The sequence below is a fragment of the Eublepharis macularius genome, chromosome 5 (assembly GCF_028583425.1).
Source record: "Eublepharis macularius isolate TG4126 chromosome 5, MPM_Emac_v1.0, whole genome shotgun sequence".
In the NCBI taxonomy this organism is placed as follows: Eukaryota; Metazoa; Chordata; class Lepidosauria; order Squamata; family Eublepharidae; genus Eublepharis; species Eublepharis macularius.
Window position 1 is genome coordinate 24,029,847 of NC_072794.1, and position 115,049 is coordinate 24,144,895.

Consider the following 115,049-nt stretch of genomic DNA (forward strand, 5'->3'; position numbering starts at 1 on the left):
GGAGGGGGTGGGGGAGTCTTAAACAGGATTCTATTAGATGAGCTTAAAAACCTGGAATGTCGGCACTTGTGTGGAAATATAGTCCCTCTACACGTTACTTCACTCTACATTTTACACATTACTCTGCATGAGCACATAATACATCCACATGGAGCAGCAGAAATAGGGAAATGTCTCCCCTCCGCACTGTTTTTGCATGGGGGGAAAGCTTGGGAGAAAAACAGGAGCTTTCCCTCCTCTGGCGGCAGCTTTCTGAGCCCATTTGTATGCTTTTTTAAAAATAGAAGCCAATCCCCGAGATGATGGGTGGCTGCGCAGAGCATGGATTGTCTCCTTGCAGAACTCGTAAAAGAAGCAATATGTAAAGTGACTGATAGTCTCTTGTGATCATCAAGGACAGCAGGCTTAAGGTCTTAATCAGTACTGTGGATTCATTAAAAAAAGTAACTAGCTTGTTCAGCAGCCACACAACAGGCTACATCTCTCCGTCTCACCAGTTAGGAGGCAGATAGTAGCAACATCTGATCTTTCTGAACTATCATCAAGGGCTAACCCACATTCATAGAAGTCAGTCCTTAAGAATGCCAAACTGAGAGCCAAGCTACAAGTGAAACCTTACACAGGTTGGACACTTGTCAGCTCACCTCAAGTTTTGAAGGGAAATGTAGGCGTCCTGGTTTTACAGCTTGGCTCTCCATTATAGCTGCAAGACCAGGATGCCTACATTTCCCATTGAAACTTGAGGGAAGCTGATAAGTGTCCAACCTGTGTCAGGCGTCACTTGTAGCTTAGCTCTGAGAGAGAGAGGCAGCTGTTGTAGCACCTCTGCCTTCCATAAAAGGTCCCTTTCCACAGATACTTTCCATATCTGCGCCCCTCCCCCCAAGTAGCAGAGATCGTTCCAGGTTTTCGAACTCCATCGAAAACCACATCGAAAACCACATCGAGAACAAGGAGACTCACAGCATCCCTGAAGCACTCAGATAACCCTCCCATCATTTGATGATGGTTCTGTGCGTTTTCTACACAAGTCCCTGGGCTAGGGTAACATTTAAAGAGTTTTGATATTCATGAGAATCTAAGTATGGGGCAGTTCCCTGGACCCCACATTCCCTTCACAGGACACGGAGTTTTCTGGATTGTTTTCCTGCAGCCCCTTCCAGCCCCTGGAAAAAACATTTCATGGGCTCACAGGACCTATACTGAGGAACAGCCCCATGAGATGGAATGAAGAAGGACAAGAGGTTAAATCACTCCTCCATCTTTAAAAGTACAGCTCTGCTGAAGATAGAGGGCGATTTCATTCCTGTGAAGAAAATGGCTGCTTTGGAGGGTGGACTTGAAGGCATTATACCCTGCTGAGTTCCCTCCCCTCCTCAAACCCAGCTCTCTCCAGGCTCTACATACAAAATCTCCAGGAATTTCCCAACCTCCTCCTCTTGTCAATCTATGCCTTTATTGGGCGAGCATGTAAACACCTATGTAAATTTTCCAGGTATCATTCTTCAAGGGAATACAAGTTTTGTTGTTGTTTTGCTGCCATGGGTTATCATGGCTACTCCTCCGGAACTCCAATGTTTAGTTATTCTCGAAGCACATCTTGAGCCTCATGCTTTTGATTCTTCTTACTCAGAAGTTGCCCAAATGCTTCAAGCATCCTTCAGCTGCCAAAAATGTGTTCTCTGACTGGGTTACAGAATGTCAAATTTCAGCATCAAAGGGACGTTTTTGGCAATGAAGATGTTGAAATTGTACAAGAGAAACCTTCGTTTGCACCATTTGAACTTGTGGTTAGAGCCCAAAGGTAATAAAGACAATATGAAAGGGCCTCAATTTGTTGAAAAACTGGACGGATGTATCAGGGGAAACCAAAGTTTTACTAATTGGAGATTCAGCTGTTGATGGAAATGTTTACTTTTCTATTGTTCTAATAAGGCAAGGAAGTCCACGCCACAGAAATGTAAGGGTGGAATTAGATCTCAGGAGGGAAGCACAAGGTTCCCAGCTAATGTTTGCCTTGTAACCTAAGTATGTGAACGGGGGGGGGGGGGGACACTTACACACAATCAGCAAATAGGAGGGTGGAAGGTTATCCATTTCCCTGCCTGCCATAACGTGAAATGTCTCCCCCCCCCTCAAATGAGTTACAGAATAAGTTAGATGGGACGGGTGTAAGAGAAAGCTTGAGGGGAATTTGTATATGAGAAATTAGCAAGCATGGGAGAGATTACGCAGCCCCTCTTGCCTGCTGAGTCTCCTCAACAAATCCTTCCCCTCAACTCGATTTTCATATTGCTGGGTTCCTAGGACAACGTAGAAGAATAGCTGTGTGGGATGAGGAGGGCTGGAGTGAGGAGGGACAAGAATAGAGATGCCAGCCTCCAGGGGGTGGCTAGAGATCTCCTAGAATTACAACTGATCTCCAGGCCACTGGAGAAAATGGCAGCCGTGGAGGGTGGACTCTGTAGCATTATACCCCACTGAGGTCTCTCCCTTCTCCAAACCCCACCCTCTCCAGACTCTACCTGCAGAATCTCCAGAAATTTCCCAACCTGGAGCTGGCAACCCTAATTCCCACCCTGAGCTCCTGTTGCATATCACTTCTTCAAGTGCTTTTGGTGGTATTTGAAAAAGCCCAGTGTTGCAAATATGACTCATTTAACCATCAAGGGTGTTTTGTTTTAACCTGAGATCTTCAAGGAAAGAATACCTTTGTATTCATCACCTGCCTCTTATTGTGACAATCCAGCAAGTATTCCTGGGAATTCTTACCAGGAAATGACATGTAGGGATGCCAGTTCCCCTTCCCCTCCTGATGGGGGGGGGGGGGACATGACATTTACCTATGTGTTCTTCTTGCATGCTTGCAAAGCACGTGCTCTAACCTGGTGTGATGTCATTGTGCTCAGCGGTGGGCATGCTCCTGCCCTTTAAAGACCAAATGTGGGCCAATTTTGATCTCTGTGAAGGATGGGAATATGTCCGCCAGCAGGCACAATGATGTCACTTCCAGAAGTAAAGTCATCACATCTGTGGGTAGCGCACCAGTTGCATGCTGGCCTGGGAGGTATCTTGCCTCCCAGGCCAATTCCCCAATGCATCCCCCACCCCCGCCAGCCAGGTGAGTGGCAGCAGGGGGCAGAGGCTGAGAGTGGAGGATCCCTGGCCCCCACCAGGGGACTGCCAGCCCTAAAGGTAGGGCACTGGAGACCTGGGTGTATAGGAACAGGATAGGCTGTGAATGGGGGATTAAATGTGAACACTGGGCTGTGTTCCACCCAACCGGGCCTCCTTGAGACAAGAAATGGCATTCTGTTATTTTGTTACTGGGCCTGCCTTGTAGGAGTAAGTTATGGGTGCCAGTCTGCTCTCACTTAAGGTTGCCAGCCTCCAGGTGGTGGCTGGAGGAGATCTCTTGGAATTACAATTGATCTCCAGGCCACAGAGATCAGCTCCCAGGGATCTCCCCCCCCCCAGAGTATGCAGGGCCTTCTCTTCCCCTGCTTACTTTGTCATTGGCTCCCCTTTTTGCTACTGTGCTTGATGCTTTCTCTTTGCCTTGGGTCTGAAATGAAACTGGCAATTTCCTGCAAGTCAGGCGGCAACCTTCCCCCTCCAGCTATGGGCAAGACTAAATGAGGGGGTGGGCCTTTGCACTTGATAATACAGCCCAATTTTACTAACTGCTCATGGTCCATGATGACCTTTTGCTCCCTGGGTACGGCACCATTTCCCTTAATGCTAATTTTTAAATAAGAAATAAAATAACATCCTAAAGGTAAAGGTTATATTGGGACAAGATGAAAGTTGGGTGGAAAATGAGGAGGACATGTGCTCATAGGTATACGCTTAAGAAGGTGAATATGTATTGGTAGCATAAAATTAGAGGCTGATGCAGTGCGGAACTATCGGTCTCTTCAGGTATACATTGGACAGGAACATAGAGGCTTATATACACATATGTGTGGATATGTGGCGGAGGGGAGTTCTGTCGAGTGTTAGCTGACTCATAGCAACCCCAGGGGGATTTTCATGGCAAGAGACTAACAGAGGTGGTTTGCCATTGCCTGCCTCTGCAATCTTTGTTTTCTTTGGAGATCTCCCTTCCAATGACTAACAAAGGCCAACTCTTCTTAGCTTATGAGATCTGATGAGATCAGACTTGCCTGGGCTCTCCAGGTCAGGGCATAAGTGGGTATATTGGTCAGTATTTTTAATATTCCCTTAGGCAAGTATCCTTTCACAGGACAAACGTTTGCACTCATACACAAATATCTTTCTCTCTTATTTCCTGCAATAGTTTCCCTACCTTCCAGTTACTCCAAGGGAAGATTACCCTAACTGTAAGACAATCCCTTAAAACAAAAATGTTCCCCACAAAAGGTTTTGAATTACCATATATACTTATAACTTGTACATGAATTTAAGATGGCCCTCCCTCTTTTAGTTCTTGACAACTCACCCTAGAAAAAACCTCGTCTTCCTTTCATGTAAATACAGAATATTCCATTACAGCTTGTGGCATAACACACACAAACTTTGCAAGAGATAAGATTGTTTGGGAAATCACAATGCTGTGATCATGTTTCCTGTTAGTTCTTAGCAGTCCAAAAAAGACTGTCCTATGGCCAGCACAACTAGCATGCAGGAAGAGGGGAAAGAAAAATACAGTCTACTTGAAAGGAGTCCAGTTGGTGTCAGACATGCATGGCAACTCATAAATGATTGATAAATGACATATGTGCATTTGCTTTTGATCATTTGTTTATTTTTTGCCCTGCAGTTCAAACTCAGAGTAGCATACATGATTTTCCTTGCCTCCATTTTATCAGTTTGGTGTAGTGGTTAAGAATGAGGGACTCTAAGCTGGAGAACCGGGTTTGATTCCCCAGTCCTCCACTTAAAGCCATTTGGGTGACCATGGGCTAGTCAAAGCTCTCTGGAGCTCTCTCAGCTCCACCCACCTCACAGGGTGTTTTGTTGTGGGGATAATAATAACATACTTTGTAAACTGTGTCACAACTAGAGATGGGCACGAACCTAAATATGACCACAAAAAAACCATGAACCAGGCCGGTTCGGGGTTCGCAAACCAGGGTTATTGGAAGCTCCTTTTCACGGAACTTCCACGAACTGTATACTGGTTTGTTAGGTCATATTTACAGGGGCAGTTTAAATGGCCATTTCCCCAGGGAAATGGCCATTTAAACTGCCCCTTTAAGGGACTTGCAAGGGCAGGTCCCTTTAAACTATCAGCTGGCAGGCAGCAGGGGGGATAGTTTAAAGGGACTTGCCACGGCAGGTCCCTTTAAACTCCCCAAACCCCAGCCTCCCTACCCCCTTAATGGACCTGCCGCTTGCAAGGCAGAAAAGGGCTCTTTAAACTGTTAAACGCCCCTTTCCCTGCCACTGTTAAGACCGGAAAAGGGTATTTAAACCCCACGAATCACAAACCATGAACTGGTTCGTAACTGGTCCAGTTCCGTGGTTCGTGGTTCGTGAAACCCACGAACCACAAACCTCCTGGTTCATTTTTTTTTGTTCCGTGCCCATCTCTAGTTACAACTTTATGGGTTTGGTGGGTTTGAGGCATTGGACCAGATCCTATAAGGGTGAGAGGGGCATTTGGGCAGCTCATGCCGACGGATCGGGAGGTAACAGCTGTCCAGCACGGCTGGCAGTGGAAGAATGCTTGCTGTGGTGCACCAGCATGGGGCTAGAGTGACATGCATCGGACAGTGAGTGGGCCTTCCAATGCCAATGAGGGTCTGTGCCCATATGCCTGGCCAATGCTCCGTCTAACTGTAACCAATAAAGTTGTGGCCATTCCAACCAAAGGATGGTGTCTGTGTGTTATTTGCTGGAATCCAGACTGATGTAGCACATAGGTGACAAACAGCCAGAGGGTTTTCTGTGTCTTTGATGTGATATACAAGGATCAGCAGTGGAGATGTTTTGACAGAGTTAAAGTTATCACCTGTTGATCTTAGAGTATGGAAGTTGATCTTAAAGGTGCAGAAGTGAAACCAGAACCACATTTGGCAGGTCTACTTGCACTTCAAGGGGATCATATAGGCTGTAGAACCCGTTTGGGGATCATCCTTTCTTGCCAGACAAGTAATTTGGCACTATTGGTTTTGCAGATGCCACATCAAAACTGTTTATTGTTCTCAATTTAACAGGTACCCCTAAGAATAAAGCTTGAGGGAGTCTGTTTTTCATCCTTTCCATCACAACTCAAGGGATTCTGATGTCTTTCAGTTTGGCATAAGTGCAAATTTGGGTCATTGGCATCCAATCTGGACAGTGATCAAAGGGTTCGTTTCCACATCCCGACAAAGTTCTCTTAGACAACACCACCCAGAAGGGGTGTTTTCTCAGCAGAAGGACTGCCTCCCTTCCCCATTGTCAGAACCAGCTTCTACATCTGCTTCTCAAATATTTGTGCGACTTCAGTTAGGAATAAATATATCCACAGCTGCCTAAGCAAGCTTGGGAAATCACTGCAGATTCCCACAAGGCATCCATCCACATTTGCAAAGGAGGTAAGGGAGAAGTAGTCTATCAGTTTCCCTGTCTAGAGAAGGATAATAGAAAAATGGTCATTTTGTATGTCTCTGCTTAAATGTGTGTGTGGAAGTGGGGGCAGGGGGTGGTATTTTCTTACAATGCATGCCCTGAAATCTTGATCACAGGGTTATAATGTGACTCCACATAGTCGTATATGTATATATAAGGTTCCAGTGGATATTTGTTGGTGTTCTCATGATGTTAAAGCAGATCGGTTTCATATGTACAGAGATCCAACACTTCTGGGCTTTAATACTGAAATTAATACTTGAAGTTATTGGACAGGAGATTACTTTGAACCCTGAAGAAATTTTAGTGTGTTATCTCAAAGATGTGGTACAAAAAAAAAATCAGTTTAGAAATGGTGTTAAACCTGTTAATTACTGCACAATTATATATTACAATCTTTATTGGAAATGTACAGAAATTCCCACAACTTCAGAATGGTTGTACACAGTTTGGAAGATAGCATATTTGAGTAAATTAATATATTACAGATAGTAGTTATGTAATAACAATTTATTTGTGGATGAATTTCTTGAACTTTGTAATCTTCTGGAAAAATAAGCTTAAGGAGGGTATCCAATCCTATGTCTTCTTTGAAAGGTTTTAATTTTCTTTCTTTTGTTTGTTTATTTGTTGAAACTCTCTGCTTTCTGTAAGATTAAAAAAATCTGAATTAAAAAGAAAAGGTGCAAGGTTGTCAGCTGACCAGTGGCCAGACATGTTCTTGTGTCTTTAACAACTATGTGATATGAAGAAAATAGCTCTTGAAATTCTTCATACCATGGAAAGAGATATTATCATTTGCTAGTACTTGTACATTAAGCAGATAACGGCACAGTTGAAAAGTTGACAATTTTTGCTGAAATGATAACAACCTTAGGTGGAACAAGATGGACACGAGGGATAAATTTGTTTCTAACTGAAGCTGGGCATGTCCTGTGTTGGATTGCTACACTCTCATAGGGCCTTCAACAGCAGATTAATATCCTCTAGTGAAACTTTTTATGTCTGTGTAGTCAAACAAAACAGGAGTCCAGTGGCACCTTATAGATTAACAAAATGTATTTCAGAATCAGCGTTATGAGTCAGAGCTCACTTCAGCGGATGTATTGGAATGTAAATCCATTGTGTTAATTCCTTTATATTCACAAGAGAAAGGCAATGGGGAGAGATAGCACAAGATTTATGACCTAATAAAAGTTGATGAAATCTGAGGAAGTGGACGTTAGGCTTAAAATTTGCCCTTTGTGTCTGCTTGTGTTAAATTGGGCTGGGTTTATTTCTTTATTATTTTTTATTTACGTTATTTATATTCTGCCTTTCTCACTGAGACTCAAGTCAGATTACATAGTGTGACTCAGTATCAGTCAGTATCAAGGACATTTCAATACACATGCAATAGGTATACACAATGCAAATTTGCAAAGATTTAAAAAATCAACAGAAATCCAATACGGAGCTGAAGAAATGCTGAAACAGAGCACCAGCAATTCTACGACTAACATATTAAACAACATACGAACTACCCAGTAGGATCCTACTTACAGCAGCAGTAGTGGAGTCTATGGTCCCTCAATGTTTCCAGCAATAAAGTCTGTGGTTCCTCCCTATTCCTTTATGGATGGATGTCAAGTAGGTCTAGGAAGTAATAAACACCTCTCTACAGAAGGATGTAATCCCAATGGCCTTGAAAGAGACAATTATGAAACCCCGTCTGAAGAAGGAATCTCTGGCTCCCACTGACCTAAACGGCCACTGCCCAGTGATCAGCATTCCTTTTTTTGGGCAAGGTGATGAAGCAGGTGTTGGCTTCACGTTTTCAGGAATTCTTGGAGGAGATGGATTATCAAGATCCTTCAGGTATCCATCTTGTTCTCCATGCTGTTTAGCACCTACATAAAATTGCTTGGAGATTATTTGGACTAAAGTGCCACTAATATGTGGAAGCCACCCGCCTCTAGTTCTTCTTAACAGGTGGGTCTGAGGAAGTCCTGAAGAGGTGCCTGAAGAAGGTAGTGGGATGGATGATGGTTGATAAACTGAAATTCAGTCCTGATGAGGCTGAGGTGTTGTTGGTCAATGGAGAATTTGCTTGAGCACTGCGGAATCGGTCTGTCCTGGAAAGCGTTGCGTTCCCCCAAAGAAACAGGTTCATAGTTTGAGAGGGAGTTTGGATCCTGACATAGGCCTGGAGGCTCAGATCTCCTCCTTGGCATGTCCCATCTTTTATCAGCTTTGGCTGATATACCAGCTGTGGCCCTTCCTCGAAAAAGCAGGATCTGGCCATGGTCATCCCAACTCTCATTAAATCCAGATTAGATTACTGTAATGAGTGCTATGTGGGGCTGCCTTTGAACACAGTCCAGAAACTACAGTTTGTCCAAAATGCGGCAGCCAGGTTATTTTTGGGAGGTGGATACAGGATCATATCACCCCAATGTTTTCTGCATGGCGGCCCATCTGTTTCCAGGCACAATTCAGAGCACTGATTCTTACCTTGTGGCCCTCAGTGGCTTGGAGGAGGAAGCAGTGGGTGAGCTAATGCCTATTTTTGGCACCGCTGGGCTGATTTGGCCCCTGCAACTCTAGTTTGTAGCCCTGCTTTACATGCCTTGCTCCAGGTCCAGTTTAGCTTCCTAGTCCAGTCCTGCATGCATGCATGCTTTTAGCTGGAGGCATAATCTTAAAAATGCAACAATCTGGTCTAAGATTTCTGGTCTTTAGTTTGCCTCGTTCAGCTTGTCTTGTCCGAGTCCTTGTTGGCTCCCTTAAACATCTCGCCTTGTCTTCTGCTGCCTTTTCAATTTCTGCATGCAAAAATACAGCCGCGTCTCATCTCTCCATTTCTGATTTCTTTGCATTTGGTTTCTTTTTCTGTTTTGCATTTAATTTGAAAGTATGTTTTTTAAAAAAACAAAAAATCCATGTTTTAACTCTTGATTTTCCCCCCTTCTCTTAAAATATTCACTGTCTTCATTCTGTTGCTTTAGTTCTGTCTGGCATCTTTATGCTTTGCAGGATTCACTGCCAGCAGCTATTTAGTTAACGAATTCTATGCCTGTGCATAAAAAACCCTCAAAACGCCAGCCAGCTTATGATCAAATTATTATTATTTTTTAAAATGTTGGCAATTTCCTCCTTCAGTTTTTAATTATGCTTTGCTGTGTTTTGTGCAGCTGTGGACTCTTGGGGAAAGGTCTGCGATCCAATGTGTTTTGCCTAACTTTTTTTTGGGAGATGCACAGCAACTAATTTTTTTTTAAAAAAAAATAGTTTTGAGAATATTGCAATGGAAGTAAACACTGATTGTTCCCATTAAAGCCGATTGCCTGCAATAACAAAGTTATAGGCCACTTTTATCTAAACCATGCCAATAAATATTCATAAATGCCAAAAATGCATCCCTTTTTGCTTAAAAAAAGAAGAAAACAACAGCAAAGCAAACAGGAGTCAAAAGGAGGACAATCATGAGGCTTATACTTGGAGACACTTTCAATCACATTCCTATTTACAATAGGCGAGCTAGCCTTGGGCTAAGCACAGTCTTTCTCCACCTAACCTGCCCCGCAAGTTCTTGGGAGTTACATAAGCTTTTGGAATAGGTTTAAATAAGTAAACAAACGAAACCATTTTGCAGATTGCAAAATGTATTGTTTTCAGTCTTGTCTCTGATGTGACTTCAGTTGGGGAATAATTAAGGTGGATGGTGCTGTAAACTTACAATGCGAGCAAGCAAACTGAATCGACAAGAGGGTTGCCCTTTAAAGAGACTGAAGAGGCTTCAAAATAAGGAAAAGTTTTAATGTCACAGGAAAGGGACATATTAGGCATTCATTTTAGAAAATATAATGTCCTGGTAATGTATTAAAAGTTGCTTTGGGGTTTTATGGTGTGTCTCTTCTTTTTATCGAGTATTTCTCATTCTTTCAATACAAAATGAGTGGCCAGAGGGTCTGAAGAGGGGAGATGAGACTGTTGAAAGCTTACACTCTGAAAATCTTGTTGGTGTCTAAGGTGCCACTGGATTCAAGTCCTGCCAGCCTCCACTTGAGTCAAGCATAACAATTATTTGGCAATCTAGCTTTGTCCTTCAAACAACAGAGATACTGACAACGGCATACTCTGCAGAGTTATGTCATTGGAGTCAGAAGTAGAGATGGGCATGAACCGGGAAAAACTGAACCATGCGGTTCATGGTTCATCAAATTTCACAAACCACGAACTTTCACAAACCTACACCTGGTTCGCGAACCAGCTAATTTGGTTCGTAGAAACGTCACATCTGGGTCAGAAAATCGTCACGTCTGGGTCAGCAGAAGGTCACTTCTGGGTCAGCAGAAGGTCACTTCCAGGTCAGCAGAAGTTCTGCAGGAAGTCCATCCCCTGTTGCCTAGGAAACTGATTGATTGGCACCAGGCTGTCTGCAGTCACGAACAAAAAAATGAACCAAATGAACCAGCCTAAAGTTCATGGCAATTCGTCAGAAATGGGATCTGACGAACTGCGGTTCGTGAACCATGAACCGACCTGGTTTGTGCTTAATTTTGGTTTGTATTTTGATTCGTGTCCATCTCTAGTCAGAAGGTGTAACTCTGCATTGGATGGCACTTTCAGAGGATATGACTGCAAAATTGGTTGTAATTCTGTCATCAATGACATGAAGGCCTGTCCTTGCTGACACAGCTTCACAGGTTCTTTCTTTTTAAGCAAGATGCTGTGAAATGGTGAGTTACCTTGCATGGTTGTTAGAGTTCTTAATCATAGTAGCTCTACATGTTACTTCTTTTATGGGTTCTCTGCGGAATCAACCTGTACTGTCAGGGACTGGCTTCTATTTTTTAAAAAATAGCATGCAAATGAAGTCAGAAAGCTGCTTCTAGGGGAGGGAAAGCTCCTGCCTTTCTCCCAAGTTTTTTTCTCAGTGCAAAAACAGTGTGAATGGGAGCGGAGATATTTCCCCATTTCTGCTGTTCCACATGGAGGTATTGTGCACTCCTGAGGCAGCATGGGGGGGGGAGCTTTATATTGATGACTTATGATTTTATGGTATTGTTGGCACTTGACACCCCCACCCCCCCACCAAACAAGACTTTAGAGAGACAGTTTGGGCTCCCGTCATCTGCCCCCACTGCAATCACAGATCTACCTAGAGCAGGTGGAGGATTGTGAAAATGATTTGAGGAATGTTCCTCTCAGCTCTTCAAATGGCTGCTGGAGGAAGAATTTCATTTCTCCAGGGATGACATATTGTCATCTGAGTGCTGGGAAAATTTATTATCTCCTACACATAGGGCCAAGCTACAAGTGACGAATGACACTTCAATGGCAAGTGAACAGACTCACATGCATTCCTCCCTGTTCACTTGCCCCTGAGATGTTCTGCCAGGCACATGGTTGAGGCTGGTCCTGTATACATCTTGGTGAGCCTCTCTACCAGTCTCCTATCAGGGGATTGCATAGTCATCTTGGCCTCCCCACATGAGTTGTAGTGTGTACAGCAATGACTGTTCCCTCCCTGTGCATGGTGGCAGAGGTGGGCTGTACTAGTCGCTATCTTGAGAACTGTATTCTGTGATAATTATGATGTTTTTATTGTGATTTTAAAATGTATTTATAATTGTCGTAAGCTTCTCTGAGCCCGCTCTGAGCCTTCTTGAGGGGAGGGCAGGCTAGAAGCCTAATAAATAAATAAATAAATAAATAACTTTGCCTCCTCCCAGGCTATTGAAGTGGGTAACGAAAGACACAGCAAAGGGACTTGGAAGAATATCTGTCACTTTGTACTATCATCTTTGCCACCTTCATTCCAAAAACAGCAGCTGAGATGCCCACACGATCAGCTAGTCCAGCAATGAATGCTCCCCTGTGGCCAAAGACATCCAGTGGTTCTAGCTAGCCTACTGCTTAGCCACCTTTTGCCAACCCATGTTGGACTCAGGCTGCTTCCACACGTCCTTAATGGGACGGCCTGCCAACAGAACTCCGCATAATATAAAATAATATATATTGTTTATAGTTTAACATTGTATTCCCCGGTTGTGTGTTAGTGAGTTTTGCCAACGGAACTCTGGCAGGTTATCTCACTCATTACACACATCATCATTTCCCATGTGTGAGTGGGTCATGATGATCCCAGTTTTTAAGCATATTTTGTGAAATCTGTTTTGGCCGTGTTTATTTTTGGTGCAGGTTTCCCATGCAATTATCCTTCCGTATCAATGCATGCAGAGCCTTTTTTGCGCTTCAGAAGAACTTTCCCACAAATCTCCAACACCTCCTCCTTTAAACATCACACATGTGTCTGGCTTACGATTGTATAATTCCTCCCCTCTTTTTAAAACTTTTTTTGACAGTCCTTGAGCTATTACGATATCTATGTATACAATAGGAATCATGCTTGTTTCATTGGATCACTCAGCAATTGGACTATCAGTCTAGCAACAACATTGAGAATGGAATGCCATTTCTGATTTTAAATCCCAAATCACGCAATTGGGCTACTCTACTGTTTGCATATTTATTAAACACTTCTGTATTTAAAACTTTGAGTGGGAAATCAGTGGTAGAGAATGGAGTACTATGCATGTGCAGTTTCTACAGAAGCGGAAAGACAGGAAAATGGTATATAGCGCAATCTCACAGGCGATAAAGTTGAGCGGGAATGCGCCAACGTCATTTGTGATAAGGCTCAGATAAAGAATGCATTTTCTGTTTGGGGACCTTATTTTTACGACAAACAGCTAAATGAAGCAGCTAAATCCTGAAGTGGGCTGTAAAATATTTACTCTCTCAGACTTGGAGAGAAGGTTGATAAAATGTGTATTTACGAAGGAAATACTTAGACAGTCCACTCAACATAGTTTTAAGTCCGCAAGTTTGTATAAATGGTACAGAAGCATTTTAAAATGGCTGCCCAAGAAGCTCAAACATCCACTTTTGAGTTAATTTTTAACTGGGGAATTTCTATGAAGTATCATCTATTTTCAAAAGGGTATAGCAGTCTTTCAGTTGTCAGGTGATATAACGGAATGCTGAAAACAAGATTTAGCCCTTAACTAGGGTTACCAGGTCCCTATGTGCTCCTATCTACCACCTGTTCCTTTAAGTATGACCCTACTGGGTAGCTCTATGTTGTCTAATGTCAGTCCTAGAATTGCTTATGCTCTGTTTCAACATTTCTTCAACTCTGTATTGGATTTTTGCTTATATCTTTGTAAACTCACATTTAATTACCCTATGGCATTGTTTATTGATATTGACTGTACTAATCTCACGCTATGTAATACACTTTGAGTCTCAGTGAGAAAGATGGACTATAAATGATATAAATAAATAAAAATAAATGCCAAGGGATGGAGAGACTGACTGGATCATGTAGGGGGCTCACCAGCATTGTTATTATGTCACCAGCAATGTGCTGGCGTCACTCCCCATGCACCCAGAAGTGACATCAGTGAGTTGCAGGGATCACTCTGGCATTTTGACAAATTCTATGGTTTAACCATAGAGAGCATTCCCCTGTAATGTGCTGATGTCACTTCTGGGTGCATGGGGAGTGCCATCAGCATGCTGGAATCCTGCCTGTCCTCCCCCAGTTTCCTGTCCTCCTCCACTGGCCAGCTGAGCAGTGGCAAGAAGCACCAGCTGGTGGCAAGGAAGCACTCTCCAGTACCAGAGGAATGGCAGCCCTGTTGCCAAATGTAGTTTGGAAAATTCCTGGAGATTTGGAGACATTCTGTGGAGAACGCAAAAGTTGGGTAGGGGGAGGAGGTCAAAGGAGGGGTAATTCCATAGAGCCCCTCACCTGAAGCTGCCATTTCCTCTAGAGGAATTGATCTGTGTAGTCTAGAGAACAGTAATAATTCCAGGAGAATTGGTGCCCCTGTGCTTAAACAGGAGATACCTGGAACGCTGGAAGGTGAAGCTGGCAGAGATGTCTTTTTTGGTGCCTCCACCACTGGAATCCTACTAGAGAGTAGAGATGAGCACAAACCACATTACGAACGTCAAAAAACCACGAAATTGGCGATCACGCGATCGTAATCTGGCGGTTTGTGATTGTCCACAGCCAATGAACCAGCGTTCGGGAGAGGCCTGGTTCGGTGCATTCGGCCACGGTTTGGGAACCCAGACAGTCAGGTGCCAGCAGTCAATTCCCCTGGCAATGGAGCTGGGGGAATGCCTGAACTCTGTCTGCGCTCCTTCTGTCGCCCTGGAAACCCAAATCAAAGCCCAGCTTACCTTGATTGGCAGGGCTTCCTTCCAACCATGGAGCTGCAAAGTGGTTACAAGTTGGGAGAAGACACCCAGGGGAGGGAGGGGGAAGGGGGTGTTCTGTAGCCATGGGCACTACAATCTCATCCCTGCGAACCCTGATAGGCAGCTCTGACGGCCAAACACAGACCTCCTGTGCTGCTCAATGGGACCTGTGCTTATAAATAGCCGTGGGCTCCCAGGCTGGGTTTCACTTTCAGCAAGCAGTGGAGTGGAACAGAGCTCTTGCTTGCCACTTCCTAACCTTCGGGGAGAGAGACTGAGAGTATAATTGAGCTTGGATTTTTGTGGGAGTTTCCTGGGGGCCTTGGATTGGAGAGGGTATAACTCCAAAATCCCTTTTGCAATCTTGTCCAAACTTGGGTGATAGTTGCCCGGTATGTCAGCAGGTGGGCCACAATAAAGATCACGCAAAGGCACCTCTTCAGAGGGTACCAATTATTCCTGAGCCCTTTGCTGAGATTCAAGTGGATGTCCAAGGACCATTTCCAGTCTCACGGGCAGGTAAAAGATTTATTTTAGTTATAGTGGATCATTTTTCTGGGTACCCCATAGCTGTCCCCTTGAGAACAGCTACAGCCGAAAATGTTGCCAAGGGTTTATTAGATCAAATTGCTATTTTTGGGTGGCCACAAGTTATCACCTCAGATAGAGGAAGTTGCTTCCTTAATAAGTTGATGCAAAAGCTGTATGAATTGGCTGGAGTAAGGCAAAATCTTTCAGCAGCATATCATCCTCAGTCCCATGGCTCAGCTGAACGTTGGGGGGGAACTCTTGTCCGCATGATAAAGGCATTTTGCCACGAAAAACAAGGCACATGGGACCAAAACTTACAGTTGTTGGTCTCTGCATACAGAGAGGCCCCTCATCCATCGTTAGGGGGCCTGTCACCAAACGAGGTAATGTTTGGTAGAAAGATTGCAGGACTGATGCATCTGATACGTCAAAAGTGGGAGGGTGTAACAACCCTTGATCAATCAAAATCTGTTACCCAGTTTTTTGTTAATTTGCAAGAGAACTTAAAGCGAGTCCAAGCAATAGCTTTAGAGGCTTTGGAAGAAGCTCGAGGGAGGAATAAAGCCTATTTTGATAGGACAGCTAAGGTTAGAACCTTGCAGAAGGGGGACTTAGCATTGATTCTAACTCCTGGAATTCCTGGGAAGTTGGATCTTCAATGGGAGGGCCCTTATGAAGTTGTGGAGTGCTGTGAGGATAACAATTATAAGATTTGTGACCCAGTTAAAGGCACCTTACTGTCTCATATAAACCGTCTGAAGAAATTTGTGCCAAGGACTGCTAAACAGTTCTCAGTAGCAACCTGGCCTGAGCAGGATTTTGAAATCCCTCACCTACTGGGTGACTGTGCGAGGCCTGATGGCATAGCTCAGTTGCCTATGGGAGAAAACTTGTCTGTTCAGCAAAAAGAGCAGCTGATGATGTTGTTGAAAGACTATCAATTATTGTTTACTAACAAGCCTGGCAGGACACATTTGATTGAGCATGATTTGGACACTGGAGATGCTGAACCAGTAAGGAGCCCTATGCATCCGATCAGGGGGCCCCTGCGGCAAGTTGTGGAAAAGGAAATACAGCAAATGTTAGAGATGGGAGTTATTGAGCCAACTTCATCCCAGTGGTCTTCTAATCTCGTAATTGTGCCAAAGAAAAGGCTCAATGAAACAGATCCCTTGCAATACCGCCTGTGTGTGGATTATAGGAAGCTGAATAAGCTGTGCAAAATGGATCAGTATCCATCACCTAATGTTGAGGAGACTTTGGAGAGACTGGCCCATGCTAAATACATCTCCACTGTGGATCTTACAAGTGGTTATTGGCAGTTGCCGCTTTCTGAAAGTGCTAAAGAGAAGACTGCATTTTCTTGTTTCCTCGGACAGTTTCGTTTTACAGTCTTGCCCTTTGGAGTCTGCACAGCTAGCAAGGTGTTCCAAAGGTTGATGGATCAAGTCTTATCTGGACTAACATTTGCAGTGAGTTTTCAAGATGATATTGCAGTGATTAGTTCCACTTGGGAGGAACACCTGAGACACTTGGATATGGTGCTCCAGAGGATCCAGCAAGCAGGACTTACTGTAAAGCCCCAAAAATGTCAACTTGCCAGCAGTAGCGTGCTATATCTGGGACATCAAATAGGGGGTGGGAAAATAGCACCCCATAAAGCAAAGGTTGATGCCATAATGAACTGGCCTTCACCTATCACTAAAAAACAAGTCCAGAGTTTCTTAGGTGCTGCTGGGTTTTATCGTCGCTTTATTCCCAACTATAGTGATCTGGCAGCTCCTTTAACTGACTTGTGTAAGAAAGACGTTCCAATCAGAATTCGGTGGACTCCTGCTTGCCAACAAGCATTTGAGGCCATTAAACAATATCTAGCACATGCCCCTGTATTAAAACCTCCTGACTACACTGAACCCTTTATTGTGAGAACTGATGCCTCAAGGAATGGGTTAGGTGTGGTGTTGCTGCAGAAGGGCTCAGATGATTGTCTTCATCCTGTAGTGTACCTCAGTCGTAAACTTCTACCCAGAGAAAAGAGGTACAGTGTGGGCGAAATTGAGGCATTGGCCTTAACCTGGGGAATTAATAAATTGAGAACATATCTAAGGGGAACTCATTTCCATCTAGAGACAGATCATAATCCCCTTACATTCATCCACAGGATGAAGGAGACAAATTCCAGGGTGATGAGGTGGGCTTTAAGCCTGCAAGACTTCTCCTTTGATGTAATACACATCAAGGGGAAAGATAACATTTTAGCTGATGCCTTGTCCAGGTGTCATGAAGAAGATGACTAAGGCTGTAGTGAGCAGTGTAACTTGTATGATGCAGTGAGGTGTTATATCTGTAATTTATTTGAACCTTGGTGTATACAAGTGTACGTTTGTTATGCTGTTGCTAAAACTTGTTATTTTTGACTAACAGGCTGTGTAACCAGTATATAGAATTGTCATCTGTTATATGCTGACTGTAAGACCCTTGGATGATACCCTACTCAAGTGAATTCTCCACCATGTCCTGTATAGCCTTGTTGGAGAATTGGGGGGGATGTCTAGAACGGCAGATAGTTAGTGAATTGAATGCACCTGGGCTGTGCCGAGATTAGGTGGTTCCTCCTCCTCGTTAAGATAAAGGGTTGGCGTGGGCGGGGAGGAGTTAGTTGGTCGACGCCAAGGACAAGCTTTGTACTCATCTGTTGGTTAGTGCTAGCCAAGTTAGATTTGGGTTTTCCTTTCCTTTTGTTATTTATTGCCATTGCTGTTGCTTTTAGAGTGGCTTTATTTGATTTAATAAATAACTATTTTGCCTAAAGCTCGAGTGTCTGGCTGCTGTGTGCAGGGTCCTCCAGGCTAAGAACCCAGAGACTCCTGGCGGGTCTTGTGTGAAGCAGGTGAAATTACTCCTCTAAGTGCTTCTTGGAACCTGGGTGGCTGTTAGCAGCACCCAGCACGGAGCCAGAGGGGCACCTGCTCTTTACAAGCCTGCAAAAGACTCCCCGGGAATATGGGCTCTCTAAGTGCCACAGGGGCCGTTCTGCGCTCCACGAACCGCGAACCAGTTCAGCAACGGAAAATGTTCATTGCGGTTCGCGACCTCGGGATTGTTGTCGGCACCGAACCACGAACCGCTGGTTCATTAATTTTTTTTTGGTTCGTGCCCATGTCTACTAGAGAGACCAAGTTGCCCATAATGGCAGGCAACCTGTTACTCCCTGCCCCCAGGTTCCCACTGCTGCCAGGTGGAGCAGTGGGAGTAAAATGAGGGATTGGCATCCTGCAAAGCTGCAATGTTGCTTCTGGCCACGTATCTGAAAGTGATGTTGCACAATGCTCTGGGAATTCCCAAATCTCCACCTTGGGACAGTCACTGTCCTGCAGTCTAACCTACTTCACAGGGTTGTTGGATAAAATGGAGGCGGGGGGGGGGGGAAGGAGGATGTAATCTATTGGGGATAAAAAGCAGGGTATAAATATTTGAGTAAGTAAATAGTTCCTTTCTTTAAAATAAACCTGATACAGTCCTTGTATTTAATCACCAGCTCTAAACAAAGCCCTCAGTATTTACTGAGTGGGGAGTGGCTCCCCTGGGGTGCTAGTGATGCATTAGAACAGTCAAGGGAATAAGAGACATCTGGGTCTTTTGGTGAGTCACTAAGGAGTTAGTCGACCAGCTGCAGAAGAGCAGAGAGATGAGGTGCAGGGGTTTTTATGCAAGTTATTAAGCACAAAAGGCAAAAGCCCTCTCTCTATAGTTCTTTTTTTCACATTGTTTATCTTAATCATGTTGCATTGATTCTCAGCCGCTGGGTACTTTGACATAATACCTCATTGCCAATGATACAAATCTTAATATGCCCATTAGGCACCCAGCCTATGATTTTAAACCTGATAAATGTCACCAATTGCTTACCACTTTGGTTAATTGCTATACCGTAAAGGCATTGTAAGAGGCAGGAATCAAGTTGGACTCAATCCCTTTTCAGTCATTTCGGCCAATGTTGGGGCTCAAACCATGTGTACACCATGCAGAACACACTCGCCACGGTCTTCTTGATATGCACACTGGAAACTGAGCATGTGTTTTCCAGCTTTGGCATGCACAAGCAGGAGCAAGGAAACATATTGGTGGATACCATCGCCATACCATAGTGCCACATTGAGGTTTGCTGGTTTTCATATTCTTAGTTATCACTTGGATACAGTACTTCCTGTGTGCGCTTTCATATATTTCCACAAGTAAAAAGGCTCTCTCCCATACAGAAATCCAGCTGCCCTGCTCTAATCCCAGTTTGAGGAATATCTCCTTGCTCTTGATGAAGAAACAGACATAATCTCTGAATTAGGAAACATCATCTATATAATCTTCCACTCACCCCCTTTATATCAGAACACTGCTATTCTTAATTCAGATAGAATATGACTATTTATTCATAGACTTTAGATGTTCCCAAATTGCTTTGTAGAATGGCTACAGAATATTAACAAGTACATTATTTACTCAAACATGACTGTTTTTTTCCAGGTATGCCATCAAAAGGGAAAAGGGGTGTCTTATCTTTGCATACAAGTTACAGTTATGTCCCATAACATTTTTTTATGTATAACATTTTTAAGAGGGTCATCTTACATTTGGGGTTGTCTTCCTTTCAAGTAAATACAGGATCTGTTATGGCCAACAGCAAATTTTTTAAACCATAAATTAATCAAATGAATTGATCAGCTAGGGAATCCCTAGCTCAGGCTTTGAATCATTTGAAAACTCACCTTTTAAACTTAGAAAAACCATGGTGATATCAAGGACTGTGAGGTTTACTGAGATAGTGTATGTGTGGTGCATTGAATGCATTAAGATGTTGTAAATACACATACATACACATACTGGGTAGGCGCCTCTGGATCTATTCCACTAGCAGAGGTGCTTTGTGGTCACAGAAAGAAACTTTCTCTCCATCTTGAGTCTTGCGCAACGTGAGAGGGTACATTTATTGAAGGATACTTCAGAAAATGGGCTTTTTAAAAAGGTGTGTTTTAAAAACTTGCAGTCTTTGAACAAGTGTGGCATTAAGGCTTATACTTCTTCATCAAGAGCCAGCCCCTATGAGGAACTGGTTCAGGAATGTCTTTCGCCTCTTAAATACCTGCTCTGTGTTTCCTCTTGTTCTTCAAGGAACCATGGCCAAGAGAGTAGCCATCGTTGGGGCGGGTGTGAGTGGACTGGCCTCTATCAAGTGCTGCCTGGAAGAGGGATTGGAGCCCACCTGCTTTGAGAGGACAAGAGACATCGGGGGAGTTTGGCAGTTCACGGTGAGCTGGAATGGCATGCATCTCCTGCACTGTCTCTGGGCCCGCTGACCCCTGGTGGCATATCTGGGGGAGGGCAAATGGGGCTGCAGGGTGAGGGGGGAACCATTAGGTTATGCAAGTACTATCCTGCTTGCCCTGGAGAGTGAAAAAAATCACATTCAAAAGTCAAGTTGTGAGCCATGTTAGGTGTTACGGAAAGTTTTTTTTAAAGGTACTCTACGTTCAGATTATATTTCTCAGCAGCCAACACCCACGATTAACTAAGACACCAAATAGTGATCCATAAAGAATTAATGAGCTTTATTTACAATAAAACCCAGATGCTATGACATGTTCCGACATATGCATAAAATCAGCCATAGCAGAGAATCTTATATACTTTCCAAAGTTAATTGTTTACAGAAGAGAGATAAAATTGTTATACAAAACTAGATACAAACAATTCTTCAGAATCAAATTCTTCAGGAGACATGGCACCAATATGGCCTGATTGATAAGACAGTAAACTCTCTCTGTAATATAAACATGCTCCATGTCTGGTGCCACAAAGGAATGTTGGGTATCTTCCCAAAAGGGAGCTTATTCAAGCTAAATTCTTGAGTACAAAGTCAAAACAAGAGAGATACTGTCCTTGCAATAGAGCTCTCTAACCTTACTTAACCACAGTGTCAGAAGGAATCTGCTTACAAGGAATAACTTTTGCCTTCTGTAAGAAAGGTCAACTTCAATAAATGCTCATACATAGGTCTTTTAGAATAGGGGTCATAGAAATTCCATAACATTAGGTTACCCCAACTCCGCTCTTGTCCCATGTAATGTTAGAGTGGAAATACACGTTGTAAATTATTTGGGGACACACAATTGCAGGATTTTACATGTAGTCATCAATTCATGTGCAGGCTGTTCTTGCTCTGTGCATGTGAATGCTGCTTTCACGGGAGCTCCTTTTTTGTGATTGCATCTGTAAGTGATTCTAGAGGACAGAGAGCCAATTCAGTAGGGGTATGCAACAAAAAAAAATTCAGGTTTCCTGCTTTGGAATTTCTGAAGCATGAAAAAGAGTCAGAAATAAGCGATTTCCAAAATGGCAAGCTGCTTCAGAAATTGCTTATTGACCCACTTCAGTATGCTCTGTAAAGATTTGGAGCACACTGACAAACCTCTTGCCCTGCCGCTTATTTCACCCTATAGGAGGGGGGGGGGTTGCCCCTCCCCCACTCGCCAGCTGAAGCAAGCCATGCGGGGGTTAATGCGCCCATTTCCATGCGCTTTACATTTTAAACCCATGTGGCTAGCTTCAGCAGGCCGGTGGGGAAGCCCCCCCCCCTGCTGGCCAACTGAAGCAAGCCGTGCGGGTTTAAAGTGCTCATTTCCACACACTTTACATTTTAAAACCTTTTCAGCTTGCTTCAGCTGGCTGGTGGGGAAGCCTCATCCTCCGCTGGCTAGCTGAAGCAAGCTTCGTGGGGTTTCAAGCATCCATTTCCATGCATGCAAACAGCAAAACAGTTTTTGCGAATGCAAACGCCAGCAAAGTGCTGCCAGCTGACCTGAATTGCTTTGGAAAGCTTTGATTTGGTATTTCCGAATTGGGGCGAGCATGCTGGACCCGATTTGGAAACCCTGAATCTTTATGAATCGGGTCCAATTCGAGTATTTATCCCAAACTGGAAACCCGAATCGCACATCCCCTGCAATTCAGCTCTGTTTTCTCTGTGAGAACAAGTACTGTAGGCTCCTTTGGCTTGCCAATTTGCATTTCTTCAAGGTGTGAAAAGTATCAAGATCTGCATTTCAATGAATGGACATGGGGGCAACTGGGATATTTTTAGCTGTTGAGAAGGAACTGATATCAAATGAGTGAAGGTATCTACATGGAGCAAATTGAAGTGTGGCTGTGCAGGCAAGTATATGGAAAGTTGGAGGGGGAATACATGAAATGAGGTTCACTTGAGCATCCCTAGGTACTTAGTAACATGTATTTCCACTCTTTGATAAATTCTCAGGGAACAACACAGGGAGCAGAAGTAGGCAATCTGCATTTGCAGAAGGGAGTTGAAGAAATTGCCCTTCTTATCTACTGGCACAAGTGTCCAATTTGTCACCCACCCCAGTGAAATTTCTTATGGATCCCCAACTTGTAAGTTCCAAGCTACATGCTAGGCCAGAAGAAAGAACTATCTACAGTCCCCTCCCCTCATGTATTTTTATTATCATTCAGAGGGAATTTCTATACTACTGACTGGCTCCAGACACGTTCCAAATCCTATGGGAAACCTGCTGCTGATTCATGCATCATATTCTTTGCCTCCCATAGCATGAGGATCCAATATGTATCATCACTGTATTGCATGGTAATTAAGCCTTCATCCCCCTACACCATTTTCCAAACCTGGAATGACTTCCAGGAAGCCTCTATTTGCCAACTGGAGAAGCTTAAATGTCCTGAATGTGAATGTCCCCAACAGGGTAAATATAGGGCCGTTTTAGGTCAGGAAAATGGTAGAGGGAAAGGAAGCCTTAGGCATTCTCTCCCTTTGCACGCTGTGCTCCCTGATCCAAACTGTGCCCCCACATGCTTGGGAGGTACAGTACTCAGGATCAGGTCTTTAAACATATGTATTGATATAAACTGTAATACTGTAGAGTGGTTGGAGGATCCTCACAAAACTATAATTCTGCTATTACAACTTAGTACAGACGTGGCTGTCATTTCTTATCTTTTTTTTAATGCTGCATTTGATGGGGTGGGCGCTACTCTGCTGATGGTTTTGAAGTCCTTGTCACACCATACGCAGTCTTTGGTGTGAGAGGCCAACCCGATAAGCTGCAGTGTTTCTCAAACTTTTTGAAGGGAAGCAGGGATAGACTTCTCAACTCCCTCTACTGTTCACGACCCACTTGCGAGGAAACTCCAAGCTACTGTCATCCCCCTTCCTAACATAAAACACTGGAATCTTGCATCAATATTGAACAAGTTTATAATTTATTTTTAATTAGTAATTAATTAGCAATTCAGTAGTTTATTAACAATGTTGAACAGCAAGTGGAATTTCGTGGCCAGTTTTACATGTCCTGCAGAGGCAACCTAAATGTAAATTTGTCACTGAGCTTCCCAGAAACTCCTCTTCCCAGATGATTTTGTATCCTACTGTCCCTCTTGGCTTTGTGGCCTACCTGCATGAGAGTTTTGGACCACTTGGAGTTCTGTCCTTAGGGTTGCCAACTAGAGGTTGGGGAATTCCTGGAGATTTTGGGGGAGGAGCCTGGGACAGATGGGGTTTGGGGAAGGGAGGGACCTCAGCAGAGTATAATACCATAGAGTCTACCTTCCATAGGGGCCATTTTCTCTATGGGAACTGACCCAAGTAGTCTGAAAATTGAAATTGATGTTGAAATTCCAGGAGCTCACCAATATCACTTGGAGGTTGGCAACCCTGCGCATTTTACAGTTTGAAAACTGCGATAAGGAAATCAAGAAGGTTAAGGCATTGAAAATGTCATGTTAAAGGATATCCCTAAAAAGGTAATTAACTAGATTTTAAGAAAAGTCATGTGTTGCTGTTGCATGGACAGGAGTATGTGGAAGATGGAAGAGCCAGCATGTACAAATCTCTGGTTAGTAACACTTGTAAGGAGATGTCGGCATTCACAGACTTTCCCTTCCCAGAAGATTTCCCGGTCTTTTTACCCCATGCTAAGTTACTGGAATATTTGCATCTGTACACAAAACACTTCAATCTTCGGAAGCATATTCAGTTCCAGGTAAGCAGTTGTGGCTTTGCTTCAATTCAAATTTGGACTAAATGTAATGTTTTGATGTGTGTGCCTTTGTTTATTTCAATTCAAACGCAAAAACTCCCAGAGGACTGGCAATGTCATCCTATGCACAGTTACACCCTTCTCAGCTGATTGATTTCTATGAACTTAGGAGGACTGCACTACAGATTTTGCATGATCACCAAGTATGTCATCCATACTAGAAATTTCTAGTAAAATTATTTCCAGCGAGCTGTGTTGGTCCAGCTAAAAATCCAAAAACAAAAGCTATGGGGGATACCTTTTATTAAGACCATCAAAAAGCTAGCATACTGTTTTGTGTCATTTTTGTTGCTCTCTTATAAAGGTATTATGTGGCTTTTGTTTTGATATAAATAATGTTATTCAATCAATTATCTTTTATTGATTAGATGCAAACATCTATAAAAGCATTTCCAAAAACAGTCTTGTTATTCTAGGGAGTACTATCCGTGTGTTGTTTCTTCATTATTTAAAGGTAAACCTGCCCTTCTTAACTATGGCTATCTACAGAAAGAAGATCCATGGAAACAAGCACTGGTAACAAGGGGAAAAAATTCCACCGTGATTGTCTAACTACAAGCAATAAGAAACTTGATCACACAATATCTCCTTAGCATTGATATTCCAAGTACTGGTTCCTCATTATGGCCACTTACAGGAGTCTTGATGAGATCTGCAGCATGCTCTTGATGAAGGGCTTGACTACTATGAAGCCTTTTGAGCTTTTTGATAAACATTAATTATTGCCTTTAAATTGTGATTTGTGTATAAGATATTGTGTGATCAAGTTTCTTATTGCTTGTAGTTAGACAATCCTGGTAGATTCCCCCCCCCCCTTATTACCACTCCTTACCTATGGCAGCATCCTATTATATAAAAGGCTAGCCGTGTTCCTGACAACTCACCTCCCACTCTGGTGCTCCTCTAGAGGGCGCTGCCGCAGCAGGAAGCCCAGATGAGGCAGCCTGTCCCTTCAGAGAGCACACCACAGCAGGAAGCCCAGGCCGGGATCAGGAAGGGAGCAAGCGGCAATGCTTGCCCCCCATCTTGACTCAGCTGGGATCAGACAGGAGCGGAGCAGGTGGCAATGCCACTCCGCCGCTTTCATCCAGCTGGAATCAAGAGTGGAGCAGGTATTTTCCCCCACAACAGGCTTTGTTACTGGTTACTGCATAATTTTCTTTGTTATGATTTTTTTTAAAAAAACATTTTTTTCCTTGGACTCTGCGGGAATGAGAAGAACTGGTGGGATTCAGCCTTGCCTAGAAGACAGGCCAGACCCTTTCCAGCTTCACCAGAGTGAGCATTCAGATCCCGTAAGGGGATTCTCTTTGAACTGGGTTTTTGTTTCTCAGTTTCTCCCTCTACTGATTCCAGATTGTACCACAATAATGCAAAGTATTCCAAGCTTTGTGGTAGGAAGGAACACGCTAATCTAATTAAGCACTACTCTAATTGTCATATCTGCCCTTTATCTTAACCGTCTCCTTAAAATCCACTGGATGCTTTCCTTCGATTAAACTTGAGGTTGTCACAGGTTATCTAATCCCTCTGGATCCAAAATTAATTTTTTTGAACCAATGGGAGACTGCAAACATCCCTAATATAAGGAAAGAGTTAATCTGCAATTTTTTTATGGCAGCCAAGTCACTATTAGCATCCTATTGGAAATCTCCTAAAATCCCCACTGTTGACAATTGGTTAGTTAAATTATGGGATTACTACACCCAAGACAAGCTCTCAGAACTTAATAGTCAAATACAACTCTACCCAAAAGAAACTAACTTTGTACCCAAATGGTTTCCAATTTTTGAATTCTTAATTGTTAACGATATACATCCTCCTAAACATTTATCATCTATTTTTTTACTGATTACCCTAAATAATGCAAGTTTACTTAACATTACAAATTATGTAACTATTTCATAATATCAATAATATGTTAATGTTTTAATTTTTACGAAATGGATGTTTTATGTTTAAATGTTGATCTGTTACGTGTTGTTGTATTGAATTGTTAATCAAAATTATATATATATCTATATATAGATATATAGATACGGATATATATAAAAGTTGAGGTTGTCTTAAAATGAAACTGATTTTTAATTTTCTTTAAAAAAAATCATAACAGGATGCTGTAGGCGAACTTTGCATTAGACCTGGCTGGAACTTGCTCTGTGTGCTAACCTAGAATGAAACAATATATCCATACAAATAAAGATAACCTGATGGTCCTTTTTTCTCTTGAAAAGCTGTTTCTGGCGAGGATGTTTGGGGGAGACAGAAATGACAGAGCCTTAAACTTTTCTCACCTGCTATTTTCCTGTGCCACTCTGCTCCCACCAGTGGCTGCCTCCCACTCTGAAGAATATTTCAAATGCATATTTGACAACTACATGTAATGTAGTTCATCCAATAAAGGAATAGCCAACAGGTTCCAAAAGGCATTTGGTTTTGTTTCTTAGTATGTCTCAAGGAAGAAGGAACTCTCCCATTGTGACACTCTCATTAAGAGCTGATGTATGATCACTGCAGCCAACTAAGCTCAATAAACTGTCCAAAGTTGGAGACTCTCCCATATCAATGGCCCTTCAGGAAAATACCCATTGTGGAAAGAGCCTCTGATCTCTCGTAAGCCCCACTTCTGCAGTTAAGTTTTCTTTTAAAAGGAGACAAAACCAAAGAACATTACATGTTTATAAAATCTCAGCACCAGATCCAAGATGGCCTCTCTTCTACCACAGAGAATTGTCTTAAAAAGGACTTGTTGAATGACATAAAAGTTTACAGTGACACACGGTGACAGTTTGTAGATCTTTGGGGACTAAATTCTTTGTAGGACAAAATTAGGTGATGTATCCTCAGTGCAATGGCAAGGCGGAAAGGCAGAATGAAGCTTGTTGTCAGGCAGTATCTGGGCCTGGGAGCTCAGAGAATCCAGTGCTAGATTTAGGGATTGGTTGGATAGGAGGGGCCTTTCCATAAGAATTTTTTGAGATTGTATTTTTTCTTTGCTTCACCTTCGAATATATGTATTTCTATTTATGTATTTCTGTTTTCAGTATCTTGTCTGTGAGACTAATAAATATTATTTTTATCATAAGGAGCCTCATAAACTGACATAGGTCAGGGCCTAATCATGACATCATCATCTGGCCCTGCTAGAATCCTCAAAACTCCACTCAACTCTTTTGTCCTATAGTTTTTCATTACCTTTCTAACTAAGCTCTATGCTGAGGTGAAACAAAAGAAAGGAAACTGAAGATTCATAGTAGCTCTTCATCTTAGTGTTAAGAAGGCTCTGTGCAGAGGATGGACCCATTCCCACAACAGCACAGTTTTTTTCACCCACACTTGAGTGTGATGGTGGGCTCTGCTCCAACTGCATCCATCCCATTCAGTGCCATGGCACAGCACAGGGATCCCCAGCCTTTTTAATCATGTTAAACCTGTGGGGACTTTGGGAGTTTTGACAACAGCAAATCAGCATCACATAAATGACTCCTATGGGGGATGGGACCAGTCACAAAATGGCTGCTCTGAGGGCCGTGCGCAGTCAGAGAACTTGAGGAGATTCCACAAAATATGGAAGTGCCAACCCAAGTGTCATCCTTTGATAGAGGCAGCTGTTTGCAAATGGGTGTCCGCTTTACCCACAAAGCTGATGATGGCTCCTGGCATCTTCTGAAGTGTTTCTTTCCTCCATTAAAGTTTGGGACTGGTTCTTTGCTTTGAGAAAGAGCTGCTTCAGCGAAAAACAATGGACTCCTGGAAGCACATTGGCAGATGCCATGGTGCCCATGAGCACCACATTGAGGATCACTGGCACAGTGGCATAGCAAGCAGATTGTCTTGATTGCCAATAAATTTCCAGGGTAAAAGAGTCTGGCATAAGGAGGGGTAAATGCAACTCTTTCAACCCCCTCCCCCTTTTGCATATGCAGACAAGCATTTTTTCACTGTTTGAAAATATGCCTGTGACTTTAGTAAAAACCAGGTAACTAAAGCCAGTTGCATACATTTGTGAGCCTACTGCTTTCTGGACTCATCAACACAATTTCTCAAAATGTTTCAGACTACAGTGATCAGCATAAAGAAGCGCCCCGACTTCTCGACCAGTGGCCAGTGGGATGTCATCACAGAGACCAATGGGAAGCAGAAGTCGGCCATCTTTGATGCAGTGATGGTTTGCATTGGTTACCTCACTGAGCCCTCGCTGCCTCTCGACTCTTTCCCTGGTACAGTCAATGTTGGGTTTCCTTCTGTTTAGTTCTGACATTTATAAATCTCTTCCATATGTCTGGCAAAAACAACAGAAACACCCACATGTTGTTTCCGTTTATTACATTCTTTTATGCAAGGATGTTTTTGTCGTTTCTTAGAAGAGGCCTTTTGAAGTGTGGATTGTTTATAGGCAATGTTGTATATGTGTTTATCCCAGGACTGCAGTTCATTAATACTGTATGGTATGCATGTAGTGTCTAATGTCTGAATATGCTCCCATAAAAAAAATAGCTACAGACAGAAAACTCATATGTGGGCAACAAAGCTAGGGCTAATACCTTTGAGACTGACATATTCATTTTCTACGTGCAGGGAGATTTTTTTTCAATATGGGGGAGGAATGTTCACTCATGTGAGTCCCCCACTAGCTTTTAGAAGTAATACAGTCCCAGAGAAATGTACCAGTTCAGTCTGTATACATGAGGTCTATTCTAACATGAGATAGGATAGTGGGGTGGATCCAACCATCCTCCAAGAAGCCTTCCTCCGGCCAAAGGAGTCTTCCTCCTGTTTGTGTCTCTTCCTCCAATGGAAGCTCCAGTTAACTTGGAGGAAGGCTCCTTAGCCTGGAGGAAGGCCTCAGGCTTAGCTCAGTAGAGTAGTAGGACAGGATCCACCTCAAGAAGTGGGATGGTTGCACTTGCCTTGGAAGGCATTTCTCCCATGCAGGTTTAGCAAAGTGTTTTGCTTCATGCTCAGGATTTGACCAGAGGGACATGTTAACAATTCATTTTCTCTCACCCAATTGTGTGGCCCGGTCGATTACCTCAAGGTATCAGTTTTATCAAGCAGTGCAGCTGGCACAATTGGGCTCCCTGTTAGTTACTGCTGTCACATATAGCTCTTCTGAAAGGGCATGGACCTCCTGAAAAGAGGGCCCAATACAAATGAAATCCAATTATCTTGGCTGTACCTACTAAATCCAACAGCTGGAAGAAGAACTGTTTGATTATGAACTCGTTTTCTGATGTAAATGAAATGTGGGAGCCAGAGAGACAGGTTTACATTATTTAATTATAAAATTAGAAGCTTGCCTATCTAATCAATCTAGGTATCGATTGCAATCATTTAGCTGATTGCAATTTAAATCCATACTCCCCCTTTCTCTGTCTCTGAGATTTCTTTCTATTTCCAAATACACTGGAAATTTTTTTGTTCCCGTCTTACCTTGTATTCCTGAAATTTGTACCAAGCAGAAATCTTGCCTTTACCTGCTAGGGGGAGGGGGGGAATCATAATTTGAGACTTGCACTCAAATTACACTCAGAGTGCACTCTGTACAGCAACAGGTAACCCAAATATCACTTTTCTTCTTGTGGTTCACAAGGCATGAGATTATTAGAGCCAGAGGTCCATGTTCCCTCAAAGGGGGTATATGTGGCATTGCTCCCTTTCTTCTTGGCGCAAGTGAGCTGATATCAGCCTTGCATAATCTATTTCCCCCCCTAGTAGTATTCCTGAAATCTGTTGAAGTGCTTTACATTTATAAAGCAAGAGTGTTAAGAGTTAAGGAATTACTAATGTGGATTAAGCAATTCGTTTAAGAATATAAGAAGTGCCTTGCTGGATCAAATCCACACAACATAGCCCAGCCTTCTTTTCTACAAAGCCAGCAACTAGCACTTAGGGTCAGGATAAACAAGACACCAGGCAAGCATTCATTCCAGTGTCCAGTGATGCAATTTTACCTGGGAACTGTACTTTTCAAAGACATAGCTATACAAGATTGCTGGGGAAGAGGAAGGATTCTCTCCCAGCCCTTCGCTGCCTCTGCTGGCTGCTCAACCAGTTCCCTCTCTCTGCCCCTGTGCTCTGAATGGCTGCAGACTCACACTCCTGGAGGGACAGAAAGCAAAAAGAAGGCAGCAGCAGAGAACAACGCCATAATAGACTCTCAATAAAGACAAATTCCCCCGTATGGGAAAGTAAACTAATTAAACCACTATTTATATCAGGTGTGAAAACACCAATGAGATCAAAGTGTTGTAATACATAAACACAAATTAAGCCTGTATTTGGCATGCAAGGGAACTGTAAGGATGGATACACTCTCCTCCAATTACAGATTAACCAGTCCATAAACACAAAACACCATAATTAGTCCTGGTGTGACTTCTTTTGTGGTGGAATTAGTCCTGGTGTAATTTCTTTTGTAGTGGAAATTATTGAATGGTGATCCCCACAGAAGCGGGATGAAAATAAACAATGATAAACTCCCAACAGGATACCAGATGTTTTCCTGTTTCACAGCATTCTTGTCCACGGGAATTGCTTCTCTGTAATAAACATCAAAAACATAATGACCCCTATCTGCCACCTTTTTACAACAGGATTCTAAGTGTGTGTTTACTCACTCGGTTCCAGCTGACAAATTTCACGACCGCATCTCGTGCTTGGTCAAAGGCTGGTGCAGAAACGCTCTACAAGCCGAGTATTAAACATAAATCATAAGGTGAAATCTTAAAGCTACAGTTCCCATTTTTCACGGCTCTAATGACTTACACTGTTACAATTCTCAAGTCATTAACAGTAATAGCTCAAAATGATTCGGTTTCGCTTTCTCAGCCATGCCGGACGCTCCTCTCGGCAGGTCCGGGAGGAAGCGACCGGGCACCCTGACCGGGCGGCTGATCTGCAAGGATTAGCCCCCAGGACTCCCAGTCAGGGAGGCAGGGTCCGGGACGCTGCGGGAAGAACCTCCCGAAATCAATGCGGGGGGGGGAATTGCCCGTTTGTCCCTATGGAGGCCGGCAGACGTGCACGGCGCCTTGAGTGCCGCCGGGCAACGAGAAACGGCAAATAAAAGAAACAGGTGGAAGCCTGTAAACAAGCGAATCCCTTCTGTTCTACAAGCGTTTGTGAAGGAGAGGTTGATCTGAAGAAGACTCGCTCTTCCCCTTCGGTGAGTTCCAGGATCTGGCTGGCGCCCCCCCCCCCTCCAAAATGGCAGCAAAGAAGCAAAGTCCCGCTCTCGGTAAGTCAATCTCGGCTACCTTGCAGAAGGGAGAGTCGCTCGAAGAGTTGGTGCGCAGGGCGGTGGTGGAAGCCATAAAACCCTTTGTTGACAAGCTGAACGAAACTGATCAAAGGGTGGGCTTAATTGAAAGTGAAGTGAAAACCATTAAGGAAGTAGCGGGGGGGGCAGAGAAGTCTGCTCTGGAAAGTGCGTCACTTGTGAAGGCTACAAAAAAAGAGCTGAAGTTGGTGGAGAACCAGCTGATCGGGCTACAGGTGGAACGAACGCAGACAATTTTGCGTCTCCAAAATGTGAAAGAGGAGGAAAATGAGGATCTGTGGGATTTGGTCTCGGAACTACTGGCGACACCCGCGAGGACAACTAAAGAAGAGGTTAAAAGCGCCATTTTGGAGGTCCGTCGGGTTTCTTCAAAATATGCAACAAAGCGACAGCTGCCTCGCGAGATCATTATTGACTTTTCATTTAAAAAGATTCGGGACACTATCCTATATAACTCATACAATGCGGATTTGGACTTTATGGGTCTTAAAGTCAAGATTTTAAAGGACGTTCCATTTCTAGTCTGGAAAAGACGTTTTAAGTATAAAAAGTTCGCAGCTCTTCTGAGGGACCATGGAATAAAGTATAAATGGTTACTTCCGGAAGGAATATGGTTTAGACATAAAGATCAAGCCTATAAGATACTATCAGAAGATCAACTAAAGGATTTTGAGGATAAAAACCCGGAATTCCAGTGTACCAAGAACGAAGAAAAGGAGAAGCCTGGGGGGGGGGGGAGGAGAGCACCGCAGCTGCGGTTGCACAGAGAGAATTGCGTCCGGGACCCAGAAGGGGGAGGAAAGTTTAATTAGAATTTGAAATGTGTAATCTGTATGATTAACCACCCCATCATCATTTTATTGAGCTATTTTTTTTCTATTATGGCAATATGAAGGGAAAACATTGAAGTGTAGTGTTGAATGTAGTTTATCCTTCCCTTTATGTCCCCTTTTCCCCGCCCCTTCCCTTTCTCTTCATCCTTTCCCTTTCCTTGTGATAGTCTTGTGTAGTGTTATTGTAGTGTTGTGTAGTATACTGAAAAATTAAAAATTAAAAAAAAAACAGTAATAGCTCAAAATGATGTTACTACACAAACCCTGAATAGTCAATGAGAGTATTCAGACCAAAAGGTCCTAAACAGTCTAACTCAAAAGTCCAGTATGCCTCTCTTCTCATTAGTTCCTTATTGAAGTCCCTGGATCTTTCCTTTTGAATGACCTGTAGAACTGAGAATCTGAACTGTCTTTCCATGTTGTGATGGTCTACAAAATGTTGTAGATGCAGAGAAGTTAGCCGTGTTAGTCTGTGGTAGCAAAATCAAAAAGAGTCCAGTAACACCTTTAAGACTAACCAATTTTATTTTAGCATAAGCTTTCGAGAATCAAGTTCTCTTCGTCAGATGCCTGATACAGAGACCAGTCTCTGTATCAGGCATCTGACGAAGAGAACTTGATTCTCGAAAGCTTATGCTAAAATAAAATTGGTTAGTCTTAAAGGTGCTACTGGACTCTTTTTGATTTTACAAAATGTTGTGTGAGGGGTGCATCAAAACATTTATTCCTTATCCTGGAAATATGCTCTTGTATGCGCACTTTAATCTGCCTGCTTGTGCTGCCGACATAAATGCGTGGGCAGCTGCATTCAATAATGTACACTACCAAACCCCACGATGTCAAAAAAAGAGTGGCAATCGGCAATAGAGAACCTGGACAAAAAACTTTTAGAAGTGATTAAAGAACTTAAGGACACGAAATTGGAGCTGATTAAAGAGGTTAAACAGACAGTAAAATCGGAGCTGTCAGAAGTGAAGAAAGGTATGGAAACAATACAAAATGAATTACAAGGAACGCAGCAGAGAGTTAAAGCAGTAGAAGGAGCGATGGAGAATCTAGCAGACACGCAACAAACAGAGATGAGACTGATGAGGGGAAGAATGGCGGTTGCGGAAAGCAGACACATGGAGAAGCAGCTGAGATTTCGCGGCTTGCCGGAAGTGGAAGGAAAGACAGCGCAAGAACAGATGACTGAGGTGTTAGCTGAATACCTGGGGAAGGAGGAGGAGGAAGTTGTGGCTATCCTTGATGTGGCATATCGCGTAAACTCGAGAATTGCAACCCAGAGGAAATTACCAAGAGATGTGATTGTGCAGTTTACGACACGAAACATGAAAGAGAAGATTGTGACTAAACAGTTTCAAGACCCATTGGAGATTGATGGCAAGACAATTATCATAATGAAGGAATTACCCAGATCAGTGTTACTAGATCGGAAAAAATATAAAGTGCTAATCCAGATGTTGAAGGACATGAAAATCAGGTACAGATGGGAGCTCCCAGAAGGTCTGTCCTTTGAATTTGGAGGGGCCAAAAAGCGCATTAGATCTGAGCGAGAGATGGAGCGATTTATAAGGGACAATGAAAAGGACTTACCAACAAGCTCATGAGTATGGAGTGTAAAGTTTTATCTTGGAATGTAAATGGACTAAATTCACCGAATAAGAGAAAAAACATTTTCCACTGGCTATTAAAACAAAAATGTGACATTGTTTGTTTGCAAGAGACCCATATTCGAAAGCAGGATGTAAAATATTTAAAATTGGGAAAACTGGGCAAGGAATTTGTAGCGGCCTCTAATAAGAAAAAAAGAGGAGTGGTGTTGTATATAAAAGAGGAGCTACAGCCAAAATTTGTAATGAAAGATGTGGAAGCCAGATTTATAGCAGTGGAATGTATTTGGAACTTAAAGAGAGTGTTGGTAGTCGGAGTTTATGCACCTAACGGTGCAAAAGAAAGCTTCTTTGAGGATTTGAGGAAGCAACTAGACGATCTTTCATATGACCAGATAATTCTTGCTGGAGACTTCAATGGAGTGACAAACTTGGAATTAGATAAAAAGACAATAACGGCACAAAAGAAAAGAGGACTATTACCAAAGCTCTTTTTTGAGTTGATACAACAGGAGACTTTAGAAGATGTATGGAGAAGAGAATATCCCAAAAGCAGACAGTTTACTTTTTATTCTGCAAGGCACTCTACATTATCAAGAATTGATATGATCTGGGCCTCAAAAGACTTAGCGTTATGGACTAAGGAGGTAGAAATAATGCCGATGGTAGGCTCAGATCACAATCCAATTATGTGGAAATTAGGGAAAAGGAGAAAAAGGAAAGCATGGAGAATAAATGAGGACTTGCTACAGGAAGGAGAGAATATGGAGATGCTGAGAAGAGAGACAAAGTTCTTCATACAATATAACGTGAATAAAGAAGTACCAACTGATAAAGTTTGGGATGCTTATAAGGCGGTTATAAGGGGCATACTAATGGACTTAAATGGTAGAGCAAGAAAAAAGAAAGAGGAGAAAAGACAAGAGATCGAGGAGAAAATAAAAGCCAAAGAAATACAGTTAAAAAAGAGACCAGGGAAAAAGAAATTATATCAGGAAATTAAAATACTTCAAGAACAGTTAACAGCAATGAGTAACAAAGAATTGGAGTGGAACCTTAAAAGACTGAATCAGAAAGCGTTTGAAGGTGCAAATAAACCTGGGAAGTACCTGGCATGGCAATTGAAGAAGAGAAGGGAAAAGAAAATAATAAATAAAATTTGTGAAGACAATAAAACGTATTTGGAACAGACTACCATTAGTAGAGCCTTTTATAAATTCTACGCTAAGCTGTACAATAAGAAAGAGGTAAATAAAGAATCAATAGCGTTATATTTGGAGAAAACGAAACTTCCAGTAATCTCGGAAGTTTGGAGAAATAAATTGAACAGTGAAGTAACGGATGAGGAAATAAGTAAGGCAATACAATCTGCAAATCTAGGAAAGGCGCCAGGGCCAGATGGACTTACGGCTAAATTTTATAAGACAATGGCCAATGAACTGGCACCATTCCTAAAAGAGGTGATCAATGGAGTTTTAAGGGATCAAAGGATTCCAGACACCTGGAGTGAAGCGAATATATCATTGATCCCTAAAGAGGGCCAAGACTTGACTAATGTGAAAAACTATAGACCTATATCGTTACTTAACAACGACTATAAAATCTTTGCGAAGATACTGGCGGAGAGACTGAAGGGGTGGCTTTCGGAAGTTATCGAGGAGGAACAAGTAGGCTTTTTGCCAGACAGACAAATCAGAGACAATTTAAGGACAGTGATTAATGCTATTGAATATTATGACAAGTGTTGTGACAAAGAGGTTGGTTTCTTCTTTGTTGATGCTGAAAAGGCGTTTGACAATTTAAACTGGGACTTTATGTTTGCCACTATGGAAAAGCTACAACTGGGAGAAAGATTCATCAGAGCAATTAAGGAAATTTACAGAGACCAGACTGCAGCAATTGTGGTGAACGATGAAGCGACTAAGAAATTGACTATAAGTAAAGGAACAAGACAAGGTTGCCCGTTGTCTCCACTGTTGTTCATTTTGGTATTGGAGATCCTGATGATACAAATACGACAAGACGAAGAAATTCGAGGAATAAAAATAAAGGACTATTCATACAAGGTCAGAGCATTTGCGGATGATATAATGTTAATTGTAGAGGACCCATTGGAGAACATGCCAAAAGTGATTGATAAGATTAAGGAGTTTGGAGACTTGGCAGGTTTTTATATTAATAAAAAGAAGTCAAAGATATTATGCAAAAATATGACTAAGCAGAAACAACAATTGTTAACGGAAATAACGGACTGTGAAGTAACAAGTAAGGTGAAATATTTGGGAATCGAACTGACTGCAAAGAATATAGACTTATTTAAAAACAACTATGAAAAACTATGGACTCAGATAGAGAGAGATTTGATTAAATGGAACAGGCTGAATTTGTCATGGTTGGGAAGGATTGCAGCAGTTAAGATGAATGTGTTACCAAGAGTAATGTTTTTGCTACAGACAATACCAATCATCAGAGACTCTAAGCAATTCGAAAAATGGCAGAGGAAAATATCAGATTTTGTATGGGCAGGCAAGAAGCCTCGAGTGAAAATGAAAGTTTTACAAGACGCAAAAGAAAGAGGCGGAATGCAACTTCCCAATCTAAGACTTTACCATGACGCAATCTGCCTAGTGTGGTTGAAAGAGTGGATGACGTTAAAGAACAAGAAATTACTAGCCTTAGAGGGATACAAAAAAGTATTCGGATGGCATGCATACCTATGGCATGATAAAGTAAAGGTGAACTCGATGTTCCTGCATCATTACATACGGAGAAGTTTATATACAATCTGGAAGAAGTACAGAATCTATCTACAAGAAGGAACCCCTTTGTGGGTAGTTCCATATGAGGTGATAGATCCGAGAGCTGTTGATAATGAGCAACAATGTTTAACTTATAAAGAAATAACAAGAATTGAAGCATCTAAACTCAGAATAAGGACTCAGGAGGAACTACTACCTTATTACGATTGGTTCCAGTATAGACAGATTAGAGATTTATATAACTCGGACTCTGTAAAGGGAGGTATACGAACAGAGAATTCGGAACTAGAGCAGACCCTTTTTAAAGAGGACAAGAAAAGAATATCCAAGGTATACCAAGTACTGTTGAAATGGTATACTGAGGATGAGATAGTTAAAACACAAATGGTGAAATGGGCTATAAACTTCAACAAAGAAATAACAATGGAGGCATGGGAATACTTGTGGAAGACTACAATGAAGACAACGACATGCACTAGCATTAAAGAGAACATTTACAAAATGATCTATCGTTGGTACATGACACCAAAGAAGATTGCGCTAGGGAATTTGAACACTTCTAATAAATGCTGGAAATGCAGGAAGCATGAGGGCTCCCTCTATCATATGTGGTGGTCGTGTGAGGTAGCTAGGCAGTACTGGGGGGAAATAATAAGAGAAATGAGTGAAATTTTACAATTTCAAGTAAATAAGAACCCAGAACTCCTGCTACTAAACTTGGGAATGGAGGGAATTCCAGCCCATCATAGGACGTTGATATTCTACATGACGGCAGCAGCTAGAATTTTGTACGCGCAAAAATGGAAAGTACAAGAAGTGCCAACTATTGAAGATTGGATCTACAAATTGCTGTATATGGCAGAAATGGACAAGATGACAAGAAAACTGAGAAATCTAGACTCAGGACAGTTTAACACAGACTGGGAGAAGCTGAAACAATATTTGGAGAAGAAATGGGAGGTGGGAGGAGAACTGTGGCAGTTTAAGAACTATTGAAGTACAATAAAATGCAGAGGGGGGTGACTTTACCGGGGGGGAGAAGAGGTAAAAGTGAATTTCTAAGCAGCTATGCTATTAGATTGATATATATAGAATAATAATTAGAATATTGATAGAAAATAACTAATTATAAGTGTTAATTATAAGGATTGATTAACCAATAATATTTTCTTTCTGATTCTGTATAATGTACCAAACTGAATATGTTTATTTGAAGGTATATATGAGTCAAATTGATTGATATCATATAAGGATTTAGGATTGAAGGGGAATAGAAATATTAATGTAAACGAATATAACCAAAATAGAGAGAAGATAGAATGAATAATATATAGAGTATAAGTTAAATTTATATGGATTTATATGGTTTATATGGATGTAGGGTTTACATAGTTCATGATATAGAAATATTTGAAAATGGAATTACGAAAAAGGGGATAAATTGTTTATCCATTATGGAAAAAGGGACTCATAGTTAGGGTACAGAGTATTAAAAAAAATATATATAGCTAAAGAAGTATTGCTTAGAATAAAGGGAGAATATATATTTGTTAGATAGAGGAATATATAAAGAGTAAGGGAAAAGGGATAAAGGGTTGGAAAACTGTTGGAAGTCAACAAAAAGGGAGGGAAAGGGAGGGGGTTAGAAAGTGGGAAATGGGGAAATTGATTGTAATGTATAAACATTTGATTCTAACCCAATAAAAATTTTTCAAAAATAATAATAATAATAATGTACACTACCCCACTGGTACTACAGGTGGAGAACTGATTTAAAGGTATCTCTCGGCCCCATGTGGAGACCCTAAAGGTTGCCCCCACAGCCATCAGATTACATACATTGCACCTCCCGCGCTGGAAGTGCCTTTTAGGGCAGGATTCTGTGGTGCTAATATTTGTAAAGTGGAAATGGACCAACCTATCTTTCAAATTGGCTGCGCGACGAAAACCTACCAATGGTGGGTCCAAGCACCCAGGTAAATGACACACCAGGTACCAATGTCTCTTGACGATCCTACTAATGTCCCTAGCCAAATGTGTGTAATCAACTGCCCATCTGATGGAAGATTCCGTTTGATTGTATTTCTCCCTAAATAATTCTGGTCGCTGCCTGTGGGCTGCCCTATGCATTGCCGTGTTGATCACTTGTTCCGGATAACCCCTCATTGATAATTCTCGGCTCACCTCGGCAGGGTGGTGGTTGTGAGAAAATGCAGAAGGGAGAATGATGCGCTAAGCTGCTTTGCATTCTAACTGTGAAGAAGAGTAGTATATGAACAAATAAATGCAAATATGTGCATGCTTGTGCCCTACCACAAACTATAAGGGATATATGCACTCATCTTTATTCATTTATTGTATAGACATTTGTGTAAATAACACTATTGACTTTATTGTAAACATATTTGATTGGTTTTGCCACCCGCTCGTGTGTCTTCCAATTTGACAAAGCAGAGGGGTAGGATACAAGCTCGTGGTTCATCTTACTAGGCTTAGGTTGCTTTTGTTTCAAGATTCCTTCTGTTTCTACATAGGTATAGACAAGTTTAATGGGCAGTATTTCCATAGTCGGGACTACAAAACTCCAGATGTATTCGCAGGTAAAAAAGTCCTTGTTGTTGGCATGGGAAATTCAGGAGTCGATATTGCCGTGGAAGCTGCTCGCACAGCAAAAAAGGTACTTTTCTTCTCAGTCTCTTTGCGCTTTGGAATTGGGCTGCACTACCCTTTCTTCTTCAGTTTTGGAAAGGAGGAACAGAGTTCCAATTCTCTTAGCAATTGTGTTATCTTGTAAAGAAGCCATAGTTTATAATTAAGCTTCACAACTGCCTGGGCCCAGAGCTGAATTCCCTGTCTCCAACCTCAACCTCCTGCCTTTAAGAATTTGAGGAGTGGGAGACAAAATAGCCTCTAGTAATTTCCCCTGTTCTCTATGGTGTTTATCATAGAGTTTAAGGGAAGTTCATGGAGCATCACCTGGGAGTGACATCACATCCTCCCCCAACTCCATGCTCCCTAAGCATCATGCTCAGAATCTCCCAGCATCTACCAAAGCAATGTTGGGAATTTCAACATTGCATACCCAGATGGAAGTCAGCTCAAAACAAAACTGTCAGGGATGTTTTTTCCTGCTAATTTGCTGCAGTTCCTTTCAAACAGCTCAAACTGTAAAAATTAACATGCAATTGCACAGAATAAATTGCTTCTATTCTGAACTGCAATGATTTTTGAAAGAGATGGAGCGTTAATGCGTAGCCACATGAAGATGCCTTATAGTGAATCAGACAATTAGTCCATCAAGGTCAGTATCATCTCCTCTGACTGGCAGTAGCTCTCCAGGGTCTTCAGCAGGGGACTTTCAACATCACCTGCTATCTGATCTTTTTAACTGGAGATGGTGGGAATTGAACTTGGGACCTCCTGCATGCCAAGCAGATGCTCTACTATTGAGCCAGGGACTCGCCCCCAACTCAAAACTTGTGGAAGACCTTTGCAGCAGACTGGTTTCCATACTGACTTATGCAAGGTAAACAGCAATAACTGAAGCACTTGAGAACATTTTTTTCCTTTTGCCTGTTCTAGTTCTTCTAAGCAAAGTCTGGATTGTAGCCAGGATGAGACCTGGTAGACACACTGCACCAACCCTGTAGATATTTGTCTTTAAAATTGTGGCTGGAATCTATCTTTTTAAAGATGAAGAGCTCGTTTTGGGATAGGAAAATTTGCAGTTAAAAACAGTGGTGGCTACTAGCTAGATCTCTCTCAAAAGTGCTCCAAACTCCACCCAAATGGCTTACCTTATTCTGTCATCCCAAGATCCCCTTGGATCAGGGTGGATTTTTCAAGAATAGTACCACCTTTATTTGGTTCATGTCTTCCTGAAATAAAATCTTCTTTGAGCAACCATGGCTGTGAGTTTGGCAGACTACTTAAAGCAGAAAAGGGAGGGGAATAGATCAAGATGGGTAGCCCACCATGTTAGTCTGTCCGTAGCAGTAGAAAAGAGCAAGAGTTAGCCCAAGAGTTAGTCTGCGCATGGGAGTCATATATATGTGCGTTCAGTTCTGGTTGAATTCTTTGACAAAATCCGATGCATATGTTTTCTTTAATAATCTCTGTGTGTCTGTCTTCTGAATTATTTGTTTTTATTTTATTTTGAAAATATATATCCCACCTCTCAGAAATGTAGTGTTCACAGTGTCTTCTGCATAAAATTAATCTCTTTGCATAAGCACAAGCAGCCGCTGTATAGCAGTAAGGTCTGTTTCTACTCCATTGATTTTTATCACATTTTGTCTAACTGCCATGCTTACCAAGAAAGTGTATTCTTTTGTAAACAGAAATTTTCTGGACCAACCTCAGGGGCACAATCTTTTTGCCTTTGTGTCATGTATGCACACATCCATGCTATTGATGTATTCTCTGATGTACTGATCTCATGCCATGTTATACTTTGTAATATGCTCATTCCAATGTTAGCCTTCCTCAGGGCCTTTTTTCAGCAGGAACGCGGTGGAACGGAGTTCCGGCACCTCTTGAAAATGGTCACATGGCTGGTGGCCCCTCCCCCTGATCTCCAGACAGAGGGGAGTTTAGATTGCCCTCCGCACCGCTAGAGCAGCGTGGAGGGCAATCTAAACTCCCCTCTGTCTGGAGATCAGGGGGCGGGGCCACCAGCCATGTGACCATTTTCGCCAAGGGCAATTTAAACTTTTAAAAACTCCCCCCTTGTTCCAGCTGAAACAAAGTGACATTTTTGTGTGGTCCTCCTGAGTTCCACCACCTCTTTTCCCAGAAAAAAAGTCCTGGCCTTCCTAAAACTGAAAGTGCCTTGCTTGCTAATGCTGATTTCCACAGGAACAAGTAACCAGCCCATTATCTCCGAAATATGTGCTTCACTGACCTTGCAGCTGCCAATGGAAATGTAACTGTTTCACAGGGAATAAAGAGACTTTGATTTCTTTGTAATCTCCTGCCTTTCTCCTGTCTAGACTAAGAGCCAAGCTACAAATGACGCCTGACACAGGTTGGACACTTGTCAGCTTCCCTCAAGTTTTGATGGGAAATGTAAGCATCCTGGTCTTGCAGCTGTAATGGAGAGCCAAGCTGTAAAACCAGGATGCCTACATTTCCCATCAAAACCTGAAGGAAGCTGACAAGTGTCCAACCTGTGTAAGGCGTCACTTGTAGCTTGGCTCTGAGCTATTGTGTTCTCACGTAACTTCTTAAGTTTTCACGCCTAAATGCAAACTGCTTCAGGGGAGGGGGGGAAATGATGCTCCCTATATCAATAGTACCTTTGCCTGAATAATCATTCCTGCCAACTTTCTATCTATGGATGTACACCTGAACTGAATGGATCTCTGAATAAAGTCTTTCAACCAATGCACTGGAGTGCTTGCTGTGAGGGGCTTGGGGTCTATCTGCCAGGGACTGCCATCCCTAGAACTGACACTTTGCTTCAAATAATTTTTAGGTAGTTTACACTCTAAAGCTCATTTAAGTCTATGGTCTTGCTTATGTATTTTGGCTGTTGCTTATCAGTAGATGTTGCTGTGTTTTGACGATCTTGTCTTTTTTTCTAGGTGATGATCAGCACAAATAGAGGTGCTTGGGTGATAAGCCGGGTGTTTGATGATGGCTATCCATGGGACATGGTGTTCCTCACTCGTTTCCTGAATATTATCCGGAATTCCCTCCCTGGCCGCGCTACCATGTGGCTCATTGCTACTCGAGTGAACCAGTGGTTTAATCATGCAAACTATGGGCTGGTCCCAAAGGACAGGTACTTAGGGCTATACTGGAGGCTGAAGTGTGAAAAGAAAACTCAAAGAACGCAAATGGAAGTACAGCATATGTGCAAGCATAAAGGATGGAAAAGTCTAAGGGTGTATTCCAGAAAGTAAAATCAACATGCTTACCAAATGACACCACTGAAGAAAATGGTCTGAGGCATTTTGATCCTTCAGGTGGAAAATTTAAATCCCCTCCCTGATGAACGGTGGACACAGTTCATCAAGAAAGCATTGTTTTTTAAATGTATTTAATGAATTTGCATGAATATTGGGAGGCACCTCAGGAATCAGAGAGCATAGTATACAAATATTTTGTTACAGTCCTTTTGTGCAAGCCTCACTGCTAAGAACATGAGCTGCAAATAATAAATTTCAGAGAGGTATGCACTGAATTTTCTGGTGGCTTATGCCAAGTAGATGGACCTCTTCTAGTCCACCACCTTGAAGTGGCTGCCTTATGTTCACATCTGCCTGTCAGTGCTAAAGCGAAGGTTCTGACTATGGCAAGGCTGCAAACTGTCTCACGTGGTAATTTAGAGCCAAACTACAAGTGACACCTGACACAGGTTGGACACTTGTCAGCTTCCCTCAAGTTTTGATGGGAAATGTAGGCATCTTGGTCTTGCAGCTTGGCTCTCCGACTGCTGTCCAATGGACTTTTCAACTGTCACTTGTCCAACATTCCGCCAAGGTTCCTACATTTCCCATAAAAACTTGAGGGAAGCTGACAAGTGTCCAACTAGTGTCAGGTGTCACTTGTAGTTTGGCCCTTATTTATAGGGTTGTCAGTTGGAGCCTGGAGATCTCTCAGAATTACAACTGATCTCTAGTCTACAATCCCTCTATTCAGGGTTTCCAACCTCTAAGTGGGGGCTGGAGATTTCTTGGAATTTCAAGTGATCTCCAGACGACAGAGATTAGTTTCCCTGAAGAAAATTACTGGTTTGGAGGATAGACTCTGTGGCATTCTCTCCGCTGAAGTCTCTCCCCTCCCCAAAACCCACCGTCCTAGCTCCCAATATGTTGGAATTTCAAAACCTGGTGATGACAACCCTAGCCCTATTCACCCACCCATAATCCTTGCCACACTCTCTCTGTTTTCTCCCCTTTCCTTCCCTGGCAGCCCCCACAGCTTCTCCTTTCCCTCCACTTATCTTTCTCAACTCATCTTTCTTCATGTGCCCTTTTCCCTCCTGTCCTTTTCTTCTTTCCAATAACATGGCAGCCCTTTGGGATGGCAGGTTCCCCAAAGCTAAAAGCAAGGGATGGGGGGCATGGGGAGGCATGACAGGAATACTTACCTCATGTGTGCAATCTGGACCCCTTCTGTCTCACACTGGGAATAACGTCATTCCCGGCATGGCACAGAAGCAATAAGTCACACCAGGGTGATTTGGTAAAATTGCCAAAATTACCAAATCAGCACCTGGAGCAAACCCATGCTTCTGCATTGTACCAGGAATGATGTCATTCCCAGTGCAACATGGCTTCAGAGTGCACAGGAGCATGCTGGAGGGTTTCCAGGCCTATTCTCGCACTGTCCCACCCAGCCAGCCAGATGAGAGGTGGGGGGAGCAAACGCTTGGAGTGGGGAACTCCCCTACAGCCCTTGCAACTTCTCCTTTTCCCCTTCTTCTTTTCTTCCCTTCACCTTCTGTTTTCCTTCCTTTCAGTATCATTTTTATTTCTCGCTTCCCTTTTCTCCACTCCAGCTTCACTTCTCTCCACCCTGATCCTCATTTTTGTTCTTCCCACTCCTTCTTTCTTTCTCCTCAACTCACCTCAAATTTTAAAAATGAAACTGATAGCCATTTTTGATTACCTCAGCAATTACACATAACATTGGATGCCTAGTCAATTCAAAATGGCTGCCAAAATGGCTCTTAAGAGGTAATTTTGTGAGATGGCATTTTTGTTTTATTTTTTTTGTTTTATTTTATTTTCAAGATTTTCTGCAAACCGATGGATTGCCCTCGGTTTGTGGAGATATTTTCTCTGTCCATACATAGAACTGTTGTATAGGTTTTTGATCACGCCAATATTTTATTTTATTTTATTACATAGTTTATCTTTTTTCCATTCTGGAATTGAAGGTAATGGTGGTGAGTAAGTCAATTTGGGTTTGTTTTGACTTTCCTCAGAAAATCCAAACTGAGATTGATTAGCAGTTGATTCTGGACAGACTTCTTCACTTCAGTGTTTGGAATTCACTGCCACTACAGACAGTGTAGCGTTGGTTGAGAGGTGTTTAAAAACCCTCTGTGAAAATAGCTATGATAAATGACACTTCCATATTCAGAGGCAGCATACCTGAGAATAAGAAATGCTGAGAGGCCAACAATGAGAATGGTCTGTTTAACTCATGCGTTGCTTGTGCACTTCCTGGAAATGCCTGACTGGTTCCTGGAATAAAGCAAGATACTGGAAAACACAGATCTTTGGTCTCACAGGGCAGACTTGTCCTTTATAGTTTCAGAACACGTAGTAAAAAAATGAAAGCCAGTGAAGAAAAGTTAACCTGAGATTCTTCATCTCATTTTGTTAAACGAGGTCAACAACATACTCAACTACATCACCAAAATACTAATGTTTCTCTTTTTGTCTCCCCCCCTCTCCAACCTTGGTAGATCTGTGATGAGAGAGCCAATATTGAATGATGAACTCCCTGGATGCATCATTACTGGGAAGGTGTCTATCAAGCCTGGTGTGAAGGAGTTCAAGGAAAACTCTGTTGTGTTCAAGGACAGTCAGGAGGAAGAGGAAGTGGATGTTGTTGTCTTTGCCACGGGCTACAAAGCCTCTTTTCCTTTCATTGATGAGTCCATCATTGAGGTTGAAAACAATCATGCCTCCTTGTACAAATACATTTTCCCACCTCGACTGGAAAAGCCAACATTGGCATTCATAGGCTTTCTCAAACCTCTTGGGGCAATCATGTCAGTTGTGGAAACTCAAGCACGCTGGGTCACCCGAATCTTTAATGGTAGGTAGGATGAAAAACAGTAATTCCATAAAATCAAGGTCATGTTTCTGGGGCTGGATCCCACATAAATGCAGCACCTTCTCATGGCTCCTTCTGAGCCTTTCCCTAAACCACGTTTTAAACAGGACAGTTGCTTCCATTGGGTGGTGCTTCTTGTTAGCACTGTGGGATCTAAGCCATTGTTCCCTCCCCCACATAGCAGCCTATGTCTCTAGGAGCTCAAAAGACTCAAAATGGAACTAGGGAGAGATGGAGGAGGGGGGGAGGTTTCTCTATAAACCTAAAGGAAGTCTCAAGTTTAAAGAAATATCTGAAATCTTAGAAACAATACATTGGAGGATTGAAAGTTTTGAAACTCCCTAAAATAATAAAAACAATGCCTGTAGTTTTATAAAAGTAATGTCCACAGAGCTCTCAGTCACAACTTTGTAGATTGCTAGGCAACCATAACAATATTGCTCAGCCTTTCAAGCCTTGGTTTCTATACAGTAAAATGGGGGCAGGGAAGGGAGGGAAGCAGAGGTGAACTTGAACAAAACAGCCAATGGGAGGTTCCCATCCACCTCTCATTTCATGTTCCCCAATGGAGGAGGACTCACCAGGGACAGGCCTGGTGGTGACCACTGGGGACATACTACCGTCACCAGTGTTGCAGGTCAGTGCACAACTGGGCCAGACTTTTCCCATGGTGAGGCTGCCAGGGGAGGGGAGGAGGGAAAGATGAAGATGGGAGCAGACAAAGGTAGGTTGGCTGATGAGTGAGAGGAAGGGAAGGAAGCAGGAAAATGGAGGGGGAGGTCTTGGGGCTGTCAGGGAAAGGAAATAGGAAATGGGGGGTACAAGGGAAAACGAGATCCCCCAGCAAATCCTTGTAAAATCATAAAAGGAACAGCATAAGAATGATTATTATAAAAACAACGTATAGAAAAAAGCCAGGGGCTTAAAAACTGTATAAAACATTCAGCAGCCTAAAGTAATATCTGTAAAACAGTCCACATACTAGACGCAGACTGTAAAACCTGTTTTAAAAGATAAAAGCTATCAGTCAAAAGCCTGAGTAAAAAAAAGAAAAGAAATGTTTTGGCCTGGTAGGTATTCCAAAAGTGAAGCACCACCACTAAAAAAGGCCTGTGGATTTGTCATATATATATAAATACCCACATTAATTTCAATGGAAGGAGACGGTCTGCAGATACAACAGTGTGCACATAGATTATCTCCTTTATTAGACTGACAGAAAAATAATCTGAATTGGGGACTTCTGGAAGCAGATTGGGACAATAATTTGTACTGCCTCCCACGTCGGAATACACACTTTGCAACAATACCATGACCTTCTCTACTTGAGTAGCCATCTGATTTTCAGTCTGTTGTAGCTACAACCCTGCTTCATCCCACATCAAGCAAAAGCTGATGCTCAGTAATAGTCAGACCATCTTAAGAGTAGCCAACATCCACCAGAATGCCCCAGACAAAGAGCCAAGCTACAAGTGACGCCTGACACAGGTTGGACACTTGTCAGCAAGTTTTGATGGGAAATGTAGGCATCCTGATCTTACAGCTTGGCTCTCCATTTAATTGAAGTTTACAGAAACCCTCCCCCCCCACACCCAGTGGAGGGGAAGGGGGGCGCCTGGCAAGAGCCCGACGCCTGCACTCCCCTCCTCACCGCATGTTCTCCCTCCCATAGACTGCCGCTTTGTAAACTTCAATTAAATGGAGAGCCAAGTTGGAAGACCAGGATGCCTACATTTCCAACCAAAACTTGAGGGAAGCTTGACAAGTGTCCAACCCGTGTCAGGTGTCACTTGTAGCTTGGCTCAAAAAAATTCCCCCTTCCTCCCACACACATCCCCAACCTGACCCAAGTACAAGCAAATCAACCAATGTGAATACGGCCACATGTTATGTCTTCCCCCTGCCATGGCTCTGTGGTTTAGCATGGAGATATCCTGTACGTTGTTTTTTTGCTGCAAGAGTTCCTTATCTTTTTGCTTAAGTTTTTTTTTAAAAAAAAAACCCGAGTTAGTTACGAAAAACAACCCTTTTCCTGTCTTTCAGGCTTATGTAAGTTGCCTCCTGTGAACACAATGCTGGAAGAGGTCAATGAAAAGAAGAAACACAAGCTCAATTGGTAAGCCTCAGCACAGAAAAGCTTCCGTACAAAAGCAAGACACGGCCCTGTTCACATGTTACAGGGAAGGCAGATATAATCCGCATTCACACACATGCCTCTGTTTGTAAGGAAGAGCTGACACATGTTCACATTCCGAGTGAAGTACATGTGGAGATTAAATCAAACATTTAACTGAGCAGGTATGGAGTGAAATGTAAGAATTACTCAATGCCCATACAAAGAAAAATCACCTAGATTATAAGTGCATTCTCAGTAATGTGTGTGCAAGGCTACTGTGTGGTGTTGCATCCTCCTTGGTTGGAAGGGGGGGGGGCAAGTTATGGTTGCCAACTGATTTGAAAGAAATCTGGATGGCTTGCTGTCATATCTGTAGCAGGTGCTTGATCTGCAGAAATCACCTTTTTGTAGCATAGAGAGAAATGCTACTGCCTGTTAATCACTTTCCACAAGACACGCTACAAAGGCCAGAGGCAGACCTTGTTCCTGTGGAGCTGAGGGGAAAGATGAAAGCAAAGCCAGGGTATATGCCACAGAAATGTGTCCCCTGATCCTGGCTGAGATGCTTCATTCAATCAATGCCAAGGTCCTTTTTGAAACAGAAAGTGGTTTCCCACCTTCCTTTCCTCAGAGTTTCTCTGGAGAGAACTCTGGATGTCTGCAAAGCTTTAATATGACTATCCTTAATGTGTTGCCTTAATATTCTGCAGATGTAACTTGGCAATCACAACTGGAGTAGCCTGCCATGAAATAGGTCTACTTCCCCATTATGGATCTGTTGCAAAGGAGCATAAGAAATGGCGTGGTCTCAGATGACACTGCTAAGTAGGTCTGGGTGGCCAGGATTCATGCCACCTCCGCTGTCAGCGCTAACTCAGATAACTGAGCTGCCACAAGCACCCTTCTTCCTGCCTCTCTGCCTTAAATGGTTCTCTAGCAGTGCACACACCTCCTCTTGTGCCCTCTGGAGAAGATTCAAAGAGGCATGCAGAGGACTCTTAGAAAAAGTTTAGAAAGTTTAGAGAAAAGACAACCAAGAGAGGACATGATAATAAAATTATGCATGGTCTATAAACATTGGACAGAGAGAACGTTTTCTGCTTCCCCCTAATATTAAAACCCAGGGCATCCAGTGAGGTTGAAGGGCAATAGGACAGAGAAAAGGATAATTCCCTGTCTCCATATGATCGCTTTGCAAGCGTGGCACCTACACTCAGAGGACACATTGACACCATTGGCACTGTGATTGAGAACTTTTGGAAAGCAGGATCCCTCATCACAGAGAAGGAATGATGTGGACCCTACTCTTAGCTTACCACTCCAATGAGCAAAGTTCTGGTTGAAGGAGGCTTCCTCCAATTTCAGTAACTCTTCTTCCAATGGGGGAGCCAATGAAGTCAGAAGAAGGTTCCTTAAGCTGGAAGAAGGCTCCTTGGATGAAGGGTAGATCTATGCCAAAAGACATGTGCATACTTCCTCCATGTCTAGGTGCCATGCTCATCATGGGTTGGTGATTGTGCAGAGGAGGGTAAGCTGTAAGCATAATCCTATAAGGTAGTTCCTGTGTTGTCAGTCTTAGAATTGTTTATGCTCTGTTTCTTTCCCCTCTCACCTTTTTTGTTCTTGGATTAAGGTTTGGCTTCACCTTTGATGAGGTTCTGAAAACAGATTGCCTTGTTTACATGGACCAACTGGCCTCCTCAATTGGTGTAAAGCCCAGTGTACCAGCTCTTCTTCTCCGCGATCCAAAATTGGCCATTAAGATCTTCTTTGGGCCTTGCTCTCCCTACCAGTTCCGCCTGGATGGACCTGGGAAGTGGGATGGAGCCAGAAATGCCATCATGAGCCAGTGGGAGAGGACCCTGAAGCCTATGAGAACCCGGGTGGTAGAAGACACATCCAGTTTTATTGCATACCTACTGAAAGCTCTTGCCCTGTTCGCAGTTGTTGTTGGGATCCTCTACAGTTTCAATTAGTTCTGACAGCTGTATGGCATGGCTGTCTGTCTATCCAGATATCTACTTTCTTTCTGTGTCCAGCATTTTGTAGGGGAAAGCAGGACAAAGCAGAATTCAGATTTGGGCAATTTGAGCATTGATATCTTTCTTTACTGATATGTTTTTAAAATGGAAGTCTCCTCGATACCAATACATAAGAGAGATCTCAGTAAAAAGGCAAGAGTTTTCTTCAGCAATCCCTTGTTGTCCCAACTCTGATGCTATCAAGCAGTGGCATAACAAGTAGATGGAACCAGATACAGTATATACAATTTCCATGGTGTTGGTGTTGGAAAGTGCAGTCAAGTTGCAGCTGGCTTATGGCGACCCCATAGGATTTCATGGCAAGAGACTAACAGAGGTCGTTTGCTATTGCCTGCCTCTGGACTTCCTTAGCGGTCTCCCATTAAGGTACTAACCAGGGCCAACCCTGTTTAACTTCCAAGATCTAGTGAGTCTGGGCTGGCCTGGATCATCTAGGTCAGTTTCCATGGACATAGTTAAATCGAGCAGGTGTCCAGTGGCACCTTAAGGACTAACAACATTCCTTCAGGTGCATATGCAAGCAACAGAAAGGTGGGAATTACAAAGAGAGTAGGAACAATATTGTTTCAGCAGGAACAAATAATTCGACACTCACTACGTGTGCAATCATAACTCAGCATGGCCCATACTTTATGGGAGTTCTTATCATGTCTCTTGCGGCCCCTTCCTTGACTGAATCTGATTCTATGTTTGTCCTACTTTGCCCCGCCATCTTCTTTTCGGAGTAGGGCTAGTTCAATTGGAATGGATCATTTCTCTTTAATAACAGTGTACTTATATACCACTCTTCTAGACAGATTAGTACCCCACTCAGAGTAGCACCAGTGAACAAAGTCTCTTTGATTGATTACTGTTCCAGACTGGTCTCTCTTTGAAGACTTCTGTTTAACTTTTCTGCAACAGACTAACATGGCCTCTGGTATCAGGTGCACAGTTGAAATCTTACATTTAATCCAACTGTATTTGATCAAGGTGGATTTACACCACTTTATGGACGTCTCCTGGTATTAGAGAGGCCAGAGCTCAAGGTGGATGGGGTAGGAAGATGTCCACCCACTGCTTAGCTCATTTAAGGCTGCCATATTGTCTGAACCAGCTCGGTATTTACCAGTTCTTGCACTATTTGCACTTTTCTATGCAGTTTTTATGCAAATCAATACGATTTATATATTTGGAGTGCAGAGGTCTCTATGCTATTTCTGCAACTTTCAGGCACTATTTATTTACTCTGTAATAAATAGTATGCAACAAAAAACATTAATGATGTAAGAAGAGCCCTGCCTTTCATTTTAAAGTCTTCGTCCTTAAGATCAATAAAGGACGAAGCTACAGGGACTTTTGCAGAGACCCAAGATCAGTACTAGGCTTTCACCCGTAGCATGCTAGGGGCCTTTAGAAAGGACTCCAAAAGAGCACGAAGGCCACTGCTGTCCCCTACAGATAGAGCCACTCTCTACAATTATTAGGGTTGCCAGCCTCCAGGTAGGGCCTGGAGATCTCCCAGAATTACAACTGATCTTCTGCTGACAAAGATCTGTTCTCTTGGAGAAAATGGATGCTTGGGAGAGTGACGTCTGTGGCATTATATCTCAGCGAGCTCCCTGCCCAGGCTCCACCCCCAAAATCTCCAGGAATTTCCCAAGGTGGAGTTGGTACCCTGCTCAGCATGGAGAGATTCAAAAAGAGTACAAAGGCTACTGCTGTCCCCTACAACTCTCTACAACAGTATCCAGAGGTATTCCTACTCTGTCTGAGCGCTTATGGTCAATTGTCAGTGATCCATCTGACCTTGTCGAATTTCTTTTTCAAGCCATCTGTAAGAAAAGGATTCCCAGTCCTCTTCTCCCGAGGTGCATGGGGCTCATCTGGCATTTGACCTGGGCCTGCTCACAACCAAAATGAGAATTGTGTGCATGCTTTTGTCACTTATAGAACTCTCTTAATTTACAAAGGGCCTTACAGGTTTAGATTTTTAGACCTGCATCATTAACACATATTACAATAAATTAAATGTTTTTCAAACAGAGATTTTTAACAATTACCAAATTAGAAGAAAACAATGGTGTAATGAATGACTTTGTCATATAAAAGAGCAGTAATAGTACTTGTATTGATCTTTCCTAAAATTAATAAACATAGCAACCAAAATGATTTCAAAATTTGTGGTTTCCTTCTTCTAATGGACGTTCTTAGTAAATTTTGTCATTTCCATTATTTTCCATCGTTATTGTCCAAATTCTTTAGTGATAAGTAGAGATGGGCATGAACAGCAATACAAATGAAAAAAGCCACAAACAGTCCAATCTGCTGTTCGAGAACAAGCTGTTCATGAGGCCCCATTTTAAACGAACAGGTGGTCATTGCAAGCCTCCTTCGTTGCTGTTCGTCAAGCCAGATAGTCTGGCACCTGCAATCAATTCCCTTGGCGACTTAGGCAGGCATTGTCTGAACTCCTGCTGTTGCCCTGGAAACCCCAGTCTAAGCCCAATTTCGCTTGATAGGCAGGTCTTCCTTTCAAGTGTGGAGCTCCAAATTTGTTACAAGGGAGCAAAGACCAGTGGGGAGGGGGCTCCCAGCTCTGGCTTTGCAGACAGTGGAGAGGGAGAGACAGTTGCTGTTGGCATTTTGATAGAGTGCATAGGAGCTTGAATTTTCTTTGCATGTGGTGGGATAGGCATCTACCCCTTCAGGTTCCAGGGCTGCTGCCAGGCTCTGGGGCCAAACCATTATTTATTATTGGCACCTTTCCTGGTGCCTGCTCAGGTCAGGTTTCTGGGAGTGGCGCAGTAGGGATCTTGACCAAACTTGCATGATGGCTGGAGGAGAGCCTGCTGGCCCCCATGAACATCCAACCACGAACATGTTCATGAACAGGTCATGCTTGTAAGGGTTCTTGAGTCCCTGTTCATGGGTGGCAATGAACAACGAACATTATGTTCAGTTTTTTTTCTCTTCATGCCCATCTCTAGTGATAAGTCATCCAGAGTGCACCTTTCAGAAGTAATTGAATTTTTTAAAACTGTTATGATGTTCCAAAGAGAGAGTTAATGTTTGGAGTTTTTTGCACTAAAGCTGACTTACAGTGCAGATTTGAGCAGGGTTACATCCTTTATTTCAGTGTAGTGTAGTGTCTAGACTAAACCACTTCCTGGGTGACCTTGGGCCAGTCGCACACACTCAGTATAACCTACTTCGTAGTGTTGTTGTGAGGGGAAAATGGAAGAGAGAATGATGCGAGCTGCTTTGAGTCCCCATTCCGGAAGAAAGGCGGGGTATAGATGAAGTAAAATAAATAAAAATAAAATCTATTGTAGTCTACTGACAATCGTGGACTTAGAAAGGGTTCTTTCTGCTTAGAGTTACACTGTAAATATTCCACTAAAATATTAACTAGATCCAAGTAGAATAATAATCCACATATTTTTAAAATGGCATTCTTTAAGGAGGTATACAGAAGGGTAGTATGGTAAAGGTAGGTGGGGACTATTTTAGAAAAGATTGATTCTTACTCTCCTTCAGAAAATATTTTCTCAAAGTTGTTTCCAGTCTGACTTTTGCATTCTAAAAACACTGGATTAAAATATTCTTCCCCTTTTACTCATTCATAAGGTTCTCAAAGCACTTCACAAGCAGTAGAATATATTGTTAATCACCACCTTATTCTGAGCAAGCAGATGGTCGAGGGGCAGCACTGAAGGTTATAGTTTGCCTGGCATGACAGAATACTGAAGCCTTACTGGTATGTATCCTGCCATTGGCTGGAGGACGTTCCAACAGTTTAAAAAGCCTTCCTGCAGTCTAAGGAGATGTTCTCCCACTGGTGGCTCTTCCATTGGAGAAAGGCTCCTTAGATTAGAGAAAAGCTTCTAGCTTTTCTCACTGGGGTGAGAAAGATTTTTCTTTGTCATAATGGGCTTTATTTACAAAAATACCAAGCAGATCCTAGTGGGAGCAAAGACACATTCCTGTAAGCAGACAGCAGTGTCCCAACAAAGAGTTTTTTTGAGGCCTTTAAAATTAAAATCTGTAATTGCTATAGCGTTATAGCGTTTCTTTATGGTGTGAGAAAGTATCGAGATCTGTATTTCAATGAATGGATGTGGGGGCAACTGGGATATTTTTAGCAGTTGAGGAGGAACTGATACCAAATCCATAAATGTATTTATGCAGAGCAAATTGAAGTGTGGCTGTGTGAACAAGTGCATGGACAGTTGGAGGGATGGGGACACACACATGAAATGAGGTTCACTTGAGCATCCTTAGGTACTTAGTAACATGCAGAGAGAGTCTAAGAGTGCAATCCTATGGAGAGTTACTCCAGTCTAAGCCCATTGACTTCAATTGACTTAGACTGGAGTAACTCTGCATAGGATTGCACTGTTAGTCTGACTACTTGGTGTCATAGAAGAATGGAAGGTGGGAAAATGCACAGCATTTTACTCTACCTTAAATATAAGCAATGCTGGGGTTTTTTGTGATTATTATTATTATTATTAATAGCTGGGAAAGTATAGAGTAAGAGTGGTAGGGTTAGGGGAAGGAAATACATATTGGTTCATTCAAATACATTGCACCGTTCAATCAAAAATGTTTTCTCGTCGTCCTTTTTATAGTCCATCGGTCCGCTCATTATTACAGCTTTTTCATTTATTTTTGCACTGTCCATAAAGGTCTTCAGGTTATCCAGGAATTAAGTTTCTTGAACGCACTTTTAAATCCAATTATAGAAGGGTTCCCAAATGTCATCATATGTCATATTATCTCTATCTTTCAGTAGACTGGATAGCTTATCCATTTCCGCAGTGTCAAGTATTCTTTCAATCTAATTTGCTTGTGTTGGGACATCTGTCATTTTCCAGAATTTCGCATTTAAAATTCTAGCTGTAGTCATTATATTCAAAATCAAATGTTTTTGGTTTTTGTTCACCTGGATCATTATATGGTTCAACAAAAAAAGGTCAGGATTCAGTGGTATAGAGATTTTGAGAATCTGCTGGATCATTCTGTGAATCATTTTCCAAAATTCCCTCACTGTTTTACAAGTCCACCACATATGATAATTAGTACCCATCTTAGTTTCACACTTCCAACATTTATTTGACCCATTTGGAGATATTTTGGCTATTCTAATAGGAGTCAAATGCTATCTATAAAGTATTTTCTTTTCAAGAAGCAGATTTTGTCACCTTTAAATTTCCTTTCCACATTTGGGACCATTGCTCCAGATCAATTGTATGTCCCACATTTTCTGCCCATTGTATCATTTTATCTTTAACTTCTTCCCCCTGTAATTTTACATTTAGAAGCTCACTATATATTTTCTTTATCATTTTAACATTGGTACCACACATTATCATATCAATTTTCCCTTCTGTCTCATAGAAACCTATTGTCTTATCTTTTTTATATCTAGATTCCAATTGTGCCCGGCCCCACCAACCCAATTCTATATCTAGCTCTGCTAATTCTTTAGTATTTTTTAATATAGCACCTGGATTGAGCAAGACCTTGTAAGTGGGAACCTTTCCCTCTTTTTTCAAAGTAGGTTGAGTAAATGCTTCAGTTGGGGATACCCATAATGGAATTTTCTCATAAAAGATATATTTTATTCTTTCCCAGACAGAGATTAGTGCTTTCCTTACCCAGTGATTTTTCAAGTATTTATGTTGTTCCCATTTTTTATACCACAAAAAACCATGCCAACCCAATATTAAGTCATGCTCTTCCAAATTTAAGAGTCTTTCATTTTCCAGGGTGATCCACTCTTTCAACCAAGTCAATGCACAAGCTTTATGGTATAGTAGCCAGTCTGATAAGGAGAGGCCAGCTTTTTCTTTTATTAAAAAAATTTCTTATGTTGTGGCTGGTCTGTCTCCCCGTTAGAAAGCCGGCTTGATCAGGTGGATCATCTGATCCATAATCTTTCTCATTCTCCCTGAGAGTATGGAAGCAAAGATTTTATAATCGACATTCAACAATGAGATTGGTCTGTAATTTTTAATTTCCTTCAAATCCGCTCCATCCTTTTGTATTAATGAAATCGTAGCTTCTTTCCAGGTTTCTGGTAAGGGCTCTGTATCCCATATTTTCTCCATCAAACACTTGAAATGGTCCCGCTAAAATCTGTTCAAAGCATTGGTAATATTCAGCTGGAATGCCATCAGGTCCTGGTGATTTCCCCTTATTTTGCTTTTTAAATGCCTGTGATACTTCATTCATAGTCATCGAATCATTTAATATTTTCCTCTGGTGAGCAGGATGTCAGTTGCTCTCTTGTCAGGTCTCATTCAGGGATAGGTTTGCCAGTCTCCAGGCGGTGGCTGGAGATCTCCCGCAATTACAACTGATCTCCAGGCAACAAAGTTCAGTTTCCCTGGAGAAAATAGCTGCTTTGGCATTATACCATTCTTTTTTTTTTTTTAAGAAATTTTTATTGGATTAGATTATAATATCATTCAATACATTCATTACCCCCTTGTAAAACTATTTCTAACCCCCTCCCTTTCCTCCCCCCTTTTTGTTTGACTTCCAACAGTTTTCCAGCCCTTAGTCTATCTTATTACTTAATTGCTTAATATCTCCAATCTTCTATTAAACACATCCTTAATACTCTTTTCTCTAAGCTTATTAAATCTCTACTAAAAATATCTTAATAATACAATTAATTACCTCAGTTAAACCATCTATTCTGAATAAGCCAATGCTAGCATAATAATATATATTAGCAATCCTAGTAATAAAAATATAACATTATATCCATTTTACTTTCCATTTAGTTAAACTCTTTACTTTTCACAATCATCCTAATTCTAATATTAACTTAGATTCTAATATTCTTTTGCACACCCATCTTTTAACATTTCTTATTCTAAGCTTATTTAAAGTCTATAAAATATCTGTTATACTAAAATATCCATTATATACTCTACTTAAGCTATATATTGTAAATAAAAACTAACTAGCATAACCTTATATATTCATAATAAAACATCTGTTATATAATACTCTATAATTTTTAAGTTTATCATAACCCTAATGATAGTTTAGATTAATAATAGAATTTCCCCTTTCCCGGTAAAGTCACTTCTCTCTTCTTTTGTTACATTTCAGTAGTTCTCGAATTGCCACAGTTCACCTTTCACGACCCATTTTTTTTCCAAATATTGTTTCAATTTCTCCCAGTCTGCATTAAATTCTCCTGGATCAAGATCCTTAAGTTTCCTTGTCATTTTATCCATCTCGGCCATGTACAGCAATTTGTAAATCCAATCTTCCACGGTTGGTATTTCTTGTACTTTCCATTTCTGCGCATATAAAAGTCTCGCTGCTACAGTCATGTAAAATAACAATGTTCTATGTTGCACTGGAACATCTTCCATTCCCAAACTCAGTAGCAGCAATTCTGGGTTTTTATTCACTTGGGTTTGTAAAATCTCATTAATTACATCTGTTATTTCTCCTCAGTATTGCTTAGCTACCTCGCAAGTCCACCACATGTGATACAAAGATCCTTCATGTTTTTTACATTTCCAGCATTTATTTGACATATTAATATTTCCTAGCGCAATTTTCTTTGGTGTTAGATACCAACAATAAATCATTTTATAAACATTCTCTTTAATATTTGTACATGTCATGATCTTCAATGTCGTTTTCCACAGGTATTCCCACGCCTCCATTGTTATTTCTTTATGAAAGTTTATAGCCCACTTCACCATCTAGACTTTTACTGTCTCATCCTCTGTAAACCATTTTAAAAGTACTTTATAAATCCTTGAGATTTCCTTTTTGCCTTCTTGGAAAATTACATCCTCTAATTCCGAGTTCTCCATTCTTATTCCTCCTTTCAAACAATCTGAATTGTAAAGATCTCTAATCTGTCTATATTGAAACCATCCATAACATGGAGACAACTCTTCCTCTGTTTTTATTCTCAATTTTAAACATTATATTCGTGTTATCTCCTTGTAAGTTAAACACTGCTGCTCATTATCCACAGTTCTCGGATCTATTACTTCATACGGAACCACCCAGGAAGGAATGCATTATACCATTCTGAGGACCCTCCCTTCCCCAAACCCTGCCCTTTCCAGGCTCCACCCCCCAAATCTCCAGGAATTTCCCAGCCTGGACTTGGCAACCATATCAGGGAGGTGTCTGCAACTCATAATTTTCCAGGCATGACGGCTTCAGTACTCTGTCTTCCTCAGCCTCAGTCCCAGAGGATATGTTAAGCTAATTCCAACATCCCCTCATCCTCTGGTGGCACATTTGGAATTCTGTCAGAAGGTGGTGGGTGAACCCACAAGATGGCTGTCGCAGGAGACAGAGAAAACCACAAAATGTCAGGGAGTGAGGTTATGCACAAGTCTGACAGGAGCTCTTCAGCTCTTCTTGGTCATTGGAGAAAGAGATTTGATTGGCTGTGCAGGTTTTAAAAAAATGCTTCCTTGGCAGCAGATGAGGCCACCACATAAAGATCTGCACCATGTGACTGAAGGTAAGTTGTATATATGCTAGAAAATATATTTAAACAATATATTCATTTAAAAAGGCATCCTGTTAAACAGAGCTTCTGTTAGAGTTATGCATGACCTCAGTAGCTGACATTGTGTGGTTGGCTCGGCCTCCGGTGGCAGCCATTTTGTGATTGTATCTATTCCCTATGTCAGAACCCCAAAGGCACACACAGACTTTAAAAAAGGGCCCCCCTAATCTAAGTGGATACCACACATTTTTTGTGTGAGGTATGAGAGGAGAATGATAAACTGAGAGGCTGGGAGGAAAATACTCTTGGGATAAAAAACCAAAACGTAACGAAGCCCTATCTGCTACTTTTAGGAGTATTCTTCACATTGACTTGACCTTCAGGGAGAAAGGAATTCTAGAGGTGGGAAAGTATAAAGTGTCACCCTGCCATTTTGGATGGGGTTGCACTCCCTTTGAAAGGATACTTTTGTCGTTTGAGGGTGGTCTTGGACCCAGGCCTACTGCTAGATAAGCAGATGGTAGCTGTGACCAGAACTGCTGCTAACAGCTTCAGCTGGACAGCCAGCCGTGGCCTTTCCTGGGCAGAACTGGTCACTGTGGTGCATGCCCTGGTTACATCTAGATTAGAGTAGTGCACTGTGTTCCACGAGGCTGCCCTTGAGAGGTATTCAGAATGAAGCTTCAACTGGTGCCAAATGCTGAAGCCAAGGTCATGACTGAAGGGGGTCATATCACCCCAGTCTTGACCCATCTACACTGGCTCACAATTTGTTTCTTGGCAAAATTCAAGGTGCTCGTGTATACACCTTTAAAGACGTATATGATTTGAACCAATATACCCGAAGGACTGCCTATGCTCTTAGGAACCTATCCTGGTTTTAATTGTTTTAATGTTGTGTTTTATGTTGTCCTTTTTGTTTTGGTTGGTTTTAATGGCTTTAAAAAGTGATATTATTATGCATGATTTAATTCAGTGCACACCTTGGTGGCCCTTATGAGGGCAGAAAGGCAGGATATAAATTTTGTTAAGTGAAAATAAATAAAATAAAAATATAAATGTCTCTCCTGACTTGCAGGATATTTTTTCTTCATCATTTATTACTTAACCAGGATAACCACACTCCACATGCCCAACGCAGAAACTGTGCAATGCAGTTGCACATTTTGTAGATAATGCAGCCATCTGGCCAGTGGGAAGCCAGGGAGGGAGAGAGACAGAGAACATCTTAAGAAACCAAGCTTTTTTCTAAATTCTCCACCTGAGCAGGAACAAAATAAACATGACTGAGGCTGTCTGCTTCCTTCTTGTCATCTCTGAAAAGACAAGACATGTTCTGCACCTTTGAAGCATACAGGGGGGCACTGTGTTACATTACTTTTTGTTGGTGTCCTTGATTCCTGTGGGTGACATAACATGAAGGCAGCTTTTGCTTGTTGATTTGCTGTTGCTGGTAAGTACAGTGTACTATTGTGCTTAATAAGCTAGTTGGAATAGTAATCTCTAACCAGTGGTATGCACGACTGACCATCTCACTGAAGTCCTGAAAGGAACCTGGGGCACTTTAACCTTCTGAGAAGAATTAATTGTGGCAACACCCAAAGGGCCCCATGGCTGTGCATAATTAAAATACTAAAGTGTGCAATAAATCCAAACTAGAAAGGGCATTGCCCCTTCACTTTATCAGGATAACCATGAAGGAGATGAGTACTTAAAAACCAGCCAAATGAAACCAAGGAATGCAGGTATGCCAAAGACTATAACCCAGCAGGAAACAGAGGTGCGTTTGGGAGAGACATCTACAACTCGAGTCTTCAGAGGTTTCAGAGCTCGGTCCCACTGGGTCAGGATTGTACTTCGGGCTTTCTCCCACTTGCCTGGTCCAGTCAGGCGGAACTGATAAGAAGTGCAGGGGCCAAAGAAAACTTCAAGGCCAAGCTTAGGATCTGTTAGGAAGAGCAGCGGCAGACTGGGCTTGACACCTATGCAGGTGGCAATTTCATCCATGTACTCGATAAAGCTTATCCGCTCTTTGCCCTTGTGTCTGGGAATGCTTCTGAAACTGGGAAGAAATGGGAAGTGTGTCAAGTTTCCAGGTAAGCCCAATAAGACCTTTTCACCTGTGCTGTGGCTCAGGGTAGACAATGATGTATCCTCTGATTCCAGAATCTGGGAGATGGTATGCAACTTCAGGATCTGAGAATCTCAGCTCGACTGATAGCAGCTGGCCCATAGCCAGCATGCGCATACTCAACAAGTGGGATTTGAATCTAGATTTCTCACAACCCACCTCAACATGTTCACCTAGCGCCAAGCAGAATAATGTCAAGTTGCTACTTTCCTCTCCACTGTCGTGATTCCAGCAGCCCTGGAATCCTTTTCCCTAAGCCTGCCTTTCCCTTTTGCTGTTGGAGGTCACTCTTACACCCAGGGCTTTTCTTCAGCAGGAACGCGGTAGAACAGAGTTCCGGAACCTCTTGAAAATGGTCACATGGCTGGTGGACCCACCCCCTGATCTCCAGACAGAGGGGAGCTTAGATTGCCCTCCATGCTGCCAAGTGGGGTCACCAGCCATGTGACCATTTTCTCCGAGGGCAACCCACTGAGTTCCACCACCTCTTTTCCCAGAAAAAAAGCCCTGCTTACACCACATTTTGCCTAATTTGCTGCTAGTTCTGCTGATTTGATTTGATTTGATTTGATTTGGATCTCTCATGGAAGACTTAAGCAGTCATGGATCATGTACCGGAAGTGTTGATCCAATGCATGATCCCTGGGGAGGGGAAGTCCCTGGATGGAAACTTGCCCAAGGACCCCCAAAACCTGGAATCTACCCTGTGCGCTGGTTTAACATCAAGATCACTCAACCTTTGTTCCAGTGAAGCCAGGTGACTCTGGGGCAACTGAGCCATTCTGACTGGTATTAATCAGTTCCTGCTTTCTGCCATCCTGCAATGTTTCCCCCCTTTTAAATTAAAAATGGAAGTAAAATTGAACAATGAGGCCACCTGCTTGCTACTGAAGCCTCGAATCAGCCATGACCTGTGTATCGATAGGCTGGTAGAGCAGTCGAGCTTTCCTGAGTACCAAATACTCCTTAAAGACTGGGAAGGTGTTTTCAATTAGCCACACAGTGGGACCATTTCTCAGGGGGGGGGATTGTGGCCCACTGCTGAACAGCCAGCAAAACTCAAATGTACCCCACAGAAAGAAGACATCTCATTTTCGTTCCCTTGACCCACAACCTGGGGCCAAGCTTAGGGGCCTTGAGGGAATCCCTACCCACACACCAGAACAAGCTATATAAATCAAGAAGGGTTTTCTGCCAGAGTATCTTCAGCCCACTGATTTCTTCTTCCTCACTGGATTTCATTTGCTGCATCTCCTGAGTCACATTAACAGACATATATTCAGCAGAGTTATACATCCTTCTAAGCCCTCTGACTTCAATGTATTTAGAAAGGTGTCACATAACTGCTGTCTCCTTATAGAAGACTGTGGTGGCTGCACTGCCAAATCTCAGATGGCGGGAAGGTGAACTTGTTCTACTTCCAAACTTGTTCTACTTCCAGGAACTCCCCTAGAAAGTTTTATAAACTCTCATATGATATGTTGCGAGCCCCAGATTCTTGGGACTTTCTTTTGTTTTTTTGAACCTGCAGTGAGAATAACAGTGACTGAATCACTGTCATCTTTAATGTCACACATTTCATACCGTTTATGGAGATCCTCCTTGTGTTTAGCAACTTCAGTCATCATTTGGCTCATTGTAGGAAGCTTACATGATCCTGAGAAAAGAAACCAATATTGTCTTAATCAGCTTGAGTCACTGCTACAATTTGGGTCTCTTTCCATGAGAACTCCAGAGACTGAGTTAGCCATATTGGTCTGATGCAGCTCAATAAATAAATAAGGACTAAGAAAAGCACTTAGCAGCCTGTAGTATCTTGAAGAGGGGGATTGGATTGGGAAATGCATATCATGAGGTGCTCAGTTCCCGATCTAATTCCTCACCTTCAGGTAATCCACCCTTAAAGGCTCTGACCCTTTTAAGCAGCAGGAGCCAAGGGGCATTTTGTGATAGTTCTTGTCTTTCATGGCAGCCGTTTTCTGGTGATGCCAACTATTCTTTCTCAAAATTGCCAAAGTGCCACAAGATTTCAAAAGCTTAGGGACCCCCTGAGTTAGGGGAGCATGTGTGCCATGAGGCATGTGTTCTCCAACTCCATTTCTCCAACCTTCCGTTTTTCCATACCCCATAAAAAGGAGGAGGAAAAACTGTTTCACAGCCACATAATAGTATTTGGATTCCAAACAAGATGAGCAACTTCTTGTCCGCCTTGGGCAATTGTGTTATTGCCTTAGACCACTGAAATTCAGGACTAGGTGTGAAATTCAGTATTCTTGTGCTACGAGGGACGTAATTTCCCTACTGAGTTTCCTTCCCCACAATTCCCAGAGTGCCGAAATTTGTACATAAGGATATTTTGGTTAAGAATCTTGCTGAATAAAACATTAATCAATGAAGAAAAAAGTGAGCAAAGCCTAGTTTTTCAGAGACTTCAGTTGCCTCTGGACCTTTCAAAAATGACTGCTGTCGTAATGTAAAAATTGTTCTGCTGAGTTGCTGCATGAAAAAAGAGTTCTTTGCTGGCACGCTGGCACACTGTGCAGTCCGATCAGGTCACAGAATATTTCATTAACACGTCACTCTGCAACTCAGTCAGATTCCTGACAGTCTCGGTAAAGAAGTGTATAGCCCAAATGGATGAGGAACAAAAGTGGAAAATTCACGCCGGATCAGAGTACCTTATTGCCAAGTCGGCTTTCTTACCATTAAATACTCTCGTGACCCAGCGGGCCTGAAGTTCCACTGCTGGCATGAGGGATCCAGTTACTGCGACGAAGCCGATGATTGCCAACGTCTGCTTCTCCAGATGAGGAGGAAAAATCTTTTTATAAAGGGAAACATTGCTTTTGCAAGCACTGTGAAGAGATTCCTCCAGAAAGGGGAAGGATGTGGTATAGCCCGTTGCAAAGATGACCACATCTATGTCCTTTTCTACAGTTCCATCTTCAAAGATAGCGGAGGTCTCAGTGAACTCCTTCACATTTGTCTTTACCACCACGGCACCACAAAGGATGCAGCTGGGCAGCTCATCATTCACAATTAAAAGTGTCCATGAACTATAAAACAGAGAGAAGTGGGAAAATGGCCTTTTAAGTATGTATGGTCCCATATTTCTTCATTTATAACTGCCTGGTGCCTCTCCCAGGATGTGGGTTGCCTGTGAACAATTTTAGGGATCTGTTTTGGAAGTCTTGTTAAGCGTTTCATCCCTTGCCCCCCAAGTCCACAGAAGATGAGGGGAAAGACAGGCAGCACCACAAACAGCATTTAATGCCAGTGTGGAGTTGGTGATGAGTGTGCCTGACTAGGACCTGGGAGGCCCAGGTGCGGATCCCCGTTCTGCCACGGAAGCTTGCTGGGTGACCTTGGGTCTGCCTAATCAACGTCACAGGGTTCTTATGATAACAAAATGGAGGAGAGGAGAATGACGCAAGCTGCTTCACTAGGGAAAAAGATGGGTTACACATGAGGTAAGTTAGTAAAGAAACAAACTAAGATCTGTTCCCAACCTTCAGGACCTGGGTAAACAGAAATCCTCTCTGTCCTTCCCCCTTACCCTCTCAGAAGCAAGTTCTCCCCCCCCCCCCGCCATCCCCACTGGGATTATGAGAAACATTGACAGGGACATGAACTGCAATTAATGCTAACCAAGCCTCCTGTTGAACCAGGATATGAAAGCGTTTTAACGGTACGATGTGCAGAGTGACAGGCTGTTTGCGTATCTTAGGCTGGCCCTTTCTAGAGTGTTTAATTCCTTAAACCAAGGGTCCTACCCCGCCCTGCCCTAAAATCCTAACTAAAAAGCCCCAAATAAAAGCCTAAGCTTACGCTGTTATCCACAAACACAATCTCCCTGTCCCCAGAGTAAATGTAACAAACCTCCCTTTTTAAAGATGTCCCACTCCTAGGGTTGCCAGCCTCCAGATAGCACAAGTATAGAGCAACACGGTAAGTAGTAGTACCAACGAAAAACAGTTTCCCGTGTAACAACAATGTCTCCCTATTTTATTTTACATTAAATATGTCATTCAACAAGAAGCTATACCACATACAACAGTCATGGAAAAAATTATTTTGACAGGCGTCATATATGCTCAAAAGTCAATACATAAAGTGTCCAGTGCTTCAAGTGCTCTATTAATATTGCAACAGATATTAAAGTGCAAATGCTTCCTAGCACCATATGTACACTAGTCCTTCCATCCAAGATCAAGCTCGCCTTGTATTCCAACTGAAATCGGGTATAGTCTGTAGGTTTGTTCCAATAAACTGCATGAGTCACAGATTACAAGTAAACCCTTGTTATATTCTTTTGGTGTACATTGATAATTCTGTGACATCAATTTTGTAACGGAAGGTCCAGATCCACATTGAATCCGTTTCCAAAGCTCTTTCTCAAAGAACACAGTTGTCAAGAGTTCATACAGCTACCACTCCATACTAGTCATTAATTTTCCAATTTTCCACCATTCCCTTCCTCCTATGCTTTACTCCAAGGGAAAATAGCTCACATAAATCACCAGGAGGAAAATAAATTGATCAATGTTTCTCTTCTTCAACAAATCTGCAAGTGATTTCATTCCTCATGAAGGAGAGATCTGTTGGAATATATGTTGCAAGGTCTGACATTCAGTCATTATGGGGTTAATATGTTTACTCGCTGTGCTATTGTTTCTGTTGACCTGGAAGAGAACCTGTCAGAGAGCCAATAGCCTTTATCTGATTCAAAGCTGAGGAAACTGAGGTCTATTTGTAAATTGTTATTGGTCAATAGGTCAGGTGATTTTCTCTGGGGGTCAACAAGAAGGAGGAAGAATCTCCATTGCTCTCGTGGTCTAAGTCTGTGGAATGTAGCAGCAAAATGTAGCTCATAGAGCCAAGCTACAAGTGACGCCTGATACAGGTTGGACACTTGTCAGCTTCCCTCAAGTTTTGATGGGAAATGTAGGCATCCTGGTCTTGCAGCTGTAACGGAGAGCCAAGCTGTAAAACCAGGGTGCCTATGTAACCCCTGTGAGGTTAATTGGTTTAGCCCAGTAGGGTGGAGTCAGAAGCTAGAGGCAGGCTGCTGAGGAGGAGGCTGTTTGCGGGGAGCTTAATAAATTATAAGCTCTTATCACCTTGAATAAGGTAATCAAATGTTGTATGTAAAATATGATTTAAAATGGTGTTTGTGTATTCTGTTTAGTTGGTGTTACTGGGATTGTATTATTTTTGCAGGGCTATAATTCCCAACAAGAAGACGGAAGCCTGGGGTACAGCTGCTTCAAATGAATGACTCATCACTTCTTGGATGTTGAACTGTTTGCCTTTTCAAGGACATTGTTGATTTGGAGGTTTTTTATGGTTGCACTTAAGAGTTGATTTTTTTTAAGTTAAATTTTATTAATTGTTAAAAAGTTTAAAAGAAAAAAAAAGTTATTTCTTAAAATTTTGTGTAAGTTGCTTCCTAAGCCCTATAGAACCCATGAAAAGTTACACCTACATTTCCCATCAAAACTTGAGGTAAGCAAACAAGTGTCCAACCTGTGTAAGGCGTCACTTGTAGCTTGACTCATAGAGTTTCTTGTTTTATAGGAACCCAGTGTACCTTTTCCTTTAGAATTAAATATTTTTAAAAGCAAACAGGCGTCTGACTCTCTGTTGATTCAAGATCCATTGTAACTCTGATTTTTAAACTATTTTAACCCATTTTTCCCAACAAGATCAACATACGTTGAATGGGTATTGTTTAATAGGTAGTTACTTCTTACTGATAGCTAATGCCCCCCAAATCCATTCTAAACAGAGCCTTGCAACTCACCAAACCGTTCGCAAATTTTGCAATTTAGTCCATAGCAATACCTTTCAAGGGGAATCAAGCCATAGTTCTCATGGTTAAACCACCGATTGAATATCGATGTCCGCATCTTCTTTGTAGTGCCTGCTGGAAGAAGCTTTTGAATGGAATTCATAAAGCGGCTGGTGAAGACCATGTCGAAAGGCCAACCAGCATTTGAAATGCGGCTCAACACCCACGTTCCACTTCTGGTGCTGAGAAAGACCTAAAAATGATTCAAAACTGAGAGGAGTATTCCTAGGGAGGGCCAACAGCTCAGCAGACCTTGGAGAGCTGGTGTGGGATGTGAAGGAGGGTGTGGCTAAGTATGCATTTTTCCATCATTGGGAATTTTGCTGCTGTCATGCTATAGCGGTTCACAAGTGGATTGGCTTGTCCACATGATTGCTATAGCACACAGATAGCGAAATACCCAGTGATGTGTGACTTCAGGAGGTGGGAGGCTTGAGGGGGAGCAGACATGAGCAGCATTGCATGATACCATTTCCAGCCCCCCAAAATGGAAGTGATGTCACCAAGTTGTGTGACACTTTAGGAATCCACCCAATTTCTATGGTTTTTGCCACAGAGTTCAGAGGGTTCCTAAAGCATTGCACGATGCAGTGATGTCACTTCCAGTTTCTCAGTGAGAAATGACATCACAATACCATTCCCCCTCCCTCTTTGGGCCTTCTGCTCATTATAGCATTGGTGGGGGCCAGGGATGAATGACAGACAAAGTGGGCAATCCGGCAGCCCTTTTTTTTAAGGACCACCATTCTGGGGAGAGTTTCAGAGGGTTGGTCCATACACGCATATCCAACCTTGGATGACTCCATCCTCAAGTGGGGATTTGCAGGTATGAATGATCAAGAACTTCAGAAGCCATTTTCACTTCAGGGAAGTCAGTTCACTCATTGAGCAGAGTAAAAGGACAAGCAGGATTCCATGAATGGATGAGCATGTCTGAACTAAAGGGGCAGCTAGGAATGGAGGTTGGAGGCATTCTCTTTTCTACAGGGCAAACTGGGTCTGCATATTTTCACAGTGCTTCCTATCTACCAAATCTATTGGACCAGAGTAATCAGAAGACCACAGCAAGCAGCTAGAAAACAGGGGACTGTGTCTCTATCACATCCCCTTTGAAATTAGCTGGTACCCATTAGGGACAATCCACTGCCTGAAATCCCTCAGCAATAGTGGCTAAGAGGCCATGATCCAGGGAGTTCTTGGTTCAAATGGTGTTTTTGCAATGGAACTAAGATTGCCAACCTCCAACAGGAGCCTGGAGTTCTACCAGATGACAGAGACCAGCTCTCCTGGCCAAAATGGTAGCTTTAGAGGGTGGGTTTTTTCTGTCATCAGTGCTGCCTCCCCATATTCTACCCTCCCCAAGAACCACCCCCTAATCTCTAGAAATTTCTCAAGCCTGCTTTGGCAACCCTAAGCTGTCCTTAGGCGACCGATGATTTCTTGTCACTTCAGTCTGTCATCAGCAACATTTTATGGATTATAATGTATGCAATGCTTTGAACAGTCAAAGGCTCTGCAGTATCATCGTATCTCATGCTTAAGGGTAAATCAGCACAGCAGCCAAAGGACATTACCTTAGCAGCGGTGCGGCTGACTTCTGCAGCAATGTCCCCTCCAGAATTCCCAACACCAAGTACAAGGACCCTTTTCCCTTCCAACCCTCTTGGATCTTTGTACTCCCAGCTGTGCAAGTAGCGGCCCTTAAATTTCTTTATGCCTGTGAAGAAAAAAGAACAGGCTGCATCATATCTTCTTGTTCCACATCGGACAGGGGTCTCCAAACTCAATGTGCTTTTTGAATTTTGAGACAGAGTAATGAACCCTACCACCAGTGGCTGCAGCAAAAGATAGAAAGAGGCTGCAATGGGGGCCAATCACAAAATGGCGGGTGGTTCTAAGCCAAGCATTTCCTGTGATGGAGACAGCTGTTTCTGAATGTGTGTTTCCTGCAGACCACCCTCATACTGTCTCCTGGGAGTCTTCTGAAGACCTCCTTCTTCAGTGAGATGGTTGGGAAACCAGGACTGGCCCTTTAGGGAAGAAGAGCGTGCACATCAGGGAGCACATTGGCAGGCAATATAGCACCTCTGGCCACCACGATGGGGATCACTGCCTCTGGGCAATATCACGATTCCTATAATTACCTAGTGAAGAGTAGTCTCAGCACTAAGTGAGCAACTTATATCAACAACTTTCAACAATAACAGCCAGGGGAACTCCCATGTTCAGAGGCAGTATACCTCTCTGTTGAATGCCAAGGACAGGCCACAGGGAGGAGTGTTGTTTTCATGTTATGCTTCCAGGCTTCCCTGCAATATCCAGTTGGCTATTTCTGGTAATGAACTCCTGAATGAGACGGATGTTTTTCGGTTTGATCCAACCCAGCTCAGACTTTCTTAAACCTTCCCAACTCCAAATGGAAGCCTGTTTTCCAGTACTGGGGATGCTAGTGGGAGTCAGAGCCACACCAAAATTCATTGGTGGCTGAGGTGAACAATTCAACTCACAACCTTCCTCTATTCCCCCTTGCCCCACCCATGAATTTAGACAGGACACAAGCCACTGGAATGTTCTATGCAGTTTTAACTGAAATCATTAGAAACAGCATGAATCTTTTCAATAAGAGCTACAAGAACAAGAGCCCAGCTGGGTCAGATCCAGAGTTGTGCCAGGATCCTAGCAGGATGATTCCAAGGAGCTGACAGTATGTACGATTTTCTTTAAAACTGGTATCCAGAGGTCTACTGCCTCTCTAAACGGAGATTGCATGAACCTTCTTGGCTGTCAGCAGTTGCCCTCCAGGAATTTCTACTTCTTTTCAAAGGCTGTTTGAGGGCAAAACTAGATGTCACATTGTTTGGTGAATTGTGTCCCAGTTTCTCGAACACAAATCGTGTTCGCCACAGTTACGCAGCAGCGGCAGGGAGCTCTTTGGAACTTGAAATTAGTGTGGAGGAATTCCTCCACCCCTGCAAAGTTTTGAAAAGTTGGAATGAGCTCCAGCAAGGAATTATTTATATCACTTTGGAGGAGCACATGGAGTATTCCCAGCATGTGGCACTCCAAAATGATGTAAATAACTTCCTGCCTGTCCATTTCAGTCTCTCAAAACATGGATGAGGAGAGGCAGGAACACCTCCTTCCCCCCATGTCACAGCCAAATGTGAAAGGGCTTTCTCTGATCTATAAAATGACATTTCCTTCAGCTACTGTGTGACTTCAGGGAACATAAATTGAGTCAGGGAAGCCCAGTTTCACAACTCAACAAAAATGTAACATCCTAGTTTGGCAATAAGCTAGTGACTATCATTATTTCTTATGGCAACTGATTCCCTAGATTAATCAGGCTTAATTTGAAGAAGTACTTTCTTTATCTGCCCTGCATCTGCTGTTGATCATCTTTATTGATGACTCCAAGCTCTAATATAATGTACTATTAATGAAGAACTGGGAGGTGGGGGAGGATAAAGGCTCCTCTCTCTCCCCCCTGTTTTCAACAGCTAAAACAGTTACTGTGGTGATTTTAAAAGTAAAAAAAATAGGCTGTAAAGCAGTACCACATCCCCATGACAGACTCGGCAGTGCAAGTTGTCTAGTTTGTCTAAGGTACTAGATTTCTAGAGATTTTGTTACATGTATCTTCCACGGGAAGCAAGGCAATTGCCTTAGACTGCATACAGTTTCCAATCATACATCCATAACATACCAGGAAAAGAATCCAGTGGAAGATTCCTCTCTGCATAAAGGCCACTGCATACCATAATGGCGTCAAAGATGGCTGATTTTCGCTGTCCATCCTTCTCGGTATAAACCACCCACTGTCCTGTAGCTGTGAAATCTGGATGTTTTTGGACACTGCATACTGTAGTCTTGTGTGAAACATTGGAATAGAACAAAGCATCTTTACTGAATTACATCATAATAATCTTCAATGTCCTGTTGACTTTCTGAAATCTGCTATACTTTGTGTGCTTTTGTGGAGATGCGTACATGCTTAGAATTGAGGAGATCCTCAACAATAGAGCATGGAGATTGTAAAAGAGCAAGCCAGAAGCAATCAGGAGGAAGCTCTAGGGGAATGACAGGCTGTGACGGAATCCACTTAAAAAGTGAAGTTTTCCTAGTGCAGTGCACAGAGAGTGGGAAGGAATTAATAATGGCCTGGAGGGAGAGATGGATTGACAGGGCTGCTCCTCTGTCTCTCTGATTTGCCAGTCAGAATGACAGTTGGTGCTGACAGGATTTTTTCCAGTTCAGTTAGGATTTTGATTTGAAAGTGACAAGGAAGCTCAGACTGGCACTCCTCTGAAGTGAGAAAAGAGAGAATGTTTGCCCTAACTGTGATGACAATGTCATAAGGAGGACTTTCAGTTCATAAGTCCAAGTATAAAAGCCAGCACAAATTGAAACTCATTTCAATTTGTTTTTGGGGGGCAGAGTGAGTGGGTATTGTCTGGGGTCTGAGGTGCAGCCCCTGGGCTTGCTGGGAGGAGGGGACAGGAGACAGCCACCCAGTCGCCCCAGCAGACACCCAGGGCCTGAACATGCTGGTACCGGAAGGAGCGAAAGAAGCACACAAGCCTCAGAGGGTTAGAAGGGGCAAGTGGAGGCCAGCTAGCCCCACCCTCCAGTGGGAATCTAAGAGCCCAGGCAGGGAGAGTAAAGAAAACCAAGAGGAGGCCAGACCAGAGGGCACAGGAAGCAGGGACAGCCAGCCAGCAGCTAACCAGACAGAAACCTTACCAGCAGTAAAGTGAAGGCAGTCAAGACACCACAGGGCCATGCCCCAACCTACAGGCAGGCTAGAAGGGATTAGCCAGAGCCAGGTGGGGCAGGAAGGTAAGCAGCCACAGGTGGAGCTGCCTGGAGCACTCTACAGGAAAAGCTTGGCAGCCAGCCAAGAAGGCACAGGTGTGCCTGCTCTAAGCAGCCAGCTCAGTCGAGAAAGCTTGTCAGCCAGCCAAGGAGGAACAGGTCTGACTGCCCAAGGCAGACTGCAGAGCAAATCCATGTGCAGCTGCCTGAGTCAGCCAAAGGCAAGGCTAGAGGGTAGGAGGGGGCGTGGCTGACAGGTGGAGCAGGGAATTGGTGAAGGGATAAAAGGGAAGTCCACTCACAGGGCAGGATGGGTTGTGTAGGAGTGATGGAGTGGAGTAGTGTAAAATGAGAGATTTTGAGGATGCGAGGAGGAAGGTTGGTGGAGAAGGAGGAGAGAAGGGTGAGTGGTGGCTGGGTCAGGTTGAGCAGGCCAACGAGGGGACTGAGAGGGTGTCAGGGTGATGTATACTGCCCCTCTTTCCACCAAGCAGGGTTCTGCAGTATCCCCGATGCCCCCTGGGGTCAGAGCCTGGCACGGCAGTGCCTCACGCCATAGCGTCCAAGGAAAAACCTGACAGATGGAGACTCCCATTTAACCAAGTCTTATATGTCTTACAAAGAAGAATAATTCCCGCCCAGTGTCTAGAAAGGGGGTGTTGGCTCTAAGGAGGACCCCAGGTCTGTTGTAAAGGGAAAACAGTGTTGAATTAACATCAGGACACCTGTGTTGTACAGGGAAGTTTGTGGAGAAACATAGTTGCTTTGACCAAAGTGTAAAACTACAATCCTCTTGCTCTTAAGGATGTAAACATTGAAACTAAGCCGCAAGCAACCTATTGTGCCTATTACTTTTAAAGTATTCTGTTCTACCAACAAATGTTACCTCGGCAATTTCATTCCCTAACTGACCATATTCCATCTCTGCCTGTTCAATAAAGTTGCTCTTTCTTTTGAGAGGTACTCAGCTTCCAGTGCCATTTCATACAAAGAAGAGGGCTCCTGCTTTTCCCTAACAAGTTTCTGGGTTGGGTTAAAAAGCCAAAAATATAACCGCTTATCAGGGTGAGACAATAAGAACTTTACAATTATAAATAGAAAGATGCTATTCAGGGCTGCTCAGCCACAGTGGGTTTTGGCGGGAAAATCTGAGTGGGGAAGTGAAGGCAGGTTCATCATACAGGCCTTCCACTATTCTTTCCTGCCTAATTTAGCATTCCTTCCAGGTTATTCTGAGACACTTGCTTTTGGTCTCCTCAGGATCCCTTCCCAGCTCAATTATGCTTTTCTGTTGCTGTCTTTACCTCATGTTTAAACTGGTGTCTCTATCCCTCCTTATCCCTCATGCGGAATCCTGGCAACTAGAGTGTATGGGCAGACTAGGGGGTTCTTAGCCTGCTCCTAAACCTGTTACTGCTGCTCAGAGTTCCTTGTGTGAAAGTATAGGAGAACATTTCATGGTCTTTTAAAATTATAATGCAGATGTTACCTAACAATTACAAGTTAAAAAAATCTACTGCTTTCTCTGCCATCACTGAAAAATCCATTGTGGCAGGACTACTTTCCTTTCCCGCTAGCTTACTCCTCACCTTCAAGTGTATGTAGTCCAGAAGCTGGAAGTGTTCAGCGTACAGTCTGAGGTACTCCAGGAGCACTGAGTGATGTAAGAAGTTGGGGCAAACCTCTGGGAATGGGAAGTCACTGAAGGAGCTCATTTCCTTTGATGTGTTGGTTATTACAGATTTGTATACGTTAGACCTTCCTTCTTCTGGAATTTCCTGCGCAGTAAGAGCAGTAACATGAGCAAGAGCCGAGATTCTGAAAGAGTCCATTTCCACTTCTAAATGACACAGGCAGGGGCATTTCCAAGGATTTTACCACCCCAAGTAGGGACCGTATTCTGCACCTTGTGAGTCCAAGCTGAGCCCCTGTGGTACTAGCAGCAGTGTTAGGGCCATTACCTCCCAGATCAACCGTGGCAGGGAGAAAAACAGACTCCTTAATTTAGATATCATGCATGTAGTAAGATTTCATTATCACACAACATCATCTCCTATTCTAAACCTGAACATTTTTACATTTTCCAAATCCTGTTTTAGCACTAGTCTGGCACCATGTTGACACATATGCCTCTAATGTTCAAGTGGAGTTGAGGCAACACAGACCAGGGTTTCTGTGTGAATTGTTATTCTCATCCCCATATGAAAAGAAGAAGCCAAGCTCAATTTCAGCCACAGGGGAATTGTAAGGGAGCAACCAGATACAAATAGGCTAGCTTTATCTCACACAGAGCTTGCAGAGAGTAACCCGAAGCCTGGGGCCCTACCCCTATTCCAGGAGTCCGTAGGGAACTTGCTTCCAGACTGGAAAGGCTGAGAAAGCTCAGGAAAAAAATTAGGAATGATCTCCATTATGGGGACTATAAGACCACGAGATTCCTCACAAGTAGCATTTAATAATGATACATTCATTAATAACCATGAATGCTGCATGGCTAGATAGCACACAATCTTCCTTTTAAAAAAATGGTAAGATCAGAGTTGACCTTGCCACCAGTAACAACAACAGTACATAAACTTGTTATATATTTTTGGTTGAAGATTTTTTTCTCCCAAGCATCACTTTTGTTAACAATGGCATACAAAGAGATGAAAGATACATCATGGAAATCCCAGGTACTGTCCCTATTGGCTAAATTGGGATTATCTGAAGAATATTTAAGGAGTTACAACTATATAGCTGCTAGATGTCTAATTAAACAAAGATTATTGGACATAAGTGCACAACAAGATCAGGGGTTGCTAGGTATTATGAGTTCAGCAACTCTATATAAACATCTTATATCCCATCCTATAACCCCTCCAGTTTATTTTGATGACCTAAAGGTCACAGAATATAGGACGTCGTTTACTAGGGCTCAGATGAATATACTTCATTTGGCAGTACTGAAAGGCTGTTATAACAAGACCCCACTTGCTGATTGTGTGTGCTCCTGCAATCATAAATCCATTGAAGATATGTCCCATGTTATGTTTCGATGCCTGAGATTTCTAACTATTTGGGAGAAATATCTTAGAAATATTCTGTAATGGGTGCCAGGGAGGTCAGAGCAAGATAAATTGGTGGTGGTGGTGGCAGATAAGGATAAACGGATTACAATGCAAGTGGCAAAGTTTATAACATCGGTAAACAAAATACAGTTAAGTCTATGGAAGTAAATTTTATTTTATTTGAAGGTATTAATAAGTTCCCTTTAGTAGTATTATATTATATTACATGCTGTTATGGATTTTATGGATTTAAAGATCTTGATGGAGTTTTGTCAATTTCAGTTTAAATTTTATGATGTAGTAATTTGTATTAATAATATTGTACTTTTCTTGTTATTTGCTATGGCTGTGCTGAAGCAATAAAGCATTGATGATGAATCTTCCTTTTTGACTCTGTAAGTCCCCTTCTGTACATCTTCCCCCTTCTTTGCACAGGGTTGTAAATTACACATTTTTCCTGGACGTGCAAAGTATGCCCCCACCACACCATATTCCAGGTGAAGTGTGCCCTTTTCTCTGCACCTCTGGTCTCCTATGCTGTAGTTTCCTGTTCATTATAATTATACTTGGCACTTGCACAACAATTCTGGGTGTTCCAAGCTTTTCATATACTTTATCTTGCAGAAATCTTTACAATACCTTGTGAAACAGAGGTTGCTGTTTACGACTGCTGTATTGCAGATAGGAGGAGAGGAGGGCTGACTTGTCTGCGCAAAGAATACATGGCAGAAAGAGGATTCAAACGGGGGTTTCCCGATTCATGGGTTTTTTTTGTTTTTTTAAAGAATTTTTATTGGATGGGTTTACAAACATAAACATAAAAATCATTATCATTATCCACCCCATTGCATTTCCCCCCATCCTCCCCCCTTTTTTCTGGTGACTCCCCCCAGTTTTCCATACCCAACTTAATCTAAAATGTATACTATATAAATTCTTAAAATCTATAATATATATCTATATTATACATACTAATCAAATCTCTTTACTTATCTTAACTATCTACACTAACTATATTGCTTATCTTAGTTAAAAATACAAAAATTATATAAGTAATAATAAGTACATATACTAACTAAAACAAAACTACATATATATATATAACATACTATTCCTTACGTACCAATTAACTATATTGTCTATATTTCACATAAACTCCCTATAACCTTATTACTCATACTTGTACTCCCCTGTAAATATACTATACTAATCCATTAAAATACAGTAAAATATACCCCTTTTTAAACTTAAGTAAGTTTCTATCTCCCCTAATTCTCCAAAGACCACAATTTCCCCTTCATGTCCCACTTTTTCTCCACATATTTCTTGAATTTTTCCCAGCTTAATGTATAGTCCAATTCTTCTTGTTCTTTCAATTTCCTTGTTAGTTTGTCCATTTCTGCCATATTCAAAACTTTCAAAATCCAATCTTCCATAGAGGGTATCTCCTGAGTCTTCCACATCTGTGCATAACACATTCTGGCTGCCGTAATCATATAAAACACCATAACTCTGTCCATTTTATCAAAATCTTCTAGGTTCATACATAATAACAGCAATTCCGGGGTTTATTTATATTCCTTTGTAAAATATCTGACATAACTTTAACTATATCCCCCCAGAATTGCTTAGCCTTATCACAAGTCCACCACATATGATAGAATGAACCTTCATGCTGTTTACATTTCCAACATTTATCAGACATCTGGCTATTACCATTGGCCAACTTCTTCAGTGTTAAATACCATCTATACAACATTTTGTATACATTTTCACGCACAGTGGTACATGCTGAAATCTTAACTACATTTTTCCATACCTTTTCCCAAGCTTCCATTGAAATTTCCTTGTTACAATTTATTGCCCATTTGACCATCTGAACTTTAACAACTTCCTCCTCTGTAAACCATTTCAGCAATATCTTATATATTTTAGAAATTATTTTCTTCCCCCCTGAAGCAAACAGTTCTCAAACTCAGAATTTTGTAATCTAAAACCATTTTCCCTTTTGTCCTTCTCATATAAGTCTTTTATCTGCATATATTGAAACCATCCATATTGGAATGGCAATTCATCATTACCTTTAAGCACATAATTGTTCTGCTTTATCTCAAGAATCTCTTTATATGTCAACCAGTCTTCCCCTGCATATTCTGTTCTTGGGTTTACTACTTCCGCAGGGATAATCCACGTTGGTATAGACTCTTCCATGTATTTCTTGTATTTGTTCCATACAACAAACAAACTTCTTCTTACATAATGGTGTAAAAACATAGAGTCTGCTTTCACTTTGTCATACCATAGATATGCATGCCATCCAAATAATTTATTGTATCCTTCCAGTGCTAATAGCTTCAAATGCTTCAGTGAAAACCATTCCCTTAACCCAAACATACTGCATCACGGTATAATTTAAAATTTGGTAATTGCAAACCTCCTCTTTCTTTTGCATTGTACAATACTTTCATTTTAACTCTGGGTTTCTTTCCAGCCCAAACAAAGTTTAACATCGTTCTCTGCCACTTTTCAAATTGTTTAGTATCTTTAACAATAGGTATTGTCTGTAGTAGAAACATCATTCTTGGAAGAACATTCATCTTTTTTTTTTTTTTTTTTGAAAAATTTTTATTGGGTTAGAACATTTTTATTTTTACATTACAGTCAATTTTCCCCTAATTTTTCTTTTCTAACCCCCTCCCTTTCCCCCCCTTTTGTTGACTTCCAACAGCTTTCCCACCCTCTGTCCCTTTTCCCTTACTTCTATTAAGTTCCTCTGTCTAAAACAGATATACATTCTCCAATATATTAAGCAGTACATCTTTAACTCCTTTACTTATTATACACCCAAACTATACGTCTTTAGACAAACAATTTATCCCATTTTCCAGTTTTGAGTAATTCTATATAAACCTATATATCATAAACCATAAAAATTTCCCACATTTAAATCAAACAATTTGATTTGTTCTCTATATATTACTCATTTCAACTTTTTATGGTAATTCTATATAACTCCTCAGATACTCAATCAATTTAACTCTTCTATACATTCAGTTTGGTGCATATAAATCTTGTCAAAGAAAGAAAATATTGTTAGTTAGTCAATCCTCATGTTTAAACCTTATCATTAATTATTCTCTATCAGTTGACCTATACATATCTATATATATCTCAATCAATTAATCTAACTGCTTATAAATTCACATTTCTCTTCCTCCCCCGGTAAAGTCACCCCTCTCTTTTATACTTTTATTATATTTCAGTAGTTCTCAAACTGCCACAGTTTTCCTCCCACCTCCCATTTCTTCTCCAGGTATTGTTTCAGCTTCTCCCAGTCTGTGTTGAACTGCCCTGAGTCCAGATCTCTCAGTTTTCTTGTCATCTTGTCCATTTCAGCCATATACAGCAATTTGTAGATCCAATCTTCAATAGTTGGTACTTCTTGTACTTTCCATTTCTGCGCATACAAAAGTCTAGCTGCTGCAGTCATATAAAAAATCAACGTCCTATGATGGGCTGGAATTCCCTCCATTCCCAAGTTTAGCAGCAGGAGTTCTGGGTTCTTATTTATTTGAAACTGTAAAATTTCACTCATTTCTCTTATTATTTCCCCCCAGAACTGCCTAGCTACCTCACACGACCACCACATATGATAGAGGGAGCCCTCATGTTTCTTACATTTCCAGCATTTATTAGAAGTATTCAAGTTCCCTAGCGCAATCTTCTTTGGTATCATGTACCAACGATAGATCATTTTGAAAATGTTCTCTTTAATATTGATACATGTCGTTGTCTTCATTGTAGTTTTCCACAAGTATTCCCATGCCTCCATTGTTATTTCTTTATTGAAATTTATAGCCCATTTCACCATCTGTGTTTTAACTATCTCATCCTCAGTATACCATTTCAGCAATACTTGGTATACCTTGGATATTCTTTTCTTGTCTTCTTTAAGAAGGGTCTGCTCTAGTTCCGAGTTCTCTGTTCGTATGCCCCCTTTTGCAAAGTCTGAGTTGTATAAGTCTCTAATCTGTCTATACTGGAACCAATCATAGTTAGGTGATAGTTCCTCTTGCGTCTTTATTCTAAGTTTAGATACTTCAATCTTAGTTATTTCTTTGTACGTTAAACATTGTTGTTCATTATCCACAGCTCTCGGATCTATCACCTCATATGGAACCACCCACAAGGGGGTTCCTTCTTGTAGGTAGGTTCTATACTTCTTCCAGATTGTAAATAGACTTCTCCTTACAAAATGATGCAGGAACATCGGAAGAACATTCATCTTGATTACTGCAATACGACCTAACCATGACAAGTTCATTTTATTCCATCTAATCATATCTTTATCTATTTGTTGCCATAACTTGTCATAGTTATTCTTATATAAGTCAATATTTTTCACTGTCACTTCCACTCCCAAGTATTTAACTTTGTTCACTACTTCACATTCCACCTTATCCATCAACTCCTTTTGTTGTTGTTTGGTCATATTTTTACACAGTATTTTGGACTTCACCTTATTTATTACAAATCCCACTAAATCCCCAAAGTCTTTCATTTTCTTCATCAATTTAGGCATGCACTCTGTTGGATCCTCCACTATCACCATTATGTCATCAGCAAAAGCTCTCACTTTATATTCAAATCCTTTTGTCCTCAGTCCTCTTATTGAATTATCTTCTCTTATTTGCCTAAGTAAGATCTCCAGTACCATTACAAACAGAAGTGGGGAAAGCGGACACCCTTGTCTTGTTCCTTTTCTTATTTCCAGCTTTTTTGTTACATCCGAGTCAACAATTATATTTGTAGATTGGTTTTTATATATTGCCTTTATTGCTTGCATAAATTTCTCTCCCAACTGCATCTTCTCCATTGTTGCAAACATAAAATCCCAGTTCAAATTGTCAAACGCTTTCTCCGCATCCACAAAGAAAAAACCAACCTGCTTCCCTGGATTTTTGTCATAATACTCAATGGCATTCAGCAACACTCGTAGGTTATCTTTTATTTGCCTTTCCAGTAAAAAACCAGGTTGGTCTTCATCTATGAATTCCACTAGCCACGCCTTGAGTCTTTCCGCTAATATCTTTGCATATATTTTATAGTCATTATTAGTTAGAGATATTGGTCTGTAGTTCTTAACATTACTTAAGTCAAATGTCTCCTTCGGTATCAGTGTAATATTAGCCTCATTCCATGTATGTGGCATCTCAGCCCCTTCCAATATCTCATTCATCACTTTTTGCATCAGTTGTTTCAAATCCTCCGCCATCACTTTATAAAATTTTGCTGTAATTCCATCTTGTCCCGGAGATTTACCAACTGTAGTAGCTTGTATTGCTTGTAAAACTTCCATTATTGTTATCTCAGCACTAAGCTTTTCTCTCAACTTCTCTGGCACCTTTGGTAAATCAATTCTGTCAAAGTAGACTCTTATCTTTTCATAGTCCACTATTTTTTTCTGGTATAACTTGGCGTAGTATTTATAGAATGCTCTCTCAATTGATCCTTGATCATATAATTCCTTCCCCTCTTCTATAATTCTACTTATTGTTCTTTTCTCTCTCTTTTTCTTTAATTGCTACGCCAAATATCTCCCTGGTTTATTAGCTCCTTCAAATGATTTTTGCTTCATTTTCTTCAACTCCCACTCCACTTCATTTTCCATAGCCTTAATTTGTTCTTGCAATAACTTTATTTCATACAACAATTTCTTTTTACCTGGCCTCTTTTTCAGTTGTTGTTCTACTTGAATTATTTCCCCCTGAATCTCTTTTAATTTCGCTTCTTTTTTCCTCTTCTCTCTGCCATTTAAGTCCATCAACACACCTCTAATTATGGCTTTATATGTGTCCCAGACCATGTGCATTGGCACCTCTTTATCCATATTACACTGAATAAAAAACTTCGTTTCTTTTCTCAGCACCTCAACGCATTCTGGGTCACTCAAAAGATCCTCATTAATTCTCCATCTCCGTTTCTTAGGTTTCATTCCAAATCTCCACATCACAGGATTATGATCTGAGCTAACTTTCGGTAGTATGTCAGTCTCTTTTGTAAACATTACCAGTTCTTTAGACGCCCAGATCATATCTATTCTAGAAAAAGATTGGTGACTAGTTGAAAAAAAAGTATACTGCTTCACTTTAGAATTATATTTTCTCCAAACATCTTCTAAATTTTCTTGTTCCTGAATTTCAAAAAAAGACTTTGGTAATTTCCCCGTCCTTACTTTACTTGTTGATGAACTTTTATCCAATTGCAAATCTACCACTCCATTAAAATCTCCAGCTATAATTACCTGATCATAAGTCCATTGCGCCATTTGTTCTCGTAAATCTTTAAAAAATATATCCTTGGAACCATTTGGCGCATATAGTCCGAGTACCAAAGTTTTCTTTGCATTACATAAACTTTCCACAGCCAGGTATCTTCCATTTTTATCAGACACTATTAATTTAGGTTGCAATTCTTCCTTTATATATATAACAATTCCCCTCTTTTTTTGCTTTGTTGCCGAAACAAATTGTTTTCCTAACTTTTTGTTAATTAAATATTTAACATCTTGATTCCTAATGTGAGTCTCTTGTAGACAAATCAAATTACTTCTTTGTTTAGATAACCAATGTAACACAGCTTTACATTTAGAGGGTGAATTAAGTCCATTAACATTCCATGAAATTAATTTGTACTCCATAATTATAATCTGGATGAGCTAGGAAAGTCTTTTCCATTCTCCATCAGAAAGACATCCATTGCATATTTGGATTTAATCACTTGTCTCCCTGACTGAAATTCAAAAGTCACTCCTTCTGGTAGCTCCCATCTATATCTAATTTCCGCTGCCCTCAGCTTTTGTGTTAAATTGCTATACTTTTTCCGATCCTGGAGTACTTTAAGTGGTACTTCTTTCATGATTCGAATCCGTGTCCCGGCTATTTCCAGTGGAGTTTCAAAGTGTCTTCTAATAATTTCTTCCTTCATTCTCCTTGTGGTCAATTGGACAATAATATCTCTTGGTAAGTTCTTTTGTTCTGCATATTTTGAATTGACTCTATACACGATATCCAAATGAGTCATCATTTCCTCCTCTGTTTGCCCCCAAAATTTTGCCAGTATTTCAGCTACTTGTTTAAGAGCAGATCCATCCATTTTTTCCGGAACTGCCCTCATACGAATCTGTCTGTCCATTGCTTTGCATTCCATCATCACAATTCTTTCGCCCATACTCACAGTCTCATTCTGTATAGCCTCTGCTTTTTTCTCCCCATCCTGCACCATCTGTTGCGTTTCTTGCACCTTTTGTTGGGTATTCTGTAAATCTGTTTTTATTGCCTCCATCTCTTTTTTAACTTCCGTAATTTCCGATTTAATCGCTTCTTTCATTTCCGTCATTAAATTTTGCTGTAATTGTTGTATCATCTCCCGAATTTCTTTATTTCCCTCTGTTATTTTCTTATCCAAGTTCTCAATGGCAACCTGTCAGTCCTTTTTTTTTTTTGGAGGCCATCGGACTTGCCTTGGGTCCCCACGAATCAGCTCTCTTTCTTAACTCCATCTTCTTTTTAATTCAAATCTCTATTTTTATATATCAAAATTTGTAAACGTTTGCCCTCAATTAAAATGGCGATTGAGGCTTCCCTTACCCTTAAAATGTTGGGCGATGTTTCTCTATGATTTAAAATGTTGGGCGATCTTTATGGTAATGCTGTCACACCGATGATCTTCCCTTATTTTCAATGGTGAATCCTTTACTTCTGTTTCCTTTCCCTTACTTTCAATGGTGGGTACTTCACTTCCTCTTCCAACTTTGTTTTTCTTCCGGATCCTCCTGATCTTCCTGACCTCCCTCGCCACTCTTTCTCTCTATCTCCTCTCTGTCTATTGTCGTCCACTTCCTGTCATGTGGCACACCTTTCAATTCCCACGATCCGCCCACCACATCGCTATCTCCCCAACTGCAGGTATGCAAAACAATATTCTTCTTAGCTCTTTTTAACTTTTTCTCACTCTCCAAACTCCAATTAAATTACTCAGTCTTTTAATATACTTTTTCAGCTTGGTAACTCAGTATTTAGTTCTTTTAAAATTTCGGTCTTTATTCAGTAAAATGGTCTGTTGGGGGAGATAGTAATCTTAACTTAACACAAACTTCTTGGGATGTACTCACTGCTTCAAACGGCCAAATCTGTTCAATTCCGTTCCTGAGGCTTGGGGAACGACGAGCCTATGTCAATTTAATGACTCCCAAAGCTGCTGCAGAGATTTTGGCCGCCCTTCTCCAAGGAGGATCTCAACGCTTGGGAGGAAAGCCTTAATTCAGAGCCTCCCACCCGCCGAGACCCTTCACTCTCTGGGCTAAAAGCGTTCCTGCAAGATTTCTAACTAAAATCCGGGGGCTGTGGGCGATCTGAGAGCCCCACCAGCCCAAAAAACAGCACCTCGGATGATCCGGAGCTCCAAATCACATCAGTCTAGCCATTACCCCAAACCGGAAGTCCCGATTCATGGTTCAGCATCTCAGCTACTGTACAATACTAGCTCTCCTGCAGGGTCCTGGATGGCAGATCAGAAGAACTCATAGAGATGGTTCTTGAGACAGGGGTAGAGATTACTGTTACATTATGATCCTTGCCATCCAGATGTGTTGGGGCACCTGAGACAGGGCTGCCATCAACTCATCATAAGGTGGGTCAGCTGCCCAGGGCCCATGGGCTTCTGGTAGAGCCTGCTGCAGCTGACCCCCTACTGACGCCTCTCTGCTGATGCATGAACCCACCCCCTTCCACCACCAGCTTGTGAGTGCTTTGTCACCTCTGCTCCCAGCTGCATATGCTGCCTAGTGCTGCTGGATAAAGGCATGTGGGTGGTGCACAAAGCATCACCATTGCTGGTGGCCATGGCAGTGGCACTCCTAGCTGCACCCACCACCCAGCACCATTGGGGAAATGGTGTGCAGGCAGTGTGGGCACCTGTGACTGTAGGGGGCAGGAGAGCTTGCAAGTGGGCAAAGGAAGGACACACAGACAAGAGGGGCACATGGACGGGATGGAAGGAAAGGGAGTCTACCAGTGGGCAGGGCCCCTGAAAACCTGGAACCAGCCCTGGGCCGATTCCAGACGGCCCTCTGCAATCTGAAACGTTGCGCGTTGTCGCGCGTCATTGCGCGGAAAACGCGAAATATCGCGTTTTCTCGCGCGAGTTTTGCGCGAGGTCGCGCAAAGCTCGCTCGAGAAAACGCGATATTTTGCGTTTTCCACGCAATGACGCACAACAACACGCAACGTTTCGGATTGCAGAGGGCCGTCTGGAATCGGCCCTGATCTCATCAGTCCACCACCAGTAATATGGTTCTTTCCTCCTATGCAGATTGCAAGGAAAGGTTTTCCAGGGACAAAGGGTTGGAAAACTGTTGGAAGTCTACAAAAAGGGAGGGAAAGGGAGGGGGTTAGAAATTGGGAAATGGGGGAATTGATTGTAATGTGAAATTAAATGACTCTAATCCAATAAAAAAATTATTAAAAAAAAAAAGGAAAGGTTTTCCAGGGCAGCCCTCTTGTAGAATGCTTCCAAGTACCAACCTAGGAGCAGACCTGGATAAGCCTCACACTTTATTTCTGTGGGTCAAACCACAGGAGACAAAATACACTTGAATTACACTCGAATTACAAAATACACTCGAATTACCTGTGTAATTCGAGTGTATTTTTTCTCGTGTGGTGAGATCCTATGTCTGATGATTATTTTCTGGCCATTCCATATCTCTTGGAAACCAGAGGAAGTGATTCCACTGTGGTTATGGATGCATACAAAGGCACATGCAAGTCAAGATCTGTAGGGTTTTTTTCACCCACAGTATCAACCCAGTTTCACCCCACCTTTACAGAATGTTTGACAAAAGTCCTAAATGCTGATTTGGTCATCTGGCTCGCCCTTCCCACGACACTTCAGGTAGATTATCTGCCTATTTTAATTTTCATGTATTTACAGTTCAATGCCCATGGCTCCCTTCCCCTTGAATGCTTTCTCTTCACGCCCTTAGAGAACAGCCCAGTACCCAGCTTAGCTTGAAAACCCAGGAATGGAATTGCCAAAATCATTGCTCGCTTCACAGTCTCGATTTGACTCACCCTGAATCGCCAAAGCCCCCCGATGTCATCGCTCCTCTCAAAACAGGTGGGCTCCAGCCCTTCATCCAGGCAGCATTTAATGGAGGCCAGTCCACTTACCCCTGCCCCAATGATAGCCACTTTCTGTGCCATGGTCTCTGGGAAGAGCCTTTCCAGGGCACAACCCTTAAGGAAAAGGAACTCAAATTAGTTTATACACTTCAGACTCTCTTGTCTGTCCAAGTGAAGTGCAAAGGGCATTGCTAAGCATGAAACTCCGCCTGCTATGCCCTTTCCACTCGCTGGAATGTTGCAAAATCTGGCATTTTGCAGCCCTAGGGAATGTCTCTTAATATCCTTGCCAACTGGACTGGTGATAAGCTCCACTTACCTACATAGCTCAGTCATGAACATTCAAAAGCATTGTTTATATTTAAAGTAAATTGCTGAGGATCCCTCACCCCTCCGTTCTTCTCTGCTACCAAGCAGTCAGGTTCAATGGCAGCTTCTTTTCAATACTCCCCTAGTACTCACTCACTACTGCTGAGCAGTTCTCCCAGAATCATCGGTGAACCCAATCAGGCTTTAAAGAAGCCACAAGAGAAAGACGAAGTTGATGAGCCTAATGACCTGAAGCGGAAGTATGAAGCAGTCACAGCCAGGGACTGTAGAAATTTTTACATGTTTATGAATCAGCATAGTGCTGATTGCAACAGGGGAAATTTCAAGGTTACAGGCTGTAGATTGGCACATGTTGTTAACATTGACATTTGTTTTATTAGTTAATGAAACACTGTCCAAATATTTATTTTCTTCCCTGAAATCCTGACTCACTCACTCCTTTCAGAACTCCTATTTTTTTCTCTCTCCCAGGTCTGTTCAATGAAGTCTAATTTTATGTCTCCTTAATTAGCATTTTAAAGGGACAGGACTCACAGAGCAAGAAGATTTCAAATCGAAAAGCAGCAACTGCTCTCCCACCAGCCTGGGTTGCCATCCTCCAGGTGGGGCCAGGAGATCCCTGGGACATACAACCGATCACCAGACTACAGAGCTCAGTTCCCCTGGGAAAAAATGGCTTCTTTGGAGGACAGTGTCATTGGTATTATACCCTGCTGAGGTCTCTCCCCTCCCAAACACCATCCTCCCAGTGGCACCACCCCCAACTCTTCAGGAGTTGGCAATTTTACCACCAGCAGATATTCCTGCTTCTTCCAGGCTATTCCTTTGGGCTCCCCCGTCCAGGCAGCTGCCAGCAAAACCCACTGGTTTTCACTGCCATGAATCCTGTAAATCCTTTGTGTGTTTCTTTCCTGGCAGAAAGAGTCAAATTCTTTTTTAAAAATCCAAATGACTGTAGTAAAGGGGGGCGGAATAGTGAATGACTGACCGTTACTCCCTGTTAGCTGGCATTCTGTGTTTAGCATGCTGTGTTCTTGGTAGAAGTATCCATGGCTCTCATTCCTCTCTTCTTTGCCTTCAAATTCCATTGTCCCCCTGCTACTTCCATATGGAGATGTTTTTCTGCCTTGCCTTCCAAGCTAGAGCACTTGGGTGGGAGGCACATCCACACGATGTCTTCTTCCTTGGTTTCCCCATCTCAGGACGCTCCTTTTCAAATCTGTTACATAGTCTGACATTTTAGGAAATAATGAAGTCCAAGTGGATTATCACGCCGTCTGGATAGGAAACAATCCATTCCCCTGCCATCAGCCCCTTGTGGAGGCCATTATCCCTGCCACACAACCAGCAGATGTTTTTTTTAAAAAAACTGTAATCGCTATAACTATAGATGTATAATGTTATAGCAATGAAAGATTTTATTTAAAAAGTCCTCAGAATGCATTTTGTTGGTACACTGCTGTCTGCTTACAGGAGTGTGACTTTGCTCCCACTATGCTCTGCTTGGTGTTTTTGTAAATAAATAAAGCCCAATATGACAAAGAGATATCCTTTTCATGCCAGTGAGTGAAGCTGGAAGCCTTTCTCTAACCTCAGGAGCTTTTCTCCCACTCAAGAATCCCTTTCTCCAATGGAAGAGCCACGTCAGTGAGAGAAAGGGTCCTTGGACTAGAAAAAGGCTTTTTAAGCTGTTGGAATGTCCTCCGGCCAATGGTAGGATACATACCAGTAAGGTTCCAGTATTCTGTCATCCCAGACAAACTAAACCCTTCAGTGCTGCCCCTCGACCATCTACTTGCTCAGAAAAAGTTGGTGATTTACAATATATTTTTATAATGCAAAAGTCAGACTGGAAACAACTTTGAGAAAATGTTTTCTAAAGGAGTCTAGGAAGCAATCTTGTCTGAAATAGACCCCACCTACCTTTACCATACTACTCCTCTGTGCACCTCCTTCCAGAATGTCATTTTAAAATTATGTATTGCAGGTATTTCACTCCTCGTATAATGACCAACTTGTGCAAGAGTAAAGACAATTGATACCTGAGCAAACCAGGGGCTGATGGTGTTTTCATACATGCTTGATCAGCCTATCTAGGGATACCGAAGTAAACACAACAGAGGCTCCTCCAGAATTCAAAAGCAACAAACAAATAGGACCCTCCCTGAACTAGAGGAAAATGCTATAAATCACAGTGTTCGCTTTATATAATCATATTTACAGTGATTCGTGCAATATGTGAATAAATAAGTTATACGTAATCTCATACAAACTTTTTACAACACTATGTAAAAGACCATCATACCCATCTAAACATAGTTAAAGGTATCCCAATAATTCCAACAGGGATAACCTTCAGTCAGTATCAAAAATAGCTCTATTACAAACTCTCATTCATGTATATGTACACATGGCCAGTTTTCCACAACACAATGCAGTAATTAAGAAGATTTTCTCTCTCTTTCTTTTGCCGAGCTGCCAGAGTGAGGCCTTAAGGTGACGAGCACAATCCTCTTTTGTAAATTTCACTTTTCCAAGGGCTAAAAGAATATCCATGCATCCCAGACCCTTGTGGTTTACAGCACACCCCTCTCCAGAAGGTAATCACTAGGTATCAGCCACCTCCTCCCATCACCTCTCATAATCCTCCACCGCCTCTGGTGTCCCCCCTTCAGTAGTCTTTACCCTGCTGAGGCTTGGTTAATTCAATGTTTTAAGCAGCGAGGGCAGCAGGGTAAAAGCTCCAGAACGGGAGACAGTCCAACGTGCCAGAGGTGGCAGAAGGTTGTGAGAGAATCCTTGTCTCTGGAGCAATCTCCGCTGGCTCTGTCTTTCAAAACTATGCTTCCCGACACTTGAGGAACACGTGGACTGGCATCTCATGTAGAGAGGCTCTACGAAAGATTTTATTTTTTTTATCGATTTTACTTCATCTATACCCTGCCTTTCTTTCCTCAACAGGGACCCAAAGCAGCTCACATCATTCTCTCCTCCATTTCTCCCTCACAACAACCCTGAAAGGTCGGTTATGCTGAGAGTATTTAACTGGCCCAAGATCATTCAGCAAGCTTCCATGGTAGAGCGGGGAATCGAACCTGGGTCTCCCAGAGCCTAGCCATTTACTCTAGACACTACACAACCCTGAAAGAAAGGATGTGACCCTGCTCAGGTCTGCAATGCAAGTCAGCTTTAGGGGGGGAAACGCCAAACATTAATGAAATCAGTTACTTCTGATAATGAGAGAACCATTCATAGTCCCTATTCAATCCAAGCCTGACTGAGTCAAATTTACATATGAATTCCAATTCAGCAGCTTCCCATTGGATTCTGTTTTTATAAGGTTTCTGTTGAACTACAGTGACCTTTAAGTCCTTGACTGAGTGTCCTGGTAGATTGAAATGTTCTCCCACTGGTTTCTGGATGTTGCCATTTTTAATGTCAGGTTTGTGTCCATTTATTCTTTTGCTCAGAGGTTGGATGGTTTGTCCACTGTACAGAGCAGATGGACATTGTTGGCACATGAAGGCATATATCACATTGGAGGATGAGCAGCTGTAAGAGCCAGAGATACTGTAGTTGACGCCATTGGGTCCTGTAATTGTATTTCCTGGGTAGATATGAGAACATTTCTGTAAACAAGGTCATAGGATTTTACAAAGATATAGCATTAGCACAATGCTTTTTTTAAAAGTTTTTTATTTTTCAATATCTAACATACAAAACTACAATAACAGTAACTACAAAAGACTACAATAGCACAAGGGAAGGGAAAGAAGGGAGAAAAAAGAGAAAGGGAAGGGGGGGTGGAAAAAAGGGGAAGGTAACCTACAAACACTAAACGCTACACTTCAATGCTTTCCCTTCATACTGCCATAGTAAAAAAATAGCTTAATAAAGTAGTGACGGAGTGGTTGATCATACAAATTACAGATTACAATTCAAATTAAATCTTTTTCCCTCCCCTGGGCCTCGGACGCAGTTCTCTCTGAGCAGCTACCGCCGCAGCGCTCGTTGCCTCCCCCCTCCCTTCAGGCTTCGGATCCTCTTCTTTTTGCTTGGTGTCTGGTCCAACTTCTGGATTTTTATCCACAAAATCCCTTAGCTGATCTTCCGAATTAAGCTTGTAAGCTTGATCTTTATAACTAAACCCGATTCCTTCCGGGAGTAGCCATTTGTACTTTATGTCACGTTCCCTCAAAAGAGCTGCCAACTTCTTGTACTTAAATCTTCTCTTCCGAACTAAAAATGGAACATCCTTCAATATCTTGACTTTATTTCCCAGAAAGTCCAATTCCGCATTGTATGAATTATATAGGATACTGTCCCGAAACCTCCTAGATGAAAACTCAATAACAATCTCACGAGGCAGCTGCCGCTTCATTGCATATTTTGAAGATGCCTGACGGACTCCCAAAATGGCGCTTTTCACTTCTTCTTTAGTTGCCCTCGCAGGTGTCGCTAAAAGTTCCAAGGCGAGATCCCACAAATCCTCGTTTTCCTCCTCTTTAACATTCTGGAGACGCAAAATGGTCTGTGTTCGCTCCACTTGCAGTCCGATCAGCTGGTTTTCCACCAACTTTAGCTCCCTGTTTGTTGCTCTCATAAGTGACGCACTTTCCCGGGCAGACTTCTCTGCCCCCCCCCCGCTGCTTCTTTAATGGCTTTCACATCGCTTTCAATTAAGCCCACCCTTTGATCTGTTTCATTCAGCTTGTCAACAAAGTGTTTTATGGCTTCCATAACCGCTCTTTTAACCAGTTCCTCAAGCGTCTCGCCCCTCTGCAAGGCCGCCGTAACTGACTTGCCAAGAGTGGGACTCTGCTTTTTTGCTGCCATTTTAGGGGGGGGGGGACCGCCAATCTTCCAAGACTCTGCGAGGGGGGAAAAATCCGAGTCTTCTAACCTTCAGACCCCACCACTCCTCGCATACGCTTGTAGTAACAGAAGGGATTCGCTTACTTGCAGGCTTTCGCCTAATCCTGTTCCTTGCCGTTTTCCATGGCCCGGCAGCACACTAGGTGCCGCGCTCGTCTGCCGGCCTCCATAGGGACAAACGGGCAATTTATCCCCTGCCTCGATCTGTCAGAGGGCTCTTCCTGCCGTGCCCCAGACTCAGACTCCCTGCCTGAGAGTCTGGGGGCTAACCTTTGCAGATCAGCCGCCCGGCCAGGCGGCTCGGCCGCTTCTTCCCGGACCTGCCGAGAGGAGTGTCCAACATGGCTGCGAAAACGAAACCGAAATCAGTTACTTCTGATAATGAGAGAACCATTCATAGCCCCTATTCAATCCAAGCCTGACTGAGTCAAATTTACATATGAATTCCAATTCAGCAGCTTCCCATTGGATTCTGTTTTTACAAGGTTTCTGTTGAACTACAGTGACCTTTAAGTCCTTGATGGAGTGTCCTGGTAGATTGAAATGTTCTCCCACTGGTTTCTGGATGTTGCCATTTTTAATGTCAGGTTTGTGTCCATTTATTCTTTTGCACAGAGTTTGGATGGTTTGTCCACTGTACAGAGCAGATGGACATTGTTGGCACATGAGGGCATATATCACATTGGAGGATGAGCAGCTGTAAGAGCCAGAGATACTGTAGTTGACGCCATTGGGTCCTGTAATTGTATTTCCTGGGTAGATATGAGAACATTTCTGTAAACAAGGTCATAGGATTTTACAAAGATATAGCATTAGCACAATGCTATCTTCTGTCACAATGAGTGAAGGGACATGGGGTGGATTGGCTGTCTCAAAAAATGAGTGGAGGGAAGCTGGCACCGCCCCCATGAGTCAATTTAGGAGTTCAGAGAGATGACAAATTTAGTTTATGCATACTAAAAACCAGGGCTTTTTTTCAGCTGGAACGTGGTGGAATGGAGTTCCAGAACCTCTTGAAAATGGTCACATGGCTGGTGGCCCTGCCCCCTTATCTCTAGACAGAGAGGAGTTTAGATTGCCCTCCATGCCATCTATGGCGACCGATCCAGCGTTCGGGGGGGGGGGGTCACATCGGGGCTGCATTGGGGCGAAAAGGCTTGGTTCGGGAAGCCAGACACTCAGGCACCAGCAATCTATTCCTCTGGCAACGGAGCCAGGGGAATGACTGAGCTGAATTTGCCCTCCTTCTGTCACCCTGGAAACCCGAATGGAAGCCCAGCTTTCCTTGATCAGCAGGGCTTCCTTCCAACCATGGAGCAGCCAATACATAAGAGAGATCTCAGTAAAAAGGCAAGAGTTTTCTTCAGTAATCCCTTGTCGTCCCAACTCTGATGCTATCAAGCAGTGGCATAACAAGTAGATGGAACCAAATACAGTTTATACAATTTCCAAGGTGTTGGTGTTGGAAAGTGCAGTCAAGTTGCAGCTGGCTTATGGCGACCCCATAGGATTTCATGGCAAGAGACTAACACAGGTCGTTTGCCATTGCCTGCCTCTGGACTTCCTTAGCGGTCTCCCATTAAAGTACTAACCAGGGCCAACCCTGGTTAAATTCCAAGATCTAGTGAGTCTGGGCTGGCCTGGATCATCTAGGTCAGTTTCCATGGACATAGTTAAATCGAGCAGGTGCCCAGTGGCACCTTAAGGACTAACAACATTCCTTCAGGTGCATATGCAAGCAACAGAAAGGTGGGGATTTCAAAGAGAGTAGGAACAATATTGTTTCAGCTGGAACAAATAATTCGACGCTCACTACACGTCCAATCATAACTCAGCATGGCCCATACTTTATGGGAGTTCTTATCATGTCTCTTGCTGCCCCTTCCTTGACTGAATCTGAATCTATGTTTGTTCTACTTTGCCCTGCCATCTACTTTTGGGAATAGGGCTAGCTCACTTGGAATGGATTATTTCTCTTTAATAACAGTGTACTTATATACCACTCTTCTAGACAGATTAGTACCCCACTCAGAGTAGCACCAGTGAACAAAGTCTCTTTGATTGATTATTGTTCCAGACTGGTCTCTCTTTGAAGACTTCTGTTTAACTTTTCTGCAACAGACTAACATGGCCTCTGGTATCAGGTGCACAGTTGAAATCTTACATTTAATCCAGCTGTATTTGACCAAGGTGGATTTACACCACTTTATGGACGTCTCCAGGTATTAGAGAGGCCAGAGCTCAAGGTGGATGGGGTAGGAAGATGTCCACCCACTGCTTAGCTCATTTAAGGCTGCCATATTGTCTGAACCAGCTCGGTATTTATCAGTTCTTGCACTATTTGCACTTTTCTATGCAGTTTTTATGCAAATCAATACGATTTATATATTTGGAGTGCAGAGGTCTCTATGCTATTTCTGCAACTTTCAGGCACTATTTATTTACTCTGTAATAAATAGTATGCAACAAAAAACATTAATGATGTAAGAAGAGCCCTGCATTTCATTTTAAAGTCTTCGTCCTTAAGATCAATAAAGGACGAAGCTACAGGGACTTTTGCAGAGACCCAAGATCAGTACTAGGCTTTCACCTGTAGCATGCTAGGGGCCTTTAGAAAGGACTCCAAAAGAGCACGAAGGCCACTGCTGTCCCCTACAGATAGAGCCACTCTCTACAACTATTAGGGTTGCCAGCCTCCAGGTAGGGCCTGGAGATCTCCCAGAATTACAACTGATCTTCTGCTGACAAAGATCAGTTCCCTTGGAGAAAATGGATGCTTGGGAGAGTGAAGTCTGTGGCATTATATCTCAGCGAGCTCCCTGCCCAGGCTTCACCCCCAAAATCTCCAGGAATTTCCCAAGGTGGAGTTGGCAACCCTATATTGGTACCCTGCTCAGCATGGGGAGATTCAAAAAGAGTACAAAGGCTACTGCTGTCCCCTACAACTCTCTACAACAGTATTCAGAGGTATTCCTACTCTGTCTGAGCGCTTATGGTCAATTGTCAGTGATCCATCTGACCTTGTGGAATTTCTTTTTCAAGCCATCTGTAAGAAAAGGATTCCCAGTCCTCTTCTCCCGAGGTACATGGGGCTCATCTTGGATTTGACCTGGGCCTGCTCACAACCAAAATGAGAATTGTGTTCATGCTTTTGTCACTTATAGAACTCTCTTAATTTACAAAGGGCCTTACAGGTTTAGATTTTTAGACCGGGATCATTAACACATATTACAATAAATTAAATGTTTTTCAAACGGAGATTTTTAACAATAACCAAATTAGAAGAAAACAATGGTGTAATGAATGACTTTGTCATGTAACAGAGCAGTAATAGTACTTGTATTGATCTTTCCTAAAATTAATAAACATAGCAACCAAAATTATTTCAAAATTTGTGGTTTCCTTCTTCTATTGGACATTCTTAGTAAATTTTGTCATTTCCATTATTTTCCATCGTTATTGTCCAAATTCTTTACTGATAAGTAGAGATGGGCACAGACAGCAATATGAATGAAAAAAGCCACGAACAGCCCAACCTGCTGTTCGTGAACAAGCTGTTCATGAGGCCCCATTTTAAACAAACAGGTGGTCATTGCAAGCCTCCTTCGTTGCTGTTCGTCAAGCCAGACAGTCTGGCACCTGCAATCAATTCCCTTGGCGACTGAGGAAGGCATTGTCTGAACTCCTGCTGTTGCCCTGGAAACCCCAGTCAAAGCCCAATTTCGCTTGATAGGCAGGTCTTCCTTTCAAGTTGGGAGCTCCAAATTTGTTACAAGGGAGCAAAGACCAGGGGGGAGGGGGGCTCCCAGCGCTGGCTTTGTAGACGGTGGAGAGGGAGACACAGCTGCTGTTGGCATTTTGATAGAGAGAGTGCATAGGAGCTTGAATTTTCTTTGTGTGTGGTGGGATAGGCATGTACCCCTTCAGGTTCCTGGGTTGCTGCCAGGTTCTGGAGGCAAGCTGTTATTTATTATTGGTACCTTCCCTGGCGCCTGCTCAGGTCAGGTTTCTGGGAGTGGCGAAGTAGGGATCTTGACCAAACTTGCATGATAGCTGGAGGAGAGCCTGCTGGCCCCCATGTACATCCAACCACGAACATGTTCATGAACAGCTGTCTTTCCGCACAGCAGACTCTCTTCGGTGTTTTTGTGCCTTCAATTCGCTGGGGGCCAATTTGCCTCGGCTTCCCATATTTTCCAGAGCATCGCTGTCGCCCCGGTTTTGCATCTGTCCCCTATTACCCCGAAGCCACTCTCGCTTCAAGTTTAGTGGGCCTTCCTGTTAGATAGCTCCCTCCCACAGGAAAAGTCCTTAATTACCCATACTTCAATGCAGCCACGTTGATACGTTCTGAAGTAATCTGAACTGTGCTCCCTCCCCAAAGTTTGAGTGTTTGTAGCATCTGATTGGTCACACAGTTTCAGGCTTGGGGGGGGGAAAGGCGGGCTTTTGAAAAATTGGAGGGAAAGATAGAGTTCTTGCTAACTTCCCACCAGTTTTTCCCGACCATTGCTTGAAATTTTATTGCCCTTGCAAGCGCATCTCAGAGTAAGATATGAGGGCGAGGTACATTGTCTTGTTGACTCTCATTAGGGTCATCCTTCTTGCCATGAAATCAACACTGGATGCATGCCTTTTGTACATGCGGAGGCTGTCCCGCAGAAGACAGTTGCTTTTTAATGACAACTGCGTCCTTCCCCGGCGGTCCCGGACATGGTTACTGCTTCGTCATCGGCGTCGGATGAAGCATCAGGCACGGAGAAACTGGTTCATACTTGCAGGCATCCAGGTGCCACGTCGTTACTGGATGTACCCGAGAAGTGTACACTGGTGGGACCATTTTGTGATGAATTTCTGGGATGATGAACATTGGCTCTCGAACTTCCGTATGACTCGTGGAACTTTCATGGACATTGTCTCTGTCCTTCGAGGACATTTAACCAGAAAAACAACTGTGATGAGGGAACCTGTGTCTGTAGAACAGCGAGTGGCCACCACTATCTGGTACCTTGCTAACTCAAACACCTATAGACAGGTGACAAAGCAGTTTGGTCTCGGTATCTCCACTGTGGGAGAGATTGTTTTGGAGGTTTGCTTTGCCATGGAAAAAGAACTCCTTCGAAAGACCATCTGCCTGGGCTCAGAGGTCGGCTCGGTAAGTGGTCTGCATGATCCCAGCTTATGCCAGAACACCCTCTGTCTTATCTTGCTCCCCCTTTTTTTCAACAGGCAACGTTGCTCTAGACTGTCTTAGCATCGTTTGAAGAAATGACTGATCTCACAGCCCATCACTTGCTTCCTGTCATACAAATCAGCACAGCGCTCACTGTCTTTCTTTGTTCTTCTTATCACTTAGATAAGCTTCCTGCGCCTCGGATTCCCCCACTGTGTGGTAGCGGTTGATGGAACCCATATCCCAGTCAGACTGCCGCACGGAAGAGTGGAGGAATACAGAAATCGAAAAAAATTCTGCTCTATGCTTCTGCAAGGAACAGTAGACCACTCTGGCCGCTTCATAGATGTTGAAGTCGGCTGGAGTGGTCGTAATCACGATGCGTTTGTTTTTGTGAATTCAGGGCTGTGTCTTGTGATGGATGCGGGTGTTTTGTTTCCTGGAAACCCAACCATTACCTTGAATGGTGTTTCTGTTCCCCCTCTGGTTATTTCCGATGCAGCATATCCATTGTGTAAATGGTTGATGAAGCCGTATGGAAAAACTGCAAACTCAGCTGAACGTTTGTTTGACAGAAATTTGTGCCGGTCCAGAATTGTGGTTGAACAATGTTTTGGATGACTGAAGACGAGATTGCATTGCTTACATTCAAAAATAAACGTTAGGGAGGAAAATGCTGTTGCAATAATAACAGCTTGCGCCATACTTCACAATATTTGTGAAAAAAGGGACATGTGGTTCCCCTTGATTGTCCTTCCCCACAAGCTGTTGAGGTTGAAGAAGAGGATCGGGTGTATAACAGGCATGACATGTACCACCGGGAGGAGGGAAAAATTGTGAAGGATGCATTAGCACAATACATGTTTTCACACAGGGATGTTTTCTAAATGATTGTTGTACTGTTTGTGCAACATTTTCCTCCTCTTGTGTAAGCATTCCAAGTTACAGGTTTTGGTTCTCAATGACCAAGTGGGGGAATTGCCCCCGCTCAAAACTAGGTGGTTAACACAAAAAAACGTTTGAAAATGTTGGTTACTGACAAATGTATGTGGTTTATAAATAAAAAAAAATTTCATGTGGAGCCATCGAAAAATAAAAGCGTTAGTTATCCATCCAAACATGCTATTGATTTGTGTGGATTTGCTGTTTTTATTGAAAAAGGAGTGGGGGCTACTCTGTGGGTTTCATGACATTTGAGGATTCTCCCTAGAGGGCTTTTGCAACACCTTTTCTGAGCGCTTATCTAAATCTCTGCTGTCAATTCAGTAGACGATTCCAAAAATTCTCTGAATCATTGGGCTGCCCGAGGAAACCTTGGGCAACAGTCAAGGAGGTTGTTTGGGTCATGTGCGAGTGATGTAATCCCGCCCTAAGGCTGCTGGGAAAGCATGGCCTGGGGAGTGCGTCACTACGTGGCAACATGGCGGCAGAAATGTCTGCGCAATGCAGAGGAACTTTTTGGCAATCGGAAGAAATATCTCTTCTTCTAGACACCATCCTGGAAGGTGGGCATGCTGTTAAGCTCATGCCGAGCACTCATTTCAAGAACAGAATGATCTACCGTCGTCTGTCGACTGTCCTTCATTGCCACGGCTTCCCGAGGTCCCCTGAACAATGCCGCACCAAGTTCAAAAAATTGAAGAGCGACTTCCTGGGGTCTCTGGAAGCCTGGCAGGGAATTCCTAGAGCGAGCGGACGTGTTCGGCACCATTCTGCGATGATGCGTCTATGGGAGGCCGCAGGCCGACCAAGATGGGAGGACAGACGCTTCGAAGGTGCATGTCTTAGAGCCAAGCTAAAAGTGAGGCCTGATTGTGGTTGGACACTTGTCGGCGTCCCTCAAGTTTCGATGGGAAATGTAGGCATCCTGGCTTTACAGCTTGTCTCTCAATTACAGCTACAAGACCAGGATGCCCAAGACCAGGATGCCCGGATCTGTTCCAGTGATAATGTGATACAAATACAACCATACAGGAAACCCACAGATAGGAATGCACTTTTGCATTTCCACTCCTTCCACCCCCCCCCCACCTCCATAACAATTTACCTTATGGTCAGTTTCTAAGATTACGACGCAATGCAACCACAGACCAAGCTTTTCAGTTGCATGCGGCACGGTTAGAGAAACAACTTAGAGGGAGACGATACCCAGCCAAGATTATTGATCAGGGCATGAGTAGAGCCATACGGAGAGATAGACGGGAGGTGCTCAAGGGCACTGAGAGGGAACAAAGGGACAGATTCTGTTTCGCTTTAGATTATACACCATTGACAAAACAAATTAAAAGTATAATTTGGAAATACTGGCCCCTAGTGGACAATCTGCCAGGGTGTAAAGACAAACCCCTCATTGCACTACGCAGGACCCAGAACTTCAGAGACAAATTAATACACACTGATATGACAGGGAAGAGAGGAAACAGAGGATTACCGAAGTGTGGCAAATGCAACATGTGTGATTTGGTTATGTCACCACACCAAATGAAAGACTTGGGATTATATTGGAGGGAATTCTCCAATTGTAATAGCCAAAATGTTGTTTATTTATGTGCCCTTGTAAAAAAATGTATGTGGGGTGTACGGGACGTGCAATAAAGATAAGGATCCAGGAACATCGCTCCAGAATACGAAGGAACGTGGAGGAGGCACCGTTGGTTATGCATTTTAAGGCTATGGAACATACTGAAAATGACTTCGTATATACTGTACTGTATAAGAGTCTCCACACAGATACAGCCATGTCACAACGGGACCTCTTGCAACAGGAGGCATGGTGGACTTTTAAATTGCACACAATGGAACCAAATGGTCTGAACAATTCTTTTGATTTGGCAGCATTCTTATGAGACATTATAGGAGCACTAGCACTTTAAGAACTGTGAAGATCCTTTATACAATCTTGATTGATGTAATATTTAACAGCTGTGGGCTGAGAGGAGAATTTGCTAACGCCACTTAATGAATCATAGCCTTGCATTTTGCACATGAAAATCCTTTTGACTGGAGGTTGTAAGTATGAAAAAAAGCATTTTTTTAAGTATTTTTGTAAATATAGTAACTTAATGGGTGTAAGAAATTATAATGTATGAACTGTATGTGATTTTATTTTGCAGTAATTAATGAGAATTAACGACTATCAAATTGGTTGTAAGTATGAATACCTTAAGGAATGCTTTAGGATGTCTATATAATGATTATGTAATGTTCATGTATACCTCATGCTTGTATCTTTTAGGAGTAACTGCTTTGAGAAAGGGGAATCCGGAACGGGCACCTCTTGCTGGCGATCCCGTCAGCAGTTACATCTCTTGAATTTGTTCAGTGACATGTGCAATAATGATTAATTGAATATTGGAATGAAATTTAATATGTGCATGTATATAGCACACCGTTGCTGTACCTTGCACCTTTGAATAGTAGTGGTTACATCTTGTGAGTTTACTCAGTGGCATGTGCAATATATGATTGGATATAAGGAACTACTGAATAATTGAATACCTGAATGAAATATATGTATGTATGCTTGGAGTACACTGTTATTGTGAATTGCACTTCAAAAAGATATTTGAAAGACTTTGTAATTAAATTTGAGAACTTCATATATCTACTTAGTAAGTTGGGCACGGTTATTTGTATAGTTGTTGGGGTCACTTGTAGCTTAGCTCTTAGTTTTTCCTAAAACCACTTTCCCACGACTGTGCAGACTCTTCGTGGCACCCATGTATGATCAAGCACGCTTGCTCCCAGCAGCTCCTGTCTCACCGAACTCACAGAACATTCCTTGCCTCACTCACATACATATTCACTCCTGTCACGCTCCTGACTTGTGGAGGTGCCAACAATGGATTTTTATACTCTATGTATTTTCCCCTTTCAAACAATGCACAGCAAGGGATGCACTCTTAGGTCACCAAAAAAAATTCCCCAAGTTCCCAGAGTGGGTTTGTCTTTGTGATTGCAAACTAATGTTTGATTATAGGACTATTCAGAAGACAGTCGGTGGAGGAAAGAGCAACACAGTCTGATAAGGATGAGTGTGATAGTCCCATCAATGTTGACTCATCGGAGACGGGAGAGGAGGACAAGTTAAATGCACCAAGCACCACTGCTGACCCTTCAGAAGAGTGTCAGGCAGCTGCCTCGCTCTCAAGTGCAGGTTTGCATATTTTTCCAAGACATGACTAGTGACGTTCTAAATGTTACAGGAATCATACTAGGATTTGTGATCTTTTAAAAAAATTATTTTCCCCTTCTTTACTTGAGGAACTTCACCAGATAACACTTGCTGGAGAAGCTAGAAAGGGGGATAAGACACCATGCAGGGAACTGACCATGCATGGAGCAACGTTGGATGATGCACACCAGACAGGGATTCTGGAGGCCATCAGGAAAAACCTTTTTGGGAATGGTGAGCACATCATTAACGCGATGGACCAACAGGCATTCTGTCTCATTTTTTTAATAGCCGTTAACTATTGGCTGTGAGCCATCATGCAGAGACAGTGTGGAGTAACATGGAGAAATCCATGTCACCACCTGTTTTACTGCACAACTCTTTCTGTTCACAAACTCTGAATTGCTGGTTAGACAAATTGCCACCCACCCACACCAGTCTCTCCAAAATTTTTGGTGTTACTGGTTCAAATTTTTTAAAAATTTTAACCTTCTGTCTCTATAATTGTATTGCAGGAGCAAATACAGAAACAGCCATCCCGACCGCAGCATCCGAGCATGGAAGCGAGGTACAGGAGGGTCCCATTTATATTGACTCATCATCGACCCCAGAGGAGGAGGATTGTCGAAACATGTTGAACAGGGCAGGACCTTCGGGGATCGCCTTTAGTAATCAACAGCGATCAACCTCAGGTGTGTATGGGAACCCGAAATCCCTACGGACACAGAATTACATTTTCAGTGTTGGTGAGCATCTGCTGAGAGTTTGTCAACCCCTTCCACTCCTTTGCATCATTGGTAGGTGCAGTGGGCGAGGGAACACCTGTCAAGGCAGAGCAAGAATCGTGTGGAACACAGACCATAGCAGAAGCATCACTGGATGATGTCTCCGTGTTTGCTAATCTTGAGGCAATTAAGAAAAGCTGCTTGGAGACAAGTAAGAAACTATTGAGCATCACTTTCTCATGCAATTTAAACATTAATGTGATTATTGCCCCCTCACAGAGTAATTAAATATACAGAGGACACAGCACCGTACCTGTTAAAATAACAGAATATGCATTCTCAGCCTACAGCTATGTATTTTGGTAAACAAATGATATTTGTGGTGTTCTGTGTACTGCTGGTGCCATGTAAAAGTTTTTTTAAAAATTTACCTAAACATCAGTGTCAGTGAGAGCATCAGTTTAAATAGGTTTCTCAGTTGCTGCATGAAATTCAATCAGTAATTGGTGATTTCATTTTCAACAGTGAGAAAATTCAAGAAAAGACAATGCACCATCGAGAAAAAGAACCGGCAACATCAAAGAAATATTGCTAACCTGAAAAGAAGACTTTTATCATTGGAGAAGGAGCTCGGGAGGTTGAGGGATGACTTGAAAAAAAACAATGGAGAAGAATGAGAGTACAAGACACACACAGGTCACCACCATGGTTTTATGGAGAACTGGAAGGTGGACTTCCGTTAGGACAAATTTTTTTAGGATAACGAGCAATCTCCCCCCCCCCAAAAAAACACAGAACGCATGTGTGAGACTCAAATTTTACTTTTGTGGACTTATGACAATTATTTGGTGTAAAAAAAAAATTCAAAATAACATTTGTATGGAAAAAAACCCTAATTTTCAGTTAATAAGAATGGTCTCTCTTATATAGGTGGACCTCTGGGGACTGAGGCGATGTCGTTTTTTTTCATGTACTCAAAAAAAAGGTTCCTTTGGTTCTGTTTAACAGTTCAATCTTTGGGAATAAAAAAGGTTTTGCCGTTGTTTAAATTGCTGTGATCGTTTGTCAGCGTGATGAAAGGGAAGGCCCCATCAAATTGTTGATTGAACACAGTGTTCAGGTAATATGATGACTGTTAAGTTATTGATCCAGAGGAGTTAGCCGTGTTAGTCTGAAGTAATATGATGACTGTTAAGTTATTGATCCAGAGGAGTTAGCCGTGTTAGTCTGAAGTATCAAAATCGAAAAGAGTCCAGTAGCATCATGTAAGACTAACCGCTTTTATTGTAGCGTAAGCTTTCGATAGCCACAGTTCTCTTCGTCAGATGCATGGAGGGCCAAAAGAAACTGGTCAGATATCTGAACAGTTTATTTTGGCTCACCATGCATCTGACGAAGAGAACTCTGGCTCTCGAAAGCTTACGCTACAATAAAATCGGTTAGTCTTACACGATGCTACTGGACTCTTCTTGATCATGTAAAATTATAGAAAAATCTTGATTATTGTGGTGATTTGGCTGAATTCAATGTGTCTTTCCAAATGAGGAAAGTAAAGGGATTTGATTTCTGATTGCAATGAGTGGGAACGCCATGGGTTTTGGTTGTGGTTTTTAAGTAATTTGAATGATAACGCAACAGTGCCCGAAGTCAGGGAGTACCTATTCCATGTCAACCTTTGAAGTTTTTCTGGAGAATTCCCCCCCCCCAAACAACCCTACCTCCCCTTTCTTTTAAAGCCCAGCCAGAACTAAGCAGTGATAAACACTGTTCATCCAAATTATTGCCATTGATGACATAACACTTCCAGTGGTTGGACTCTGTCAATTAATGACGTTTTTCAGTCCACCAGACATTTTAGCGTCGCCTTTTACGTGGAATGGCTGCTTTTGTTAAGGGCAATTTCCTACGATACCTGTTCTCCTGAGTCATGGTCTCAGGAGAGGGATCACCACATTGTGATGTGCTTCCAAGCAGCAAGTCACCTAATGAATTGAGAGCCCTAACAGCATTCTCCATTGCATTGAGATTCTGGGTGAGCACCTCTCTAAACATCAACCTATCCTCCCTCACCTCATCCAGCATCTCTTTATAGCGGCGCTCAGAATGCTCTGTGAACAAATCGTGCCTGCGGGTCTCCTCGCGCACAGACTCCATGATTGCACCTCTAAATTGTCTGTCCTCTGATTCCGACTGCTGAATCATGGACTGTGCCACATCGGTCAGAATCGACACACGACGCTTTCTATTTCTCATATTGTTAAGGCGTGTGGCAGGAGATAGCTCTGCATTGAAGGAATGTTGAGACTCCACCGCATGGTCTGTAAACGGGATAGTGGGTGGGTAAGATAACAGAAAACATTGTCTTAAAAACAAACACAAAATGAACAACAACATAAAGAGTTGTATACAATTCATGTATCATCCCGCTTGACCATGCTATGACCACTCATCGAGGCATGTAAAGCATGTCACTATTATCCACTCTACAAACTGCCTGTGCGTTGGATTTTGCTAAGAGAACTACAGAGAGCTGTGCCTCAACAAAGGTCATCAACCCGATATTCAAGGATGGGAATGGAAAATCAAAAGCGGCTCTCAAGATCGGAGTTATGCTATCACTGTGGACAGACCAAAATGACTGTGCTCTCATTCAGGTGATTGATCCCTAATTTCTCACATACTCACCATTTGAATCCTCAGAAGAATGATCAGTCTCTGCTGCAGAAATACCTGGTTCCTGTGCTTCATCAGGAAAACCTGCACCAAAAAATAAATTAACCCCCCCCCCCCATATTTAGTTAACTCACATCTCATTCAATTGAAACCAAAATAAATAGATATAGTTTACATTTGTGGAGAACATGACACTGACAAGCGCTGCCCTTTGAAAGAGAATTTCCACCAATTGCAGAAATTCATAACTCACCTCCTACGATTCTTCCTCTCCTTTCCTCAATGATGTCCTCCAGGTCAGGTGTTTGGTCTTCATCGAAGGGTCGCTCCTCAGGGCTGGAAGCTAAAAAAGAGAGCGTGATCGTTCCCATGATAGTACTGTCATGCAAAACCTCCCGGCGCACATCCCAATGACAGTCCCATTCTGCATCCTCTGTTCTCAAAGATGCATTGCTTTGATCCGTTTTCAGGAGCTGACCCAACATCCCTAATAGCTATGTAAAACGGTTATCATCCAAGTCGCCTCACTGGTCATTTTGTGTGGCACTCGGTGTCTTGTCCCAGTCCAAGGTCTGCCTATGCGCTGCACCTTAACGATAACAACAGAACAGAGCTCTAACATTGTCCCCAGTAATGGCCGCAATAAAACTCACCGTTCTCCGATGCTGAGGTTGTGCTTAGCTCCACCACGTTTATGGTGGTGAAGTCATGTGAGAAAAGTTCTTCTGAACCCTCCATGACATCGTGATTTTGCAGCATCAGTGCAGAGACAGTCCTGTAGGAAAGGCTTCGAGCCACACGGTTTGGCTTTATACTTGCGTCTCCGCGGAATATCCGATCCAACTCCCGGAAAAAAGGACAGGATGCCGGCGCATTCCCAGATCTGCTATTGTGCGCCACCACTCTTTTATACTCTTGTCGCAGTGCCTTTGATTTTATTCTGCATTCAGTCGCGGACCTGTGGTGACGCCTTAGCGTCATCTGTTCGGCGATTTTTATAAAGATGTCTATGTTGCGGTGGCACAAGGAAAGCACCTCCTGCACTTTCTCCTCTCCCCATAATGCTATCAAATCAAGAGTCTCTCCCTCTCTCCATGAGACGCCTCGTCCACCTCCAGCCCTACCGTTCCCCTCCATTTCAACTCCTAGTTAACGGTCATGCTTTCTCCTCAGTTCACTGTTCGCATTTTTGGCGCCCGGAAAAAAAGGATCCTGATTTGCTACCTCCTGTCACGTGGGAGAATGAATTCCTGGATAGCAAGCTGTATATGGAGTTCTGTTTTCAACCAAATATCTGTTAAAGCCAAAAGCCCACTGAATGCCAATGTGGCCATGTATATCATTGTTCAAAAATATTTTGAGTGAATGGATGGAGTCAAGAGTATTTAGTTTCAGCGTGGCCCTTGTTTTCCCCCAATGTAAGAAAGATGCGTGTAGAGTCTGGAGGTTTCGGGGCAGTGTGTTTGCTTAGTTTACCATCAATGTGGTATTTATCATCGCCATTCAACAATGTGGCGATGTACCATCGAATCAACATTGGGACAACGTCACGATGGTTTCTTAAAATAATCATTCGCTGTGAGAGAAATATCCATTCAGCTGCAAAAATAGATAGTAGAGGAGGAGGGGATGGAGGGGAGGAGTCAGGTGGCTGTCAATAAAAACAGGACCAATAATTGAGCCAGGACACACCATCGCGTGAAACGCTTTGAAGGAGGGGGGAAACTGCGGAGAGTATTTTCCGCATCGGACATGTCCCGGATTGGAAGCGCTCTAAAATATACTTTGGGTAAAAATAGCATTTGGAAAATTCGGCGTAATAGGGCATAAACCCCGAAACAGGGTCAAAATGTGCTCATTGTCGTGTGGAACTACAAAGAAAACCCAAATACCTTTTGCATCGAAGCCGCAGAAAAAGCTCTGTGCGGAAAAACAGCAGGTCATGCTCGTAAGTGTTCATGAGTCCCTGTTCATGGGTAGCAATGAACAACGAACATTATGTTCAGTTTTTTTTCTGTTCATGCCCATCTCTAGTGATAAGTCATCTGGAGTGCACCTTTCAGAAGTAATTGAATTTTTAAAAACTGTTATGATGTTCCAAAGAGAGAGTTAATGTTTGGAATTTTTTGCACTAAAGCTGACTTGCAGTGCAGATTTGAGCAGGGTTACATCCTTTATTTCAGTGTGGTGTAGTGTCTAGACTAATCCACTCGGATCTGGGAGACCCAGATTCAATTCTCTGCTCTACCATGGAAGCTTCCTGGCTGACCTTGGGCCAGTCGCACACACTCAGTATAACCTACTTCGTAGTGTTGTTGTGAGGGGAAAATGGAAGAGAGAATGATGCGAGCTGCTTTGAGTCCCCATTCCGGAAGAAAGGCGGGGTATAGATGAAGTAAAATAAATAAAAATAAAATCTATTGTAGTCTACTGACAATCGTGGACTTAGAAAGGGTTCTTTCTGCTTAGAGTTACACTGTAAATATTCCACCAAAATATTTACTAGATCCAAGTAGAATAATAATCCACATATTTTTAAAATGGCATTCTTTAAGGAGGTGTACAGAAGAGTAGTATGGTAAAGGTAGGTGGGAACTATTTTAGAAAAGATTGGTTCTTACTCTCCTTCAGAAAATATTTTCTCAAAGTTGTTTCCAGTCTGACTTTTGCATTCTAAAAACACTGGATTAAAACATTCTTCCCCTCTTACTCATTCATAAGGTTCTCAAAGCACTTCACAAGCAGTAGAATATATTGTTAATCACCACCTTATTCTGAGCAAGCAGATGGTCGAGGGGCAGCACTGAAGGTTATAGTTTGCCTGGCATGACAGAATACTGAAGCCTTACTGGTATGTATCCTGCCATTGGCTGGAGGATGTTCCAACAGTTTAAAAAGCCTTCCTGCAGTCTAAGGAGATGTTCTCCCACTGATGTGGCTCTTCCATTGGAGAAAGGCTCCTTAGATTAGAGAAAAGCTTCTAGCTTTGCTCACTTGGGTGAGAGAGATTTTTCTTTGTCATATTGGGCTTTATTTACAAAAATACCAAGCAGATCCTAGTGGGAGCAAAGGCACATTCCTGTAAGCAGACAGCAGTGTCCCAACAAAGAGGTTTTTTGTGGCCTTTAAAATTAAAATCTGTAATTGCTATAGCATTATAGCATTTCTTTATGGTGTGAGAAAGTGTCGAGATCTGTATTTCAATGAATGGATGTGGGGGGAACTGGGATATTTTTAGCACTTGAGGAGGAACTGATACTGAATCCATAAATGTATTTATGCAGAGCAAATTGAAGTGTGGCTGTGTGAACAAGTGCATGGAAAGTTGGAGCGGGGGGGACACACATGAAATGAGGTTCACTTGAGCATCCTTAGGTACTTAGTAACATGCAGAGAGAGACTTAGTCTGACTACTTGGTGTCATAGAAGAATGGAAGGTGGGAAAATGCCCAGCATTTTACTCTACCTTAAATATAAACAATGCTGGGTTTTTTTGTGATTATTATTATTATTATTATTATTATTATTATTAATAGCTGGGAAAGTATAGAGTAAGAGGGGTAGGATTAGGGGAAGGAAATACATATTGGTTCATTCAAATACATTGCACCATTCAATCAAAAATGTTTTCTCATTGTCCTTTTTATAGTCCATCGGTCCACTCATTATTACAGCTTTTTCATTTATTTTTGCATTGTTCATAAAGGTCTTGAGGTTATCCAGGAATTAAGTTTCTTGAAAGCACTTTTAAATCCAATTATAGAAGGGGTCCCAAATGTCATCATATGTCATATTATCTCTATCTTTCAGTAGACCGGATAGCTTATCCATTTCCGCAGTGTTGAGTATTCTATCAATCAAATTTTCTTGTGTTGGGACATCTGTCATTTTCCAGAATTTTGCATATAAAATTCTAGCTGTAGTCATTATATTCAAAATCAAACGTTTTTGGTTTTTATTCACCTGGATCATTATATGGTTCAACAAAAAAAGTTCAGGATTCAGTGGTATAGAGATTTTGCGAATCTGCTGGATCATTCTGTGAATTATTTTCCAAAATTCCCTCGCTTTTTTACAAGTCCACCACATATGATAATAAGTACCCACCTTAGTTTCACACTTCCAACATTTATTTGACCCATTTGGAGACATTTTGGCTATTCTAATAGGAGTCAAATGCCATCTATAAAACATTTTATAAATATTTTCTTTTAAAGAAGCAGATTTTGTCATCTTTATATTTTCTTTCCACATTTGGGACCATTGCTCCAGATCAATTGTATGTCCCACATTTTCTGCCCATTGTATCATCTTATCTTTAACTTCTTCCCTCTGTAATTTTACATTTAGAAGCTCACTATATATTTTCTTTATCATTTTAACATTGGTACCACACATTATCATATCAGTTTTCCCTTCTGTCTCATAGAAACCTATTGTCTTATCTTTTTTATATCTAGATTCCAATTGTGCCTGGCCCCACCAACCCAATTCTATATCTAGCTCTGCTAATTCTTTAGTATTTTTAATATAGCACCTGGATTGAGCAAGACCTTGTAAGTGGGAACTAGGGATGTGCGTTTCGGCTTTCCGAATCCCAAAAGAAAGCCGAAAGAAACGTCTTTTGGGTTATTTCGGGTTATCCGAAACGTTTCGGGGAAAGCCGAAACGTTTCAGGTTATCCGAAACAAAACAAGCCAAAACGTTTCGGCTTTTTTCGGCTTTCTTTCGGCATTCAAGAATCGCCATTTTGTTTTTCCTAGGCGTTTGCCTTAGCAAGCGTCTAGCAAAATCCTGTTGGAAGCTAAGGCTTCCTGCAGGCTCTTCGAAGAGGGGAGGGGGGGAGAAGGAGTGAATCACTCACTCCTTCTGTCACCCCCACCCCTCTTGCAAAGGAGGATAGGGAATCCTGTGCTTTGCCTTGCAAATGCAAGGTGCATTGCTAGCATTGCACTTTGCATTTGCAAAGCAGTGGAAGCAGAGATTCCCGCCAAAATTAACAGGTAGGGGAGGGGGAGCAGGAGGAGGGTGACTGTTGGAGTGTGGGTGGGGAAAGGCAGGGGAGGGGGGACTTTAGGAGTCACCAATCCCACTGCTGCATCCTTCTGCCAGCCAATAGATTTAAATCTTTGGCTGAGGCTGCAGCAAGGGATTTAAATTTGGGGCCAGACTGGTCTGGAACACTTCTATTGCTGCTGCTGACCGAGAGAGGAGAAGAGAGACTGCACCTGGAGGACATCTGCCTGGAGGATCAACTGTGCTGGACCTCCTGAGAGGACACCTGGTAGGCCTTTTTTAAATTTTTGTAAGTTTTTTGATGCTGGGCACTGTGCTGCTGTGGCCTGCCTCTGCAAAAAGGTGTTTCAGTTAAGTCTTGGCATGGCCTGGGGGGACAGGTTGAGCAGACAATGGTTGGGGGTGGGGTGGGGTTCAGCATTGGTTGTTGTGCTTGCCTTCTTTAATGTTTAATTTCTCATGCTTGAGTGTGGGGTGGGCTTGATCTACTGTTTCACAGGAATTTAAAAGGAGTGTGCCAGCTTTGGGCCTACACAAGCCAGAAGCTCTGCTGTGTGTCTTTGGTGCCTTTCTTCTGGCTGGCTCTCACAGTTATGCTTCACAAACTGGAATGGTGTGAGGTTGTTTTTCTGAACAAGTGTGCCAGCCTCTGGCCCACACATAGGCCTGCTGCTCCGGCTTTGGTGGTCACCCCTCTGGTAGCTGGCCTGGCACTCACAGTTATGCTTCATAAACTGGAATGGTGTGAGGTTGTTTTTCTGTGTTTGGTCCACTGCTTCTAAGGCTTCCCACCAGGCTCCTGAACAAGTGTGCCAGCCTCTGGCCCACACACAGGCCTGCTGCTCTGGCTTTGGTCATCACCCCCTCTGGTAGCTGGCCTGGCACTCACAGTTATGCTTCACAAACTGGAATGGTGTGTGGGGGGGTTTCTGTGTTTGGTCCCCTGCTTCCAAGGGTTCCCACCAGGCTCTTGAGCAAGTGTGCCAGCCTCTGGCCCACACACAGGCCTGCTGCTCCAGCTTTGGTCATCATCCCCTCTGGTAGCTGGCCTGGCACTCACAGTTATGCTTCACAAGCTGGAATGGTGTGGGGTTTTTTTTCTGTGTTTGGTCCACTGCTTCCAAGGCTTCCCACCAGGCTCTTGAACAAGTGTGCCAGCCTCTAGCCCACACACAGGCCTGCTGCTCCGGCTTTGGTGGTCACCCCTCTGGTAGCTGGCCTGGCACTCACAGTTATGCTTCACAAGCTGGAATGATGTGGGGTTGTTTTTCTGTGTTCGGTCCCCTGCTTCCAAGGGTTCCCACCAGGCTCTTGAGCAAGTGTGCCAGCCTCTGGCCCACACACAGGCCTGCTGCTCGGCTTTGGTCATCACCCCCTATGGTAGCTGGCCTGGCACTCACAGTTATGCTTCACAAACAGGTTGTTTACTGTTCGTGGACCTCTTCTGGACTGGACTGCATTTGGTGGACATCGGCCTGTAGATCTCTGCTTGGAGGATCAACTTTGCTGCTGGACATCTGGAGAGGAGGACTGGTAGGGTTGTTGAAAAAATGGTTTTTTGAACTTATGTCTGCTGCTGTGGCAATCTGCTAGCACATGCTTTAGTTTGGTCTTTATGGCTTGGGCTAGGGGGGACATTTTCTAGTTGGGCAACAGGGCATTGTTTGGGGGTTGGGGGGGTCAGCATTGATTGCCATGCTTGCTTTCTTTGATGTTTCCTTTGTCATGTTTGAGTGTGGGGTGGGCTTGATCTACTGTTTCCCAGGACTAAAAAATGAGTGTGCCAGCTTTGGGCCTACACAGGCCAGAAGCTCTGCTGGGTGGATGTGTTTTGTTTTACCACTGGTTGGCCCTAGCCTTTCGGGGGGGTGGCCTTGACTTGACTTGAAGAGCGGGGCCTTGACTTTTGGGGGTTGCATGTGTGGCGTGTGGTATTGACTCTGTTAACATTTCCAACTTTCTTGACAGCATCGTGGAGGAGAGGAGGACCAGCTGCAAGACCGCCTGAACATCGCTGGACTGCAGGACTGGTGGTGGTGAGCGAGTCCGGGTTCATATTTGGGTGGGCTTAGGTGTGGGTTCTTGCTAGCTTGGGAGGGGGGAGGCTCATCTTCAGACCACCACATCCACACCCCACACCGACACACCACAGAAACATTGTTCCTGCTAAATAGTGTCTTAGTTAGGTAGGCCAGTTGGTAGGTATTCAGTGGCTAATTGCCCTCAACATAATCATTAGGGAAACCAAGCCTAGTTTTTTTAAAAAAAACTAAATAGGGACTCAGCAGGAAAAGCATTAGTGAGTGAGAGTTAGGTTTGAATTTTATATACATATACATATACATATACATATACATATACATATACATATACATATACATATACATATACATATACATATACATATACATATACATATACATATACACATACATATACATATACACATACATATACATATATATATACACACACACATATATACACACACACACATATATACACACACACACACACACACACACACACAAATTTGGAATAGCTGTCAATAGGCTTCCCATTAGTGCCCCCATAACTAGGGTTCCACTGCCCATCTCTGGCACCCGTGGTGTTGCCAGGCCGGCCCGGGCATACTAGTGTGTGAGTGTCTAAGGCTGTGTCACCTATTATTGGGGTTTAGGGCCAGCTCAATTCCGGAGGAATTCAGCTGTTTGGCAGGCACAGGTTGCCTGACATAAATAGGGTCGCTTAAAAAAGGCACTTGATTGTTCATCTCCAAGTCACAGAGCCACTAGAAACACAGATTTATAGCAGGTAACTTAGGTCTCGAAAACAAAGTTGACCTTTGTTTTCCCAAGCTTTTCTGATTAGTTATGGTAGATTTCGGGAGGGGAAAGTATGTCAGAGAGGAAAGCAGAGAGGGGACCCGGGAGAAAGGTTAGGGAGAAATCTAGACGGGAGGAGGGGAGGGAGAGGGGGACTGCTGCGGCAGCCCCCCCCCATCTGAGCGGAGGAGGCCCTCCCCTGCGCTGCTGCCATTCACCAGCCTGGCTTCTGGTGACAGGAAGAGGGTGCGCAAGGCTCTCTTTCCTGCGGCAGCTGCTGGAGGGCCACCCCCAACCCAGGTGTCTCAAGCAGGGGCTGGCACTGGGCAGGGGCCTGCTGCTGAGGCTCCTCCTCCTCCAGTGGTTGCGAGCCAGCTGCTGGAGGAGGGGCAGCATGTGGTGTCTCCTGGGATGGACGTGGGGCATGTGACTTTTCCATCCCTCACGATCACCCCAGGAACCCGGAGGATGTTGGAGGAACTGCCCATGAGACCCCCCCTGGGGCGGTCCACCCCAGTTTCCTCTGAGACCAGCAGCAGGCCTCTCACGGCTGTGCAGGAAGGGAGGATGCAGGAGGAAGAGGCAGAGACTGTGGTGGAAGAGCCCACATCTCTGCCCCTTCAGCCTCGTCCATCCCCACCTGCCCGGCCGAGAGTGGGACACGGTGTGTCTGGCCAGAGCACCTCACAGGAGGTGCCTCAGGGTGGTCCCGAAAGCGCTTCTCCTGGGAAGCGTGGATGCCCTTTTCCTCCGAAATCTGGAAGCACTTCCAGATAACGGAGGATCCCCGAGCAGCCCAGTGCCTGCATTGTAGGCAGCGCATCAGCCGTGGCAGAGATGTGCGGCATCTCTCCACATCTGGGATGAGGTACCATATGAAGAGTCACCACCAGGCGGTGCTTCTTCGGGAGGAGGGTTCAAGTGGCGTCGCATGGCCGCCAGCTAGCCAGAAGGAGGCAGGCTACTCTGGTGCTCTCCCCCCAAGGGTACCTGCAGGGAAGGGACGCCAAGCCTCTCTCACGGAGATGCTTGGTATGCAGGGCACTAGTGTGCCCAGAGAGGGGATCCGGAGGGCGAGCCAGCGCATCACGCGCCACATCGTCAACATGGTAGCGGTGGATGGGAGACCGTATTCAATAGTTGAAGACTTCGGCTTCTCAGGGCTGCTTCGAGATTGCTTTCCCTGGTACGCCGTCCCTGCTCGCACGACGTTGAGCAGATCGGTGGTGCCCTCGTTTTACAGGGCTGCCAGGGATCATGTGAAGGCACAGCTGTCCCGGTTTGCCGGGAGAAGTGTGCACTTCACATCAGACATCTGGACCTGGCCAAGTGTGCAGCAAGCGTACCTCTCGCTTACTGCTCACTGGTGGGAACCTGAGGAGGTTGTGGGTGGGGGCCGGGGGGAGGTGCCTAGCACAGCTAGCCAGGGACGGATGGGAGACCGCCGGGCCGGCTACTGCAAGGCCTTGCTTCATGCTGAGGTGCTCGACGTGTCCCACACGGCGGAGAACATCGCTGCCACCTTAAGGAGACAGTTGGAAGAGTGGGTAGGCCGGGGACCCGCCACCGTGGGATGCATGGTGACGGACGGTGGCAAGAACATGAGGGCGGCAGCGCATCTAGTGAGCCGAGAGTGCGTCTACTGTGCGGCTCACAAGCTTCACATAGTGGTGAGAGATGTGCTGGGGTTGGGCTCCTCGAAGAAACCCCTTGATACCTGGACTCGTGAACTCCAGTTACTGATCCAGAAATGTCGGAGGCTCACGGGTCACTTCTCGCGCAGCGTGAAGTCCACGCACGAACTGCACCAGACACAGGTCAGGACAGGTGTGCCAGAGCACGCTCTGATCACTGACGTTAGCACTCGCTGGAACTCCACCTGCGCCATGCTTGAGCGCTTGGTGGAGCAGCAGGCCGCACTCCACGCGTGGCTCTCCGAGAGCCGCAGTGCGAGTCAGGTGGGTGAGTTCAGCCAGGAGGATTGGCTCACTGTCACTCAGACAGTGGAGGTCCTGAAGCCCTTCAAGAACTTCACTGTGGCGGTCTCGTCAGACATGGCGACCCTCGGTCTGGTCATTCCCCTGGTGCACACGCTCCAGAGGAATCTGGCCACCCTTGCAGACCGGGTCGCGCCCCGTGCTGACCTTGTTCCAGTGGTGTGTGCACTAGTGAGAAGGCTGCAGCTTGGCATAGCTGCCAGGCTAACTCCTCTCACTAAGGACGAGTCATACATGTTGGCGACCATGTGTGACCCGCGCATAAAGGGCACTTACGCTGAGCGGGACGGGAACCTCACCCAAGCCAGAGATGGGCTCTGCTCTTGGGTGAGGTGCAGGCAGGCCGCAAGGGGACACCTGTCGACAGGGGGGACGCAAGAGGGGCCCTGCCGTGCGGGTCCCTCTGATGCCCCCTCTGCGCAGCCCCCCCCCGCGGCCACCACCGGAGTGCCGATGGAGATGGAGCTGCTCCGGTGGGCCCTCGTCCCCTCTGGGGTCGTGAGGACCGTGAGAGAGAATCCGGCAGAGGCCATGGTCAGGGACTACCTCGCGGAGCCCTGCGAGTCGCTCTCCACCGATCCACTCAGCTACTGGGCCAGGAAGGAGTCGGTCTGGCCGGACCTCTCCCTCGAGGCGCAGAGGCTGCTCTCATGCCCTCCGACGAGTGTGGAGAGCGAGTGCATCTTTTCACATGCGGGCAACATTGTCGGCCCACATCGCACTCGCCTTCTCCCATGGAGAGTCGAACAGTTGACCTTCCTGAAGGTCAACTCTCGCCTCTTCGATTTCTCAGGACTGGACTTCCAGAGTGACTGAGGTGAGCCCAACTTGTGGCCTGCGTCCTCTGCGAGTCCAATCCTTTGGAATCGCGCTCTCCCCTGCATAAAACCCTGTAGACGCAGTTAAAACCGGCCAGTAGAGGGAGGGTGGTTAGGAACCAGTGGCAAAGGGAATCCCCCCAGCAATTTGAAAGCCCCCCCCCAAGGGAATTCAAAACATCTCCCAGCACTGAGACAGACCCTGTGGGACCAAATTTATTCAGAAAAATAATGCCCCAGAAACATGGATTGCAACTGGAGGGAGAAATAGGTTAGATAGGGATTGCTTAGGTGGGGATTAGGGAATGGGAAAATATCAGATCCTGCTGTGAATGTTTAAAATGTTTTTCACTGTTGAAATCTTTATAAAAAAAATAAACTGAAGAAAAATTGTAATAATGTTTTTTCAAAGTTGATGTAATGTTCATGTAAAAAAAAACCAAAAAAAAGTTGTGATTATGTCTTTTCAAAGTTGATGGAATGTTCATGTTAAAAAAGAGAAAAAAACCCAAAAAATGTTGTTATTATGTTTTTTCAAAGTTGATGGTTCATGTTTTTTAAAAAAACAAACAAAAAAAATTGTTGTAATGTTAATGTTTGGTTTGCTGGGGCGGGGGATGCTGGAAGAGTTGTGGATGGGCACCATCCAATGATGATCTCTCGCAGATGTTTCCAGGTAAATGCTGAGGCTGCTGTGGGGGTGGGGGGAAACCTCTGCAACACTGCTCCAGAAATACCACTGTCGAGTGCCTTGGCAGTGCCCAGTCCAGCTTTTTGTGCCTGAACTGAAAGCATAGCCGCAGGAAATGACATAGGTTCTGCTGGACCCTGTTGCAGTGGTTTCCCCCCTTTAAGTTGGGTTATGGATGGAGAGTTGTATTAAACTGGTAGTTATGATAATCTTGTCTAGTTTGTGCCCATGCCCTGTTGTGCCCTCCTACTATGTAACCTGAATATGTTCCAAAATTTAGAGTTTGTCCATTCCAAAAAAAATGTTTTTTTAAGATTCTCTGACGTGTAGTTAATTGTGTTGTCCTGTTTGTGTGGGCGACAGTTATTGTGATTCAATGTGATTTGTTGACCTAATGTACTTTGAAAGTGATAAAATAAAGTTTTTTCAAACTTGAATCATTGTGTGTCTGTGTTCCCTTTTTTGATGGGAGGTTGGTTCCCAGCATTGGGAACAGTGGGGCAGGCTGGCCAGCCTTCTCTGTAGGTGGTGGTGGGGGGCCAGGGGGTGGTTGTCTGTGTGTGGCGTGCTCTTTCCCAGGGACAAGTTGGCACTCAGGAGTGTGCCCACCATTGTGGCACCCCTGGGCTGTGCGGAATTGCCCTGGGAAAGAGAGTTTAGAAGTTACCAGCATGGGGAACAAAGGGGGAGGGCTGGCCGGCCTGTTCCTGGGGTTATGGGTATGGGGCAGCTGGGGGTGGATTTGGGTCTGTGAGGGGCTAATGGGGGGATTTGGGTCTGTGTGTGGCAGCTGGGGGGGATTGGGTTTGTGTGGGGCTGTAAGTAGTGGACTTTGGGGGATGAGAGCACCGACTTGGGGACTTTATTCCCGAATCCCTGGTAGTACTTTGTTCCCAAGGGGGGCCCAGCTAATGTCTAGGTGAGGGCTTCCATGCCTCTATCATTTGCTGGCCCTCCTTTGCCATCTTTATCAGAAATTGGCCTAGGGCTGCCAAACTCCAGATAGGGCCTGGAGTTCAGGTTACAGAGAGTAGTTCCCTGGAGAAAATGGCAGCTTCCAAGGGCAAACTCTTTAGAGGGCAAAAGTTGCCCATGGATTCTAGGGGAAATCCCTGCTCAGATTTCCCTTTCCACAAGTCCCACCCCCAAATTGCCAGGAACTTCCAAGGCCAGAGTTTGCAACCCTACAGAGATCCCATTTCCACACTCATAGCCTTGGCACGGTAGGTATAGCCCCCATGGAACACTTTCAGGTTCCTGATTCCAAGTTCAATAATGCCAATGTAAGTCAATCCAGACCA

General features: G+C 43.0%; 2 protein-coding genes across 7 annotated transcripts; one reads left to right on the top strand and one right to left on the bottom strand.

Annotated features, from left to right (window-relative positions):
• Nucleotides 1-6,426: 6,426 nt before the first annotated feature.
• LOC129331093 (flavin-containing monooxygenase 1-like) lies at nt 6,427-52,083 on the top strand. Of its 2 annotated transcripts, XM_054981435.1 has the most exons (9): nt 6,427-6,545; nt 20,533-20,669; nt 24,246-24,434; nt 28,549-28,711; nt 39,513-39,655; nt 42,564-42,763; nt 45,401-45,756; nt 47,818-47,890; nt 49,524-52,083. In XM_054981435.1, the coding sequence occupies exons 2-9, from the start codon at nt 20,538-20,540 to the stop codon at nt 49,864-49,866; spliced, it is 1,599 nt and encodes a 532-aa protein (XP_054837410.1). In that variant the 5' UTR covers nt 6,427-6,545; nt 20,533-20,537; the 3' UTR covers nt 49,867-52,083. The 2 variants fall into 2 exon arrangements, with proteins under 2 accessions (XP_054837410.1, XP_054837411.1); XM_054981436.1 differs by lacking the exons at nt 6,427-6,545; nt 20,533-20,669; nt 24,246-24,434 and adding an exon at nt 24,100-24,195.
• A 3,816-nt stretch (nt 52,084-55,899) lies between these two features.
• On the bottom strand, nt 55,900-85,432 carry LOC129331131 (dimethylaniline monooxygenase [N-oxide-forming] 4-like). Of its 5 annotated transcripts, none has more exons than XM_054981496.1 (9): nt 85,316-85,432; nt 84,401-84,565; nt 72,807-72,995; nt 70,109-70,271; nt 67,977-68,119; nt 66,396-66,595; nt 63,255-63,607; nt 62,136-62,208; nt 55,900-60,482 (listed from the first exon to the last, which is right to left on the bottom strand). In XM_054981496.1, exons 2-9 carry the CDS (start codon nt 84,530-84,532, stop codon nt 60,104-60,106), a joined length of 1,632 nt encoding a protein of 543 aa, XP_054837471.1. In that variant the 5' UTR covers nt 84,533-84,565; nt 85,316-85,432; the 3' UTR covers nt 55,900-60,103. The 5 variants fall into 5 exon arrangements, with proteins under 5 accessions (XP_054837471.1, XP_054837473.1, XP_054837474.1 ...); XM_054981498.1 differs by lacking the exon at nt 85,316-85,432 and adding an exon at nt 84,914-84,997; XM_054981499.1 differs by lacking the exon at nt 85,316-85,432 and adding an exon at nt 84,771-84,847.
• Between the last annotated feature and the right edge of the window lie 29,617 nt (nt 85,433-115,049).

Bases quoted from the DNA above. Each gene is read 5' to 3' on its own strand.
- LOC129331093 (XM_054981435.1), top strand. From the start codon at position 20,538: ATGGCCAAGAGAGTAGCCATCGTTGGGGCGGGTGTGAGTGGACTGGCC. The intron at 24,435-28,548 runs GTAAGCAGTTGT...AAAATGTTTCAG, and splicing joins GGAAGCATATTCAGTTCCAG to ACTACAGTGATCAGCATAAA. The intron at 28,712-39,512 runs GTACAGTCAATG...GTTTCTACATAG, and splicing joins GCCTCTCGACTCTTTCCCTG to GTATAGACAAGTTTAATGGG.
- LOC129331131 (XM_054981496.1), bottom strand. From the start codon at position 84,532: ATGGCACAGAAAGTGGCTATCATTGGGGCAGGGGTAAGTGGACTGGCC. The intron at 72,996-84,400 runs GTGAGTCAAATC...CTTACTGCGCAG, and splicing joins GGGGGCTTTGGCGATTCAGG to GAAATTCCAGAAGAAGGAAG. The intron at 70,272-72,806 runs GTGAGGAGTAAG...GTTTCACACAAG, and splicing joins TGGACTACATACACTTGAAG to ACTACAGTATGCAGTGTCCA.